General features: G+C 41.5%; 1 protein-coding gene across 1 annotated transcript; it reads right to left on the bottom strand.

The window, feature by feature from the left end:
- Positions 1-50,057: 50,057 nt before the first annotated feature.
- trabd2b (TraB domain containing 2B) lies at positions 50,058-143,256 on the bottom strand. The gene is made up of 7 exons (XM_088927909.1): positions 142,900-143,256; positions 136,755-137,315; positions 88,733-88,879; positions 80,005-80,179; positions 58,847-58,937; positions 51,268-51,513; positions 50,058-50,958 (listed from the first exon to the last, which is right to left on the bottom strand). Exons 1-7 carry the CDS (start codon positions 143,005-143,007, stop codon positions 50,757-50,759), a joined length of 1,530 nt encoding a protein of 509 aa, XP_088784035.1. The 5' UTR covers positions 143,008-143,256; the 3' UTR covers positions 50,058-50,756.
- Between the last annotated feature and the right edge of the window lie 923 nt (positions 143,257-144,179).

The raw sequence follows: 144,179 nt of genomic DNA, 5'->3' as shown, positions 1-144,179 counted from the left end.
GCCCCTTTTACAGCATTGAGCAGAAGCTGTTCGAGTGACATGACAGACTGGGTGGTTATCTCAAAACTCTGGAGAGCAACTTGGTGTCGGGCAACTGCCTGGCATATTGATAAAAAGGACCTGTCTGCTGTGGTCTGTGCACTTCTGAACTCGTACATGCGTCGTACAAACGGCTAATCTTATTCCGGCGCTTCGTTTTGGCCCTGGAGGAGCCCGCACACAGCGGTGTCTGTGCGTAGGAGTGAGTGCGTGGGAGTGTGTATATGACTTGTTTCCATTATCAATTAAAATGACTGCACACTCAACTTTGCAGACTTGCTATCAAGCTCTCTCATAGAACATTTTTAGTAATAGTAAAAACATTAGCATTAGCAAGCACTCTACCCCCCCACCCCCCCTCCCCACGCTGTCTCCCTACTGTATTTCTACAAAGCTTTAACATGAAATCACAGTAAAAACACCATTGTAGTGTAGAGATAATAATGAAATGCCTGGAAATAATGATTGATAGTGTTGGACCTGAAAGAGAGGCATAATGTAATTGTTAAAGCTCTTGTCTGTGTTGATATGGGCTCTTCAACTGTATGATTTAGCTAAAAGCCATCTTCAGGGCTCATAATTAGAGATGGCATGGATAACATTAGTTGGATCACTGCGACTCAGGCGTGGTGTTTTATTTTCTGTATTATCGAGGCCATTAGCTGGCAGGGTGAATGGTGCCTTGTCACTCGGCCAGTGTTGCTGCTGATGTCCAGCAGGACTATAATTAGAGCCAGGGCAATTAATTGAAATGAATGTACGTCCTAAAGAGTGTGTCAGGGAGAACTGATGCCTCAGATCCTCCATTCACATTTGTCAGGTCCCCTGGATGCCTGTGCTCAAATGCCAGTTTTTGGCTGAAGGCAGATCCTGGGGACTTGAGTTGTGTCTGAATTTCTTTTGCCTCATTGAGTGACCTCTTCTGAAGTGTCCCCAGTGGTAATGTGCTTTCCCCTATGTACCATATATTTACCGGTTACATGCAGCTGGTAAATATATGGTACAGCTGGTGTGGATTGTACGGTAGATTTGCAGGGATCAGTTTTTATGTCTGCAGTGCTGCCAGGCCAGCACAATTGCAGGTGACTTTAAACTAAAACAAACTGTTCATCTTGTGTGGCTGATGAAGTTACTGAAAACCAAATGGCTTGTTGGGTTGTTTCAAAGACGATATGACTGTGTGTTTTGGCTCACATGTTATGCTGATGATCAGATCCAGAGATCAAGTAAGAAGGAAGGAGTTTTTGAGCAGTGTGTTAGTTCAAATCAAATGGACATGCAATGACGTGAACTATAAAAATGTGTCATCTCTTCTTGTATCTGTTCAATACCCTTTGCATCAAAACATAGGACCAGGTACTCTTCCATTCCAATCTCCTGAAAATCTAGAGCTCATCCTAATAAATGAAATGATTTTCATCAGAAGGTCATAATAGGTCAGAAGAAACACTAAAAAAGAGATAAGATTATATGGCCCATAATGCACCTGATCCCAGTTTCCTCTTGTCCTTCTGGGCCCTTGTATCCTCACTGATCATAAAGATGTTCCCTGGATTATACTGATCAGTGTAGATTATGATTGGGAAACCTGAATCAAACACTTATTTAATGCCCTCTGATCCAGACTAAAACTATTCTGTGTCATTAAGACGACATTCTCTGCAATCAACAGTCAGCTGAGACTAGATCTGTCGCTTGATTGAAACGCTTTAATAATAATAATAATAATAATAATAATAATAATTGCTTACACTTATATAGTGCTTTTCTGGACACTCCACTCAAAGCGCTTTACAGGTAATGGGGACTCCCCTCCACTACCACCAATGTGCAGCATCCATCTGGATGATGTGACGGCAGCCATAGTGCGCCAGAACGCTCACCACACATCAACTATCAGTGGGGAGGAGAGCAGAGTAATGTAGCCAATTCATAGAGGGGGATTATTAGGAGGCCATGATTGGTAAAGGCCAATGGGAAATTTGGCCAGGACGCAGGGGTTACACCCCTACTCTTTTCGAGAAACGCCCTGGGATTTTTAATGACCACAGAGAGTCAGGACCTCAGTTTTACGTCTCATCCGAAGGACGGCGCCTGTTTTACAGTATAGTGTCCCCGTCACTATACTGGGGCATTAGGATCCACATGGACCGCAGGGTGAGCGCCCCCTGCTGGCCCCACTAACACCTCTTCCAGCAGCAACCTTAGTTTTTCCCTGGAGGTCTCCCATCCAGGTACTGACCAGGCTCACACCTTCTGAGCTTCAGTGGGTTGCCAGTTGTGAGGCTTTATCGACACAGACTGGGAGAGCACAGGTACCTTCCTCTGTTTTTAAGCAAATTTTAATTACATTTGTAATTAGAAAAACTGTTACCCAGGAGCGTGTGAAGAACGACCCCTCTCTATGGTGTGTGGAAGGGTGCTTGTCCTTACTGTGGCACTGACTGTGGTTTTGACTGCACTTGTGGTTTACACAGCCAATACTGCGAGGTGACCTTTCCCCTGGAAGCAGTTGCGTGCTCCAGTTCCCAGTGGGTCTCTGATGCTGTTTAAGAGGAGAAGTGAAGGTGGCGATGATGGGGATTGATCTGGGGGAAGAGGGAACAGGAAACAGACTCGTGGACGGAGATCTATAGGGGAAAGGGTGGAGCAGGACTTAGAGAGTGGGTGGTAGGAGAAAAGAGGAGTAAAGGAACACCTCCTGGGTATCAGGCAACATCTAGCATGACACAGTATATCGTGAATTCAGTTTAATACCGCAGGAGCAGAATAAGTAAAAGATAAAGCAGAAAGGCAAAATGGACATCTTACACCTGTCTGCACCAGTCACCTCACCGTTTCTTCATCTTCTTCTGAGCACAACAGGCAGCAGGAGAGTGTCAGGGAAGGAAGAAAGGCAACTCGTTTCAGTGTGAAGATGCGCTTGTGAAACGGCTGAAACACTATTGAGCTCGCCGCTGCCATTGTGCGAATAACGCACGAGAGACGGGCGACTGCCGCAGAAAGGCAAGAGTGCAGACGGGATGGGGTGGCACGCACGTGTGAAGGCACAAACGCCAAGGAAGCAGCGAGACAGGCGAGGGAGACGGGCAAGCGAGAGGAGAAGAAAATGAATAGCAGGAGAGAGGGGGAGGGAGGGACGTGTGTCTTCAATCAAGGCTGACAGTAAAATGGTGTGAGAGGACTGCTGGGTCTCCATCGCCCTCCTCTCTTTATGGGTTATCTGACTCCCTTACAGTTTGTTTTAAATTTGACCGTGCAGATGTTTCTCCGGGTGAGTGACTTTTATAGTTAAGAAAAGATTATATCAGTTTTCCGTTGTATTGTGTTACTGTATTTTTAAAAGGGGGGCGAGAGAAGGCGGGGGGGGGTTGTGCTGCTCTTTAAATCCTTGGGTTTCTGTGCAGCAGACAAAACTGGCTCTGAAGACAGCGTGGAGGAGGAGGGCGGGAGGGGCAGTGAGCCAGACTGGCTTACAGCATTAGACACAGATTCTTTTTAATTTCAAAGGAAAACAAGAGCACCAATCTGAGGATATTAGTTTTTGATAGGCAGCAGGGCAAACGATGGGGACATGCAGTTTCCATTACAGCGCAAGCTGTTTAACTTCCACGCAGGCCTGCCAAGGAATTACACAGATTCCCCGTCCTTTTTTCCCCCCCTCTTTTCCGACAAGGAATTTTTTTTTTTTGTTGTTGTTGAGTTAAGAGGGAGGGAGAGGGTGGTGTGTGTGTGTGTGGGGGGGGGGGGGTCAGCTGGTTTGAATGAAAAGTATCATTCTTGGATTTGCAAGATTTTATTAAAAAAGGGATTTAGCCACGAGTCATCTAAGCAGCTCAGTGCCGGGTTTTTCCAGCGATGTTGTCTCTGCTCTAATGTGCGGTGAAGCGTGGCAGGACTGGGAGAACTGAGCCACCCCTCTTCCTGTGGAGCTGTCTGGAGGAATGTTCTGCACAACTGAAATATCAGTTAAGGAGACTTCTCCAGCAGAGGTGCCATAATTAATCAATTAGGTAATTCGTTTGCGAAGCACTACTTACGTTTCAAAATCGAAAACATAAAAGTGTTGGAAGCCTGCCCTCCACATCTCAGAAGTCTGCTGAGGCAGCTCTGGAGTCCAGCTTCATTCTGAGGCCGTCTGCATGGAATAACATATACAAGCTTTTAAGGGGTTCCTTTCCGTTTTAAGCAGTGCTTTTCTGCCTAAAACGCATTAAAGGGGATTATTAGAAATACACAAACACTGGCCTACCCTTGAGATGTATGTGGAGGATGAAAACACCAGATGTTGGCAGCCGAGACTGTTCCGAACAGGAGTTTGCTCTGGTAGAAGTGTTTAAGTAAAAGTTTAATTCAAGAATAATTAAAGAACAGGCGGCATCGAATTCCCGAGTAAATGCTTTTGATTAAATGTGACATGACTGGCAGAGAAACCCAAAATGTAAATATAATTACTTTTGTATTTGTTTCCTTGTTTCTTGTTTCTTTAAGAACATGCCTTACTAATGATAGGCGTAATGCCTGCAATAGCTGTTTGTATCCTCAGAGGAGCTAAGGGATATGTAGCTAGAGAGCAGGAAGGCATTGTGGGGAAATGGGCATTTTTTAACGGGTCGGGTACTTTTTGTGAAAACCTCCCCTAAGCAGTTATGCAGAAGAAAGATGTCCAACAATTAGCACTTTCTTTGGTGAGAATGGGTTGGTGCCAGTCGTAGCGGGTTTGTTTTGCCAGACACAGAGTTACTTTCAGGTATCTGCTAAGTATGACAATAGACCACGCACTTCTACAGGTGCACATAGAGAAATGAGGAAAGTTCACTTTGAAAGCAATTAGTACTCCTATGTAAAATAACCTTAGCAAGGTCCAATCCATGGAGTCTGTGTCGCAGGGCTCGAACAGCCTTCGACGTTTCTCAAAACAAAAACCCCACAAAGCTAACTTTCCCTTCAGTGGCAAATCAGATTGAGCTGCCCCTGTTCTGTTTTGTGTTTGAAACTCTTCCTGGCATTGTTGCAATCCAACACTGCAAGTGACCTGCAGGTATGCTGCCTTGAAAGCAACGTGCGTCTTCAGTTTGCCATGTGCAAATATTTTAATAAGTAAATAGACCAGCCATGTATTTATTTTCCCACTGGCTTGAGATGTTTCACTTTGCTTTATTGGACAAGTAAGACCATCTGTGATTCCATGACATGCAGCGGTAGTCGTGGAAACATTGAAATTTCAACACACAACTCATTAATCCCTGCTTGGACTGAGCCGCACTTCAGCAGAAACTCATTCCAGACCCCCCTAACTCAATTTGAGGGGCTTTAAACCATTTAGCCACACTTTAGGATGTCTTGGTAAACATTATTCCAAGATATATTTCCTAAATTTCCATACAAATTGAGTTTGCAGTATCTCAGATTGAATTTGATATGCTAAATTAAATTACAGCCTGAGTTCATTTAAAGTAATTGGACAGTTTTTATCTTAAATTACGCCGTGCACAATCACGCTGCAGCTTTAGAAAAGGCTTTTAATGTACAGCGTCGGGCCTCCAAAACACTGTTGAATTTAGAAGAATCACAAACTACACTCACACTGTGTGCACTCACACTTCTCCGATAACAGCAAAGCAAAATAGGATTAGAATGTACATTGACTGCAGGCAAATTGAAACCACCTTATATTTCAGTGAGGATACACTCCACTGTACTGTTCACATACAGTACCCTTGCAACAGATAATCTGTTTTTGCCACAGATAAACACTTTTGCCTTTGGACTGACAAGAACGATATTTCCGAAAGTAAACGGAACAGCAGCATCATTTGCATGAAACACAAACTATTTCTCCACACACAAAACAGGGGACCGGTTGATTCCTGTTAATTTATATCTATTCATTTGTCCACTTCCAGTAACTGTTTATTCTCGGAGGGTTGAATGAGTCAGAGCCTAACCCAGCGTACACAGGGCACAAAGCAGGACTGCAGCTGGTACAGGATGCCAGTCCATCACCTGGCATACTGGTGGCAGTTTTGAGATGCCTGTTGCCTTGCCCACTTGGTCCAACAATGAAGCTGGGGCTCCTCTGTGGATAAAGTACTGTCTCTTTCCCACTCCTTCCGGACTCCACTGGGCTGGCAGAGTCCCAGAACGATGTGGGGAAATGTCTCTCGCCACTGCCAGCAACAACCAGTGCCCTCGGGGGTTTACCGTTCACAAACAAGGAAGCCAGAGAAAACCAACAGGACAGGGCAGAGCAAATACACATAATCTCTGAGTTAACACAGATGAAAGCCTTCAGGTGGTGTGAGGGCACAACTGGATCGAGTTTGGCATCACATCCTGGATTCTCTAACCGTTCACATTGGGCAAACCCTGAACGCACTCCACCCATGTGACTTGAACCCAAACGTGTTCCTCAGTACAAGTACAAGTGCATATAGTTTCCAGTAAGGACCGTAATGTACATCGACTGAAGCCTAGAACAAAACAAAAGTTTTTTTTGGCAACAAACACTAAACTTCATGGTATTACAACATACTCCTGAGAGGAATCTTGTGGCTTCTACATCCAGTCTACCAAACCAAATCACGCAGAGGTAAGATGGTGAGCATTCACGGCAAAACTGCTCTATGATTTACCAACACGGTCCGTCACTGGGTATATAGAAAAGTCTCATCATGTCAAGAGTTGCTGAAAGCATGGAGTTGTCCAGAGAACAGTGTTCACATATAAGGATCTGTCCAGAAAGATACTACCTGACAGACAAGAGACTCAGGGTCGGGGGCACATCGGATACCCAGCCAGCACTGCCAGTAAGAGAGCCTGGAAGAGATGAGAGGGCCACAATCACTGGAGCTTTAGAGAGGCGCATTACTGTGCTGAACAGCCGCAGGGCACTGTCACAAACACCTTCGTTTGTGTTGGCACTTGTACTGAGGACATTTCACTGCCTTTCATGTTAAGGCTGACATTCCTCTTTTAACATCATCATAATAACAAGTAATAATAGGTGAACAGTGGGACAAATTCTAGGCTCCTTCTCCCTCCCTGTAAGAACTTGTTGGGCAGTTTTATTCTTGTTTCCAATAATGCAGCCTTAATGCACTTGTTTTAAGTTAGATCAAAGACCACCTACTCCTTGATGTTTGGAGTACCTTCCATTTCCAATTATTTGCAAAGAATTTCTTGTCATTCCTACTTTCAAACGTCCAGTCAGCCAGCGTGTCAGTCAATTTCCGTGCTCCAAGAGGTGTGCTGGATCTCTCCCGGGAAACAATTCTTTTAATCAGGCCTCTCACTCTGTGTTCTCCTGTGCCAGAGTACTGGCTTCTGTTAATTTGGTGCCATTGTCTCCAATTGCCGGGTGATCTCGCTTTCAGATGTCAGCCCAGGGTGAAGCCGCATAAGAATTGTCTCTTTCCTGGAGCCGTCCAAACCCAATTCCATCTGTAGAGCTGCTTTTTCTCACAAGTGCGCTGCATCCCTGGTGGAGCAGTTCTCCAGCGTTTACTCTAATCATCGACCTGATCCTGTAGGTAATTCCAAAACAGACTTATTAGATTGATACGTGTTCACAGTCATCAAAGTTAAAAAGCTGATAACATTTTAAATATCCAGTCCTGGGGATTTGATTCAATAATTTTGAGAAGTTTGCCTGCCTGTGGTGGTCTATTTCCAGCACAGGAATGCGAATGCGAATCAGTTCTTGACTTTAACCTGAGAAATTAGGATGGCTGACAGAGTCCAGTTCTTTGAACACATAGTGTATCTATCTCCCAAGGTACTGAATGAGCTAAAACCAGATAATCCATCCACACACTTTCTAACTGCTTTATTCCAGTACAGGGTCATGGGGGAGCTGGAACGTATCCTAGTTAGTAAAAGGCACAAGGCAGGATACATCCTGGACAGTATACCAGTCTATTGCAGGGCAGACGGACACAGACACACACACATCAGAGCCAGTTGTTCCAGAAGTCAATTGACCAGTGTGTGGAAACCAGAGGACCTGGAGGAAACCCATGTGGGCATGGGGAGAACATACAAACTCCACCCAGACAGCACCCCGAGAAATGAGCCCAGGGTCCCAGCACTGTGGGGCAGCAACGCTCACCAGTGCGCCACAGTGCCGTCCTCTCAAACCAGATCATTCGCACATTTTCTTTGTTATAAGTGCCCCTTCGTTCCACAACAGATGTCTCTGCTTCCAAGAGTTAACAATGACGTTTCTATTTGCTTCCAGTCCTGTCCTTGGAAAGTAATATGGTTTTGGTTAAAGCACACTGTGCTTTCAGGATTTACGGAGACTATTATGATGATTAATTTAGCCAGAATTCCAAAGTCTGAGATGACTTAAAGTCAATGAGCGATAAAATATTAACAGTGCAAGACACGACGACTGCTGTGAACAAAAGAAATCAGTTAGAACAAGTGTCACATTATACAAGGACTGCACCAGAAAAGTGCAAAGTGTTATGCAAATGTTAGAATTTGTGTCTCTGAAAAGAGAGCTTCAGTAAGAAAAGGAAGAATATACAAAGGATAGAAATGGCGACAGTAATTTAAAAAGGTAGGGTATTTTTTTATGATGCCAGAAGATAGATTGTGTGGTAGCAGTTCTGGCTGTTTAAAAGAGTTTAGAAGACTGTTTTCGCCGCTGGGATGAGAGAGGAGGCGATGACCTGTTTATGTGGCAGCAGAGTGAAGAGAGTGAATATGTTACAGAGCAGCAGGAGGTGAGAGGGCGAATCAGAGAAGACCGATTGATGAAGGGAGTGCTCAGTGAGGGCCAGTGAAGAGATACTGTCTCTGTAGTCTTCAAGGCCTTTGTCCTTGCTCTGATCTGTTCTTTGTTCATTGACACAAGACTTGACAGGATGAGCTGCCGGGCCATCAGTCGATGCAGGACAAGTAAGATGTTCCATTCTAGGTGGAAGCCTGCTTCTACATCCGTGGGCACTGCAGGCCAGGAGCATGACTCTTCAGGGGTGACACTGAGGCACCCAATACAAGGTGTAGCACACTTTGAAAGTCCTTAAGCCTGTCTGGGCAAATGTCTTCAAAAGAAGGCAATGCGAAATATCAGGTGTGGGTACTGTCAATTGCACAGGATCCTATCACACATAAAGCCTGGGAAAGCTCAAACTAATTCAATGGGAACATTGTTACTAGCTCTTCTGTTATTGCTCTCATTGTTCTTCACTTGCAATAAACCAATTCCCCCTCCCGTTAATTAGAAATAGAAAACCAAGCAACCATCCCGCCTGTTTCACAACCAGTGATATTAACAGCTCAGCAGCCCCACCTCCCCCTGGAGTTCATTATGAGTCACTTGCCATGTGGAGAAAGGGCTTATCGCTTAACGTCTTTCATGACAAACCTTTGTTAGCAGAGCCTTGATGAATTCCACGAGCACCTTCCTGAGCAGTTATATTCTCCAGACAGTTCTTGGGCTCTTGTGCTGGGGACAGGTGGCTGTGATCCCGAGCTTTCTAGAAGTGCCTCAATTGTTGCCGCTCTGATAATTCATTCCCACTACACCTTTGGTGTGGACCTCTCCTCTTGGCCTGAATAATCTATGGAAATATATGGATCAAAATTGTAATTGTAAAGTGGGTTGACCATTAAAATATTTGGAGAGCTTGTTTTATCAGAGGCCAAAGACAGGATGTGAGTAATTACTATCACCACTGCTGATGGGAGGGAATTAATTTGCCAGGGAAAAACAAATTAAGGATGCTACTTAGGAAATGCTCCATTAGACAATGGCATACATAAATATTTAATCTTGGGTGATACAGGTTACCAAAGGTTTAGAATATCTCCATTTTCATGAGGGTTACCACTCCAAACTGTAGCCTTCAGGTCACTCTTAGCAACTCTCAACGGGCATTATGAGCATCTACAATCCTCTTGTGCCTGATATTTCAAAAACTAAAGACAAGAGTTATGCCTTAGCAATACGGTTTTCAGTCATCATTTAAAGATCTTAACCATGATCATGCGCAGAGATCTCCAAAAAAAGTTTGTTTTTTAAATGGTTGTCTTTATATTAACACTCCTGTAAGGTTTAAGACAACAAAATAAATTAATACCAACATTTTATTCAGATTTGATTACTTTGTAAGCATCATTCTTTTGTGTGCATACAATATAATATGCATATGCCATATGAAGATTCTTTTATTTAATAATAATTATATTAGAGTTGTATGGTTTTGTATACTGTACATCTGATCCCATTGGAGATTTTGTGACTTGGACCTTTACAGATTGTTTAGATATGGTACACTACTGTACGTCACTGTGGAAAAATGCATTTGACAAATCCAGTAAGAAATATTTATAGTCACCTTGATTATCATCATTTAAATTTGGCCACAGTGCAATTCAACTGTGAATAAGTCAGGACTATAAATATCTCTTCACCAGAGTTTTGACTTAATTCAGAACCTGGTGTTACAGTGCAGCATAATAGTGACAGAAAAACTTTGCCTTTAGTATTTTAACCTTCAGCGTTTTGTCATCTCTACCCGGTAGAACTGCACTACACAGACACTCCTGGTGCATGAACAATGCTTCTGAACACTCAGTGTGGTCTCCAGTGACTCACCCAACGTGAGCACACCTGTCTTACCTGCTCATGGGACAGCACAGTTCTCAACCCTAGGCTAAAAACACCCATCTTGGGGAACGATAAGATCACTTTATTGGCCATATATTTTAATGTTTATTGTTTATAACACAACGGCTTCTAGAAAGCAAATTGGAAGAGTCATAGCTTTTACTGAAGCACAATCCTCTTGTGATTTGTAGTGGATTAGTGAATACCTGTCCTCTGTCCACAGGGTAGCCTGAACTCAAAGGATTAACGGAAAATTCCTTCTTTTTAACAAAAAAAAAATCCACCCAGTTTTAAACGTTGCATTAATTTCCCCATCTGTTTCTATATGAGGCTCAATTGATTCCAAACTGTAATGATTAAAAAAAGACTTGAAAAAGTTCACAGCACATAAAAAAATCCTGAAGTCCAACATGCGAAAGCTCTCCTTTCAAGTCTCACAAGTACGTATGTGTTGGGGGGGGGTACAGATATTACTGCATGTGTGCGGCCATGTCCTGTACGTTTTAAATCTCTGTTTTAATGAAATGGCTGATTAGTTAATTGGTGTGTAATTGTTAAATGCTTCAGTATTACCCCTAATGGCTGTGGCGCAGGGGCTGTGCAGACCCTCGTGGGAACCAGCCCCCTCAGCTGGGCTCTAATGAGGCTCATGCTCTAATGAGAGGGCTTTAATGGGATTTACAGCGTTTTAGAGCCCGAGTCCTGCTGCCTCTTTTAAGAGCCGAAGCCTGCTAATTGGCGTGGAGTGTACCCACCACAGACACACCAGGGCCACGAGCTGCTCACCCGGGCCTGTAAGCCATCCTGATCTCTCGACATGCGTTTCCACTGGGCTCTGAAGGGAAGTAGAAACACCAGCTGCTTTCCTGTCGATCACCTTTATTACACTGAGGGGAAAAAAAAAGTTGCCAATGGCGTCAGAAATGACAAAAGGAGGAGGTTTCTTTAATGCCCGGGCATTAAACACAATAGAAATATTTTATTACACAGCATACCGGCGTTGTTTTCCGGATCAGCGGTGCCCGGTGAATAACCGTTTTGCCACCTCCGATTCTTTGAGCTTTCCTCGGCGAGCGGCCGCAGTGCCCACCAACCTGAGAGTCGAGAGCGCTCCAGGTCGCCCTCTACAGGCCAGTTCGCTTACTCCAGCTGCCTGCGCGGTGTGTCGCGTCTTGAAAAGCGCAGAGAGGGGTTGAGTAACAGATGTGCCATTATAATGTCCGCAAGTAAAGGCCGTTGCATTTTCAATGTAACCAAAATAATGGGTGAAGTTAAAAAGAAATGTAATTAATTTAAACGCGCGACAAGCCTAGCTGGATGAGTGGACTTCATTCTTTGTTATAATATTACTATCAAAATACTTGTCAAAGCGCTTATGATTTTTTTAATTCTATCGTTCCATAACACCAATTTCCTCGTATTCTGTCGCGCATATGAATCGTCTTATAGATATATCAATAGCGAACACAAACAAGATAGCAGCACATCGGTGCCCCATACATCAGTTCTGCACCGCAGCTTTATACAATACAATACAATCAATAAATAAAGTTAGTTAAATAATCACGCCGTATCGTGAGGCACATGGCGCGCCATCAGGGCTGGGGATCAATACTAATTTCGTGCTAATAAGTGGCATTGATCACCGCTCTCCCGGGTCTGAGGTCAATCGAGGAGCTGGCCTCGCCCGATCCAGCCGAGCCAGGTGTTAATCCGCGGAGCTCTGACCTCCTCCCCGCAACCGTGTGACCGAGAGCCGAGTCGCCGGCGCAGACACCCCGCAGACACAGCAACGCACACGCCGCTGTGATCTGCCAGCACCAGACCACCTTCTGAAACGATTCAGCACATCTTGCCTTTATCTCCAAATACAGTTTCATCAGTCAATTGAGGTGTAGTTTTTTTATATGCAGAAACAAAATAGCTATTTTTGACTTCCAAAAAGGACAGCGCCCAGTCTGAACAACCGCGGTCGTTTTAAAATAAAAGAACATCTTTAAGTTTAGTTTCTGCCTACCGAGCGCCTAGTATAATTCTGTTTGCCCTTTTAGGTATAAATTTGACGAAACAAGAAGAGGGGATTGATAAATGTTGGAGTGGTGTACTGAAAAGCAGGCTTTAGCAGTTCGAGTATTCTTGATACGAGAGATTTATTTCGGAGTTGTTGCTCTTCAAGCAAATTCTGTGTAAATATTGTATTTTTTTACGCGAGGCGCTCAGCAGACAGGTCCGTGACCTCCCCCAACCTGCTGTAAAGAGTTTGTTTTGGCTTCTTCCCGGCATTCACAAAATTCCAAGGGAATTGGAGGCTTGGAGGAGGATTGTGCTGCTTGTAAAAGTGAACGAGATGGGAGGGAATAAAACAAAAAGAGACCAATAATTCGTCAAAGCCGCCTTAATCTCCCTCTTGCGACTACAGACCCACGTTCCCCTCCCCCAGAGGTCTGTGGAGATTCGAGAAAGTGAGTTAGAATACAATAATTCACGTCGGTAGGGTCCCTGTCCGTTGCTATCGGCGCTCTTCATTCTCCGGGACACCCCGGAGGGCTCGCCGGTTCCCTTGTCACTCATTCTTCAAGGGGCACTTTTGGTCCTCTCAGCGGGTCTCCAAGGCGGGTAGCGGGCTCAGAAAGCAGGGCATCTGAAACCAATTAGATCTACACTATAGACACCCAGAGACTAGTGATGGATGGAGGTCTGTATTTATAGCAAAGCTAATTGGCAACATACACAAGACCGCTACAGTATAGCACTTAGCCATAGGCAGCGGCTTGGTGTGTTTTTTTAAAAACAAACACAATCGATTCCAAACTTATCCTGTGCTACATCGGAGGGACAGGGAAAGTTAGTACTTACTGTACTGAATTCAGAGAGCACGGACGGAAGCGGATTTTTTTTTTGTGTGAAAGCAACTTGGGTGTCAAGGGTTTTAGAGGTCTGACCTGTTCTTTAGTAGTTCTGTTGCTTACGCAGTGTAAATGTGTTCACTCTGTGTACTGAATTTCCGCTCCTGGGTTCTCCGAATTATTGCCGATGACACACTTTATTCAATTCAATTCAATTGCCAAATGAAATTGCAATGGCATAATGGCTGTGGCCTGTTGGTTGTGCATGAATTCTGTATTTCATATAGGCTACCATAAAAGTGAACATTTATTGTTAGTCGTGGAAAAAAAATCATTATCGGACTTTAACAATTCATTAATTGGAAATGAATGTATATATATATCGAATATGTTAGGAAAATAGAGCGCAGCAAAAGTGTCAAGACGCTGTTATCCGAAAGGTTTAATTCATCACTCAGTTTTCTAGTGTATTTCTTTAATTATTATAATATTGCTCACTGTAATGCAAGTATAATATATATTGTGAAAAAAATGACCAGATTATTAATCGTTTAGCAGGCATCTTTATCTAAGGGGGCGCAGTGTATTTTCAGACGATTGCAGTACCGCTGCCCACTAATAATACAGCCACCATTACACGAATATGGCTCAACTCTCCGGTTAGACGTGAAAAGCGAGGAGGAAGTGTTAGGAAAGGATTGTGAGAAATTGTTAGGCCGTTAATAAGTTGTTTTAGTGGGTGTTTAATGTCCAACATCCAGTGTTTACAGTAATATAGCCTCGGGTCTACAACTAACAGAAGGAATGCCAAGCAAATCAAATTTCCCTTTGAGCGGTTTTTTATATTATTCTCCTTCCTATAACGACAACTATACAAGGAGCCAAGGCGCTACGACATGTAAACAAGTATCGTGTCGTGTATACCAGGAGTTCCTCACCATACTGGTTCTGCAGAACTCTGTGACTTCAGTGGAAAAGATACTGTCTTAATGAGTTAAGATTAACAGGATGTTATCCACTCAGTGAATACACCTTAAGCACCAGGTGTTTCCCGACCCAGGGCTGGAAAATTCTGGTTTAACGGATCCCAGTGCGGTTTTATTACATTAAGAAAGAGGAAAGTCCCTCGAGGGCTGAGAAAAAGGCCCGTGTTTCTGAAAGAGTTCCAGACTTCTAACACGACTGTCCAATCCGCCGGGCATAAAAGGAATATTTTATATTCTTTATCTACATTTAAAATGTGCTGGAAGGCATCTGATGTACGAACATGGCCGTCGTCATTCTGTAATGAAATTACATCGCGTAGTTTCAACATCGCCCGGTTTATAAAACCAGGTTAGGTTTTATAGGAACTAAAGTCCCTGTTTATTCTAAGAAGTGTATCCGACCGCTTGGAAAATGCCAAAGTACGGGAGAAAACATTATTTAACGCTTTGTAGACAAACCCGCGTTTTACACAGGAATAATAGACGTGTTTTTGTGCGTTACAGAATTATATTTGTGTGTTGTATCATAGGTTATATGCAACGTGTATGTTTCTCTCGCTACATACCCAAAACATGTTACGAAAGCATCCACTACTGTTTGAACGGGGTCTGCTTCGTTTGTGTTAAAACGGTCGAAGGAATAGTATTCGTTTTTATGTGTTCAATAAGCTATCGATTGTAACAGACATTGTGTTGTCCCTATTTGCGCACGAAGGGTGTTGCTTTGAGTAACTAGGAGGCCCTCGAAGTCACAGGTTTGTGTTTTTTGTTTAATGAGAGTTAGTCTAAGCTGAAGGCAATAGCTCTGTCGGAAGTCGACGCTGCGCTATCACTGTACCTTTACATACCTTCGGCGTTTAAAGCTGAATGCGAAAGAGCGTACAGCTGCAAGCAAGCACATCTGACTGCCATTAGTTTTTTTTTAAATGACTGCCATATGTAGTGTTGATAAATAGAGCACTCCATTTATTAGAGCACAACAAATTGGCTATAAATACTTACATATATTGAAGAACTATAAATACTAATACGATGAAAGTTTTAATATATGGATATGAATTTTACAAGTCTGTTTTTCTGCAAGTTCTGGACCTTTTGGTTTTTGGACCTTAACAAAATAATACGGGAAGTCTAGCTCCCAAAGTACTAAATGCGTCAGACTTTAACCAAATACTGTGCATCAGTTTTGGAAGACACCACTGAATTCCTAAATATGTCATCAATGGACAATCCCGTGTAATTAGGCAATAAATGGCCATTTCTGAATTTATTCGAAAATGCACAATTTTCCTCACCTGGTGGTCCTTAAGTATCTCCATATGTGCGTGTGTTTCCCCTCTTTTCCTTTCGAGAAACATTAGATATAGCCAGATTATCAGATCAGCAGTCAGTGCAGTCTGTGACACGTCTCAATGGGTGAAAGGCCTAGTTGAACTCCAGGGTTTAAATCCGCAAACAAACACGAAGACGACTTCACGTGCAGAGCAGAGCCGGCGCTGGGAGGCCGTGTCGTGTGTGGGCCTTAAGAAAACCGATCTGTTTTAAAACACGTGCTAAATATTACCATATTTACATTTTCCTGTTTTAAAGATGAGGACTCCAGAGGTCCCGGGCTGGGTTAGGCGCTGTTTGAAACTCAACCGTTTCATGCTTATTTATTTTATGATTCTATAGGGCACGGTGTTTACACTCGACGTGCAACATCTGGATTAGATAATTTGTTGGGAATTAACTGGGTTTGATGGTTATCGACCTTTTCGTGATTCGATATATTTGAATTTACGATTCTGCTAGTGTTTCTCTCAATACTTCGTGAAAACGAAGGGTATTCGGGTATGATTTAAACTCTCGGGGTTATAGTTGATGGATTAAGTGTAATTAAAGTGCGTCGTTCTTGTATATTATACAAAAATAATATCGGACAGCGCGTTTGAAGAATCAGGAAATATACATCTCTAAGATTGGATGAATATTCATTAAAGTGCTGTTACACATGCTAAATCAATTAACTAATATCTTGGTACAAAATCTCTCTCCGATAGGTCACCGTTCTTTAATATTGATGAACACGACAATTGCGTTACTACTAAAGACAAAATACCCCCTAAACACTCGAAAAGCATTCTCTTTATTTTCGAGCTTCTAATACATAACTGACTTCGTTTTTTTTGCCTGACATGTGAAAAGTCAGCGACCCGTTGTGCTTCGAGGGACCTTACCGTGAAGTCTATGAAGTGTCTTGTGTCCTTTTTTTTTTTGCTCTCGACTCTGACATGATTTATAAAGACATTTGATTAGGCCAATACCTTGAAGATGTCCATTTATGGCTACTGCACTAAAGACAGGACTGAAATGAATATTAAGATTAATGTAAAAACACGTTTTAACAGCATGGAGGACATGTATCAAGCATCTATTCTTTTGTGAGGTATACTCTATATATATATAAGAAAAAAGCTTGAGTTAAACTACATCATTATGAAAGATACCAAAAGAGTTATCCTGGTTTCTCTTTATGGAGGAGAATCTGTTAACTCTCTTTATTCAAATATTAAATATTGCCTTGCTATTCCTTAGTGGAAAACAATCCTCAAATAGCCAAACAAATAACCAGCTCTCTATTCCTGCTGTTTTGGTGATGCTTATCCAGGGTTGAAATTCAATAATGACCATTGTTCTCAGCAGTGGTAGACAGATGTACTCCCCACTTGTTTTTTTATTGGTTTGTCCTGTCTGTTAATGCTGTTAGATGTCACTGGGATGAAAGACTGAAGAATTTTTTTTAAAAATGCTATTTTCTTTCACCCCTGAAGAACGGACAGGTGGGACACAAGTTCATATGCTGTGCTCTTAATACAAAACACCCATGACTCTTCTGGCAGTTCCTGTGTCAAGTAAATTCAGTTTTTCCAAGCTATGTGGCAGAATCCAGCACTTGGGTTTCATATAGAATCTGAAGTACGAAAAGCAAATAAAAGGGCATTACGAACAGGTTCTACATTTTTATAGTTTTAGTTACATTTTGCTGTTTTGAGTTAAAGCACAAAAACTGTAAAGCTAATAACAATTTGACATATGTTGTCTTCTGCAGTGCTGACAGTGTGCAGTTTTGTACCTTTATGACGGATATGATTTATTTAGCAATTGAAGGGCTCTGTAAATGTCCAGATACAGTACCTTGCAATCACTTACACTGCAGACTGTTCCTCTCTACCAGCCATCTATCTCTCTGCTTTCTGGCTTCCCGTACCCCTTTGCAGAGACTTGAATCGTGGGTTAAAGGGTAAATAAAAGGAGGAGCTGATCGGGTTTATTGATGACACGCGTGAGCCATGCTAGCTGATGAGGTGGATGAAATGTGCACTCTCATCTTTAACTTTCTTTGTCATTGGCCCATGGCCACAGTTCTCAGCAGCTACAAGTTGTTGAGTAAAATGGAAATAAATGATAACAGCAAGCAGCCATTCTGCCCATGGACTTGTGGAGCCAGCAGTGTCCAAAAAGCCAAATATAGCCCCCCTGCATTTACTCCATAGGATAAAATGATCACACCTCTATGGTAGTTTCTAGTCTCACTACTGGTTTGGAGGAAGTATGCTGTTTTGTCATCGATTTCGCCTGTTTGCTACCTAGTGAGCTCTGGTGAGTGGAATCGAATTTTTCCTACAGAGCTCTTGTGATTCCATAACTGTGATTTAAAGGTGGTACGATTTTGTAGATCCTCTCCATGTCAGAATGAACAAACTAACTTTCGTACATCCTGAGAGCCTTAGACATTTATCTTTGTGCCATGCCTTTGGACACATGGGGAAGCTGGGAGGAAATGCTGCTTTTCAAACACCTTGAAGTTGAACCTTGAAGCATTTATACAAAAGCTGCACATTTGAATATGGCAGGACTCTGCAAGATGCACCGGTAATAAGATTCCCATGGACAGTCTGGTTCCCAAGGACAGCCGCACAGAGAGACCCAACGCAAAGCATTTTGGGTAGATTCACACAGAATCAGAAGTTAGGATTCCAGTCCTTTGGCCTGATTTGCTAGTTAGTAGCTAATTAATTCAAGAATTTCTTCTTGAAAGAAGGCAAAGTATAAGTCTCAACAACATAACTGGGAACTGTGTACCATACCCCCACAACCCTTTGTGTAAAGTGGTACTTCCTGTTCTTCTTTTTAATGCACTTCCACATAGTTTCCAATCTATCAAGAATCATCAAGAATCCTAGAGAGTTACTTCAGAATGTAATAATACTAATTTCCATTATCTCAACTCCTTCTCCTCCTTAGGTGTGAAGAAGCTTTCTGACAGCTGCAGATGTACATGAAATATCCAAGATGGTGCTTTTTTGTACATCAGGATATTTTGAATAAACAAATAAGAGTTTGGTAGCAGACATCTGGAAAAAAAATAATATTTCAGTCATTCCATGTCCATGAAGTGTTAGAAAGTACAGTATATCTTGACTTTAACATGATTGTGTGCTGCTTCTCTGTGGCTCTCCAAGACTTTGAGTGAACCTGTTGAAAGGCGGATGGATTCTGTCCTGGATAAATAGCGTCCTGTGGATTCCAGTGACAGAGTATTTTTATAAACCCTGAAGACTGAAGTGGAAAAAAATAACTGCTGGCTTGCACAGTGGCTCTGAACCTTAATGAAAAATATCACAATATCTCAGTGCCTCACTTTTCAAGGCTTGGCTCTGAACCATAACCTTCAGTCTGGAAAAAATAATTAATGGGTTTTGTCTAATTTTACTAAATCAATGTAATTTCACCAAGTCAAACAGAGCAAGGATGGTTCACATTTCAAGTAGAAAGTGAACTTCAGCTGAGCTGAGGAAATATTTTGGTCCACAAAATACTGATTGAAGCAGAAAACCTAAAGTTAAACTTTTTTTTTTTCTGGATTTTTAAAAAAACTTCCTAGCTAACCCATTCTATGATGACATAATGGCATGTGAAGATAGGCTGGGACAGATTTGAAACGTAATGTGATGAAGTGCACTTCTGAAGACAGATACAAAATTGCATACCAAAATAAAAATAATAATAATATAAAACATGTATTATTTCTTGGATCACAACATTTGTTTCACAAATTGGAATGTCTGGACATACATCCAATATGTGCTTGATATATTTTGTACAGTGTTTTTTAAATACTATCACATAACAAGGGAAATATAATTGAAAACTTATGTACTGCATAGTGTTATTTATTATTACTTGTTATTCCTTTGTGTTCATGTTGCAAGTGGAAGAAGCTCCACAGACAGCAAGACCTGTCTGGAGAAGCAATGTTTAAATAGTGACCTCTCCTACGATTAGCTTCAGGATTAACTGTTGAACTGGATTGTGCTAGTTTATAACCTTCCACCCAATCTTCTCAACAAAGATGTAGTCCTTTAATGGCATGTGTAGTTACCATGTAATTATATCTGTAACCCATTGTAATTTAAGGAGTGCCATGCCTACCCTGGACCTGAACTGAACAGCTCCTGCTTTCTCGAGTGTGCCAGTAAAGATCAGAGAGCAGAACTGATACAGACATCAGCTTGGGCTGTGAAATCTGAATGGCACAGAACCATATAAAAGAGTAATTCTTTGCTCTGATGCAATACACATGGTGTTATATATGCCATATGAGCACAGCGTTCTAATCCATTTGACCTCTCCAGTGGAAATTGTTTTTACAGGGAACGTGTTTGGCTGTGATGTCAGGCGTGTTGAATGAGAATCCAAACTTACTTCACTTAAAATATGTAGTGATTTTTCAGTGGAAAATAAGTCATACTCTGCTCTCATGTTGGGAATCAGTGTGTCTATTCTATCTTTACTGTCATCTCTCATTGCACAGGACAAATGCTAAACTGAGCTTTACTGATACTGAGCCAAAGCTGAAATAAAGCACACAACGAGTGCTGCAGCTCATTCTGTAACACAGTGACTGTAGCGTTGTCTAACTACCCAGAAACAAGTGACATATAAATACATGTACTGCGTTCTGATGCTCACTGAAATAGTGACCTCTTCTCTGATTAGAAAAAAAGTCACGGTACACATATGGGTTTTCATTTTTAAATGAAGGTTCATAGGTATGAAAAAATGTGTATGTATGAATAATCTCGTCATACAGACACAAGAAAGGCTGGTACAGTGTTAATATGGGATAAAGTTATGAAGTATTTGTTTCAATGGTTAATTTTCCTTTTTACAAACTCTTCCCATCTCTGCATCCATTTAGAAGTTTTTCTTATTTTGATTATGCAGTCAGTTACATCCCCCACTGATATTTTTGTGTATTTAAAATTGTACTTTTTAGATTGCTTTCATTTACTGCTTTATAAATGGTGTGAATGCTTATCAGCTCTGTAGCTTGTAATAGGTCTGCAGCTGTGTGTAGCTGGGAGACTCTGTCAGCGAGTGTAGTGTGGAGTGGGTTGTGCAGTGCAGTGTGTGGGAGAGTGCCATGAACTGCGTGTATGGGGAGTATACAGTAAACAGGCAGGTGTGTAGTATCTTTATACAGATACTGCCACTGTGATGCCTTGTTGGATTTTATCCAGGTGTGCTATTCCTGAGGAGCACAGCTTATCTCAATACAGCTAAGCCAGTGCTATGTAAAGGGACAGTATGTAATATTGGTAGGCTCTTGTAGTGCTAAAACCAGTGTTTGAAGATCCAGGAGGGAGGATCACAGTTGGTTATGCAATTCACTGGTTATGAAACAGATATCCAAGTTTAGTCAGGCCAAAGGGACCAGACACATTCTTGGGATGAATAGAATGGGAAAGAACTGAGCTTTAGTTTTTCAGAATCAATAGTGAAACATTCACAGAAAGACTGAAGTGGAAACTATGGGGAAATGTATTTAAAACTACGTTCAGGAGGCACTTCTTTACTCCAAGGGTTGTAAGTGTATGTAACAAGCTGCGCAGCCATGTTGTTAAAGACATCCTGACTGCTTTCAAGAACCACAGCGAAATGGACTGATTGGCCTTCTGTCAATTGTGATTTTTATTATGTTTTTGTGTATAACTAGTAGCAGTGAGCTGGGTGAACCTCCTTTAGTTTGCAATCTGTCTTATGCTACCTGGTTTTCCTTAATCCACTGACAGAGTGCTGGGGTTTAGTAATGGAGGTGAAGTTAATTCAACACATTAGAAAACCTGGCTGAAGAACAACTGTTCTGGTGTCACAGGAAGGCAGTATGTCTTAATGCACAATGTAGTCTTCTTTTTCTATTTGTTTTTCCTTAAAAATCTCTTTAAAATAGGACTTGATGCATGGAACTCACATTTTTTACAAAGCATGTACTGTAGCTGTTTAAGTGCAAGAGTTCCGGTTAAACGAAAAATATATACTGCATGACATATTCATATCTCATTCTCTGCTAAATTAAATAAACGTCTGCTAGGAAAAAGCTAGGGGAAATTTGAGGCAGTCACATGGGTATTCTTGTCTTCATCCCGACAACGCGAGATGTGGGTTAAAAATCTTCTATATCCTACGGAGTAAAATAGTTTAAATGCATTAGGAAGACCCCATTTAAGGTAAGGCACAAATGTTGTCCCTACTCTTCAAAACAGCCTCTCTGGAAAGAGTAGAACAAAGAGCCACCGTAGCCGGTCCTGTCCTTAAAGGCATACAAACACAGATAAAGAGAATTTATTTTTTGTAGTCTTGAACGGAGTAAATTATAAGGGCATCGGATTCAATAATTCAAACCCCTGAAAGCTCGGTCAATTGGGCTAATTGAAAGTCGATGAAAAAGGGAGCTGAAAACACAATAGAAAATAATGAGCGGCTTTATCTAGGTTTCCAGATTGGACGCACGTCTTTAAGCGGAGCTGTAAGTGTCTTGAATGAACTGCCTGGTCGTTGTTGAAGTTTCATCGATGATAACTCTCAAGAAAAGGGCTGAATGATATTTTCAGATCAATAAACTACTAACAACCAATGTCACCCTGTCATTTTCACGAGTCTAATGAGACATGGGTGACACCACTTCCGCTTGTAACTCATTGAGTGTCAGTGAAGGCCACGCTCCTTCACCTCGCGTTTCTCTGACCGCGCGAATTGCATTCCAAATGACAAACTATCGACTACAGCTGGGATGGAGAGAGTAGAGATCACTTTGTATCGTCGATTCACTTGAAATGGATAGAAAAAAAAAAGCATTCCAATTATATCATTCCTGAGTTCGGTAACTGCAGCTAGTTAGTAATTCATTCGGGATACGTGCGAGATACTGAGTATTATGTTTTATTTGTGTGATTTTTCGTTACTGAATACAGTGTGGAGTGGGGTTACCATGCGATTTTAGTATAATATTTTGCTTGTAGTAATTACAGCAAAGCTGGCGATTTCCCGTCGATTAAGTTACACAAAATCTAAATTAAATGAGGAGTGCGGTGAGGCTTGTAATTATTAATGAAGCGATAACTGTTAGCGAGGAGGTTTTTTTTCCCCAAATTCATTGCTAAATGTCTGTCGATACTGTTTTTAGTCAGTGAACACACATTTTTCTTTATAACCAATTTATATTCTCACATGTTCGGAAAAGTACTGCTTTTATTTATATAAGTTACACGTCTTTTTGTTGCTCATCGTCGGTGTCATCACATCAGTTACTTCGCTTTGCTAATCAACTCTTAACATAAGATAAGACATTTCATCTTCTTCAAATTTCAGTAACATTTCAAGTTTTCATTTCTAATTTAACAGAAAGTGGACTCCGATTTATACCGTGTATATCGAGTTTTGTCTGATAGATTAAAGGTAGTTAGACAGCATGTTTTCATTCTCTAAGAAACAGCACATCGTTCAATAAAACAGATTGTTTAAGGTTTTCACGTTTTGTTCCATAGTTTAAGAGTTTTCAAGTATTGCAGGTCTTCATACCCAGTGGAGAAAGTGGAGTTTTTCAAGTGTTTGTTGAGTGTGTTCCCCACCTGTAAAAAACCTAGATTAAGGACACTCTTGCATAGCTCCAGCGCATTAATCAGAGGCAAGAAATAAATTATTCGCGGCTTCAACAGTAGTCCAGAGTTTCAGTTCGTGTATTTGTTATGGTAACTCATTTTTTTTTACCCGCGGCGCATGTGAATAAAGCCTTCAAGAAATGAAATAACAGCAGAATAAAAGCTAGTCTTGTGTCATCGTACTTTATGGCTGAGAAAGATCTTCTGCCTGGTTCCCGAAAAGAAAAGAAGAAACAAATCAGGGACCTGCGTTTGCCTTCACCGGCGATACCTTCATTGGCCTAAGAGCGAGAAAGAACAGCGAGAATCCAACATACCGCGATCGGTAGGGTGGCGTGACTAGGCTGATAACTCACGTTAACCATAGCTCTGTGGATCACATTGTGCTGTACAGCAGCCTCACAAGTAATAATAATGTGAGACATATTCGGGTTACCGTGTTCAGTGTTTTGTGTTTGGTGCGAGTGAAGTTTTATTTCATCTCTGACCCAGGGGAAAAGTGTGGTGTGTACGGTTGAGGACAGAATGCAGGCTCGCGATGCGTCCGTTATTATTTTCTTCTTCTTCTTCTTCTTCTTCTTCTTGTTTGGTCTGCTAGTTTTTATTATCAATCAAGTTTGATAATCGGCCAGTGAAAGCTCTGTTTTCCTTCACACGAATGCCTAAAACCCTGAACCGAACCCAGGATTGTACCTACAATAATAGCATTAATCTGTACGAGCCCTTTGTTTACTCGGTGTCAGAGAGTGACAGCGGGCCCTCCTCCAATCACAGCGCGGTATTAACCTTTGCCAGATGTGCCCGTCTCTCTCAGGCGCAAGAGCCACCTGCGTAAACCTCAAGGAAACCGAATTTCTTTCTTATTTGTTTGAACAACGCGCATATTTAATTTATTTGATTCTTCCCCCGACACTGCCGATGCAGATAAATGTCTTTAACCCCCTTCCAGTTCCGGTTTCAAAGAGGCGAGGCGTGGAAATAATCAAGTAATTATTAATTAAGGTCTTTTGAAACGGTTTCGCAGTTTGGGCCGTGAGGCAACGTTTTAAATTAGTTTATTCAACGTGGAAATTACGATAAAGATAAAATTGTAAGTGCTTGTAGCAAAAGCCTTCCCAGGAAATCTTGAAGATACATTCCCTTGACGGATAGAATAATAATAATAATAATAATAATAATAGAAAACGAACATTTAGATGCATAGTAATTTAGAACGCTAACCCGTGTTGTGACCCGTGATAATGTTTTTTTTATTTATAAAAAACAGTGCCACATCAAAACCTTTGTATCAACTTTGCTTAAATGAATTAAGCTGTCCTCGAACATATTAACAAATCTTTGTAATTTCGCCTTCTCAAATTCGTCCTTCCCTCCGCTCCAGACACAACAGCCCGTTCTGTGCTTGTGTGTGGTCTCGGGGCTACATCTTGCGCGGAGTGTTGTCAGGGGGAAGTTGATTTTTGGCTACCTTTGGTGATGCTGTAATTGTGGACCTGCTCAATTAGATGTTTGGACCCGGGACCCCACACGTCTTTATTCTCGAGCGGACTGAGAGCTCCTCGCCTCCCTGGAAACTTTAACACTGACAGCGTCGAGCCAGTGATAACCGAGACTCCAAATAGCGAGGAAACCAGGAAAAAACAGGGATGAAAACCAGTCCAGAAGAACGCATCCCTAAGCAGAACATATGTTTTGTGGTAAATGAGTAACATGCATTTAATTGATCATGTGGAAGCTATAGAAAGACATGTGGTTTAATTTTGGTTCCTACACAACGTACGTTTGCTTTGAGGGGATGAGAATCCGTTCCCGTTTTTAGCCCATGATGTCATGTAATGAAATCATTAGAAAGATGGCATTTCATTATGAGGACAGAAAGAAAGAGGGACTATTACATTCGGCGTTTCCCGCCCATTCGAGAAAGTCCGACATCTGATCATGTGAGCGTTTCGTTACCCAAATAATTAAGAGTTAATAAAAATAACAACTTGTGTCAACAGTACAGCCTTGGAGAGCTGTGTAAATGGATTACTTGGATTAAATTTTGGCAAGATGATCAAGGCTGCATGTAATCTAATATCCGCAATTAATTTCATAAAGAGCTCCGTTCATTGCAGCATGTTATAACAACCTCCAAAGGCGTTTTTTAGCCAAGTGCCCGCTAATTAGTTGTAGGCATTAAAAACGACCGCACTAATTACTTAATGTTCATTTTTACACAAGCTTATTCCGGGCGGCACTTTGTGCATACAAAAAAAAAAACGAAACACTTTTAATTCTTGCATTCCTATACAGGCATAGACCAGGAGGGACGTTTTAATGTTTTATTTATGAGTGGTGGGAAAGTCTGGGTTTTAATCTCTGCTTTCCACTTCCTCTCCATCTGAAAATCATTTTCCTTCCTTGTTAAACATTCTGTCCAAATGGTTTTCACTTCTCCATCTGCGGCTTGTTTGGACAAATGTTCTTGCGTCTTTAGAAATCGTCTTCAGAGGATCCGAGCCCATATTGTCTCCTCACGTTCGTTAAGATTCCTTTTGCCACTTGTGGCCCCGCACAGACCTTCTTGAAGGAGTCTTCCCCGCGGGCTGTGAAAGCGTGCGTGCGGGGGACGCCGGGGTGGCGTGCTGGGGGGAAGCGGGGGTCACTCCACCGGGGTAACCCCTTTCTCTCCTCCATTCAGGCCTCTACACGTTGGGCAAACTGAAAAGAAAAACAATAATTAGAGACAATTGCCTGTGTCCAAACACAGGCATCAAAGCCTTCGCGGGGCTTGATTGTGACGAGTGGCGATCTACGGTCGCTCGGGGGTAACCTCTTGTTTAAGCCTCGGAGAAGGGGCACACAAAAGCCGACAGATGTGGGGGGGGGACCTCTGCCCCCCATCTCTCCCTCACAGTCTGTATAAAAGAGATTTCAAAATAGGTTGTGTAGTTGCTCGGGGTGTCTCTCTATGGGTGAAACAACAAGCCCGCATAAGAATATATGGCGACTGTCACTGACGGAGTTCCTGCTTTAGGCCGAGGGCTGGAAAGCATCCGTTACTGCGCCCAGCTGACTGATGACGTTAATTAATGCGGCCAGTTGAATCGGGCAAGTGCAGGGCTCTAGCTCGGTGGTCGCGGGTGACAAATGACAACTAACCTGTGTTGTTTTTTTTCCCCATGATTGCCTTTAAAGCGGTCATAATTACGCGTCTTAGAAACTTTCCTTCCCGTCGCTTGTAAACAACAAACAGCAAACACTGTGGTTTCCTGGTGTAGAACCAGCCGATGTTTGTTTACAGCAAACAATAACACGAAAACAAGCGCATTTCAACAAAATGAGTAAACGAGTGAACGAATTCCCGAATGACATCGCCCTGCCCTACTAAGCAATTTGAAAGGTAAAATCTATATAATGTGAAACCTGCAGCTTATAATATATTACACCCTTTTGTAACTAAAAACGCTTCCATTCCTGGTTATGTCTCGCAACATTCTTCTCCTTCCCATCCTTGGTATTACTCCGTACATCATGCAGAGGCGGGAACCCGCTGGAGCTCTTTGTGGGCATGTGATGTAGTTTAGGAGTATGAAGACTACCTTGCTGCTTAGCTATTGCCTGAAGTTAATGAAAATAGTCACGCTCTGTAGAATTACACTAATGCCGCAGTGCAAATCAAAACAATTCATCTGCTTAATTAATTACGGGACCGGAGTTACAGATATTTGCAACCACACTGACTGTCCTGCTGCTTACTGTGTCCTCTGCTGTGGTAACGCTAGTGTGTTGTTCCCCAGGTCGCCGGTGATGTGGTGACTGGCGGTTTTGGGTGATTTTCTGCACCTGCCATTTGTGTGCGTGTGGTTCGCGATTACCAAGAACAGCGCTGCGGTGGGCTCTGGGATTTGGGGATCAGAACCAGCGAGTTCGCGGAAAACAGCACGGATACCTCTTCTCTAAGTCGTTCGAGCGACCTTATCAGAAATTAGGTGCATATTTATCATATGGAACTCGCCAAACCTTGACACGATTATTGCATGTTACTTTTCTCGAAGTAGTTCCAAGGTGGTTTGTTAATGATATCTTTCTTACTCAAAAGATTAAAACGGAAAAAACCCCCGAAGAATCCTTATTATTTTGAATTGCTCAATTTCAAATGCATAGCATTAAAATAGTTTGTGTATTTTTCGCATCCGGCTTTTATATTGAATTACCCCCCGCAGACGGGCGCTGAAACTGTTACACGAACTTTCGATGTACCAGGCTTTGAGTAGCAAGTTTTTCAGTTTTTAATCGCAACTCTTTTTCCACAATGTGTAAAAGCAGACACACTTCAAGCGATGCCAGCACACATTTCCCACACATATGACGCTTTGATCGAAGAAAAGGCTTTTCGTTTCCAAGAGACCCCGCGTGTTCTTTAGTCGGACTGATTGGAAGACGGAACCAGAAAGAATGAGGCAAATCGTTTTAATTTCGGTTCGTCCAAGACATAAAGCAAACAAAAACGGGGGTTAAAAAACTGCCCGTAGTCCCGTACGCTTTTGGTGGCTCGCAGTTAGCGGTGTAATTTTTCAGTACAGTTATGCATTTTTAGCCCCTTGCGTTAATAACTCTCTAACCCTCAGTCCCTTGGAAGAGACCTCTCCCTCACCTCTCGCCTGGGTTTTTTTTTTAACTCTTCAGCCTCGTCTTGCTTTAAAGCCATGTAATCTCTCGCCGTGTTTGCTTTTCATGTCTCTCCCCCCAGTGCTAACGCCTTGGTAGGTTTCATTGTGCGGCGCGGAACGCGTGAAAGGGGGAGAGGCGGAAAGCTGAAGACGCCGCCCGCCTTTTCCCCGCGCCGCTCCGGAGTGCGCACGCCCGGCGGACAGGGAACCCGCCGCGCTCGGACGATGGGAATGGACGCGGGACGGGCCGGACGTGCCACCCACCCTGCCACACACAGGGGATAGTTAGTTTGAAGAAGTGAATTAGCCATGAATAGACACGGTGGGGACAATGGCGAGGACACCGGGGTTTCTTGCTCACTATTTAGGAGGCAGTGGTTCGTGTGATAAGATGAAGCGGAGTTTTAAGGGGGACCTCGGTCTATTACACGGTAATGGCTTTGGAAAGACCTAAGCGATTTGTTGACTAGGACAATAAATCTGTTGTCTATTCTTGGCGTGATGGAGGAGGGATTACACGTTCTTTGCACAAAGGAATGTAAATTGCTAGCCAAACTAACAGAGGGGTTTTAGAAGAAGAGTTTTTCCCTGGTCATTCGGAGACCGTTTTTTTTTATTAGTCATAATAACCAAGAAAGGTCTGAAAGTAGCCACAGTATTCATCCCAGATCAATGGATTAGCTACACCCACCCCAGCGGAATGATTTACATGTGATTTAAAATCATGGCTAAAATGGTGACCTTCGGACTTGTTCAAGCGTAAACATCAAATTAAAATGGTCTTAAAACCGCTTTCAGGCCGTGGGCTTTAAATCAGAGACTCTAGTACGTCATAAAATCTGGGATAAAACAATAGAAAATATTCTACAATAGATTTGTGCAAATTAAACGTTCACCTCACGGCTATCACCAACGCCGACAATACTAAAAGTAAAATCTTATTTATTATTGTCGGCGATGATGATATACAGTAGTTAGTCACGACCTAAAACGCTAAGTCCCATGGACAGGCCCATAGTTTCTCTTCCTCGGATAGGATACAACTGCATTTAAGGGCTGTGGGCCATGAATGTTTGAGCAAAAAAAAACAGAAGCGGGTGGTTTAAATCGCCTTTTCTCAGCAGTCTTTGTAACTAACGTTAGTATTAAACAGCCTCAAATAAAAGCGTTCTGTTTGTAATGTTTCCAGTAATTATGGTAATAACGTTTTTATTTTTTGCATTTTTAAATTTACTTATATTTTTTTAAAACACTTAAACTTTACCTGTCTATAACGATACTTCCATATACTACAATCACGTTTTCATTAGTACTGTTTTGAAACCAGTCGTATACATGACTACTGATTTAGGTGTAGTCCAAAACGATGGGTGTTAATCCTGTTATCTACAGTAGCACTTTTGGGGCATGGAGCTGTGTTGAAGATAAGACAGGAGAACACCTGCTCGGTAGCTCAGTCCAGTCACGGGAGCTCTGCTTTGTCGTTAATGTCGGACAATGCAAGGAACACAACGACGCGTTTATTCTCTTCTCCACCTAAAATTAGATGTTTCAAAATAGCGAGGTCACAGCCACTTTTACATCGAGAGAAATAGTACGTAAAAAGATTGTATTTATTTTTAAATGTAGTAGATGCCTTCGTGAAATTATCAGTATTGAGCCGGTGATGTAGAAGTTTTAAAACGTGGCTTCTAACGTGTTAAAGGCCTTTGCAACATTAATCCAGTACATCGAGAAATCCGACAGAATGTGAACTAGCGTAACAGTACCCCCTAGCGATGAAATGGCACATTACAGGTGGTAGCAGAAATGACTAAAACACTAACCTACTATACTAAACCGAACACCACAAAAACAAAGTGCAACTTCATGTATTTTTACAAAATGTCATCCAAAGACTTATTAAAAAACGCGTTTTTGTGCTGGTTTTATCAGTGACTTGTGCTGCCCCCATTTAAAAATCGATTTGTGTTCTATTAGTTCTGAGTCGAGAGTTAAACTGGAGTTGTGATTCGTTATAAGACAAAATAAAAAATACCGACAAATACGTAGTCTACTCAACGGAACCTGACCTTTTACAGCTGTGTTGTGACTCATTAACAGCTTGCCTGTAATCCAGTGTTTAAAATCTTTATTTAAATGCTCTGCCAAGTTTATTTCAAGAATATAAATGCATGAAAATGTGCGAGGAAACCACACAGCACAGCACGCAGATCCATTACAATTTAACATAACATATTTTATGTGCATTCTCCAGCAGCATCTCTTTCCCATATATGGATTTAAACTAAAGTGTTAAGACAATGTCCATTGTGTATGCTTAAATATAATGACCTATCTTACACCGAAACACGAAACTTGCTATTCAGAGTATAACTAGAGTTGCATGTTCTGCGTTATTCTTTTAAGATTACAAAAGAGAATTCATCCGCAATTTAAAAAAAAAAACTTAGCTTAATATTGTGGCTACTTGGTAGCATTGATTTCCGAAAGTACGGATGAGCACGGCAATCGTGAAAACAAATACCCAACACATAAAACGACTAATTACTGTGTTCTTTTCACCTCGACTCGTAGCAATCAGAAAAGCAATTGCGTTTTGTAAAGCGGTGACCAGTCGAACAAATAAGCAAAACGGAATCTCGGATTCTTTCCGTAGCTCAGCAGAAATGAACAGGGAGCAAAAGAATATGTAAAAGAGTACAGAACAAGTTAAAAAAAAGAATAAACCGCTACAACGCCTACAAACTGGGCGTCAGAGACAACATCATTTGGACCTCAAACGAACAAATGATCTGTTTTCATTTACTCAAAGACGGGCTGAAATAACCCTTTACAGTAGTGCTAATTCAATTCGATTTCCAAAAGGGGCAAAATAAGATCTGGACCGTAAAATGATTTTTTCCCATCCTGATTTATGTAACCGATTGTGTTTAACGCACACGTAGCTCAATTAGCCCACAGTGACACGGCTTCTATAAATAACCTGGGAAAAAAGCCATTATTGACTCAAAACAGTTTCAGAGAAACGGCTTTGAAACCTCGCTCACAGTTATGCCTGTTTTGAAAACGGCGCTGTGTGTATTTCACGGGAAAACATTTATCTGTTTATTCCTTCCAAAGGACTGTAAAGCCTGTCAGTACAAGTAGGCGTATTTTATTTTTCATAACTGGAAACATTGTAATCTAAAACATGCGAGAGGTCATGTTTTAGAAGAATTTTAGTGTAGGATCCAGCGCTGTGGACTGGAATGATAAGGTCGGTTGGCTAGTTTGCTTCGCAAATCCTTTCACCATTCTTGAAATCTGCGAATTGGGGGGGGGGGGGGGGGTCAAAACTCCACCTATTAATACGAGTGCGTGTTTCACTTCGAGAAGAAGTGTTCGAGGTGGAAAACAACCTTTCCTCTTCATCTGTCGTCTATAATCCGGTCATTTAACGGGTGTGGGGTTACAGGGGTGTGTGTAAATCCTCTCATTTATCATTCCACGTCTCGGTGCACAGCAGTGCAAATCGGGCTGTTTAACCTTTCATACACCACGCACAAGCAACTTACTGGGAGCACAGGAAAGAAACACGTCTCTGTAATGTACATGATCACAATTAACCGGATAATATCACGACATCTGTCGTAACATCTGTGTTCGGAGTAGCAGCCAACAGAAAAAGGACATTTTGAGACGACGGACACACGAAAGACTGTGAATAGGAGCCGCTTTGTTTATCCAGTACAAGACCGGGTTTTCAAAAAGATGGATGCACAGTTATTGCGTTAAGCCAGACAGTATTCGATACAAATACCCTGGCCTCAACTGAAGAAACATCCCACATAGGCTGGGTGGAGAATTCACTACATATCCACTGCTTCTCTGGAGGCTGTAAATGTCATCTTAAGTCCTAAAATTAGCGAAGAAAGGCTTGCTCGTTTAAAGCACAAAAAATAACCACCGACTGGGTGAAATCGTCTGTACTTTATTACTGAATAAAGTTTCAGTGTAGAAACGAACTCATGTGAATACCCTTTGTTTATAATAACCACTTCCTCAACCCTTTCCATAAACCAATGACTTGACACCGCGTTGCTTTTCTGCATTTCTCGCGTCCCTCCCTCATTCTTATCGCTCAGTATTTTGCGGGGACGTTGGGGTTGAGGGTGTCTCACCAAGCGAGGCAGACCTGTCGCACTTGACCGGGGATAGCCGGCTGTTCGCCGTAGGATGGCCCTGCCTCCGCCGCAACGACTCACGCAGGTGAAGACCAGTCCCCCCGCCCTGCCTGTCTATAATAATCACGAATTATCTGACAGGTTTAATTAGAGAACAACAACATTATTTTAAAGACGGTTTACTCCCCGCTGTAAAAGGATACTTTGACACTCTTCAATAAACCTGACAACAAGGGGCGGGGTAGCCTATTACCTCCAATCCACGCAAGTCATTCCCTGGGCTGTCCCGGGTAATTTACTGGCTGGCTGTAAAAACCCGTCACATGAGGAATTACGATGTTGTTTTACAATACCCTACGCCGAAATGGGAGAGGTTATTGCGACGCAATAACTTTTAACAGGCTCGACTATCGCGCAACACGAAAACCATTATTTCTTTTCTCCCGTGCCTTAAATGGGTATTAAACTCTCTCGCTTCGTTTTATTAAAAAAGGCCCCCGTAAACTGGCACTTAAATACAAGGTCATGGTAACAGGGGGGAGAGATAGTACCGCTGATAACGTTCTGTGTCTTGTAAACATTTGGCAAGGGAAAAATCCAAGCAATAAATATGGGTGCACCGACTGCAAGAGAATGTATAGCACGTCTCCAGGTCTTCACAACGGCAACGTTAACAAAACATCCACTTATTAATGTGCTGTAGACTTCCAACATCCCAACGCTGTGAAACGCAAAGCGAGTATAGGCACTCTGCGCTCCCCCAGCCGGTCTCTCGGGGAAGCCTTGGTTCAAAGAGCCGCACAGCGCCACCTCAGACCGCGGTGGGTTCATTTAAACGGAGAGGCCCGGCCTCAGAACTGGGGAAGACTTCGGTGTCATTCAGTTTTCCTAAAGGATTAGTCACGTTGTAACAGGTTCAGCGAGCCCTCCTCTGGTCTTGACAGGGCAATCTCCATTCCAAAAGTCAGTGAAGCTGTTGGACTTTATTATTGTTGCTGTTCATAGCGATTGGATGATCTCCTGCGTGATTCCCCTGCCACAAAAGGGATGGAACTACTTTCGGTTTGCTAGCCCTGTTGCCTTAGAACTACCTCTGGGGCCCCGTGGTGGAGGTGCAGAGACAAAATTAGAGCTTAGGGTTCTAAAGACCAAACTAATTGAATTAGCTGTTGAGAATTCGAATGCTCTGCTTGGCCTTTTTCATTAGTTTTTTTCTCCTGCTCCCCCCTATCCTGTGGGTGAAGATTCAGAGAGAGGGGCTTTGGGAGTTGAAGCAGAGGTCATAGGAAATGACCGGCAACATAAGTTGGGTACAGATGCAATATGGGTAGGCGAGATACAGGGAAAGACTGGAATGTACCAAGAAGGGGTTTCTTTGCTTGGAGAGCCACAAGCCAGCCTTTATCCAAATACACAACAAGCTCAGCCTGCCTCCCTTTGGCTCACATTATGTAGAAAACACTGGGAAAGACGGAACTGTGAAATACAGTACTCATAAAGCTGTATTTGAATGTAGTAGTTCAGGTGGGTAGCTGCATCAGCATGCGTAGGCTTCAAAAGAACAAGTAATAGGTTTATTCCATGCTGAAAAAAAGAAGAAAGAAAACAACGTTTCGGCTGTGGAGCCTCACACCTGAAGAAGGCTCCACGGCCGAAACGTTGTGTTTTCTTTCTTCTTTTTTTCAGCATGGAATAAACCTATTACTTGTATTTGAATGTGACAAGTTGACAACGTCTTCTCAAGCTGAAAGACCCTAGTAAAAAAGGGGGAAGATGGACAAAATCTGTTTGATGAAGATCAAATTCATCAGTCATTTTTCAAGGGGATGTGTGCATGTGTTAAGGAACTCCAGGTCCTCTTTCCGTTTGGTGTGGAAGTTGTATTTAATAAAAAAAAGACAATAGTTAATACAATGCTTCCTCGGTAAATGTTTTATCATCTATTTAAGGGCAAAATAGGAGGGAGTAGATTTAGTCTCTCTTTATATATGTACTACATAATTTTCTCTTTATATATGCCCTAATCCTGTGATGATTACAGCAGGCTTATGTCACTGATTTTCAATAATGCAGAAAAAATGAAGAGTGAGGTGGGAGTTACAACAAGCACAAGCATTACCGAGATCTTGTATTTCTGATAAATTTGCATTTTTTTCCCCCACTGCAGGATCACGCACAGCCCTATTTGCAGTCGTGCTGGCAGAATGAAAAAGGTCAGTGTTATCAAAACAAGCCCATTTCGCTATTTGCTATAGGACCCTCAACTGGGAAGAAGCCAGCGACTAGAGCTGAAATCAGCCCATCACTTCAATCAAAACAGCGCTGGAGCTTGAAGCCTTCTTGTGAATATATAATGCAGGGCGAGAGAAAAAGAGAGATGGGGAAAGCGGGGTTGTTAGTGTCAGGGGCTGCCGCTCGTTTACAGATGGAAATTAACGAGCGATTGCTGAAGGCGATGGTCATGCAAAAGGAAATAAAGGGAAAAGCTCCAGGCAGACAAGGAGCCAACATACTCTGTGTGTGTTGACAGGGGAAACCTGGGGCTCGAACCCGGGTCTCCTGCGTAACGCAACAGGGAGCCAGCCGCATGAGCTAAAGGAGACCTCCCCCAGCCCAGGCGGCTGAGGTCCCTGCTACGCGCAGGGAGGGCGATGACGTCACTGTGCCCACACTAGCTCCGCTACAGCCACAGTCCCACCTTGATCACAGGATTCACACAGGGCCGTGGCCGAGGAGGAAAATGGGAATACTGGTTTAGGATGGGAGCCAGTTCTGTCTGTCTCCTTACTTTCGGGGCTGTGGCTCAGTTTCTGCAATTCTCTCTCCTGCCATTTAAAGCCAGTCACCAGGTTTAGGAACAGGGAAGGCCATGCCTTTGTTGATACAGGAAATGACTCAGTGAAGCAACCACATGGCAGATGCAAAACAGAAAGACTAGACTTCTTTGTCAAGATATAAATATAAAAATTGCCTGAGATGTTCCTTAATGTTGTCCGTTTAGTCACAAAGCTGGGATATTGTTTGTGTGTTGCCTGCTGAGACAGATTAAGAGATACACATAATGGGCTGTAAATGAGCCTATTTAAAAATACAGGAGAGGATCAATGAAGACCCTACTGCACTAACCTTCAGAATATTCTACCCATCTCTACACACTCCTTCATTGCTGTAATTTTTGGAGTACTGTTTTAGTGTTTTCTGTTTAGCACTATTCATGTTTCACAAATGGGTGTGACAACAGCATGTTTCTCTGTTAATATGAGAAATGCCATTATTCAATTGTATGTCCTAATTCAATTTGTGTGTCCTAATTCTGTGTATTACATTATTACATTTTTTTATGGTAGACACAAAAATGTTTTAAAATGCATTAAATTGATCTTTTTTTTGTGTGAAACTGTGATATTGCAAATGTTATTGCATAGGAATGTAGCTTCTACAGCTGTTGTAGTATGGCCAGATAATGACCTTGGGCCTACAGCTCAGAGACTTTCTGATATACAGCACTGGTCTGCAGATGTAAAAGTGGGACTTTAGGGATGTTTGGAATGATTCAGGTGGGAAGTTACTGAGAACTGTGAACTTCCAAAGCCACTTCCAGTCATAATGACAGTGGTAAATAATTAAAGGACCTTGGTGTTTCTGCCTGGTGTGTTTCCTTCATCATGAACTCAGTGGAGGCTACAGAGTGCAAACAGATTTTACGAGGCACAGACCTATAATTACCTTGACTGCAGCATTTTAACAGCCGATTGTCCTTGACGTTACCTGGATACACCTGAAGCTGATGATAAACTTGCAAGGTTTAATGGAGCTGCTGAGCTGATTATGTCTCATGAAATGGCTTATATGGTTCTCTTTCACTCAAAGGTGGCTTGGCTTTAAGCAGAAGATTTTAAAAGGAGATTTCAGGGACTGTTTCAATTGCCTTGATGTTACACCTTAGAGTGCAAGCTCATATAATCACTGACCCTTCTCGGCTTCCACATGTATTGACCACTCTTTTGTGCTATTACTCCTGCAACAAAACACAACAAAAAAAACCCCCAACAAATTAGCTCATAAGCCTACTTACAAGTTAATACCTTAACACCAAATAGTAACGTGAAAAACATTGGTTTACCTCGATTTTTTGGCTATATTCATTCACCGGTGGGTTTTTTTTTGCAAGCCTGTGTGCTGTAGATTGAAAAGTGATTTACAACGCTGACCTTAAATGTCCTTGTCTTTGGGCCAGAGGTAGGATTGCTGCTGCAATATTGCATCCAATATTGTTACTCATTCCGAAGTTTGTAAATAGATCCTTTGATGTGTGTTTTTCCAGAGTGTTTAGTGCTGATTGGCTTCCCAGATAGGCTCCCCGGCAGCCGAGTCCCATTAGCCGTGTTTGAGGAGGCAGATCTGTGGAGAGTTGACCTCCACCTTATCCCTGACCTCGGCCGCTCTCCCTCGGCCTGGCCAGCAGGCGGGGCCCTGTACTGGGGCGCGGCCCCTCAGAGTCCCTGGAGGAAACCTTGTCTCGCGTCTGGCGGTGTGTAAACACAGGGGTCAAACAGACAAGCTCAGCCTGTCCCTTTCTGAAAGCCCTCTCCTTTGATTCATCTCCGAATTAAATATTTTCCATGACTTAGTCAACAGACTCTGCTTTGTAATTTACACTGTGACACTAATTACAGCTGTTTGTGCTGGCAGTGGAGGAAGTCCCACAGACGCGAGCCCTGGGTTTCGAAGCCCAAAGCCCAGTTCTGTATATCTCTGTGTGAGAGAGAGGTGGGAGGGAGAGGGGATTTTGGCATCCTGTTTCTGATCTTCTTCCAGGAACGTTATCAATAACAGCCACAGCAAAAGAGCCATTCCATCATTAACACTCTGTTGCAGGACCTCCAACCTTTTCAAGTTCTGGAGAAATAAAAATAACTGGAAGTTATGCATTAAAGGCCAGGCATTGATTAACGTTTTATCCATTGTGCAAAAAAAGAGGTAGACTAAAAGAAAAATGTATATAGTATTCAGATATTGCTATGCCAGTGTCATTCATTTATTTTAAAATGCACATCATTGTGCGTGTGTATTATATAAAGCTCTGTGCTTATTTGAAAAAAGTATTTTTTGTAGTGAGCTTCTGTGGAGAGTTACCCACTTACATAGAAGGCATACAGATTGTGCAATTGCACACAATGAAGCATGTGAAAGACTTCCTTCTAATTCACAATGTCTGTGCATTCTGCCTTTTCTTAAACTTTTGAAATGATCTAACAGTCATTTCTCGCATGTGTCAGTTCCAGGTGTATTCATCTTTCCAGAGTGACTTGTGAATTGCTCTTCATACAGGTTTAATTCCTGATTTTGCACTACAAGGGTGCACATCTGTCATCATCAAGTTCTGCTTCCTGCATTCTCCTGCTCTCTTTTGCTTTTCTCCCTTTGTTCTATGTTCTGCGGCTGTTGTCTTGTTTTGAAATTCTGCAATAACTCTTTTGAACCCAAGTCAAAACCTGATCTGTCACAGTGACGTCAGGGGGGAAGGATAGATGTTGCAACCCGAAGCTGGGAAGTCAGATGGAGAACATGGCACTGGAAGAGAGAATCCAGGCCTGGTGATTGCATCGGGGCACAGAGAATGGAAACTTTTGCTGAGAGACCTGGAGCTTGTGAGCCTCCTGCTTCCAGGCACATCAGTGTGGAGACCCCTGGAGCTGTGGTGCTGCTAAAGCAGGGGCATCTGCCACCAGGTATGGGCAGTGGAGGAGCCAATGGAAAAGGAAAACCTGGAAAAGCTCAGAACCCCCCATCAATGGAAGAAGGACTGTGACCCATGTGTCACTGAGCCCTGCCCCTCAGGGTCCAAAAGGTGTAGCTGCTGCCTACATTAGTCTGGAGCCAGCTGATCATTCCTAGGGTGAGCGAGAGCTCTCATCAGCTGCCTCCAGGGCTACAACTACTGGGCTTTGATGGTAGTGCATTTTGGGAGCACCAGTTTGGACCAGTTTGAGATGGGTGGCTGAGAAATCTGGTGGGCTATACAGGAGAGAACAACACTGCTTTGGCGGCTTCTAGAGGAGCCTGCTGTTTGATGTGAAGCACAGTCTGCTCCCGTCTACACTACTGCACACCGGTCTAGCATGCTGAGAACGTGAGACTTAATATTAATTCTTATACTTATACTTACATAGTGCTTTTCTGGTCACTCCTTCAAAGTGCTTTACAGGTCATGGGGACTTCCCTCCATGTGTAACATCCACCTGGATGATGTGACAGCAGCCATGGTGCACCAGTATGCTCACCACACACCAGCTCTCAGTGTGGAGAAGAATAGAGTGATGCAGTCAATTCATAGATGGGGAATTATTAGGAGGCCATGATTGGTAAAGGCCGGGGGGGGGGGGATTTGGCCAGGACACCGGGGTAACACCCTTACACTTTTCAAGAAACAACCTGGGATTTTTAAGGACTACAGGGAGTCAGACCCTCTGTTTTGTTTCTCGTTTCAAGGACGGCACCTTTTTACAGTTTAGTGTCCCCATCACTATACTGTTGCATTGGGACCCACATAGACCGCAGGGTGAGCGCCCCCTGCTGGCCCCACTAACACCTCTTCCAGCAGCAACCTTAGTTTGTACAAGGAGGTCTCCCATCCAGGTACTGACAGGGCTCACACCCGCTGAGCTTCAGTGTATCAGGTGCTGTATACAGTGTATAAAGAGCTGCTGTATCAACCTGCTCAAGCGGGCCAAACTGCTCAAGATACAACAGTGCAGCCTTCAATGCTAGTGGGGAAGTCTTGAAGGGGGTGATCCCAATATTGTGAAGCCAGCCTTAGGACAGTAGTGGGCTGGACTGGTGGAGAGGTACATCAGGGACATCAGTGTCATCAGGCACAAGTGGATGGACTCCCTGGTCCACGCTGGGTCCACTATTTCCCTGGTGCAGCCAGAGAACCTGCCTCCTTGTTAGAAGAATGACACAACGATCTAGAAAAGAGGGGGTGAGCTGGGCCAGCCGTGGAGAAACACATACTAAGTGGGCACAAATAGAAACTGCATGAAAGTGCATTAAAACCAAGAACAGGGACTCTGCTTTACACAGAGGGCTGTGGGAGGGTGAAACATGTTTCTTGGCCATGGTGTTGAAGCTCATGCCCTGGCTTCATTCAGGAAACAACTGGATGAGATCCCTGCATCATGTAGCTACTCTCTAGCAAACGGACTAGATGGGCCTCCTCTCTCCTCTGCTCTCTAATTGTTTTTCTGTTATAAAGAAAGGAGGCCAGTGGATGACCTGGGTCAGGACTCTGACACCCCTAGATCATCTGGTCCACGCTCATCAAGAAGGCAGATGGCACATGTTGGCTGGATGTAGACTAGCTGGTCTGGAATGAGGTGACCCGAAAGGGCGCCTACCCACTCAGCAAATGCACAGGGTCACTTTTCCAGACGGATGCCTTTTGGGATGCTGCCGAGCATACAGGGGACTAACATCCCATTCCAACACCATAGGGGTTGATAGATAGGGGGAGGTTGTCCTGACAAGATGGTTCTGAGGGACCTTCACCAACCAAGATGCCCCCGTGTCTCTAGGGAAGCAGAATTTCTCACAATAAGAAGAGAGAGCATCTGAAATGAAATAGCACCCTTTATTGTGCACCTACATGAGAACAAAGGCTTAACCCTCTTCAACAAAAAAAGAAGACAATAAACAAAATGACACTTTCAGAAAAAAAGGAAGAAGGAAAAACTTGAGGGTTTTTTTTAAGTCTGAAAAGGCTCCTTAGCATATCCTTTAGCTCCTTCCTGACCAGGCAATTCCTGACACACTTTAAAAAACACCACGTCTTCGAAGAACCCAAGATAATGGTTTAAATCCCCAAACCCCCTGGGCGGGCGATACTAATGTAGCAGGGAAATGCAGCCACGGCATCGCAATTTTATTCTGATTGGATTCTCCAAAGCCAAAACAAAACTCTCCGGTTCCTTCACACTAAAACGTCTCTGAACAAAAACAGATATATATAAGAGCAAACGAATTAAAAGCTCGGACACTAGACATGAGTGCCCCGGTTCATGACTAACACCCCCTACTTCCAGCTGTGGTTCGGGCAGTAACCTTAGTAAAACCCACACCTAAGCGGACGCGCGAAATTCGAAAACACCAACAAAGATGGCGGCCACACAATGCCCACCCGACCACACAGCACGGTAATAAAAACGTTTGCAATAATTTTATAAATTCCCGAAACGGTAAGGTGGGGGTGACTTACATCAGGCATTTGCCGGTTTTAACATGAACGTTCTGTTGTTGTTTTTTTTGCCTGCCGTTTTGTGGTGCAGGATTGTTTTTACTGAGCTTGCTAAACATCTGTCCCCAGCACCAGAGACACGTGAATTAAATAGCAATTGTAATTTTTTTCATTCACAAACAGATTTATTTGGGCATTGTTCTTTAAAACAACAGCACCATTGGGGAAGAAGTGGACCGCATGAGCCTTTCTACACTGTTACAGCGTATCTATTGTGGTAACCCAGATTGATGGTCAATTTAATTATCGTTGCGAGTAATATAAAATGTTTATAAAAAGAAGAATTGACCCCCCCCCCCTTTTGTTCAGAATATCAGTTCATAAAGTCATATTTGCTTGCTTTTCTTTTTTCAAAAATCCTTTCATATACCTGTGATTACCATATTTCATTAGTGTATCAAGTGTTCGTCAGATAGGAACCGCACCATCATCAAAGCCCGCTGTCTTTTACATGCAGACCTGGGTAAATAAAATACAACTTTTAAGCATAAATTCACTCGGCCTGTTGAAGTGCGCTTTCACCTCAAGCTATAGCCGATATCAAAGAGACTTCATTCCCTTTCTGAAGAGCCCTTGTCCAGAATAATAACGCGCAGAGCCGTTAGAAACCCGTGAGGCTCTCTTCAACAGCGTACTTGCCAAGGTGGAAAAAAGAATCGTTTCACAGAAATAGGAACTTTACAATAGTCACGTCGAATATAACGTACAGCGCTGGCGGTTTGTATAGCATTAGTTAACAAACCTATTAAATATCGACTGCAAGATTTAGCCAGCCGGTCAATTTGTTCAACACCTGCTGCCCGGGTGAAGGAGTCTGGCGGCTCTTACTTTCCGTTTAATTTGTAGGCGCAGTTTGTTTTGTATGATACGACTGTATTTAATCTGGGTTCAATCGGTTCAAAATGTACGGCGTCTTTCCATAATGTAAAAAAACCCCGTGGATATTATGACGTCAGATAAAATCCTTTTTGGTATATTTTTGTATGATCTCTGCGTTATTACTATTGTCTGTACAAGTAATATGAGGTGCAGTAATTACCTCATATTACTAGAAAATAGCATTTGGAGTAAATCTTCCACTTCAATACGCAAGTTTATTTAAGACGTCATCGCCGCCTATGACGTCAGCGGCAGTTTGACTCTAGAGTGGCGCCCACGGTTGTGGAGACCCAGATGAACCAATGATGCTGTACTCCATCAGCAACTGTGACGGGTTCACTGGCTGCTGCAGCGTATCTTCCGAACTGTCTGAGGTCTAGGAGGAGGATTTTGGTCTCGGTGTCTGTCTACCATCCTCGCCAGCTTTCAAAAAGCGGGTGATTTAGGAAGTATTTTCTTTTCTGGAATGCGTAAACCCGTAGAGTTGCCCCTAAAATCACCAGTATCAACAGCGTTGATATCAGGAGAATGAAGACCGGGCGCGACAGTGTTAACATGGACAGCAGATATCAATGCGTGTTATCAGCAGTGCTGGTACCAGGAGAAGTACGGTGAACCATATAAATAAGCAACAATGTCAGCGATAGAAGTCCTCTGTCAGTGATGGTACCAGTAGCGATACCAGTGGAAAGGGGACCGGGTGTTTTAACAGGCTCTCTAAGGTTATTTTATCCTTCAACTTGCTCGGCTGGGGCGAGAGCTGCGGGATTATAAACTATAGGCCTACCCTGGACTCGCGAGCCGTAACCTTGGGGTCCCGGAGCGCCGCTCCGCTCCGCGCGGCCGGGCACGCGGGGGCTCGCGCATTATATGCCTTAACATGACTGGCAAATCCGGAGCGGTTAAGCAAACTCAACCTTCATTTATGAGACGTACAAACCAAAGGGCAAAAGCGACTCGTGCAAGTAATTACCGCAGGAGGCTGGAGAAAGGGAATCATTTAAGGGGATCAAGGATTCGTAATGAGTTTGCCAGAAATTGATTCTCGGACGTAATCTTTTATTTATATGCAACCCGCTCTCCCTCCAGATCGGCGCCGGGTCAGCTGACTGCGAGCGCTGGCAGGACACACACTTTGTCAAACAAGCCCCCCAAAAGCCCTGGCAAAATGGTGTTTTAGCTAAAGCAAACATTGTCCTGCGGTGGCTTAAGGGGCGAAATAGCTGTTTGTTTGAAACTTGCTCTTTTAACCACACAACTCATTCCGGTTCCTGCGACGCTAGGAAAAAAAACCCGGTAGAGAGCACTTGGTTTGCTGCGTGTGGTAAATGTTACTGTCGTTTTCATTATACATGTTACCGATTTAAAACGTATCACTTCAAATACCAAATACAGAAGGGAAAAGCGAACCAAACACTCAGTCTATCCCTTTTATATTGTTAGATAGTACCATGGAATTTGTCTGACGTTTATTTTCTGGGAAAATAACAGAATTCAAGTTTTTCGTGTAGTTTCCGCGCATAAATTACAAAGCAGTAACGGCTTATTTCCATTTACACTATAGCACAAACACAGCGGTGCTATTTCCAAGAGGTTAATAAAGGGAGATACTTCTGTGTAGGAGCCGCTCAAAGGAGATTAGTTCCGCTCTGAAAATTAAATAAGAAGGAAAACATAACGTCGAGTTTTCACAGGGTTATTTTGATATATATATATATTAATGCATTGTTAACATTTTCTTCTTGGGGTGAATATTGAAAGCAATTTACACAAATACTCGTCACCGTTTGAAGCTCCTACACAAAGCAAAACACTTGGTCAGAAATGATCCTGTGCATTTCATGCTGGATTGTTTGAAATCACGGGTGTTTTCAGTTTATTCCCTTTGACAGACGTACTAATATCCATTCTACCGCATTTCGAAGTATATAAAGGGGAAAAATAAACGGCGATCTATGAAGAATAAAAATCATTAAACGATATTTGTATTAATAAACATAATGTTATATCTTGTATTTTTACTGTAAAGTAAACGGAAAACAACAGTGCATTCTTCAACCTGCATTACAAAAATGCAAGTGTTTTTTATCTACAAAATGTGATGAGTCAAACATGACAGTGTTCCTTTAAGTTCCCGGTCCATTCACAGTAATTCTCCTGCGTAATTCGCACTGAACTCTGAAGATCTGTAATAAGGAAAAAACTGTCTGTCACACTTAACGAACGGTCCTGTTGAGGCATTAAAATCAGTCACTTTTAATTAATCTTTTTAGAGTTCTCTAACGTCATTGCGTAATTAATAATCACGCCTAACATTAAAATTAAAGATAATCCACGCAACATAGACATTCTGCCCTACTGCTAAATTGGTTTACGAAATCTGGATATAGTCTAGTAAAAAGTGTTTGTAGACGATCGTACTTCAGGTAATTGATTTTTTTGTTTTCGCATAATATTTTCATATCTGATACAATATTTATAAAAAAAACATTTATATCAGCTGTGGGGTGTTATTGACAGGTCGCGCACATTAACGAATAATTTAACGATGGTCTCCGATGCGATAGTTGTCTTCATCAGTGACAGACTTTCAACCCTATGTCTGCCGGATTTGACCTTGACCGCCGGTGTCTACCCGCCCAAAGACCAGAGCTTGAAAATATCAATGTGATTTTATTGCTTAAATCGATTAGTAATGCTACAGCTAAGCTACAGTAAAAGTATACATCTACACTTCATGAAGGTGGTCATTAACTATGATTCGATATGTGTGAAAAGCGTTTCTTTTTCTTCAATAGCGACCTTATTTTAAGAAAGAGACTTGAAGTGCTACAGATCAATAACCCGGCACCCTGTCGTCGCAGGCTGGGAATCATTCTGAACGGCACCATTTCTTTTCATGCAACTTTAATATTTAATATCATTCCCGTGGAAGGTGTTGATAAAACTAGTCACTTCGTGGCAGCAAGTATGTTTCTGTTTATCTGTTTATCATATCAAAACAAGATATGAGCTCAAATAGTGGAGAAAAGAAGGAACTGTAAACTACGTTTTTGGTTATTAAGAAAACAAAACAAACCAACAATTAGGGGCCACAATTACTACAGGAACAGCACGTTAAGATTCCCAACACCTTTATTAACGCTGGTCAAGAATGTGTGAAACGCTATCTCCCTCTAGTGGAATTAATTAGACTCGCAGTGTTTCACATCGCTGCTCAAACTACCACGTTTTTTTTTGTCTCAGAGAAAAATCCATTCTCGATTTTCTTAACAGTGACGGTTTATAACTGCTAATATCAAAAGACAAGTAAACTATGGAGGAAGACCTTGGTGTTTTGTACCTCTTTACTCACGCAAACACTTTTGCTGGGGTTTATATGGATGTCCCAGAAGGTTTAGCTCATTTTGCACTGCATAAAATATTGTGCCCAATTATCATTTGTAATGCCCAACGTGAAATATGCTGAATATGAGAAATAACTCTAACTGATCTCCCCCCACCTTTAACGTACGATGTAGTGCTTTTTAAAAAATCCAAAATAGATTACATGGTTATGCATAGCATCCTCTTTTGAGGGTGCTATGTCATCTCTGGGTCTAAAAAGACTTATTGCATGCATGAAAAGAACAGTAAAATGAAGTGTGATTTCATTTTCTCATTTAAATCTATGGCCTAGATTTGCTGCTTCTGGATTCCTGTACTCGGCATGAGCTACTTGTTGGGCACAACACAACTCTACATACAGGGCTGGCAGCTCCAGTCTTTGTGGGCCAGGTTCATAATACTTGCCTGTTAGCAATGGAGTCAAAAGATTTCTTATCCAAATACATAGTTAAAATATAAGCGATAAAGATGTGTGGAGAGAAAGTCAGTGGATTTGCAGATTCCAAATGATGATGGGTGATCGAGCTTTTCATGTTTAGTTACTAGTAGCTTAATCCTGTGAGCATTTTGGAAATCTACTTCAACACCTTTTGTATAAAGAAATACTGGTAATTATTTTATTTGAATGTTGCTGCATAACAGCTGCTGCTCAAGACGTGATTATCGCAAGCACAACACTTTACAGGGGCATGCACAAATGTCATCATGTGTGCCAAAGCGATCATGACATTTGTTTTAGCATCATTCACAGCACTCGGAACAATGCGATGCTAAAACAAATGTCATGAACTCTTTTGCACGCGTTGTCATTTGCACAAGTCCCCATAAAGTATTATGCATGTGACAATGACTTGTGTTGCAGCGATGAAGGGATTATGAAGGCATTATGCAGCAACATTCAAATTAAGTGTTACTGAAATAACTCTGACAGGTTCTTAATGCACATTCTCTGACTGTCTCCTGGTACTTTCTCTGTCTTTGTTAGCCAGTTAGCGGCATCTTGAGGGTACTGACTGTACCACAGCCACAGCTGGAGGAGTTGTGTTGACGGAGGGTGTTGCTGTTTCATCTTGTTCTCTTCTTCACAATCCCGTTGGTGGTTCTAATAGCAACAGGTGCCTTGAGTTCAGGTAGGTCTAGTGGTGGAATGTCACCTGCAGGTGATTCATAGTCTGGAAAAGTGGCAGAAGAATCGCTAGTTCCATAGCCACTTAAGAAAATGCAAAGGACACCCTGACCAAATTATATATGAACTTCTCTTTGTCTTGCTTTGTTCTTAGATTGTCATGCCTTTTCTCCAGGACACTCCTGTTTGATGACATGTACATGCAGGGTGCAGTATAACCTTCTGAGCAGCATTTGTATCACCACTCTGCACTATTTAATTTTTTCACTTTTTCTAAGCGCTACAGTAGTTGTGGTATTTTCTGGGTTTTTTTTCCAAACCTCCCCATTAACAGTTTGTGTGGGTGTGGTTGTGAGTGGAGAAAGTGTGTGCTGATGTTCAGTTCTAGATGAGTGAAGGCTTTAAATCTGTATCCTTAACATGTAATCACTAGAGAAGGACTCTTTTGGTTTGGTGTTCATGCTTGTGCACATAACAAAGCAAACTCCTAAAGTTTCACTTTAATCTGGTACTATTGCAGCAGGTAAATTGCTTTTCCCCTCTTATGCTGTTAGACTCACAACCTTTTGAATCAGTACTTCTTAAGAAGCTTGGCATGTGCTAAAGTTTTAGTGAAGAATGAATGAATACACACGAATAACAGTGCTTCCATTATTGGATTTAATGGGCATTTAATCTGTGTTTTACAACATGTACTGTGGATAATCTTTCTACATTCATCTGTTTCTATGATGTTGTAGACTCACTTCTTCTATTGGGCTTTGAAATCAAACCCTTTTTTCCAGCATCTCTTAGAAATATGTCAGTAAGTGGAAATGCATTTAAAACCGAAACCGGCTCAGCAGTGGCTGTCATCCTCTGATCTGCCCATACTTTCTCCCTGCTTGCCCTAAAATATTGAGTCTGCTGTGAATGGCAGCAATACCAAAGATGTAACTCCCCTCAATGTAATTTGCCATCAAGACTGTCTCAGTCCGTTTGTAGCTCAAATATTACCCTTGGGTCATGTCCCTGAACTATATTGCTCTTTCAGGTTGCTAACTTTAAAATATTGCATGAGGGCCAACTGATTAATGATTACTGACATTGATTTGCCTGCAATTTTTTAAGTGTTTCAGTATGGAGTAAAATTTTTTGGTGTCATTCCTTTTTTAGATGTGGTCTCCTGGAGGTCATGATGGCAGACTTTGGTACTAATGTCATATTCAGGTAATATTCAGGTTTTCTCACTCGAACACAGCCCTGGCTTTCCTCAAGGGGAAGTGCAATGGTTGTCTGCCTGGACTTCCCAGAAAGTAGACCTGCCAACTGGATTACCCACTGTTCCTTTTCAACATTGTTTTGACTTGTTCAAAAATAGACAAACAGGAGTCAATGCCATCATCGTCTCAGTTTATTAATCCCTTAAGGGATCCCATTTTCCCATTTATTAATCCCATTAAGGGAGCTCAGGGTTTGACAGATTGGCTCTGATCCTGCCTTGCTATAACCAACTCCTTCTTTCTTCTCTCATTCCATTCTCCTGATGCTGTCCTGGTTAAGTGCTTCAAAGCTGTTGTCCAGAACTCTCCACAACTGGTCCTATTACACCATGAGGAACTGTTTTGATCTTGTCCTCTGCACCTGGTTTTGTATCTATGACATCTGTTGCCTTACGATTGCCTCTGCTCATGCATTAGAGGAGAGAGTCTCCATCATTTCTGCTGGTTCCCTTGCAGCAGACTTCTGTAGGTGTTCTAGCATCTGTTGGCTGCTGCACTACAGACATACTGTAGCTGCATGCCAGATATTGCCATCTCCTGGCACCATGAGTGTAAAGATGACAAAAATCTTTCTGCCTGCAGGGGTAGGGGTAGGTCCGATGTAACGTTTTTTTCTCACTCAGTCCTTGTAGGTCTGTGGGTTTTTGGTTTTGCTTCTTGTTCATAGTGGAATCCTCTGTCTCTCTGTGGAGGTTTTCATCATGACTGTATGAATCCCACTACTGACACCACCTATCACATGTATTCTCTTCCTATTAGACTTCTTGGGTTCAGGTGCATAGATATTACCAAAGAACACAAGGTTTCCTGTGGTGGCGCAAAAATGCAAAAAAACCTTATCTGACTAAAGTAAAAGTCAGAGCAGTCGGAGTCGGAGCAGAAGAAGAGTCAGAGTTCCTCTTCGTATTGAAAGGAAGTGTAGAGCAGATAAAGCAACCAAGTCCAGTCTGTGGATTTTAGTAAGCCACGGAGCAGAGCAATGCATATCTCTTAAGATAAAGATACAGTATATGGAGAGAAAGCCAGTAGATTTGCCCTTTCCTTATTTTGAATAGCAGAGAGATTCCAAGTGACAAGAGGTGATCAGGTGTGTCCTGATTAATTTCTAGTAGCTTAATCCGGGGAGAATCCGGGAAATCTGCGTCAACAGTGTGAATGAAGAGCCTGTTGCACACAATGTGTGTGTGTGGAGGTGAACTCCCCAACATGCATAGGAGCCAGCTCACTTCATAGAACAAGCCTCTCCCTTGCTCCCTCGGATGGTAACAAGGGTCATAGGGTGGTTCATGTTATACTATCCATCCATTTTCAAACTGCTCCTTCCAACTCAGGGTCACGGGGCCAAAGCCAATGGCAGCAAGCAATGGGAATAGGCAGGCTATGCTCTGGATGGGACACATAGGATACAAGTGCATCTCTTTGTGTCTCACAAGGCAATCTTCCCAGAAGGCAATCAACCCAGTAATTCAGAGTACTCAGTATGTTTTTGGACTGTGGGAGGAAGTGCGAGAGCACACAACGAGAACATACAAACTCCAAGCAGATTGCACCCCAGGTCCAGAATCGAACCTGGGCCCCAGCACAGTGAGGTACCGATGCTTACCACTGTGCTCCTGCTCCACCCCATCTGTTATACCTTTCCTAAAAATAGCAACTGAGTGTGTAAATGAATGCATATGTGTATGCTGGTAAATATTTTGGATTTACGTGCAGATGGGTATGTACATAGAGTGTGTACATACAAAACATTTTCATTGTGTGAGTCTGTTTTGGTGGCTGCCTGTAAATTTCACTGTTGACATTTATAGTGAGATAGCACAGTGGCCGATGAGCAGGGAGCATTTCAGATATAAAGACAGTTTTTTTTGTGGTGGTAGCCCAATGTCTTTTCATCTGGTAAAAGGTTTATAGCGAGAAGTTAACCCCATGACAGGTGCTCTGCAATCCCTCATATAGACCTTTACCCTTTCAATTGTACTCGGCGGTATTTGGGCTGAGATGTAATTCTTCTTTTGCCATTAGGGGGCAGGGTGAGATCTCTTCTGAGAAACGGCTTCAGTAGATGAGCCTGGGTTTGCACTCCAGGATTGGATTCAATGTAATGTTGAATGTAAATTAATTTGTTGCAGACTCCTTGCTTTAAACATCTTTATATTTTTCTTGTAGTCGGAATGGAAGCCTGATGGCCAGCCAATATCTAGTCTCCCCATGTTTGCTTGTGCAGTGACTTGAGATGATATGCTTTTCTACATTGTCCAGATCTGGATTGAATTTCATCCTTTGCACAGACAGATTTTGTGCTGCATCCTCCAAGCGGCGACTAGGTTTGGTAAAGACTGATGAACCACAGTCTCATGGCCGTTCCAGTCTCTGGCTGGTCCATGCACCATTGTCGATGGAGCATAAGCCATCTGTTTTTGTTCCGTCTGTGCCAGACTTTAAGCATTTACTCCTCTTAAAGTTGAACAGAACACAATGCAAGCACTCAAGTATTTTGTAATACAGTTTCAGAAAAGAGCAGCCCTGAACTTAACTCCTTCACAATCACTACGCTTTCACTGAAAGAACCACACAGCCCATTTGTACGAGCAATTTTACACAAGCGAGCTTGCTCTTCTGAATCGTTTGGTTCATCTTCTCAAATTAATGGCTAAATGGAAATGCTGAAAGGCAAGTTTGATAGCTGACATGCCACCGATGGGCAGAAAATGCTGAAAGCGCACAGATAATCTGGCAAGAATTTTATTTTAAAAATACAAGTGTCTGACATTAAACTTTGTACACCTAACTGTGAACTGTGCTGTATTTTGGGACAGGAAAGAGAAAGTATAAAATTCTATGGCCCCTCTAATTAAAAAAACAACTTTGAATTATTAAAAAAAGGTAAAGTGGTCAGTGTAAACTTTACCTGTTTGCCTTTTCATAACACCGATAAAGTCATCAGCCCTGTGCCTCAGCTAACAGTCAAATCAAAGTCCTGCCTACTGTTGCCTCTTCTCCAGTGTGCAATTAAAAATCTCACAGTTGCAATTCTTTGGCTGGAGTGAATAGAGTGTATGTTGAGAAGTTACAATGGACTAAAGGGGACTTTGTAAGTGCTGACAACGCAGCTTAGAGCCACATGCATTACCTGTCCTGAACCTTTAAGCTGCAGAGGTTCACTCTAGAGATTCAATATAAATTACACCTCTTGTTTTGAATGTGGAGGAGTGCATGAAAATATACTCTAAGAATGAATAAATATACAATATTTCTTTATGAACAAATACATAATTTACAAATGCTCCACTGGATTATGGGAAATACAGGGTCCTCTTAGAAAAGGCGTCAGTTATTTGATTTGTGATAAGACGCTTCATAAATCTGAAAAACTCTATATATTATTTTCTTAAGATAGCAGGTCCACTCATGCCCTTGCTTTCAGTGCAGAAACTCCTCAGGGAGCATGGACAGCCCCAGCATGCTCTGTCTTTTCATATACACTCCTTTTAAGAGAGCGCACCTGGTGGTCAGGAGGTGCACAGCAGCTGAGTGAGGAGGGCAAAGAGGAGTAAGGCTACAGTAGAACCAGTGGGGGCTGCTGAAGACCGGGGTCCAGGCAGAGGCTGCTGGCTGTGGGCCTTTGCTCTCCTGTGCTGCTCCTCAGACGTCAGGGGTGGCTCCACAGTGATGTAGCCATTGGTGATTCGCACATTTGGCAGATGAGTTGTGCTGTAAAAAAAGTTCATAAAATGTAATTACTCAGAGCAGAGGAATTGTTCATTATTCCAGCAACAGCTGCCCCGGCAGTTGGTCAGCCTTTTGCATGGGTGTCCTCAGCAGGCCCTGTCACATTCACAACGCCTTAATCAAGGCTGCTCGCCTCTTTTCTGGCAGGGCTGTGCATTGTGTCTCTTGTCGGCTACATGGGCAAAACACACAAAGTATGAAATGCTCAAGCTGGCGTTGCGCAATGTTCCCCCAAGGCCGTGCTTTGTGAAATCTCCTCGCTTGCCTGCGGCGAAGTCTCGGCTCGCTCACCTGGCTCCCATGCGCACCCATAGGTCACTGAAGTGCCGCTGCCTGCTGTGGTGCCGGTGCGATTTTTTGGGGCGCTTCTTTTGGCGTCCAAACTCCTCCAGCTGGCTCAGGCTGTCGGGGAGCAGTAGGTGAGGGGTGAGGGGGTCATCCTCAGTGGCCCCCTGGTCCGAGGTGCCCGTGTCCCAGGTTGGGGTGACCTCGGTGATCTCCGTTCCCTCTGGTCCTACGTTAGGCTGTTCCGGCCTCCTGTATCGACAGACAGAGAAGCTCACGTGTTTCTAAAGAAAATCACAGTGTATCCAGTAATCTGAGAACTGTTTTTGGTACTGATCGTACCGAGTCAAAAGTGGCTGAAAACCAATAGTTTCTGATCACTTCAGCCACTCAGTCTGACAATCTTGAAATCTCTATCTGACATGTTGCTAACATGATAGATCACGTTTCAGAGAAGATTATAGTGTGTGTCTGAACTGGTAACTGTAGGCCACACTGTTAGAAAAGAGTGGGATATGAATAACTTGCTACATAACACACGGTCACTCCTTCCGTCGTTAGTTAACTGCTCATCATGCAAGTGTGCCTGCTAATGTACCCACACAGAACAGGATGGGTCTTCTTCTCGGGAACTCTCTTTCAGCTCCAAAAAAATGCCACGATTACAAGCGTTAACGTTGTAAAAAAAAATGCCCCACATGCCAGAAACAAGCCTTTTAATTAGAGTCCGTTTCCTGTGTACTGCTCAACCAGGTCATGGAGCAGAAGAGCGCTGGAAACATTTCCCCATACAGCGAGGGCAGATCTCCCATTTTCAAAGCGCAATGGGACGTATAAGAGTTGTAGATCATATAGGGGGCTGTCTCTCAAATGCTGTTGTACTTTCATACTGCACTCTGTAACCCTGCCTAAGTCAGCCTGAGAGAGTGAAGTGCTCTTAATGTCTCAATATTGAGGAACAATGTAAGCTGAATGGTGAATAGTGCTCTGCTCTGCCTCACAAACAGTAGAGACTTGCAAAGGGCTGCTAGTTCGTTTTCAGCCAGGCTGCGTGACTGTCTTTAATGTACTTGGGAGTGTTATAAACTTTTAGGGATCTATTTTTACGTCCCAAAATGTGAGGATAAAGCCTCTGGTTTGGGCCTGACTGCCAAACTCTTGCTCTGCGCTCTCCAGCTTAGCTCCCGCGCTCTCAGATAACACCACATTAGCTTGGCTGTTAAATTCTGGCGCTTTCTGCTCTTGCTGCTGGAAAGCTTCCTGGTCTCTTGGATTTATGGCTCTGCATATAAAAATAAATAATTCCACTTCTGCAAAAATGTTTCTGTATTCTTTTGCCTACAGAGGAGATAAAAAAAAGGCTGTTGTGATTATTTACACGTGCAATGGAATTTGGTACATAAGAACATAGGACAAATATTAAATGGCCCGTCTTGCTCATTTAATTGCTGGTAGCTAATTGATCCCAGAATCTCAGGCCGTTTCTTGTAGCATCCCTACAATTTTCAACAACATCACTGCTTCCACACATCCATGGTTTTATACACAAAGCAGTACCCTATTTTCAGCCCTTAATCTACCGTTTTCACTTGTGATGTGAGGCCCTCAATTTATTGTTGAACTTTTATGGTCTTTTTGATTGGCTTTAAAATGTGAATCTCGTATTAAAATTCACTTCTTTCAACCTGTGTGTGAAAGGTATTTCTCTGGCTGTCGGGGGAGGCAGTTGTGGAGTTTTAAACACTTTGTGATCACAAATCTAATACAAAATATAACATTTGTCTTATGTCGGCATGCAGTGTTATTTTGTGATATACAGTAACAGTTTGAAACTGAAAGAAAGCCATTCAAACTTACTTATGTTTTGGATTTTAGCAGCTAACTGGCTTCTTTGAGCAAACAATTGGATGCTCAGATCAAAGTTTCATCTTTGAAAACATGGCTGAGTAGTTGACTCCATACTCCCACAACCCTTTGTGTAAAGATGCACACTGTTCTTGGGCTTAAAACCAATTCCCTTATGTACTTGGGTTCAGATTTCACTGTTGATTTTGAAGAAATCCATAGAGCTAACTTTCAGTGCCTTTTATTCAATATGTTTTGGGATTGAATATGTGGATCAGGTCTCTTGGAGTCTTCTCAGGTTGAGGGTAAAAAGACTGCTGTTTTAGCCTGTCAGCGAGCCTGGGAATGTATGTGGATATTCATTCCAGAACATTTTCTTTTTTGTATTGAGCTGATCAGAATTGTTCATAATTCCCAAACAAATTCCCTCATTTGAACTGAGTGCATTCGAATCCAGACTTAGGCTTTTATGTAATTGGTGTCTGTCTGCTCCTTGTTTCTTTTGCTATATTTCCAATACCTTGTGTTCTTGTTTTCTTTTAATGTTTTTTTTCCTGTAAAGTGCTTTGAGAAGAAACTCTTAAAGGTGCTGTATAAAATACTTTATCATCTTAATGCACAACACAATTTTGACATGGCATCCCTTGGTCCCTTGAAATTGTTTCATTTTACCTAGTTATTTTTAAATTGTTTGCCATTTTTATTGCTTTCCCACTGTGTTTAGAAAGTGGAAATGGCACAGCAACACGCAGTAAACATCTTCTGTGGTCCCTTGAAGCTCAGAGTTTCCATTTCCAGGTATAGATTGTAGTTTTACTACCTGCATGTAAAACACTGACATGCTCTCAGACAACCTGTGGCAAGACATTGCATTTGTTATGGAATAGAATAATCCATCTGTGATGAGGCTCTCTCATGGGGCTTGCAAGATAAATTTAATGTACTCTCGCAACTGAATCGATGTTTCACAAAATGCACAGCATGGGTCTGGGAAAGGGAATTGACTTGGACTTTTAAACGGCCATAGATTAAATTTCTTGTTTGGGAGATAACACATGTGCTAGCATTTTGCACAAAAACTATATTCCAGGTTAAACCAGAGGTCATAAACTATAGAACAGAAACTGGGAGACCCCTAGTCTGCCTCCATAGCGCCCTCTTGTGGTTTGGAGGGTGGCCGGTGACCTCAATCATTGGGTGTGAAAAGAGCTTGCATTCTTCCAATACATTTCCCAAAATACTTCATTTAAAAAAAAATTATGAAAAGGGAGCCCACTTTTTTGAGCTAAGAGGTGGTGTTTGTGGTGTAGTTCTGTGTATTTCTATGCAGGTATGGTTGACCTTCAAGGAACAATACTTGTAGTACCAAGAGGCAAACCATCAGGCATAAAAGACTGCAAACCCTGTTTATTCAGTTTGTTAATGGAGCTGAAGAGCTGTCTCTGCCTTGGCAAAGCCTTCAGAGTGTCTAAGACATTAAGGATAGTTTCCTCACTTCAATTTTTGCTGTTCTTTATATTTGTTGTGGATACTTTGCAACGTATTTGTGAATATACCAGCAGCTCAACTGAGTGTTGTTCTCGTGGATCTAGTGTTACCTCACACTGGGCTCAAGACAGAGCCCCGTTCCACCACCTTCACCTTTCAAGCCTCAACCGTGCGGTCGATCAAAATTTCCTTTCAAAGCCGCAGAACCTGGTGTGCCTCAAAATGAATCCAGAAGTGTTTTTTTTTTAAAAAAAAAAAAGAACAAGGAGATGTATTTTTTCTTGTTTATTTTTTTCCTTCCTCTTTTGGGAAAATGACAAATCCTTTTTCGGCAACTGTTAGCATTAAGGGTTCGGGTTCAGCCTACATGTTCCTCCTTTCCCCCTGCACATTAAACACAGTCCCTCCTAATCACTCCGTGTATATTTGGAGAAAAAGCACAGGGCCCTGCTCTCAGCATTATCCTAGAAGAAATGGTTTGGAAAGAAGGGAACATTTGCCTCCTAAATTGCCTCCTGTAGTCTCCTTTGCTCTGTCATGTCGGCTTCACTTAGGCTGCACTTCTTCACAGCTGACACCTAATACACACATATAAATCATTCACTGGGGGGCTGGGCTTCCCTCGTTTCACTTTCCCCAACGGTGCAGCAGGCCTTTTTCGATCTTTTTCTTTCTTCGTGCTCATTTGCTTTCATGTGTTTCGCTCGAGTATTTCACGCAGCGGGATACTTAAATAATAAACCTCCAATTTTGTTTTTAAAAGGTGTTTGTCGGATGCAGCAGGATTCCTGCAGAAAGGCCCCTGTGTCGCAAGACCGGGTAGGAGCCCATTGTGTTCGGATATACTGTACAGCTTTCACTTCCTCACAACTGTGGGAAAGTGAAACTGAGAACAGGAATATCAAATGGTTTATTCAGTAAGGGTTTGAGGAAATCCCCAAATATAGAAAGCTTGGACTGAAACATCATAAAACACTAACACCCTGCAGGAAATAAAAAAAGAAGAAGAGACCTAGAAACAATCCCTACAAGCAGTGTGTGTCTGGGGCACAGCAGACAGCACTAAGCTCATGCCTAGAACAGCAGGTCCTGTCATTGGAGGCATTCCGACTCAAATGACTTGCAATCTCAAGCTTCCCGCCAACAACAGTAAAATTAAATGAACAAATTTCAATGTGTTGTTTCTCTTATGTTTCCTAGATTTATAAACATAAGGGATGTTTCCTCTGCTCCATGCTTTGCTTTTCTGCATTTCCAACACCCGGGCTGTGGATGCCCCAGCTCCGAGTTTGACTGTGCCAGGCAGCTCGGGGTTGCGTGAGCTGAGAGAGGCACACAAAGCTATCAAACGGCCCTGCCAGGACTTGCTTCCAAAATGCCCTTTATGATGCCAACAGCCTATTTCAGAGGGTAGGCTCTTCTGCAGAAGGCTCCATTGTAGAGATCTATCAGATCCTCCCAGTATCTCAGATGGCAGATCTGGATCGGAGTCCGAGTGAGATCTTGGGCAGCAGATCAGTGGGACCCCATTACTCTCCGTTGTACTGATGGTCAAGACCTTTCTTTGATTCCTACTAGTTTCAAGCCTGCTCTCCTCGCTACCAGAAATCTGACATGTGCTTTATATGTCATACCCCAGCAGGTTGTCTTTGTAATCTGTCACAGACAAAGATGTAGGACTTATATCTAAAGTCTAAGTCTTATTTATGTTTGAACTTGCTTACTCTATACTCGGCTTTAAACCAGTCATAGAACACTTGTGACAAAAAGAACACCAAGTGAAGTTTCTCACCAAGTTTTGTGGCTACCTTTAGGTAAACGGGATAACACATTTCAGACAACCCTCTTGCCCTGAGCTACCATTGAACCAGAGTCCAGTAACTACTCTTTCCCTCATGGCGGAGTCACAGTCAGGCCTGTTTTCCTGGTTTTATTCCCCAGTATTAAAGAAGGGCTCTACAGGGATCTACAGCCTCCTCTTCCATGCTGTGATTCAGCTGCTTTGCGTTATGCAGGCCTGTGAATCGGTTCCTCCTGCTCGGTTAAACCTTGGACTTTGGGTTGCAAATAGCTGCCTGAGAGTACTGTAACTCTTAAAGCAGAAGAAATTACGCTTTACTAAACGTGTTAAATCAGGTACATCTGCCGTTATTAACATTTGCCTAATTGTGATCCAATTTTACTTCTTTTTCTGTCACTTTTGAAAAATGACTTCTATTTCACGCTCATGGCTGGCTCTCACACATGAATCAGAATTATCTCATACATAGAAAATAATTGACAGACCTTTTTTTTCAAGCGTATTTACAGCAGGTTAAGCAACGTGCCATATTCAGTGTGCCTGATCCGTTCCTCTAACGTCTAATTCTATACACAAATCCACAGTGGGACCATGGACCATTAAACTAATGGCACACTTTTCACACAGTCTTTGAAGAACTGTATATAAAACTTAGCCTGTTCCTACTATTTGCTATTTAAGATTTATGCGTCATTTAAACTTTGAAGTGCATGTTTAAGATCCCACCGACAGAAGTAGCTGTGCAGGCAGTGACCTTTGTGGGCAAAGGAAACGGAGCAGTCTTTATCGAAACAAGAACAGGAAATGTTACACACAGGTCGGGGGGAGGGTGTAGAGCACTTGATCGTGACTCTATAAAGTACTCTGAGGGCAGGGCAGCTAAATGTACATGTATGTGATTCAGTGAAAATTATGATTGTAATTTGTAATTATATAATTTCTTTAACTTTCCCATTCCTAAGGTTGACCAGACTTGTATTTATAAACAAGCCAGTTTGTTTAACTCTTAGGGTTTGAGTTAGAATGATCTGTTTAAATCTGCCATTTTGTATCTGTGATGTATCCACTAAAAATAAGCACTGACATACTGTAAATTCATATACTAATGCCACAAAAGTATGTTAATAAAGTTACTCAAAAGCTTCTGTAGTGTTATCTACTATTCCAATTATAGTAGGCAATGAACACACTTGCGTGTGAAGAAACCAGACATGTCAATTCTGAACAAATTTACACTGATCAGAAATTTCAAATACTTGATCACAGCAACTCATGGTCAACAATAAGTCCAGGCAAAAGAAGAAATGTTATAGTAGTGTAATAGTTCTGCAGGAGTCGGAGGAGGTCTTGCATAGTTGGGGTGTCTAATTACTTTATTTACTATAGAGTAAAGGGTTAATTGATTAATAAGGGTTATTAGAAAGGTTGGGACAAATATGTGCGTGTGGGTTAACCAGTTAGGTTTACAATGGTCTCTCAGTTGTTAGGCAACACCTGGAAAGCAGTCTCAAAGGAGCCCGGTCAGCTCACACTAAAGAGCAAAGTAGTAGGGGAGAAGCAAAGGTGAGCTCTTCCCATGGGCTAGCCCTGAAGGTAAAGAGCATGGACATGCCATTGTAAGGTGAGGTGGAAAGCTTCCTGTGAGCAACTGAGAGCAACAAAGGTTAAAGTAGTTGGCAGACTTGGCTGTTGCTGTGTGGGGCCAGGGACACTTGTGAGGTAATGGTTTTGTGTCCATGGCCAAACAGGATTAGCTGAGAAGAGGTTGCACAGCTTTACTGAATGTTATCACAATAAGACTACCGTGCTGGTTATGGCTCACAGCGGTAGGAATGGTCATGGGTTTAGGGTTGTATGTGATCTAGTAATGGTTGAGATCACGTGACCATGTAAAAAGTTAGGGCTATGGGGTTAATGGTGTAAGTTACAGTACTCTGGTCTCTGGGTTATGGCTTCATGTTCCTGAAAGGTGAGCACTACTCCCCATAGAACACTGAGATGCTCACTGAAGGCATGGTGTCTGGTCCTGTAGTGGTTGCGATCTGGGAGTTGGTTGGAGTCTTCAGGTCACAGTCTCCCAAGAGCAATGGGACAATTAATAGAACCCCAGCCACAGATCAGCTAGAACACCAAAAATTGAGCTAACTGCGAAACCATGAGTCCCTGGCGAGGCGTGGACAAAAATAGTGTCATGCTGCTCATGCTGGTGATGAGTACCATCACAGCTACAAGCAGACGACATTGACTCATCAAATCTAATGGACTCATTGTCAGGTCTTCATCATCATTGAATGTTTTTGTTCTTCTCTACACATCCTTAAAGCTAAAAGGCTACTTTATGCATTACAGATCTATATAATGTAATAATTAACAGGCAGCTTTAAATAAAAGTAAATATTGCAGAAGATTAAAAATTAAGAACCGTGTTCATCAAGAATGGCTCAGACTCACTCTGTGATTGACTGTCCTGGGGAGACGTGCTCCACTTCATAGCCCTCCTGCCGCAGGATGTCCAGGACGCTATTATTCCCCAGGAAGTGGCCTGAGGTGAGAGAGAGAGTGTAGCTGTTTAGAGAGACCACAGTCCTGTGGTGGAGCAAAATAATCCATAGATGAGGAGCCACCAGGATGCCAGACTCTGCTTTAAATCCTTCCCTGAAAATTCAGTTAAAGTTAAATGGGTGAGAGGAAAATATGACTTCTTTAGCAGGATTAAACATTATGAGCAGTGGCCTTTTAATACTAATTTAGATGTTTAATCTACAGTGTCATGTATATGAAAGACATCCCATATGCCTGCTGGCTGAAACGAGGGGGAAAAATCGAGAGAGTGGAGGAGAGTTTTAAAAACAAGGAGGTGAACTTGTGATGCTTCGGTCTCCTTAGTAAGTCTGTTCTTCATGTTAAGTCTACAGACTTCCTCTTTTTTTCTTTTTACTTCACTGTCCATTTTTTAACCACGTGCTTTCCCTTCTCATGTACTGTATATAAAAAAACATATTTGTCAGCCGTATACCATCTATTTTGCTGAATTCATGATCAAATAAACAAGTAACAAATAACCCCTGACTGCTATGAAATGGATTAGAAGTTGTAGTTTCGGATTATTGTAGATGTGTGCGATGACGGCAATATACGATACTGTATAGTATATATAACTATGCTGAAAGGCATTAAAAACGCAACAAGTTAGTTTTGGAACCAGTAGTGTTGCATTTATAATGCCTCTCAGTACAGTTTTTCTTTTACATTTAATCTGTGTAGTGAGACGGCTTCTGTCTTGACAGTTATATTAAATATTTTTTCAAAAACTTGTTTTTTCTTAGCCCTCTACAGACGTAATAAAAGGAGCATGTTAACTTAAAGAAGAAAGGCTGAAAGATTAATTTTTCATACTGGCAAGAGCGAATAATGGCAGACATTCATGCCCCAGCCCCTCAGCTGCATGTAAGGCTCTTGCTCGCATTGAAGTTCAGTCATGTAATTGAACTTTAAGTTCATGATAACTTACTAAACGCCGTCATGAAAGCAGAAATCTGTCTTTGCGCTGTTGTGTTCATTCTAAACATTTCAGCAATGCTGCAAAGACATGAAAGGATTGGAGAAGGCAGGAATCTGGCACTGCGAGTCAGATTCTCAACAACCTCATTAAACATGCTGAAAATTCCAGTTAAAAAAATTGTCGTGCTGTATGCTTCTTGGCTGGTGTATCAAAGGCTGTTATGGGCCTGGCAGTTGCATACCTCAGTAAAGTGGCAGCTAGATCAGACCTAATGATTGTGCTGGTCTGTCAGTCACCTAGTTAAGATACAGGGGAACAAACGTCCTTTTGACATCTGTTCCCTCACTCTTGTCAATGTCAAATGAGATCAGAGCCAGCGCAGATCTCACCTCCTGCAGCCCCTGACATCTTGTGTTTGAGTAGATTGGTTGGATCCTAACGATAGGGAGTTGAAATACTGTATGTAAGCAGTATTTGGAGTGATTCGCCTACGGTGTACGAAAAGGTTTGTGAATTATCTAGATTTCTGCACGAATGGCTCCTAAAATGTGATCTGATCTTCATCTAAGTCATAATAATAAATAGTCTGATTTAACAAACAACACACATTTTGCAACGTCATATCTTTATTGAAGAAATGGTTTAAACAATCAAGGTCATTGATGGAAAAAGTATGTGAACCTCTAGAGTCATGTCATCTTGAAAAGAGGGTAATTGGCGTCAGGTATTCCAATCAATGAGTCATGTGTTCCAATCAATTCAGGTGTGGGTTTGACCCAGCCTGCCGTATAAAAAAAAATCACACAGTTATGGTTACCTGCTCTTCACAACAGAAGTCTGTTGAAGTGCAATATTGCCTGATCAAAAGAAATTTCAGAGGACCTCGGAAGAAGAGTTGTTGAAGCTCATAAGACTGGAAAGGGTTACAAAAGGATTTCTAAAGACTTGGGCCTCCATGACAATGATCCAAAACACAGGCGTAAATCAACAACAGAGTGCCTCAAACAGAAGAAATTCCATATTTTAGAATGGCCAAGTCAGAGTCCTGACCTCAATCCCATTGAAATGCTTTGACGTGATCTGAAGCAGGCCGTTCAAACAAGACATCCCAAAGATATATATGAACTGAAACAGTTTTGTATAGAGGAATGGGAAAAAATAACTCCAAACTGCTACGCAGGTCTGATCAACAGCTACAGAAAGCGTTTGGTTGAGGTTATTGCCAATAAAAGGTTCCACTAGTTACTAAATATAAGGGTTCACCTACATTTCCATCAATGACCTTGATTGTTTAAACCATTTGTTCAATTAAGATATGACAGTGTAAAATGCTGTGTGTGTTGTCTGTTAAATAAGATTGTCTTTATTATGACTTAGATGAAGATCAGATCACATTTTAGGAACTATTCATGCAGAAATCCATATAATTCCTAAGGGTTCACAAGCTTTTTCTCACAACTGTAGCCTAGGGAACAGCAACCTAGCTGAGAAAATAGGCTGTCCAAACACCACTCACTATTGTGAGGAATGAGCTAGGGAGCTGCTGCAAGGGTGTAAATAAAGTGGCAGAAGGGATGCAATAGAGGTGGGTGAGACCTGTATAAACAAGAGAGCGGAAGTGTGCAAAATCAGGATCTACAGTAACCTTCCTCATAAACTTGTTATAAACTCCATTTATTGCATCTGTGTGTGTCTGTTCTGCTTTTTGTTTGTGGGATGCCAAGATCGTAAATGTCTGAGACCAGCTTTAAGAGCCTCTCACATTCTGATTAATAAGCTACGACACAGAATACATGACAGAAAATGGACTATGGAAAATGAGTAAGCAACTGTTAAAACCATCCTATACTATCCCAGCTCAATAAATAGTTTCCAAAGAGCTACTGCTGGGGAAACTGATACCAAATATTTAACCAAGAGCACTGTTACACATTCCACTGCAGCTAAGCAGAAGCATGGAAGACAGCTGTACACAATTTTGTTTTTGTTTACTGTAGCTGTTTGAAGGGAGGCTTTCTGTGGATTTAGAACTGCAAATTCTCCTGTTCTCAGGACAGTTGTGTGTCAGCTTTCCTGTGCCAGTCAGTACCACCACCTGGGCTCTGATTCAGCACACCCTGGCAGCACGGGCCCTGGCACTGGGCTCCCCAGCCCAGTTCTCCTCTGCCGAGGCCAGGGATAGAGACCGCCATCAGGGCCTGTTAATCCTCAGTGGTAAATGCACATAATGCGCTCCATATGTTCCGCTTCCTAGCTGCTCTTAAGTGACAAATCTGCCCAATTAAAAACACATAAGACATCTTATTTTGCTGGCTGTCCTGGAATTGAGTTGTGTGTGTGTAAGAATATATTATTTATAATAAACATACACATGTGTTTATATAACCAAAATGTGGACACCATGGCAAATTGTAAAAAAGTGCCTGGGTTTGATATAGTTCTGCTCTACTTCTTAATTGATTGATGCTGCCCTGGAATGGTCTTAAAATAGGTGCCACTGTAAACACCAATATCCTGTATTTGCAGTCAGCTCAGAGGAGAGCTGAACTCTACTGCCCTTCTAGTGAAGTACTGTAATCTCAGGGGCGATGCATTCACTAATCCAAGTGATATACACACTGGACAGCCTACTGATGAAGGAAACAAGATTTCTCCAAATAATTCAAATAAAAAATTGGATATGCAGTAGTAGGAAAAGACTTGTTTTTAGGTATTCAGTTGGACATTATTAATCCACAGAGAGATGGGTTTTCTTTGCAGTTTCCATGGGGAGGGAACAAGAGCACACTGGCAATGAATGGACTGCAACTCCAGCGATGGAATCACAGGTGACCTGTCGTTCATGAGTCACACGATGCAGGGGCAGTGATGTAGGACATCCTAGTTTCTAAATGAGCAACATTCCAATAAAAAGAATCATCAGAAGGTTTTCACAACAGCCCTGACCTTTTTTTTTGTGAGCCTTATAGCTGTTGAGTATTTTAATATCTGTAACACGTCAAAATGCAATATCCAGATAACAGAACTTCAGGAAGGCTGGGACCAGCTCCTGAACACTCTGTTCGCTCCAGTGAAAACTTGTAGACTGGGGGGTGGGGCTCTCCTTTGAAAAATCACAGCTATGTAATGAAATAATTCACTGATAGATGCTATAATATATGCAATGCGCTAGAAATCCTATAATTATCATTATAAATCCTATAATCCCAGTCCAGTTGAATAATCTCACTTTCTTTGCAAACTTTTGTCATACAGAGATGCAGATTTTCAGATGGCTCAAGGCCATATCGTATAATAATTTGTTGATGATTATTCGGACCGGGGGTGTCACCAACAGAATATTTTGGGAGTGGTGGTGGTGGTGGTGGGTGATTTCTGGGAGATTATGGATCACTTGCGGGAGACGCTGATTTCTGGAAAACTCCCAGGACCACCGGGAGACTTGGGCTACATGAAATGTGCTAATGTAAGAACAAATATTCCAGCTACAGCAATCAGTAATAAACAGTGTCAGCATCTTGTCCCCCACAGTCTGTGGTGAAGCTGAAGTAAAAGTGGTTGTGAGGATTCAAATGCCCTCCTGCCCAGAACCAGCCTGACTGAACAGGGGCTGCAGGGATGTGCCCCCCCCCCCCCCCCCCCCGCCTGTCAGAGCCACCCCGGGCCGGCCGCAGCCCAGAGACAGCCGGCGCTGTGCGGCCGCACGCTGTTGCTACGCTGCAAACAAACAGCAGCTCCGCGGCTGTAAAATAACACACCAGCATGGCAGAGAACACCCAGGCCACCCAGCCGAACATGCATTCCTTCCCATAATTACAGCTCCCTTTTCTACTTACTTTCAGTGTTAAGAGGGTGATAAAGCCCTTAAACACACACAAGAAAGCTAGATGGTAGGCTGAAGCCAGGCAGAACAGAGTGCTGGCACAGGAAATTCCTCGTCTTTTCAACACTCGTGCTCATATTGATAACACATTTTTTACTTTTCCAACTTTATTTTAGACCTTTTTCATATTTGAGAAACAAAAAACAACAGGTCCGTATTTAGTGTTGGTGTCAGGATCTGCATGAAGATCCACCCTCTATAATTCCTGCAATCACTCTGGAATCTGTAAGGCCACTATCTGGATGTCTAGCACTTCAAAATTAAAGAGTCTGGTTGCTCACACAGCGAGTGCTGTAAAATCTAAAATAATCACATTTTCCCTCCTGATTTACTAACCAAAAGCGCTTTAGTCTGTAATGGTTGTTTAAAATCATAAGTAGACATTTATGTTCTGGCACTTCACGTTCCTTAAACTTGTTTGTAGGGCTGCGATGTCTGATGATGAAATACACGAGGTCTCTTTATAATTGCGGTGGCTTATCGCAGTAGCTATAAGCTATGAAATCGAAAGGAAAGGAAGATAAAGGTATGAAATCGAAGACTAAATATAAACTATATTAGTCTCCTTGACTTGGTGTAAAAAGGCTGCTTTATAGCGAATGATGGCTGAGTTAGCTGTGGGGGTCAATGGCTGTCTGTAAGAACACAAACTGTTTCCCCTCTACTCTAAATATTTAGATTTTCTTTCGCTGGTGGAACGTTGACGAGCCGGCGTTCGGCTGCTGGAAGCAGACCCAGCTGGGAGGTAGGGGGGAGCAGGAAGTCGGGGTGCTCTTCGGGAAGCAGGTCAGCACTCTGACACGATAAGCGGTCAGTGGAATTGCCCCAGCATTTGTTTTTGTTCCTGACAGCAGAGGGCTAAATCCCTCCTGCGCTCAGCCAAAACATCCTTCAGGAGACGTTAACTGGGTTGCTGGCTGTAGGAGTTGTACCTTTAAAAACACAGAAGTCAATAAATAAAAATAACACTTAAAATGATTGGTTTTTCAATGAGTGACTTCTCACAGCCCATAAACAGCTATACACGTTTCGGGATATTGTCTGTGTGAGTCCTGCTGGAGGTCTTTAGTTTTAATGGACCAGACTGTAAGTGTGCAAGTGCTTTCAATGTTAAACTTTTTTGTGTGGTTTTGTAGAAGAAGGTATTTTTACGTTTTCCCTGCAGCTCAAATAATCCCCATGAGGTGGACGTTGCTCCACACAACGGTACAGTAGCAGTCAAAATACCAAACAAACAATAACCCCCCCCCCCCCCCTCCTGGCGAGGCCTGAAACTGCAGGTGATTACAGCGAAGTGCTCCATGCCCAGCAGCCTGGAATCACTGAACATTCACAAAGCCGGCAGGACGCAGGGACACTCCCAAAGCCACATGCCCTCCCACAGTTCCCTGCCACCATACAACGAGTTGCAGAAGGCAAAGAGAAAAATCTGCAGGAAAACTAAGCATAAAATGGAGCTGACTCCAACACAGTAGCACTTGGTGTAGCTTTGGCGCGTGCTGCATGCAGGTTCTGTCCTAGATACAGGCAGAAGACTGACAACACTTTAACAAGACAGTGCTTTGTGCTATAACACTGCAGCTACTGGTTTTCACTACGTCCTCAGTACTAAAACATTTATTGCTCAAAAGATGTGGCAGAAAAAAATATCTGTACATAAACTAAAACCCCTCAAACTAATTAGCTGGAAACAAGCTACTGATATCTTTATTCATCTCCTTTGACTTACAACACTTTCTTTTTCATTCTTATTTGTCAAAGCCCTGGCAGACATGTTTATTAGTGAAAATCTCAGCCATGCTAGTGCCCCGTGGATCAAAGCTTTCTAGTTCTGGAACCTTGGTAGAATTTATAAATAAAAATGAAATAAAAAGGATATGATGTGTATCACGGTCAATGGTTCGTAAATAAATCCTGTGTGCTTTCAGATCACTGTCAAACCACATTAACCAGGCACTGTGAGGGCAGCCAAGCTTTAAGGAAGCTGCTGCTGTTAAATATAAAAATAGCAGGGCCTACTAGCTTGATTTAAGCTATGGCAAGATACTGTACAGAGCAAATCCCACTTGTTTTTAATTAATAGTGAAGCTTTTAATTTCTGCAACTTATGATGCATGGGAGTCTTTAAAAGGGGTTTTAAAAGATGTGGTCCTGTCTGAACTCTGTTAATGATGTCTGCAATTCTTTGTGCTACTATTTATATGGACAAGAGCTGGTGTCGGTGAAGAATCCATCAAGATCTGCACCATGGGTTTGTGATCAAAAGCAATTATGGCCGAGAATCATTCATACCGCCAAGTAAGTTGTTTAGATCCCATTTATAAACCTTTCTGGAAAGAGTCTGTGAACTGAATTCAGGCTGGCAGTTTGCAAATATGGTTAAGCTAAATTTTGCGTTGGCTGTTGGGCCATTTGATGTAGAACAGCAAATGTGGTAGGCTCTGTAGATGGCAGAAGGAAAAGGGAAAGAGCTGTCTTGTCTTGGAGGCTGTCAGTTTCCCTCATTGCTACTGCAGACATTCTGCAACACAGCTACTGTTGACCTCTGGGGTTAAATAGCTCTGCCTGTTGAAGGTGATGGATGGACCCTATCTGAGTGGTTGTGGGGCCTCACTCCTTGCAGAGTGCCTCGTTGGCTCCAGTTGTCTTGCAGTGCTGAACTCCGGCAACCCACCACGTAGATAAGTGTCACAAAGCTTAAAAAACAGCTCAAAAGGTGCATGCAATACCCATGTGCCGTATCTAGAGCCTTGCTGTGAGGAGTACATACAGTGCATGTCTTCTCTGTACAGAGCAAGTGCACAGCCATTTTCACATAGAGAGGAAAAGGAGAAGGAGTGGGAACTGGGGGCAGGGTTCAAGTCTGAGATGCGGGGGGCAGGGTTGTGGGCACATAGCCAGTTTCTCTTGGAAAGTCTGGTATTAAGTATCTAATGCTTGTCTAAAGCTTACTGGGTGCACACCGCACAGTACAGCTTGCTGTGTGTGACCGCTACACTAGGCACCAGTAGGAAAATACAATAACTATAGTGGGCAGCTCAGCTTTTTGACCTTTTCCAGCCTCTGCTCTGCTAAATGGAGTGCGTGCTTGAGGGACAGTACAAGAATGTGCTTAGTGCGGCTGCCAGAGTGCAAAACAGACTTGAACTGTCAAAGCCCTTGGAGACAATGAACAGACCAAGATGGGGTTTCTATCACAGCAGTATTTCGGCACCTGGTCCCTGGCTCCTGACTCACATAGTAATCTACTGTACCTCTCATCACGCCACCACCTAGGTTAGGCGTCTTATCTTGAAGCTGCTGTGAATAAATAAAACCAGTGAACTGCAGCACTGCTGAGCTATGGTTTTTCCTGTGTAACTGCACGCAAAAGTCCACCTTTCCTGTGTTTTTTTTAGTGAGCCTTTCTTTTTTCAACATTTCAATGTCATAAAGAAATATAATGATGTACAAACCTCATGCTCCTCTGACAGGTTGTTTTTACAGTGCTATTTGTTGTACTATTTGTTGATTTTGCTTTCTCGATATATATTTTTGCTTTTTATATGATTTAATTCACCATAAAGTTTCCAGACGAATTTCCCCTTCTGCAAGAAACAGGAGGTACATCATCTTTAAGGCAAACTCAAAACTGATCGTGCCTACGTAGTAAACTATCAAAAAGTCAAAAACTATCAAAAAGTTTAAACATCAAAATGTAATTCAAACTGAAAACATATGGGATGCTTTAGTTATTTTTTATTTCAATCCTTTTTAGTCCACAAATGGAATAAAATGCTTTTTTAGTTAACATAATCTGAGTTTCTGAAGCTTGTTGTACTTTGTGAAGCAGTTGCCTGAGTGTATATTTGGGTGCTTTGAAAAGGTTTCACAGTGTGTCAGCCCTCTCCCTTGGTCTTCAGGTCTTTACAACCTGTACAGCCCTATATGTCCTTAAGAGTTCTCGGTTGATGGACAACGAGGCTTCAGTGTGGTGCTCATCTCCCATCAATTGTGATATTAAGGATTTTCTGAATAGTTTGTTCTGACCCAGGACAAGCTTGATTCATTTCACAGAATTGCAATGCTTGTTTCTGCACCTTCCAATAGCCATAAAACAAACAAGAAACCATTTTTCAAGAGGACTTCATGTCTGGCAGCGGTCCACCAAATCAATCAAGTTCTGTCCCACACTTCAACTACACCTCTTGTAACTGAGAACTGTATCTTTTCAGTGATGTTGCCACAGTAGTATAACAGTAACACAGCTTTAAAAGCACGTGAACATTAGTGCCACCCCCTTTTTCATCTTTCCTGATTTTTTTCAGTTTGATTTCATTGGTCTGTGCAGTTCTAGTTATGTGGGTCTTTTTGATCTTGCTGTTGAGCTCTAGATAATACCTGATGTCACACCTGTCAGTGAGCACTTGGTAGCGCTGTCCACCTATTGTGTGAATTGGCTGTAGTTAAGTAGAGAACTGAAGAGACAGGCAAATCAGTTCTCGGAGTTATAAGAGCCCCTAGGTAAAAGTGTTTCACTATCCGCCAGTTCACAAATGTCACGTATATAGACTTGAACACAAACTGTCCTTTCGAGCCAGTGCTTCATTGATGTGAATATCCATTCCCAAATTCAAATGGGGACATAGTTGTAGCCTCCATTAAATTTGAGTACATATTTGAAAGTGGCCTGTTGATAAGTTATATTCTTCCATTCAGCAGCACATCTAGAAGTGTCTCCATCTCTTTCAGCAGAATGTGGTGCCAAGTTTTCCAAATCGATGTTTGCAATGGTGATTTCGGTTTCTCCTTCATGTCAGTTTTGTTTTCTGTCCATGATCTCTCTGCACAAATGAAATGAAATCCAGCTGATTCACTGAACTTGCATGGCCTTGAAATTCTCTTTTCTATAATGGTCTGTCACTCAGAGACCACCGTGACCAGTCTCCACTGGTTAACTTCAGGGTGGTAAACGTCTACCTCACGGTCATGAAGTTGACTTAAGTTGCAGTTCACTTCATAAAGTGATAAATCGCATTCTTCATATCTCTGTTTGCACTTGTGCTGTGTATTAGTGGTATCTGCTGCTGCTGTCTTGTTCCGCAAGCTGTCCTCACCTTGCCTTGTGTGATCTGGGGGCGGACATTTGTTCTTATTTATTTTGGCTGTTCTCACCTGTTTTCATAATATGAATCACACAGGATCAGCTTGTCTCAACTTTTGTTATGTGAGAGGCAGCTCAGAACCTGCTAAAAAGGCTGCTTGGCACATTTCTGATGGTATCCAACACTGGACTGCATTAGTGTAATGTTAGACCTGGTTTGCACAGGGCCTCAATGTTATTAATCCCCCAAAAACAACTGGAATATCTTGAACCACCACAACTCTAAGTGCAGATGGATCCAACATGTATGAAAAGGAAGAACATTAATAGCAGAAAAATGTTTACAGCAATATCTTGCATTTTAACAGGGCCAAACAGATCACTCACACTCAGCTTTGCAACCTATGTTCTTCTCCACGAGGAGGAAACTGAGACTAAAACAGAAGGCCTGGTATTTATCAGGAAATGAAAGATGACAAGATTAAGTTTTAGTATTGCAGCACTTATTTTAATGTAAAAATTGCTTGTTACTAATATCAAACAGCATGTATGCCATCTTGCAGCCAAAAACTAAAATACCCTCTTCTCTGTTCAGACCACAGACTGCCCTTGAGATATAATATAAACTGTGTGACATCATCTGCTCTCTGCATGACAGTGGAAATGAGTGTATCCATACAGCATTCTGTGGTGCCTCAATAGGAATGTGGTGAAAGGAGAGGCGGAGCGCACAGACCCAGCACTGCTTTCCTTAGGCTGGATGTGCACTACGTCCATGAAAAAAATGGCACATCAAGCCCACTGTCAACTCCACTTCGGGCTACAGATCCTCGGGAAGGAGAGAGGGAGTGAGGCAAGCAGGCTGGAACTCTGTGCCAGCAGCTCTTGGATTCTCTTGGAACGATCGCACATTGCATCAGCCAGTTTACCCACAATCCAAGCAAATGTGCACCACATGTGCTCCCCCACATTTAAACACTCAGACACACACATTGGCTCTCGGGCACAGTCAGACACAGATCCAGGTATGCCATTGAGGGCAATGCAAAAACACTAGTTTCCCACTAATGCCTGACTGTGAATAAACTGACAATTATGCAACAGAAACAACGCTCATTACAAACTGATCTAAATCTCAGCAGCTCAGTTGTATTTTGAGAGCTCCATCATGTGAGCATATAAAGTGATGCATCAGAAAAGCAGCACTGGCCTGTCTTTTTTTCCTTCATCTTGACAAGTCATAATTTTTGATTGTATATTACTGTAGGTGCAATAATACATCTACAGGAAGCAATTGGACCAAAGAAATATACTTTTAAATGTGATTACCACAATAATTCCTTATGAAAACAGGAAAAAACATGTGACTAGTCAGGACTACTTCTCTTGTAAATGCAACTGTAGTTTTCCATCTCTCCATCCATTTTCTAACTGCTTCATCCAATTCGGGGGCGCAGGATTGAGAACCACTGGTTTTACAGCACTTCCATGAGAAAGGAGGGAGACCTGCTGCCTTAGGGAAGTACAGAATATACAGCTGCAGTTCCAGGACAGTGAGTTAAATAAATCAAGTAAAACCTTTAATGGAGAGGGATTGCCTACAGTATGTAATCCAGGTGGCTGTTTAAATCCCGCAGAGAGGGTGCTGTTCAGTTCTCTGGCTGTTGAAATTCAAAGAGAGGTGTGTGGGTCTTGAATGGCTTTCCAGTATCAGATCTCAGGGAGGCAGCAGCTCACAGCTCAGAACTAATCTCTCCCGAGCTCAAGTCGCATGTTTATCTACAGACCTGGAGAATTAGGAAGAAAAGTACACTGAACAAATTCCATCCAGGATAAATAATTAGCTGATAGGGTAATAAAACAGGGTTTCAGATCTTCAAGCAAATGCTACAGAGGTCCAGTTTAGCAACATTCTCTTCCCTATGAATCCAGCGTGCAATCTATAAATCACAAGTTTCAGGGCACTTGCACCTATTGACAGTGTTCTGTTGACATTAGGTGCTAGAAACATTTTACAGGACTTGAATTATGGAAGACTTGAAATGTTCTCAATGCAACACTGCACTGTTTTCTACTACAGACAGTGTGTAGTGCAGGTAGATGGTAGATGGAATACATGCCTAAATGGGCTTACACTACATTCTACAAATGCAGTGAGAAATGGATTCCTGCCTGACTCCTGAAACAGGGTTCTGGAATGATGCAGTGTTTACCTTCTAGCCATCTGTGTGTGTGCCTGAGCAACCTCCTATCCCCATTACAGTGGCTGTGCTTTCAGAGTTTCCTGCTCATAGCAACAGTGTGCAATCTGAAAATTCAACAAAGAATCAGTACATTGACTGTCTGACTGGTCACAGCATCATGTTCATGCTCATTGGAGGCTTACTCCAAAATTATTACTCTTTTTTAACTCCTGGGATTGAACCAGACGGTGCCATTTTAAAAATGGTTTATTTTACCCTCAAAACATCTCTTTATTGTCACTTTGCAATGCCAATATAAAAACCTTCTCATATGAAAAGGTTACTCCATCACCCCTCTCAACAGAAACCACTACGTACACAGATATCTCAAGGGCATCATCTTCACAATGAAAGTGAACTAAAACAATGGAAAATATTATATGTGTTCCTCATACCTTCTATATAATAGTTTGTGCACTGTGTCAATTTTAGTGGTTGGTATATCTCGGCTTACTAAGCTGTGTATTATGCTGATGAGACTGTACATAGTTGATGGAGGATATTGCTGAACTGAGGCACGTTGAATAGAAATTGACAAGTTGAAGCTGGACGGACAAGAAATCGGAATAACAGATAATCCTAATTTTAGAAGTCATTAAAAGCAGAGACCCTCAGGGATCAATGGATGGAGAAAAACAAGAAATGAGCCATTTGTGGTTCACCAAAGACATTGGGGAAAATGTGGACGAGACAGAGGCACTTTCCAAATATCCCTGCTTGGGTGACAGAGGCACATCCCTAGCGGACACACTCAGCTCTTGCTGGTCGCCCACGCGTTCCGACTGCGCCAGCCAACCGCTGGATATTTTCATGCCTTTCGAAACTGAACTGCTCGCCACCAGCGGTCCGTGGTGTGTCTGAATTGAAATGAGTTGCACATGGGTGACGGGGGAGTGGTTGCAACTCGAGACCAGAGGACTGTGTGCAGCTGGTGTCAGCTGCATTTAATTCAGCTCACTCACAATGCCATACTCATTAAATACCAAGCTTCCCTCCAGAATAATGTGCATCAACACACTCTGCTTAAACCCACATTTTACACAGCACATATTTTTGGTATATTATTGAAGGGAAATGGAATTTGAATTCCCTATAATTACATTGTCACTTGGGATAAAGATGGCTGGAGAAAGGCATGTGCTTGCTGTTATCCCACCAGCAAGGATGCATCAAGGCAATCAAACTTAATTGCATCTCTCGTACTGTTGCTGGCTGCAATAAAGCCCCTTTTTTCATTGGGGAAGGCCTTGAAAATTAGGTGCCAGGTCTTCTGATGTAGTAGACTTCAGCGGCATCATTCCTGTTCCTTTAAAGAGCGAACGGAAAATTCGCTAAGTTTTATTGGCTGTCTCTGCCCTGAATGCACAAAAGCAAACTCCCAGAGACGCCACTGATGGTAAGGTGAAGGTGATGTGAGTATGTATGAAAAAGAAATCCTGCCTTTCTTTATGCCATCACTGGATTTATTTTCCTTCAAACGGTAATTGTGCATTTCTTAAATGATATGCGCATAAAGAGTGATTTCTAACTAGCTGTGTTATGGCTAGAGCTGGTGCCTAGAGGAACACACAGGGCTCCATTTGAGATTCATGAGGGGGGCAGCTCAATGTCCTGAAGCAAACATTTACAAACACATCACAAGCTCTAACTACAGCAAGTACTGGAACCTCTCTGCTAGAGACAGGAACCTCTAGTAGAAACTCTAAAGGGCAATCAAACGTTAATTTTCCTTGACCACCGAAACCAGAAATATCAATATTTTCAATGAGTCAGGGACATACATGTTATATAGTTATGTATAACGACATACACCTCTTTAAGTGACAGCAGCTATATCACCCTGCAACTCACAGCTGGCAGCCCACTGAAGCTCAGCAGTGTGAGCCTGGTCAGTACCTGGATGGGAGACCTCCTGGGACAAACTAAGGTTGCTGCTGGAAGAGGTGTTAGAGGGGCCAGCAGGGGGCGCTCACCCTGCAATCTATGTGGGTCCTTATGCCCCAGTATAGTGACAGGGACACTATACCGTAAAACTGTGCCATTCTTCGGATGAGATGTAAAACCGAGGAACTGACTCTCCGTGGTCATTGAAACTCCCAGGGCATCCCTCGAAAAGAGTAGGGGTGTAACCCCAGCGTCCGGGCCAAATTAAACCCCAGCCTTTACCAACCATGGCCTCCTAATAATCCCTGGCTATAAAGTGGCTTCATCACTTTGCTGTCCTCCCCACTGATAGCTGATGTGTGGTGAGCGTTCTGGCGCACTATGGCTACGGAGTGTCCAGAAAAGTGCTATAGAAGTGTAAGCAATTATTATTATTATTATTTATTATTATTATTCATTATTATTATTATTTAAGCAAACACGTTTCCATTTTTATACAAGAATGTTTTGTATCAAGAGAAGCAGCAGTGAAAAAATGGTCTGGGCACATACTGCCCAAGAGAAGCTGAGGGAACGTGATTCTGAGTCACCCCAATGAATTTCTTCACAATCAACAGATGGAAAATAAAACTTCCAGTTAAGAGGAAGCACTTTGAGAACTGGGGATATTATTTTCTGAAAAAATGTTGGGAGTCTGGAGCTTGTTCCTTTGACATGCTTTTGAAGGTGGTCCTTCAAGAAACAGCTGAAGTCCTCAGTTCAGTTACTGTAGCTACTAGCAACCAAGCAAGTTACAAGTGCAAAAAAAAGTCCCCTCATTTATGTTCCAAGAGTTTACAGTTCTAAAGTACAAGATCCCAATCTCTAAATTGGAGATCTGTTGAATCGGCAGAAAATGATTCACGTTTTTTGCTTGACTGTTATTTATTCTTCATGAGATTACAGTTCGTTTTTTCGCCTGTGCTAATGAAATTATCTCCCCTGGTGGCACCTAATGATGGCGCGCAATGTCACTAGATAAAGACCCCAGTGTCTTGTCCTGTGTGATCACATGTGTCAAGACATATGGGCAGGTGCAGTATTTGGCTACCCTTAACAGTCCCTACCGGTTAAGCTTTGGCAATAAACAAACCCTGCCACTTTAAATTGAGCAGCCTGACACAAGAATAATACAATTAATCTAAAAATGCTGAGCACTTTCAGCAACCTACAATCGAAAGCTTGGCCATGTGCATTCTACAGGACTTGACGCAGATCAAACAGTGATATTACTGGTAGATAAGTACTGTAAGGCAAGTGGATTATATTCCATTATATTCCATATTATATTCTATTCCATTATATTCGGGTGGTATTTTGATTGTGCCAGGGCTCTGTTGGCTAGACACCTGGGGATTTGCACATAGACTTCATCATTGAGAGGAATGAAGCGTGATAATCTGTACAAGTTATGGTCCACATCCCACAGGTCTCATGTGTTATCTGCCATTGTGTTGCACCAAATAGACTCGTTCTCTCTGCCGTGACCTGTGGTTTCTAAGGTTATAAATCCTTGGCTTCAGAGCATACTTAAGTCAAAGAAAACGGCACAGCATTCTATCATAAGAAATTCGTCTCAGCTGTGGTTTTGTAAATTAGACATGTAGATAAACGGACAGACAGAAATATAGATGGATAGGTAGATGCACAGAACTATTTTAAATATGTATCTATGGAAAAAGCTTCTCATGGCACCAATAAAATGCACGTCTGCACAGCATCCGCACTTGACTTGCTCATTTGGAAAGAATTATTTTCAATCAGCCTTCACTCTGCGATAAACCCGTTCAGATGTTCCTTCTCAATGACTAGCAGAGCCAGATCTGAGACTTAAACCAGTGAGCCGGGGATGAAGAGAGTGAATGGTGTTGTATTCTCCAGCACACGGGAACAGGAGAGGCGGCTGTCTAGGTCATTTAGCTCACCTGAATTCCGAGTGGTTCCCTGAAATAATGAAATAATAATGTTGTTGTTGTTATTATTAATTGCTTATGCTTCGGGACACTCCACCACAGCCGTCACTAAGGGGGGCATTAGGGGGCAGTGCCCCCCCCCCAAAAAAAACTTTTTTTTTTCTAATAAAGTGGAAAAAATGTGTTTTTTTTTAGAAATATTGAAAAAACTTTCTGTAACTAATATAATAGTCCATCAAATTTTCCTTTTTCTGTCATGACAATTGAAAAAACGTAGCTAGGCCCCATGTCACCTCTGAGGTTTCAGTACGGGATTTGTAATGCAACACAGAATGCGGTTTTGTAGCCAGAAATTGTTTAATCTCATTACGTTAATCGGAAAGCTAAATATAAGAAAATGGTTCAAGGGGTGGCTAGTAGTGGGGAAAGCAGACAGGGTGCTCAACATCGACAACGGCAGAAGTGCACATGCTAATTCCAGCTATGCTAATTTTGCTGTTAAAGACGGTGCCGTCTTAACCAATAAAGACTCCTGTCTGGTCATTTGTGGAGCACAGCCTCAGCCCCCTGATGACCTAGGGATTGAAAAACCTAACCAGGTCGCTCTACATCGATACCCTGTCCGTCTGTTTCAGGGTAAGAATTGCTCTTTTGTACCTTCACGCCGGTGCCATAGTCGAGAATGGCTGGAGAATAGCGTCAAAGCTGATGCAGGGTTTTGCTATCCCTGTAGGAAGTTCAACAGTGCCCCTGCAACTGACTCAACTTTTACAGTTACATGACTGGATACATGTCGCAGAGTGAGGCAAAGGGTTTCACAACCACTCCACTTCAAAGGATCATTTAACCCGCATGGCCGTATGGAAGGAGAATGAAATGCGCATGAAAAATGACAAGGAAATTTCCACTCTCCTTAACGCAGACCAGCTCAGAAAAAATCGTTACTATGTGTCCGCTGAGTCACGTGTCTCAAACTGGCGCTCAACCCCGCCCCCCCCAGTTAAAATGCCCACCCTTTCGAATTGTTCTGGCGACGGCCCTGCCCTCCACTCAAGGTGTTTTAGAGGTAATGGGGACCCCAACACACCACTAATGTGTAGCCCCACCTGGAGGATGCGACGGCAGCCATAGTGCGCCAGAACACTCACCGCACATCAGCTATCAGTGGGGAGGAGAACAGAGTAATGAAGCCAGTTCACAGATGGGGATTATTCGGAGGCCATGATCAGTAAAGGCCAGTGGGAAATTTGGCCAGGACACAAGCGTAAAATTCCTATTCTTTTCGAGAAAAAAATATTTTTAATGGCCACAGTGAGTCAGGACCTCAGTTTTACATCTTCTTCGAAGGATGGAGCCCTTTTCGGTTAATACCAGCTAGAGATATCAATGTTATGACAAGGCACACACCCTAAACCCATTTCGTAAAGAAGGATAACTTCTCAGTCCTGAATTTCATTTGGGTTATAATCTCTGTTTTTAAAGTTCTACTGGAATATACTTGTTTCTGTGTCGTCACATGAGACCTGGAATAATATTATTTTATAGTGAAGCAACACAGATTGGAAACATTACACACATTCAATTAATTCAATTAGTTCAATTAATGTTTGTATTATCCATTAATCCAGTTTTCGTGCCATGACATTAACAAGAATAACTACAAGTTTCAGACGCATTTGCTAAAACCATCGATACATTAAAATTTAAAGATGGCAATAAAAGATTAATAAAACTTTCGGCCTTGGAATGTTCCGCAATATGATCAGCTAACGCCCTGCTGGAAAAATGAGAATATTATAAAAAGACCAAGTACAAGAAACAGGGTACAGCGAGGAATGGGTGGTCTGTTATAGGCTCAATGGCAAACTTCATGCAAAAACCAAGTCCAAATCTGTAGTCAGGTTACACAAAAAACCCAAAAGGATAGTTCCAACATGTGCTCTGAAGGTCTGAAACTTTAGAATACAGCACTCAGTCCACTTGTGAAAACAAACTTACAAAATTACCTCCGGTCACAGCCGAATCTGCAGAGATCGCGAACATACACAATGCGCAGCTGGATGGAGTTCAAGAAGCCTTGTACAAATAATGTTGAGCGGCTGTAGCAGTGAAAAATGTACACGGGAAGGAATACTGCGATCACCATTAATCAAATGTCACTGTGCACACCCAGCCGAGATTTCCCTGCAGTGGCGTAATGGAGTTATCAAAACAGAGAGAGCAGATAGCACAGAGAGGAGCAGAGTCAATGCTACAGGCAACACCACCCCCCCAGTATGTCAACAGGCTAGGGACAATCATGGACTCTTCATATTGTACTTCAAAACAACTGATGTGTAGGAAGAACACAGCTTTACATCAGCAGAAAGCAATACTGTAAAACATCTTCCATCTCACGAATATTGCCAGACTACGTCCTGCGTTGGCTGTGACTGTAGCTGTAAAGCATTTGTCCTTTCCAGAATTGATTTCTGCAAAGCCCTATGTGCTGGGGTATCTAATTTCACACTGGACAAACTTCAGTATGTCCAAAATTCGGAAGCCGGAATCCTACCTAGATCACATGAGAGTGATCTCATTACTCCTGTCCTGGTGTCCTCGCACTGTCTTTTCTATCAAGTTTCATGTCGCTTTAAAATCCTAATGCTCACCTATAAGGCTCTGCGTTGCTTGGCACCTCAGTACCTGTCTTCCTATCCCTAACTTGAAGCCCTCATTTATCTGATTCTGGGCTGCTGTTCACCCCCCAGGCTAGTTTACACTCTGGGGGTGACAGGGCCTTCTCCTGTTATGCCCAAAAGGTCCGGAATTCTATCCCCAAGGATATCTGAGAGTCACCTTCCCTGAGCACTTTCAAATCCAGACTCAAAACCTTCTTCAGAAGGGCTTTTACTTAATTGGTTCTGTGTCTGCCCCTTGCATATTCTTTTGCATTCTAAACCCTTGATTTCAATTGGGCTAATTTTGTAACCGCCTTGTTAACTTTTTTCTGATTGTAAAGTCCTTTGAGAAGGTATTTCTAAAGGCACTATATATGTAACAATAAGAAAAGCAACTCTGGGGCTTAGGAGCATATAAAGGCATTTGCAAAGGCAAATATCTGAAGGTTTTTGAGTGCTGGAATTTCAGGGATTCTGTTACTGTATTGAAGATGGGGATTTCTGTTTTACAGCCTGTATAAGTGTGGCCATTTCCTTCCCTTCAGATGTTTATAAAAATGTAAGCATTTTGCCATCTGTTTCCACTCAAGGACTGTAGAATCTCTGTTGGGTTGTAGCTTTTTACGACAAATGACATCGATATTGATTTTTTTTCATTAATTTGGCATTGCAGCCATTTTATTCTTGCGGTTAGCTTTTATAATTCCGATCTGTTTCCGTGTACGTGGTGAAGTTTAGATGTTGGTAGATGCGTGTGTTATTTGTTGTGTTTTGAATGCACATTACAGAATACCTCCTGGTTGCTCCAATGTGCTTCCTTGCCATGGGCACAGACTCATTCAGTATCACTCATTCTGCGCCAGCTCAAACAAACAGTCAGGGATGTAGAGAGCACTAAGGCTCAACAGCTGCAGCACTACCTGTTGCCCTGCTGAGCCAGAGTGCTTATAGGTCACCGGTTTTACCACTCCTGCCTCAGTTATGCTCAGTGGAATACTGAATAGTCAATCAGCTCCATTACAGTTTCCCAGTGCCTCAGGAGCCACTGTCTGAGTCTCAGGACCTCCGCTGGGGCTGCTTCCACAGCCTCCACCATGCCTGTAGCCTCTGCCTCAGCATCATCAGCCGCTCTGCACTGACATTACACCACAAATAACAAACTACTCCACCTCTACCACCCCCATTGTCAAACTACTCCACCTGTACTATACCCACTGTCAAACTACTCAACCTCTACTACCCCCATTGCCATTACTACTCCACCTGTACTATACCCACTGTCAATGTACTTCACCTCTACTACCCCCATTGTCAAACTACTCCACCTCTACTACTGCCATTGTCAAACTACTCCACCTCTACTACCCCATTGTCAAACTACTCCACCTCTACTATACCCACTGTCAAACTACTCCACCTCTATTACCCCCATTGTCAAACTACTCCACCTCTACTATACCCACTGTCAAATCACTCCACCTCTACTACCCCCATTGTCAAACTACTCCACCTGTACTATACCCACTGTCAAATCACTCCACCTCTACTACCCCCATTGTCAAACTACTCCACCTCTACTATACCCACTGTCAAATCACTCCACCTCTACTACCCCCATTGTCAAACTACTCCACCTGTACTATACCCACTGTCAAACTACTCCACCTCTACTACCTCCATTGTCAAATTACTCCACCTCTACTACCCCTACTGTCAAACTACTCCACCTCTGCTACACTGACTGGCAAACTACTCCATCACTACAACATGCACTTATCAACGTACTCTACCTCTGTTATATCCACTGCACTTTTGCATGGTATGGGAGGGCATTTCATTGATAGATGGACAACAGAACCTTATGCAGCCATGCAATTCTGGAACGCATTGTCATTGCTCTCTTCTAACAGAAATTCTTAAAATGTGGATAGTTTTAGAACTTATTTAAAGATCAGTCTTCTTATGATGACTCTAAATATATAACTTTTGCCTGGTCATTTTTCCATGTTTTTTTAATGGGTATTTTCTGTATTGTGAGTACTACTAATCCCTTTCAGTAAGGCAACCAGCCTGGCTATGAACGTGATAAAAGTCTTCCTTAATTTTGATTTTCTAGGTCTTGTTCACTCATCAAGTAAAATACAATATATATAGCAAATGTATTATATATTAAACTATTATAAATGTAATTTTTTTATTAAAAGGTACCATGGTAAAAATGTATTGAGACAAACATAAAATATTGTAACAAAAGATCCTGTTAGTAATATCTGTGCAGTACATTGAAACATAGCAATAATCCAGCAGTACACCTGATTGTTACCTGCTTGTAGCGGTATATAACACTGCCAACCTGAGTGGCTAAGTTGGTAGGTGTGCACCCTCTGCTGTACTGCACCCACCTGCTCCAAAGGCAAAGAAGAAGGTCTGTCCCGGGCTGCTCTCCATCAGCTCGGTGACCCTCCGGCCCATGCGCTCGTTGCGCTTGTAGATCAGCTCCTGGCGGAAGTAGCTGTCGATCTGCTGGGCAGTGATCCGCTCGTGATCCGGCAGGGTGCTGTTGACGAAGTGAGGCAACTGGGGAGGCAAAGCAGCTGCTATTACCGACAGCGGGGACCTGGCGAGTTCACGCACCGATTTTAACCAGGTCTTGGGAAGATTTAAAGATACGGATCTCCATTGTTGTTAATGCGAGATTTAAGAAACGAAGTGTTTTGAATGTAGGGTCCAAAGTCAATAGGAAAGTTATAGATATTTCTGTCTGAAGGAACATTTTGGAAACTTAGATGCAGTTTATTTGGAATTCAAAAGTGAAGCAAATATGACACTGGAACAAAGAGCTCTGCAAGTTCTGTAAACATGGATTATATCTGTTGCATTGGAGGCAGAAAGTTTAAGCAAAGTGTAGAGCCTCTTAAAAGTGTAAAGTTCAGACTAGAGCCACTCTGTCTAGACAAGAGTCTCTGTAGTGTTTGATGCAGACTAGAGAGCATGTGAATCCCTTCCCAGATGGGACACGGGCCCATCACCCCTCTAGAACACGCTCAGGGTCTCCACTTGTACAGCTGGGTGGACTGGAGCACCTCTTACTCAAGGTACAACAGCAGTGTCTGCTGTAGAGGTTCGAACCTCCAACTTGTTAGTCATGAGTCCAGTGGTTGCCCACAATGGCAACTTACATTTACAATTAAACTTACAATTAAACTCTTCATGCAGAATTTTTCAGCATTCTACCAAATTGAAATACACAAATTGTTTTTTTCCTTGAGTTGTACTGTATATGTAAATATCAGGATGGTTTTAACACCAAAGACGAAATTACAGTTTATACATTCCCTAGCAAAAAGGCAGCTTTATATTTTCCAAACAGCACAATCCCACACAAGGCTTCCAGAGAGCATGACAGCAAAGTTTGTATATCATATGATATAAAAAAGAGAAGTCATTAAAAAAATAAAATAGATTGCAAAAAGCCTTTCCAATACCGCACTTCCACAAACTGCTATTTACACACGGAGGAGCTGCTGAGATGTGTGATGAAGTCCACATTCTGTCGAAAAGGACAGCTCGCTGGGTGATGCATGGGGTGATTGCAGGGGCACACAGTCCTATTGAGGGAGGGTGGGATGTGAATTTGGGGTGCAGGGCTGCGGTGTTAAACAGTTCGCTCCTGTCAGTCGAATCTTCCCAGGAGGAAGAACCACTGAAAATCTTCATAGATCAGAGCCTGACCTCCACATTGCTGCCCACATGGCTTTGATTCGCCAGCCCTTTCAGCAGTAATCTCGCACGGTGATTAATTGAGTGCTCCTGATAGGAGCGGTTTTAACGCGATCACCTGGGAGCCATGTGCTTGCTGTCTGTAAGCAACAGAAGGGACTGCTTGGGAGAGTGTGGAGCTGTGCAACTTAGCCGTGCTCTGGTGAGGCTGGAACGCAGGAAACACGCCAATGATCTTAATCAAATACAGTAGAACACAATGTAACCTCACTATTAGGGACAGACTCCTGTGCAGTTATGGAAACCTGGTTGAACTGAGACCCCATGCTGGATTACACTGCAGAAGCATAATATTTGCTTTTGAGCACAGCAGCAGTACGTTGTATGGAATCAATTTTTAAAATGTAATCATAATTAAGTGAAACCCAATGAAAACAAACAAGAAAAGGCAATACAATATTCCCTTTTTTAGTAGAAGGGTAAAAAATGCTGAGCAAACACTGTTTCGAGTGCAAAAGGTCAATTGCCACAACACTGAACAGTATCATCCAGAGAGCACAACTCTAATTTTCTTAACAATCCTGACAGCAAGCATTGTCTCTGAAGAACAAACGCTTTTGCTTTTCTTTTATGGACGACACCAGAAATCAGCTGACTTTGTATTTCTGTGCAAGGTTCTTACTGTTTTTGTATTTTAGACATCAGAAAATAAGAAAAGTCAGAAATGAGAGGAGGCCATTCCACATTTCTAGTCTGGAAGCTGATAGTTAATTGTCCCAAGCATCGATGTCCTTCTCCTTAGCCGCACCTCTTGTTCCACACTCCCACAGCACTTTGTGTAAAGAAGCGCCTCCTGTTCTCCATTCTAAAAGTTTCCACTTGTGTCCCCTGATCTGCGTTTCAGTGTTCACTCTGAAAAAGTCCACTGGGCTGACATTGTCAATATCTTTGGGGGTTTGTAATATTATAACCTCAAAAAGCATCTGGTGCCAATTTCTGGACAGCTATCTCTTCAAGAAGTTGGTGACAAAGGTTGTATTCTAAATAAGACTTTACCAATACATTATACAATTTTAACATGCCCTGAGGCAACTTCCACTTTTTAAATTACATATCCTAACATTTTGTTTACCTTTTTAATTTTCCACACATTGTCGGGAAGATGTTAATGATGTATCACCTCAGTTTCCTATTTTGTATTTATAGTTTATGTTTCTAGTGCTTGCATGCAAAACCCTGCTCTAGTCTACTTTCAACATCATTTGCCAGGTGTTTGGCCTGTCATTAATTCTCTCGAAAGCTGTTTTATTTTTGTCTCCAGCTTCTATGACTTTGCATTATACTGTACCAAAAGCACAATTTGTTCCTTTTACCTTTTCCACGCTCCACAGTGTACTCTCTTCTTTTTGTACTTACTGGGAAACTTAATACTTGCTTTTACCATTTGGTGTTAAAGGTAAAAAAGAGTCGCTTTGTTAAGTAAAATAACCCCCCTTGAAAAAGTGCTGCTGTTTGGACATGTTGCTGTCCGGTGTGGTTGTGCTGCGCTGTACAGTTCTCTTTTACAGTTTAATCTTTTACATTTCTGAGTCTTGGACAAAGGAAAGCACCATCTTTTTATATGAAGCTGGTACTTAAACTGGCTTGAATTGCTGACTTGTCTTTTAAGGGAAGATGAGAAGTTAAAGACCTGAAAGCAGATCCAAAGGTGTTTTGACACGAATATACAGATGGCAAACCAGGTCGTGACATGAGCCTGATGTACAGGAAACCTCAGGAATGCCATAAAAGTCATAGAGTGCTTCTCTAACTGAATAGAAAGAAAGGGTTCATGTGCAATTATCACGCTAACAAATTGCTTATAACCCGTAATTTTCAGCTTCTCGTTTTTTTTCCCCTTAATAGCAAACCACAGTACGTCTGTATCCTATAAAAAAGCTGAGATTGACTTAATTATGCTTTGTAAAACACAGTAATCCTTGTTAATTAATGGAAAGTGCATTTGGAATTCTGTAGATGTTCCTTTGAGATGTAAGAGAAGAGTGCCTGTAATTACCAGATCAAATAAGGGCTCAACTGACACGCTCAGTTTAGCAAACCTGCAATTCCACAACAAAAGAAACACCTTGAAAAGAATTGCGTGTCTGCCATGAAAACACTCTGGCTTCCCAGAGCACAAACGTATCTATATACAGTACTGTATATCACACCTGTTGAACAAAGTACAGTAGAAATAAGCATTTCATAGGTCATTTTTATACTCAGCAGTTAAAGCTTGCAATAGTTTGCCAAACTGTATTATTGCATCTAGAACAGTGAGATTCTTCTCAAAACTAAAATTTTTATTATTTGCTAAAAATGAGCTATAGTGCATTGAAAATCTTCTTCTTGTACAGAGTTGTCCTTGGTTGCAAATCACAGGTACTGCTTCCGTATAGAGTAGGTGGTATGCAGGAGTGGCAGGGCTGTCTTGCACATATCAAGTCGGACTCCTTGAATCAAACATTTCTCACATTCTCACAGATAGCTCAATCTGGGAAGAAAGCCTAGTCTTTTTCTATAACAAATAATAAACAATTGAACAAAAGCCAACCCTGAGCAAGACTAAGGCCATGGCCTTTGGGCCCACAGACATGCTCTGTGCTGCATTGATTCTGGTGAACAACAACAGGTCTATAGTACATTACACCAGCATTGCAGTGAAACTTGTGTTCTTACTGGGTGCTGGCCCTGAATGAGCAGAATATGGGGTGGGCACATTTTATTCCCCTTTTAGAAACAGAGGTCTGTGATGAGCATTTTTAAGAGCAATGCATATTATAAGCAATGCATATTCTGCTGTCCCAATTTTTAATTATTTATCTTTTTACCGCATCATGTGCAACGTGTTCCAGAAGTATGTGAATACCAAAGGGAATTAGAGGTTTGAACTGACCAAAGACTGCATATGCCTTCTAAGTGTTTCAGACCCTGTGAGCCTTGTACCTGTCAGGAGATACCAGTGTCTCACTCTCACCTTCACCAGCCTCCTTTTTTCCTCTAATTTTCCTTTTCAGCGTGTCGGAATACCTATCTCCATCAGCCCTGGCCACCAGCCAAAAAACTAGATTTGTTTCTGTTGTTCAAATCTTCTGTCTGTAATGCTGGGGATGAATCAGGAGTCAATCTGTTTGGCATCATTCTTCTAATGGCACTGTGTCTACTGAGTCTGCTTGGTGAAACTGCTCCCTCCTATCCTGTCTGTTACCTCAAGGGTATGTGTTCCAATGTACTTGTACATATGGCAATAAACTACTCTACTACTAAAAATTGGTCTAGTTGAAATAAACCGTGAGGAGGCAGTTAATTGCTCTAAATTTTGTTTGTATAAAGATTTCCTTTGCTATTTTATTTGACGCGCTTATTAAGACTCTAGCTTTGTAAAGAAATTCTGTTTCTTTACAAAGTGTAGTGTCAGGAAGGCAGATCGCTCATTTTGCAGGATCCTGTTGAATGAGTCACAGCAGCTCTTAATGACTAATTATAACTCAGTGGGAGTGAATTTCCACATGAGGGAAAGGAGCTGGTATGATAGACTCTGTGTGTGATTAGTCACACCTCTGTGATCAAGGCTAATTATGAGGCTTGTGAGGGCAGCCAGGAGAAGAAGGCAGCAGTCTGTGTCATGACTCCAGTGTAGTAGCATGCTTGTGCTGTATTAGATTGTAATTAGTGGGAGAACACCATACTATTTGGAGCTGTGTCTGGGGTGCAAGTTCTGATTAAAAAGTGGTGTTTCTGGGCAACCAGGATCAGCTGGTGGTGATAGTTATGGGGGAAATTAGTGGTTATTAATCAAAATCTGTCACTTGCTGAAGAGAAAGATAGCAGAGTGGTAGTGCTTGTAAAACTGTTGAACTGGTGTTAAGAATTAAGTTGAGTTTAGCACACCGGTGACTCTGACTAGAAGAGACAACTTATCAAATATTGTAAATGGGTTACCTGGAGTTATTGAGTGGGATACTCCAGGGCTTGTTGACCTAAGTGATTATTGAAGGGCAGATTCTCTTTAATTTAACATAACTCGAATCAATAGAACCAAGTGAATATCTATTGTAAGGAAGAGGGGCATGCAGTCTTCCCCAAGAGGGGACCAACATTAGATCCAGGATCCCAGAGGGGTCTGAAAGACAAGGACAGACCAAGCAAACACAGTGTTGGTGTTGTTGCATTAAGGGATTCATTCCTGAGGGGTGATATTGTTGTAAAGCATATCTCGGTAATCCTCCTGTCAGGATAAGGCTTAAAGGATAGGAGACTTTTATGGCAGCTTTTGTTCATTTTATCTTTGTTGAGCCTTTGTTTTTGTGTTTGTCTAGGTTGAGCCTAGTGTTTTTTCTAAAATATCTTCTCTAACACAAAAGGTTAAGCCTTGTTTTTCTCATTGGTGCTCAATAAAGGGGGAATTTCAGATCCCTGTGTGGTTTTTGTAGTGGAAAAATCCACCTCCCTAGGCCTAGGCACACCAGGGGCATCTCGACACTAACACATCGGGACAACTTCATCACAAGCAGGCAAAGTCGGGCCTGGATTTGTTACGATGTCCGTGAACCTGTGAACAGTTATATCACTTCCATTAAAGTGACTTCACAAGTAAAAAAAAACCTTGAAAATGTTGCATCTCGTATACCGATATCAAGGAATCTCAGGAACTTTTGAACTTTTTTTTGTGATAAAACAAAATGCAACTAATGGACATTTTTGTTCCTTGCATCTGCATCTAATGGCTGTGTTTTATCAGGAGGGTAGTCTGCTCTTTTGGCTGCAGATGAATGATGATAAATGATCTGTCAAAGAGGAGGGTGCCATTAAGTTTCCCAGTTAAGGGATTTCTGTCTCCCATGTTTCAGGTTTCTAAAGCCCTCAAGCCCCCTCTCCCTTTGTTCTGTTGTACCCCTGGACAGCAGCGACTCTACTGCTCCAATTAGCACTATCAGGTCCAGTCAGTCTTCGCTGGGCCTCGCAGTGATAAGAGGCAGGAGAACACAGGTCCCTTAAATCAGGGATATGATTTATGGGGTATGTTAAAAAAAAAGAAACCCCCAAGATACCTTATCACACAGAACCTATTAGCTAAACTAAATCAAGCTTTTCTGGAAAGGTTAGTGGGGTTGTGGAATTGACATGCAATGTTTTTGTGTTTCCTAACCCCCTTCCACTGTTTAATTTCTCCCTGTATTTGCCAGTTATTAGTAATTGATACAGTAAGTTGCAATTAATTTTCAGTATCAATTAACACGATCAATAAATACATTTTTATATAAGCTATAGGCTTGACACACCTACTTCTTAAGATATTAAGATTGTTGCATGGTCAGATTTTCTTTCTGCATCTACTACACTAGTATATCCAGATCTTTCATGTAGGTTTTCATCAAACTAGAATGTCCTGCTATCCAATTCTGTTTGCAAAATTTGTAGATAATAACAGCATGCATACAGAATACTGATGTATGTAATATTTCTAGACATATAGTTAAGTTGTTGCACTAAGCATCTTGTAATGCATGCTAAACATTAAACTGGAATTATCCTTAAATCCATGTTTTACTGTAAGCAACATTTAGACAATCACTGGCCTGGTTTATCTTCCACATTGCTTCCGCTTAGAGCTGAAATTACAAAACAATTTCCTTTGCCACAACATTCTTCCTTCTTGTTCTGTAACACAGTTTACAGTTATTCTAGGTGTTTTTGCTTCTACAAAGTTTTACGAACTGCACTGCTTCCCATCAGACAAACTGTCCCGACAGTTCTCTTTGATATAGACCAAGTTGTTTTTGGAAAAGAAACTAGGAACAAGCTAAGTGCTGATTAGGAAATAATTACTCCTGGTCTTGTTTTTCACCTGGATGTTGCCTAGGCTAACATATGGTTGCTTCTGCCTCTGTAGGTATTCATTCTTGTGTATATCTGGGTAGCTTCAGTAACAACAAAACAAATCTGATGTACAGTACACCAGCAAAGCACAAATATAAAGAAATAAGTTATATTTCACTCTTTATTGCTACAAACCCAGGCCGTCTGTTAGTTTATTTATTGCTTCCCCACACCTACATAAACACCCTCAGAAAACCTACATAAAGAGCAGAAAAACAGTAAATTGCCCAGTAAAACCAAGAGTGAAACTAAAATATACATTACGTTACTGAGAAATGAAAGGATAAGAGAGGTGTAAAAATGTCAAACGTTTTATAGTTTCTAATGGATTTGGGTAAAAGGTTTGACAAACCCTGTCTCCTGCTGCGCTGCGTGGAGGATTGTATCTGCTAGAGAAAGGAGCTCAGAATCATCACATGTCAGATGCAGTACTGAACTGTTCGCATGTAATAAGCAGTTAAACAGAACCTAAACCATTCAGTGCCCTATACTGTATGTGGACAGGAGAAAATTCAAACCTACTTTAAATTTCAGAGGAAATAGATATGATTTACACTGGATGGGTTAGATGCGAAGGTACAGTAGTTTTGAGCTGCAGAATTCTGGACTGATACTGATACTGAAGCTCAGTAAATAAAGTAAGGCATTACAATAGTCAGATCTGAATGAAATCAAGGCCAGGATTTCAGCATCTGAACAGAGCAACGTCATACAGATGGTGAAAAGGATAGCCTTGTGACCTTTGAACCTAGCTTCCAACGACAGCCCAGGGTCAAAAGTAACTGTAAAAGTCTATTTTTTTAACTTCCAACGAGGATTTAATTTCAGTACTGTCGGTGCTAACACAGAAGTCATCAATTTAGCAAAGCTCGTGTTTGGATAGCAACCTCGGTCATGTCAGTTTAGCTTGACATTACTATCAGATGGGCTCTTGTATAGTGCACAGTCTACACCAGTAGTATCTGGCCTTCAGGTGTATCTGAGTATCAGCATAGCAGTGAAACCCAAGTCAGCGACCACAAATAATCTGGGCAAGAGGCAACATGTAAACAGAAGAGGCTCCAACACAGCCCTGAGTATATGCCTGAAGCACATCAGACTATAAACTGCATGTATTGAATTATTCACCGATGTTCAGTAACATAACAATACAGTAGACCTGGCTATCCCTTTCTATGTGGAACTTTATTTAATAATTTAGAAATATGTATGTGTTACAGGCCATCACCACTGTTAATAAGGCTCTGAAACCGGTTATCTTCACGTTAACAGAAGACGCCGAGTCTCCGCATATGAAACCCTTTTCACGACTTCAATTTTACATAAAAAGTTGAGAGTAATCACGCATGCCAGGCAGAGCCTCCACAACCTCCTTTGAGAGGTGGTTCTCTTGCTCCATTCGGTTTTTTGCTTTTCAGATTTCATTTGGTCAAAAATCCTTGTGTGCCTGACACAAACAGGACACCGGGCCGCACGGGCCTGCAGCCTGACCTGTGAGGTGTCGTGGTTGAAGATGACGGTGCCGAGGTCCCCGCAGTTGTAGTGCTTGATGAGGTCCTCCGTGGTGTAGGAGCCCTGCAGGCTGCCTGCGCGGACACTCTCGTGCTGCAGGAGGGTCTGGTTCAGGGCAAACAGCACCTGCAACACAGCGCACACAGAACACGACTAGTTCACAGGGCAGCGACACCACTGACCAGCTCATACATTGTTTATGGAAACACAGATCTCAGAAACACAGATTCCACACAGAACAAGAAAAAGAAAAAATAATGCCAAATGCCTGCTGTAAAACCTGCACTATTCTTTTCCCGTTTTTCATTTGTTCTGAATATAATAAAATCACACAGTTCACGGAGGAGCAAAATCTTATATGGCGCATTAGAAAAAAAATTAGAAGAAGCAAGTCCACACTGTGTACATTTTTAATTTCATTTAAATTTCATATGTACAGTACAATCAAAATAGGCAGCACAGTGCCACAGTCGTTGGCATTGATGCCTCGCAGCACTGGGGCCCTGGGTTCAATTCCGGACCCGGGCTGCCATCCATGTGGAGTTTGTATGTTCTCCTCATGTTTGTGTGGGAGTCCTCCAGGTGCTCCGGTTTCTTCTCACAGTCCAAAGACATATCGGTAGGTTAACTGGCATCTGGGAAAATTAGCTCTGGTGTGAATGTGCGTCTGTGTCTGTGCCTGCCCTGTGATGGACTGGTGTCCCGTCCAGGGTGTACCCTGCCTTGTGTCCGTTGCTTGCTGGGATAGGCTGTGGCTGCCCTACAACCCTGATTCGGATAAAAAGGTTAGAAAATGGATCGATGTATATTCAAAACAAATGATTCAATTGAAAAGGACTATCATCGGGATGCTCGTAGCATTACACAAGAGGTAGACATCTTAAAAAATGTTGATTTCATAAATTCCTCATTCACAGTGACTTGACTTACATTATGACAAAACCCTTTTTGACATATACTGTACACGTTGAGTCGCCATTTTCTTATGTTGGCATTTTCTAAAATATACTACCTTGAAAAATGGATTGCTTTAGTCCTAATTTATAAAGTCTAAAATGTTTCTCATTTTACATTTATTTATACATGTCTCCACCTCCCCACCCCTATGGGTCAGCAACACTATCTGTGCTGTCTTGCTTCATGAAGCAGACTTGAAATAGGATATCTAAGAAATCAGAAATTGGAAATTGAGGCTGTGGGAGTCTGAAAAAAGTTAGCCAGCCAGCCATGTGGTTAAAACCAATACCTTGGCTTCTTTCAGGAACAACTGGTAGAGATCCTACTATAGCAGACAGCACACTTTTCTCTGTTGCGCCACAGTTCATATTGCTTGATCATCTGATTTAAAGGAAATGAGAGGTGGAGATTATTTGTGTATCAAAGGAATGCATGGTGACAGGTTGTCCCATTGCAGGATTGTCATTTCCAAGGTCCTGCCACTAGAGGTCGCCTGATAGGGCCTCAAAGACTTGTAATTCTGTACTGTATAGCTTACTAATTGTGTAATTGACTAATTATAATGCATGTTCCTAGATGGCTTTAATTGGTGGTCTTTGTGTTGATAAGGATGTGAAGGTGCACGAGTAGGCTTGGGTTGAAAATGTCTGGTGAAACAGTTCTTTTTTGAAGAATAATTCTTTTGTAGGAAAAGTGTGAAAGTTTGGACCTTTGGGAAGCTTCTGTGCGAAAGTACAGTTTTTCCTGCACAAACATCCTAGAGGCATGTTGTCTAAGATGTGGAGTTTTCATTATGGGAAATAGATGACTTGGGTTTTATTTGTGTTTTTATTTAATAAGACCAAAAATAGCTCAGTGAAATGTGCAGTTTCTTATTGATTAATTTAAAGATTTTTATTTGACAGACACTGACACGCATGTCCACTACAAAGGTTATAGTGTAGTCATGAAGGAATTGTCATGTTGCCATGAAACACAAACCAGCAGATACCATCGTCTTAAATCAGCTGCTGGCGTTGCTAAAATTGAGCTAAAGTAAACACTCCGAATCAAATATATAAAGAATCTTAAGGATGTATTTCTCTGGTTTTTCTCAAAATTAATCTGTTGGTTAGCACAATAAAAATGCTTTCAGTTTATCTTTTTGAACACCACTCAAATAAAAGGGTGTAATTCTACTAAAGTTGGGATTATTTTTTTATTTAATGAGTCTTGGCAAAGTCCCAGTATCAAGGAAAGGAAAAAAAAAGCAATTTTAAAAATAGACACTGCTGCCTTTCAGGGCTCAAGTACAGCAGATTTACAGCAGCAATAAAAATAAGAGTAAACCCACTTTAGAGAGGATTTATAGTCTCCAGGCAGCAGCAGTCCAAGTGACAGAGCACCTGACACCATGACAGGGATAACCAGCGTGCTGCCCGCCCCTTCCACCTGCTCTCATAGGCCAGGAAGACAAGATGCAGCTGTCAATCATAATTAGGTTTTCAGACAGACCATATGTCATGGCCCTTCTTAGAGTTCTGAAGAGGTTAAATTTCACCAAGTGGCACATAGTTTCCCTGAGTTCCTTGACCTCGGGGAAACTCAAAGTTCCTCTCTACTTGTTACCAAGCTCCATTGCGTGGAAGCCTGTGAAGATCGCAAGGACTTCTGGTCTTTCCAAGTAGTGGAAGCCAAGAGAGATTTTAAGGTTTTTCATTTGTATTTTCTTCCCTCCTAGATTTTAAACTGGCTGTTGTCAAAGATAGACTCACGGGTTTGCACGTGCCAGGTATGCTAGGACAGGACTGAAAAGGGATTTAATTTGTGCGATGAAATGGGTTCCTACATCAGCCAAGATGGCTGCTTGACTTCCATGTTGTTCTCAAAATTCAAAATTCCTCTGTCTTAAACAGGGTCTAAGTCTGGGCCATCACTAAACCAGGTTTCTGATGTGTCAGAAGATGAATGACCTGCAGACCGGAGGAGTCTGCCTACACTTGCTCAGTTTCCTGTGTGTGACTGCAAAAAAAATCACCAAACTGGGTGAATTTATATACTGTAAAAACAAACTGGTATTTCTGCTTCACCATTGATAAGTTATTAATCAGGGTAATATCCATGTTGTTAAGGTAGTACAATTACAGCTTTACACCAGCACAATTTGGTGACCTCAGCAAATAAAAATGGAAAACATTGCTTTGAAGTAAAAAAAGCTTGTAGTTCTAGGGTATGTTATTTCACCATAATAATGTGAATTCCTTCCCTGGAATTATTTTTATTATTATTATTTTTGGTCCAGCTTTTAGAGTATAAACATTTCATTTTTTAAAATAAAGTAACATTGTCACACTGTTTTCTTAGGCAATGTAATTGTAATTCATGTAATCAATGTAATTGACTCATTCCTAGTTTATGACCTTGTAAATTATTTAATTGCTCCTGAGGGTTTCCTGTGTGTGTGCTGACAAGTGGGCAGGCTCCCGTGATTTTACAAATCCCCTTTAGAGATGTACTGTTTTCCGTCACAAACATCGACGCTTGTGCTCATTATGTAGCCCATACTTGATTAAGAAAGCATGTGACAATACGGTACTATTTCTTGGCTTGTGTGGTGCAGACATCAGTAGAGAAGGGCTGAATTCATATAAATGGCATTACAGGTAAGGGCTTGCAGTCAGCCATATCCCATGGATTTGAAGATACTGATAGTTCCTGTAGTTCAAAAATATGGACCTACTTGGAAGATAAGTTGCTCATGGATATTGGAGGACCAGATGGCTGCCTGGGCACCACATTGCACACTTCACCTAGGAAAAGCAGGCAGAGGTAGCAGAGGACTGAATTATCAGATAAGCGCAAGACGTGGAGATTCCTGCGTGGGATATTGGCTGCCTGGTACCCAGGTGGTGAATCTCTTGAGATGAGCAAATGGGCTCCAAGACAGAGCTCGGGGCCTCCAATTATCATGGTCCACATTGGAAATCAGGTGTCTACCTAACAAGTCACACGTACTTTCTGATACCGGGACACATTACCAACATATTCAAAAAAAACAGATATGCTTGAAAGTACATATAAAATAACTCATGATATGCTTGAATTTCAGTGTCGATTTCCCTTACGTTTTCTCATTTGGTGTTATTTTCATCAGTCATTTCATCCCATTTGAAAAGGTGTTTAAACTCCAAACCACCTTAGCTCAATATTTTTTTGCCATCCACGGTGTGAAATTGGGATTTCGTACCATGAAACATCATAATTTTTTCGAATGAGTTTGGTTTAGGCTGTTATGGTGGTGTGTTGGTTAGCTCTTTGGTCCTCGGTTTGATTTGGGGGATCTTTTGTGTGGAGTCTGTGTGTTCTTGTGATTGTGTGCTCCAGTTTCCTCCCATAGTCCAATGACATGCTATCTTAGTTAACCGACACCTGTAAAGGGCGTATCCAGCTTGTGCCCGCTGTCTGTTGGGATAGCCTCAGGGTCTCCATGACACTGTACTGTGATGCAATGATTATAGAAAAAAGAACAGATTCTATGCAATCCACTTCTAATTGTCTGTCATATTTTATTTCATACTCATTCACTATAATGATATCATTCTCTTTGGAATTTCATCTGTGTTGGAAAAAAAGCCATTTTTACCAACATTAAGCCTCAAATGAAGTAGCGGGAAAGTCCGATTTTTCTACTATTAATGTCCAACAAGAACGTTAACCTTTAATGCAAATATGGCACTGAAATGTTCCTTTGGGTTCCCTTTCAACATAACTTTAGTGACGTTCTGGAAATCTAAAATGATGATCAGATTTTCAGGAATCCTTAGAATAACAGCGAAACGTCACATCAGGGGCAACTCGGCTTTCAGTTAGCACCTAACTTGCAAAAACTGTCTGGTGTTTCTCTACTTCAGGTTGAAAAAGGGAGCTGTTCCTTGCAGTACTTTGAATTGGGAAAAGAGGTAATTTAAAAGGATCCCCTTAGAGAGAAGTAAGCCGGGGTGAATGGTAAACCGTGCCTGACAGAGGAAGAGTCTGTGCCCCAAGTGAGCAGATCATCCATCAGCACGGAGAAAACACAGGTTTCTCTGGAAGTCCTCACTGAAAGGTGATGCGTTCTGCTTGAACAAGAAATGGTTAATTCCCAGTCCGGGCATTGGTCAGCCAGCAGATGATATGAAAACATTTTCTGTTCAATATCCCTTTTAAAGCTGAACTTGTGAACCTGGGAGGCTCATTATTGCCTCCGGTACCTGACCTCATCTGTCTGCAGCTCTTTTCCTGAGCCAGGGGGTTGTCAAGTCACACAGCGTTACAGACCCAGAGAGTTAATGCTTCTGTGAATTGGGGAGGGATGCAACACTACTCCATACTTCACTACTTTTATTTTGGAGGTTAACTGGCCTGCTGCTTGTTCAGATAGACCAGCTATGTGACAAGCGACTACACAGTGATTGTTTTCTCTCACTGTAAATAGCCACTGTGGCTTTTCAAGTACCTTAATAAAATCTCTGCAATCTCCCTTTCAAGTCAAGGATCAAATCCAATAAGACTGCAAATTCTGGTTTGTTGTTTCAGTTGTTGAGACGGCTCTGTGGAGACGAATCTTACAGTCCAGAATATTCTAACACTTTTCTCCTCTCGTTTCTTTTGCATCCTTCCCTCTTTTCTTTCCCCTAAAAGAGCAATCATTTTTCAGACATGTTGCACAAAATCTCTTTTCAATTACAGACCTCAGCAGGAATTTGTTTGCCAAACCGGTAATCCGTAAATGGTTTAATCCCTAATTCTGTATTTTTGCATTGCATATTTTGCTGAATAATTGCAGCCTCCTGCTGATTTTATAATAACAAGCCATTACATCGCATTTGCCTTTTGTTGTTTTTTTTCTTGCAATCTCAGGTCAGTAACGGCTCCTGTAGTGTTGTGTTTTTATCCCCCGCTTGCCTTAGTGTTTGTAAGATGGCCCACGAGCCAGGCGGCATCCTGGCTGTGTCTTTCTAGTGGTGCCAGATACAATAAGGGCTGTGGGCTGCCCAGCTGGCAGAGGTGGACCTGCCCTTTGTAGTGGTGCCAGGAACAGGGAGTTTCCCTGAGAACACTTAACTGCATGGGGGAAGGGGGGTGACCTTCACAGCTGGGTGGGTACAAGGCTTTTTCTAGTGATACACAGTTCTGCACAGCCCCTGGCCTAAGCCTTATTGAACTTCATTGTAAAGATACCAGTGTACAAGTGTAGCAAATCATACAGAGATTTGCGGTGAACTGTGGAGTGAATTAGCCCTAGAAAAACAAAGGAAATGTGTACTATAAGCAATGTGACAAAATCACTTTGGAAACTATCAAATTATCCCAAAAAGCTGCCATTGCAAACCTGCCAGTATTCCTACCTGTGCGTTTTGGAGGGCTGACGCAGTTATGAAATATGTTCTCCACTCTTTTTCAAGCTCTCAGAGCACATTCCTGTCTTAGTAACAGGAAAATCAGAGATACCAATAATAACTTCTTTCACATGGCTCAGTTGAACAGAATTACAAATGTAAGGAATTATTTGTCAATGCTTTCTTACCTAGTTTATCAGGGTGGTGCCCATACTGATGTGATTTCTTTGTGAAGGTTTTCACAGAACCAGACTTTGGGGAATTTCCGATCATACCATCTTTCATTTCTTTTGAGGTACTATTCTTTGACAATGTACAAAAAGCGGTCATTTCAAGTTTAAAAAAACAATTAAAAGATGTAGGAAGATGTACAGTCTAAAACTATAGCTAATGCTGTGGTGTTTAACCACCCCTGTAAGTATCAGGTGTTCATTAACAAACTTTGGGACTCCCGCCTGGAGCACAACTGTACTAAGACATTAAAATTTATGAGAAAAATTGAAAACAATTCATCTGTCTAGCAGGGCCTTGGCAATTTGAAAAAAAGAGAAAACCCTCATCCGATAGAAAATGAGTTTCATTAAGAGAGAGAACAAATCCAGATGGAATATATTTAGAATTCTGAACTGTTTTAGAAATGACAGCATTTGTCCTTTCTCTGGGTAATTTATGGGCACAGCTTTATCAGCATGTCACAGAGAAGGCAACATTGTTCTTTGGCAACATTGCAACAAATGGCCTATTACAATACAGCTTACCAGAACTGGCTAACCCTCAGTTAATGAACTAATGGGTTTAAGAGGTAATAACAGTATGTACAAAAAAACCACAGGAGCTCCAGGATGCTCTTATTCAAGAATTAAACTTGCTCCCATAACTCTGCACACTCTACAGTATGTGATTGGTTGGGCATACAGGAATGCATGAAGTGACACTATGAATTGAGAGAGACATATGGGGTACTATTATTTTACAAACAGGCTTTTAAAAAATGTATAAAATTCCCCTAATGTTTGGTGAAGGTGTCAGATTCTGTTGGTTCACCCACCTATCCCATCATCCATCACAAGAAAAGCTGGTAATTCCTGGTTCCATGGCAACCCAGAATCTGTCTGAGGAAGCCAGAGGTACCAGGAGACACATCGCACATTTCAATGATCCAAACAAGGCATGCAGCAAGTCCCTTGGCGATGAGGGGATCACCTGAAATTTGTTTTGTTTTGTTTCTTACTAATTTTCAGAATGAAGCTAAACCAAATTGCAAAACACCATTAAGAACAAAGAGGTAGAAAAGTGGAGGCTCACAGTAAATTGAAAGGTTTTCAAGATGAGAGAAAGCATTGTCACAGTTTTGTCATCTACTGTAGTACTTTCCTTTACAAATACTTTTTCAACCATGTCTTCCTTTTCTTTCACGTAACCTCAGACTCGTCTGGGCCTGTGCTTCACTGCCATCTCGGCACTTTGGAGTGTTGCTTGTCCAATGCCACTGGCCCAGCGTGTTGTGTTATGCAGTTGCACAAAAAATGGGGATTGGTCAATCGTCTTTTTACAATGCCCACATTTTGTCAGATTGTTTAAGTAATTGTGAGAGCTTGATGGTAAGTCAATAATAATCGCCAACCATAAAAACAAATTTTCCCAATGGTCTGGTAGTTCAGGCCTTAGATACGACCAAGAGTAGGAACAATCCTTGTAGAGCAGGCTGGATAAGTGAAGGGGCTGGGGACCTGATAGTACCTTTACAATGATAACTATGTACAATACTACTAGAAGAATGCTATTAATGACTTATAGGCTTCTATAGAGAATTGGGATAATTTTATATAAACCTGTAAGGTTATTGTTCGAAGGGTAAGAGGACGTTGTACAGTAGATATGAAGAAACTGACTGACCTCTCTCTAAATGTTGTGTGAGACTGCAATCACTGGTCCCATTGGAAGGCAGATAAAATGGAAGTTGGAATGGGAGCCCTTGAACTTTCTGAAAAGTTCCTCAGTTGAGCGCTGTGAGGCTAATACTCGCCTATCCAACCATGTCTTAAACACCTTCTTCTGAAAAGCCCAAAACATTATAATACTTTTTAAAATGGGGCTCAGCCAGACCACCTGAATCTGTGGAGTGCTGTAAGGTTGTCAGCCAGAAACCTTGGCTGCTGTTCCCTCCAGATGAAACTAGTTATAAAAGAATTAACTTGATCTAGGTATTTTGGTGGGAATAAAATGGAAATCATGGAAAAAATAAATTTGCCTTCGGTATGCATTTTTGTTGCCTTGAGCTCACCGCAGTAAAAGTGTAATGAAAAAATGATTTTCCATGCAGAATTGAAAGCAAAGTATTTCTGACTCTCCTGGAAAGCCAGTGTTCAGAAACCAGGAATTTACTGATTTTTGTATAAAACAAGGCAATTGACTTTGAATCAAATTTGGTTTCACAGTTGATTATTACAATTTTCGACTGTGCTTTTATTAGTTTAGCATTATTTTATTAGCAGTGAACAGGTGCTAATAATGGCTTGGAAGGACTGCATTTCTCCCAGTGAGTTTAAAACTCTTTACAGTCTCCAGTATTGTCTGATGCATATCTAGGGGGTGAAAGGCAGAGGGCGCTCCTGTCAGAAGTCCCCATACTGCCATGCAGAGTGCCAAAAGAATGATAAACTCTGCAGCATGTGGGCCACAGATGAATGATGTCTCCCACATGTGTAGATTACAGGCAATGCTGGGATAATCAGCTTTTTCTTGTCTTTCATGTTCAGTCTTCACACACAAGCATTCCCAATGAAATGTTTCAGAGTATGACTGCGATGCAAACCTGTAATAAAAAGATACTGTATTGAGCACATACAGTACTGTATCTCCTTAGAGAAGGAATTCTGTCTTCATTCAGAGGCACAGTATACTGTAACTCCATTGCAAATGGGTTCATTCTATTTGAACTGTAAGTGTGAGTGCACTCGTCCTGTAAGAGGACAGGCGCCATGTCAATACTGATGCCTTCTAAAAATTAATTTAAAGAAATCATTAACTGACTTAAGTCTGGAGAAGTTCACTGTGTTTATTCTTGGCTTTGGTCAATGACTATTTCTTATCTAGTTCCTAAATGTAAGATGGGACAGGGGAACCACATCGGGAGTACATGTACTTGTCTCATGGCAATGAGAAGAGAGTGAGCTCATCACGATCTCAGACTCCAGCTCAATGCCCCGTTGTCTGATCTCCCCGGGCCTGAGCAGTAAAAGACTGATTTATCTGCAGTGCCTGTGAAGGTCATGGAGGATCACAGACGAACAATGACCTATAGAGCAACAGGGGGTAAAGAATGCACAGTAAACCCCAGCGGTTTTTCTGCTCCTGCCCACACACCTGCTACTGCCCTCCTCTGCACACACCTTTCCTTTCTGGGCCGTCAGAGCCACACTGGCCACCACCCACCATGAGTGACTATGACCCCAGCCTGCCCTCACAGCTGAAATTGCCCACTTCAAAATGCCGAGATCACTGCCTATCATTTCAAACGGCCACTTTCTCTACCTACTGTACTGTGTGTATCCTCAGTTTCCAATAACCGGTGGAACCCTACATGTAGACTCACAGAGAGATGTTTCCTTTCCCATTGATTTATCTGCTCAGACTCGGAGGGATTAGTTCTACGAATGGTGTTGATATACTGTAAAATGTAATGTTCACAAAAAAAAAAAGGTGTTGATATGAAAAGAGCCTGAAATTGAATTTCCACGTTCAAGAACTGCTGACAACACTTACAGCACTTTGGCACTTTTCTGTGTGATAGCTTTAATTTGTTTGAAGGTAAGCAACCCTTTTAAGTAATAAAACCTGGCAGTGGTAGAAAGTACACCAGTAGATCTTGGCTGCGTTGGGTTCCCAATCTCAACTTGGAATTACACAGTGACCTTGGCAATCTCTTACAGAGTGGTCGAAAAATCAGCAGCTCTATACAAAACAGCACGGTACACTCAGACAGACTGGGAGGCCAGGCAGACATCACCCGAGCTGAGACATGACATAGGAATTTTGATATGTTGTTCTCCAATTTTTTCTTTTAAAATCTCATTGTTATATTTGGAGAAGGAAAGATGTAAAACACGAATGCTGAAATTGCTCAAGGTTGCACTCGTGGAGTATTTTTTTGCCACTTTTGAGAATGCCGGACAGTGGCTACACTCAAGCAGTGGAAGTGCTCACATGCAGTACATTAAATATGGTTACATGGCTTTATCACTGCAGTTTGGCTATGCTGTCTGATAGGGAAATCTTTCTTCACACGCATGTATGAGATTTCCCAGAAATGAAAAAAAGTGTTCTTTATGTGCGGAGCAGACACCCTTATTCAAGGAGACTCGTATCTGTAGAAGAAACACAATCTGGATAAGCTCACTTAACAATGCCCTAGAAGATGAAATATACAAGACGGGGGATATGATTTAAAGAGAAGCTTGGAATGGACCCCAAGATATTGTTCCAAAGAATATTGAGTTCTTCAAAGTGTTTGATAAGTATTCTCTTTTCTCCTCCGAACTGTTCCACAAGCTTTGGAAACCTATAGCCTTTTTGAAAAGCTTTCCTGAGCTCCACAGAGCACAGGAAATCTGGGGATTACTACAGAAACAGAGAGCAGCTGAATCTTCAATGAGCAGGAGGTAGAGAGGTGGGCTTCTGCTCGGGCTTTTTCAATCTTGGCCCCAGTAAGGGGGCGCTGCAGACACTGTAGGTCTCTCTCTTTCCCAGCATGGGACAAATCCTTTCTCTCATCCCCAGCCCTGAACAACCCACTGCTGCAACAACCCTCTCAACCGCTCACGCTCCCCATGAGAAAAATGCTCAAATCCCCTTGAGCCCTCTGACCCCATCAGCAAAGTTAATAACGCGCAGTGAGCGCTTACACTTGTCTGCAAACAACAGGCTGCTGGGATACGCTTCACTCTCTACCCCCAGAACTGCTCTTCACAATCCACCCTGCCAGCCAGCCAGCCTGGGACAGTGTGTCAATATTTACTAGGTCTCGGAGACTCAAAGAGAGAGAAAGGGCTACTTGACCAGGGCGGCATCTGTGATTGAGACTCAGCTGGGACATGACGAACGAGCTCTCTGCTTAGAGCAGTTATTAAAGGTCTACGGCAGCCGTTAATAGCGATAGCAAGGCGCTGCGTGTGGGTTTCCAAAGCTTGCCATTGGAACAGGCCCAAACTCAAATGGTTTTCGATTGCCCTGCAATCACGAGAAGGCACTTTTTGAGGTGTTACACACAACCTCAAATGCGTTCACGTTTTGGAATGTTCATTACAGTATAAAATGAGGACGTCTATCCTACATGTTCCAAAATGTTTATTACCTTTGCCAGTGTGGGACTGGCTGTGTCAGGGAAGGGAGACAGACCTGGTAAAAATCTTTCTCCGACGCCCCCAGCTCCCCTGCTGATCAATTCAAAAACAGGTGGTGAATGGGGCTCAGAGCTACAGGCTGAACCACATTTCCTGACCAGCACTGTGCAAAAATGTTTATGATTTTAAAAATCTAGCACAGTCGTGCTTTAAAACTGGATTCTTTCTTGCGTGAAGCATGGAATTAATGTAGTCAAAACAGAGGAAGTAACCACAGTTTGTTCTGGAGAAATGTGTATTAGTAATTTTAGCATGGTGCATCTACGGCAGTATTTATAACATGGCGTGCACTTTAATATATACTATGGTAATACAGTAGTAATATGTTTAATGTGGTTATATTATGGCAAACATTATGATTATAATCTTGATGTGTACCATAGTTAATCCATTCTATGGCCTGTGATAATATTCATAACGAGAACTTCAGTTAAATCATGGTGTGTACTGTAGTTATATTATGATGTGTTCTATGGTTATGTGTACTATAGTATGTACTGTGTCTCCAAGACGGTATGAGCAGTGTGTCACAGCTTTTACTGCTAACCAGTGACCATCATTTAATATCACTGAGTACATGCTGCTGTTCTTTTGGGTGTGTCAGTACGTCGGGTCTGTGATTAGATTCACGATTTAATTCATTTCGTGTCAACACTCACCTGCTTGTATTTAAACCCCCTAAAGGAACTGACTGGAGAAGTGCTCATTGTGGTAAACCTCAGAATGAAACCATTGGCTACTACGCTATTTTTATTTGCCCTAAACTATCTTACCATCAGCATGACTTAATTTTCAGATTCTCGGTGTATGTGCAACGTGCTCTCTGCTCAAGACTGACACTCCTCATGCTAGCGTTGCAAACTACACAAGTCTGTTCTACTGGTAGTATAAATAGTCACCTGGGGAATGGGGGGAATGAAACTATGCCAGTGCCTTAGCTCTTACTTAAATAAAAGGGTTTATCAATAAATTGAAAGCTCAAAGTGCCGTGTTCAGAAGAACATACAGTACCCTACACCAAAGAGTGAAGGCAGCTCACTGGTCTGGCATTGAAGGTCTGCAGAATCCATCCAGTGTTTGGCAGCTTGTCTTCTCTGTCTAGTATGTGATGGTTTTTTTCCTTCCTTTTTTTCTGTACTGCAGCTATATGGTCTGTATTGTCAACTGCAGTAAATAAATGGAATATCTGAGATGTACAAAGTAATTTCTTGCTGAAATTATGATTTCATGATCATCATTAATTAAAATTCACTGGTCTTCATTTATCTAAAATACACAAATGAGTTTAAATTCTATTTAACAGTGTTATTTTTTGTTTAACATGATAAGTAATTCCAGCTTTCCTTTTTAACCATTTTTCTACCACAGTCTACTCTTCCATATGGTTGATAAATTAAAATATGAATTTACTTATCTGTGGAATTCATTTAGCTGACATATCTTCCAGCTACAAAGGTGTAAACTTTCTGAACAACTTAGTTATTAATATAGTATTGTAATTATTTTTTCTTACCACAAGAAGTACTCTGCTCCAAATAATAAATTTTAAGTCCTTTCAGGAAAATAAATATCAGTGATCACTCTAGCAGGTTGATAGAGCAAGATTGATCAAGCTCTTCCTTGTTCTCTTCTTCATTACACTAAGGTATCCAGAAAACAGCAAGAACTAGACAGGTACAGTAGGTGTTGTGTCAATATGCCAAGAGAAAACTGGAGCTGTATTCACGTCTGTCAGTGAAGTGAATGGCAGAAATCATAACCATTATAATTTTTTTAACAACACAGTAAATATGGATAATTCTTCAATCTGAGTACTGTAGGTAAACTGTTTTGGTGACCATTATTTTTCTTAGCTGACTGCAGTTTTCCCTAATAAACATTGAATCTCTTTTACCACGGATTGTGGTTACATACTCTGCTGACTCTGCTCCAGATAAGTCCTTTAATTTTTCACATTATTACCATTTTATGTTATACTGTAGCTGTTTTTACACATGAAACCATCAGCTGTGACCTGTCCAGCGCAGAACTATTCCAGATTTTGTACCTTATCTTCAGCAAAACCACGACATTTCAATTTGCTGTGGCTTTGTCTGGTGCAATCTAAGTGTTTCACACAGTGCGAGAAAATTACCACAGTTGTCAGACACTGCTGTAAGCTTCATCCCGAGTCAGTCAATCCACCTTGTCATACCCAACAATTAAATGTCTTGTCTTCGCTTTTTTCATTCACTTTCAGTGACTTCCTGCGTAGAATGTACACTGTTTTCATGTACATTCTAGCATAGAAAGGCAAGTTCTCACACAAGTCACTTAACAGTATTAATCCTCCACTCTGCATTGAAAATTGACCAAACAACAGCCAACACCTGATAAAACAAATGCCATTATAAATGCCAGTATTGGAATTTTTCATTTTCCTAATATTGTGAAGCACATTTGGGTCTGAAATGATCAATGATTGTGACTGGAGAATGGGTGGGAGAGGGTGGGCAGGTTTCACCAATGAACTCCATCCAAGATCAGCCTGTGCTATAAAGAGAAATAATCCAGACACTGGACACATTGCTTTGGTCTAGACTGGTGTCTTACAATGTAACGTAACCCCTGCTGCAGCACTCGCAATGCTATTACGTACTGGGATAGAGCACACCACTTGGAAAGGCTGTTTGTTGATGTGATTTGTTTTATCCATTCTCATTCGATTAGTGAGAAAGTCAAAATGTGCCGGGTTCGTGGCAATGTAAGTCTCTCCATACTTCCTTTATATCAAGGCAAATTACACAAGAACGAAAAAAAGCAGATTCATTGATACCAGGGGATGATTAATCAGCACATAGTTTCTGAAAACCGCACTCCTGACGGCCAGCCTGCTGGGATGGCTGCCGGGTGGAGATGGAGATTCTCCGGGCCTGAAGAACAGGATCGGTGAGGATCCCGACGTGTGCGAGGGCACCGTCTCGGGAGCCGGCTTCCGCCCTCCCTGGCACGGAGCAGCGCACGCGGAGACAGACAGCGGGAGAGTGGGGCGAGGTGCAGCTCCATCGCGACGCCCATGTGTTTCAAGTTAGCAAACGACGCTGAAGCGCAGGCAGGGGAACTGCTCCATTCCAGCTCATTACTTCCCCAGCGGTGGCGTGCAGCCAGGGGACCTGGAACAAAGCGAGGCCAGCGGCCTCCTGTAATGATCTGTTTATTAGAGTCAATCTCTGCGGAGCGGAGGAGCGCTAGTGGGAGCCTTTCCCTCAAATCAAAGCGAGCCAGAAGCCTTCATGGGATCCCCCCCCCCCCTTCCTCGGCCTGCCCCGTCACTCTCGATTTCCTGACCGCTACCTGGATGGCAAGACAGACAGCGACGGGAGACTGATCGCGGTGCCGTCTCTGCTCGGGCTTTGAACCGAGGCGCGCGCGCGCGTGCGCGTGGCGGGAGGGGTGTATTTCGTGATTGGGGATGGCGTCTTCTCCGGGCAGCTGCTCTGAATAATTTCCTTGGCGAGTTTCTGTGATGAGGCTTTAAATTTCCGGATTTGGCCAATAACCGAAAGCGTCTGTTACTTCTATTATTATTTTTTATTACAGTCCCATGCAATATTAGAATAACCCACCTAAAATGTTACTCAGTTGTCCTGGTTTTCTACAACACTTACGCACCTGTGGTAAAAATATCATCCTTCTACATTGTTTCTGAGCCAAGCCTGCATGATGCCCAAATCTGCTACAATATACTTGAGACTACACTGCTACCAGATACACTGCCTTCACTGTTATGGTGCTGAGCAGCGTGCTGGGTGTTAAGTTGCAAAAAGGCAGCAATCTGTGTTGTTGATATTATTTTAAAGCACTCAGTCACCATGTTGAAGAAAGCTAGGCTAATAAACATAAGAAGCCGACATGTTTATGCTGGTTTGCTTCAAATTCACTGATGTACCACTGGCTGCCTTAGGGGATTGTGTTGATCCAGGATTGGAATACAAATGCAAACCATAAAAATCTGGTCATGCTCTTTATATCCTTTGGCAATCTATTCTCATAATGAAAAACCTAATTCTGGTAATCGTACACAACCAGCTGATTTCATGGCACATAAATATTCCATTTCACGGAGAACAGGAATCTAGAGACGGCAATGCATGTGTGTTTGTGTAATATCTGTGCACAACAGTAAGACCCCATGACGCTCCGCGTTTTTTTCGGAAACTCTTCTGCAATATCACTATTAATCTCACTGAAATATCGCCACCATCCAGGGCATCAGGAGTTACAGAGCATCCAGGCTGGTGCTCTCTTGGAGAAGGTCACATGGCAATATCCAGAATTGCTCCTTCTGTAGAAAATATTTGTGGCCTCCTCTGTGTTCTTGTTCTAGACATACAAGTGTGCCCATCCTTCCCTGTGCTGCATCCCCAGCTCTCTTCTGATAAAGATATAGCATTTCCAAATATTCCAAGTAAGAAAATGTGGAAAGCTTCTTTTGAAGCCCCTGTCACAAGTAAGCTTGCCTAAAAAACGACTCTGGAAGCTTAAGATGTTGATTTTCTCATCAGCACGATGAGATGAGTAGATCGTACTTTTTTCACAGCAGAGTCGAGGTCCAAGTAGCCTAGAAGAAAGGCAATTGAAAACAGATGAAGGAGTGCGAAGTATGTTCTTGAGAGCAGCAGGAGTGCACTATATCATTTCTGCTCCACTTCCTGTCACATGACCCTTCTGCCCCATGCAAAGGTGCCAGATAGAACTCAGACAAAACCTTGATAATCACATCGGCAACCACAGACAGACAGGCCAAGTCTGGCAAGCACATAAACAGGCCGAGACAGATGGAATGGTTGAAGATGTGTGCTCTGGGCTGAGAGCTGTCTCAGAATAACATCTACTTTAAGACCGTTTAACTGGAAAGCAAGCAGAAAAACTATTTCTCCCTCATGTTAATTTTAATACATCTTAAATGTGTTTTCAGTTGTATCTTCATATCAGCGTTAACCAAATACACTTTAAACAGAAACAGCTTATTTGCAGGGATATAAAAATAATTGCCATTGTCAGATTGATAATGCAGAGGTTTCTCAAGTCTCAGGACATATTTTTTGCCAGCAGGCCGATACTGATATCAAGATAGGACAGAGGTAGACAATGCTCAAGCCCAAATGCCCTGAGTTCCTCCTGCAGTGCATTCCCAGAGTATGCAATACTCTTTCCTATATATAATACTCTTATACTCTTTCAAATATAATTGACCTTCTAGGTGGAATTTATCTGACGGTAGCAAATGTGCACTGGAAGAGAAAGGTTAAAAAAATTCCCCAGTAAATCGTGAGACAAAACTTTTGCTGCTTATAAGGCCACAGCCATCTCTCTTAAACAGACTTGTGCTTGAACATTTTGTGGTGAGGGAAGCATTTTTCCATGATTGATTTTGTGGTGGATAAAATAACAGCAAAGACCACAATGCGGCTAAGCCTCTTCTGTCTATTAAAGCTCTGAGGTTTTTTGATTATACACTAGATTGTTTGTATGTATTTAGTACTCTGTGGGCGATTTCAGCCATAGAGGTGGATATGCCTATTGATCAGCTTTTCTGTGTAGTTCTGCAAGTTCACAATATATTTTTTATTCTTTTACGACAGATTTTCACAGTTTTTTGTATAACACAGGAAATTATGATTTCATATTAAAAACTATGAGGTTGCCCAAATGTAATTGTATAAGATGCAAGTAATAGGTTTATTCCATGCTGAAAAGAGAAGAAAGGAAACACAGTGTTTTTGCCTGTGGAGCCTTCACATCCAAATAATGTTGTTTCCTTTCTTCTCTTTTCAGCCTGGAATAAACCTTTACTTGTTCCTTTGCAGCCTACGCATGCTGACGCAGCTACCCACCTGAACTATTGCATAAGACATTTGTGAACACACCAACAAGTTGTATTACAGGTCATTAAAGATGAGGCTTTTTGTTTTGCTTATTGTGTCTATTCATTTTCCACACTGGGTGCTTCCTTCTTGCCGGCTACCAAGAATATCCACAAGGGTTGTGGACAACGTGAAACAAGAGACGACATCCTAAACAACAACAACAAAGAGGTCTCATGCCACAGTCGTGTTGAACCTACACAAAACTCGTTTTCAAATCGCAGAACTGCTACCAACACAAATAAATAAGGATTGTATTTAAGAGAAAGAGCTTCTTTTAAAATATTTTTTAATAATTGCCCAGAATCCCCACAAAAAAACCTCTCCTCCATGTTTTTACCTATATTAAGTGTCCTCGAAGAATGGTCAAACAACCATTCAACCTCCATTTTCTAACCACTATATCCAATACAGAGTCGCTGGTGAGCTGGAGCCTGTCCCAGCAAGCAATGGGCGCAAGGCAGGATGGGACCTGAATGGTAACGACCCTGAATGGAACGACAGTCCATTGCTGGGCAAACACAGACACGCACACATTCACCTCAGGGCCAGTTTTCCCAGAAGTGAGTTAACCTACCAGTACTTGGACTGTGGGAGGAAACCAACACAAACACAGGGAGAACATACAAAACTCCATACAGACAGCACCCTGGGTCAGAAATTGAACCCCGAGCTGCAGACAGTAATGCTAACCACTGTACCCCAGTGCCAAATGGTCAAACAGCTACAATAGAACTTGCTTTAACTGAGTCCCAATCAGTGGAAATCCAGCAGGTGAAAGTTCATTATAAATACAGTAATATTAAGATATGCCAAGATCCAGGTGTGCCAGTTGAGGAAATGTGGAGGCTCCACATGCAGTGCCAGCAGTGCTTTAACTTGCAGCATTTCTACTGCTGCAAGAATGAGACATTCAGCATGTTACAGAAAAAAGTACTGTATATACTGTAAATGAAAACTATTTGGAGAGTAGAAATGTTGCAATTTCAAGAGTCGTTTCAGACTCTAAGAAGTCTAAAGAACTCAGGTTTAGTAAATATTTGTCTTTATTTTGAAAAACATAGGCTTTTAGTAAATAAACCTGGATTCTCATTATCACTAATAATAGTAGAAAATGGGAAAATTACATTGGAAAATTTCACAAAGTTTTTGATGGAAATCATGCAACATTAGGAGACAAATATCAGACCAATAAAACTACCTGCCTGTCATAAAAGGACAGAGCTTGGGTAGAGAAGTGAACTCTAACCAAAACCCCAACCAATCTTAAGTTATAAAATATCGCTTGTACCTTTCTAGTTGTCCCCGAAAAAGAAAAAAAAATCTGACTGTCCTATCTCCAGCTTCCTGAACAAAGTTTAAAAGTCTAAAAATGTGTGTGAAAAACTTTGCTCTCAGATTTCATCGAGATGGTTTGGGGCTACTGAGACATTCAACCACAGACTGATTTCAGTAGTCTTCTGAGATCTATTGGGGACCTTCAAAGGCATTCTCAGTGCAGTAGAGTGGAGTATGGTGAAAGGAAACTTTGAGGTACTGTAGGTTACGTGTTCACCATAGGCAGCTGTCAGCTATAAATTACAACGTGCATCAGAGAAACTGGTTAATAATTTAAATCAATGGCTCGTCCCTTCCTGCTCAAGGGAACTCGGTCGTAAAGCCAAACCGAGACTTACTCTCATTCACCCATCACATCACAGTATGGACTTATTTTCACAGTAATAAAATCTCCCTGGCAGACGCACTTTATTTTCATCTATTTGATCTTCCAATATGTCGAACTTAAAAGGGACCAAACAAAATGGTACCGTTTTTAAAAAACTGGCACTCTTGTTTCTTTTGCATTTTTCCAACGCTACATTTTGAAAGGTATCTGAACCTTTGAAAATGAGTGCATGTCCACGTTTACTGTATGTACAGTTGGCTAACTCATCCTTTTTTAAACAAAAGGTTGCATTTTCTTTGGTGAAAATAGAAGAGAAATAGAAGACAGTATTCTTGTGGTAAGACACTGTGTACAGTAAGCGACAGAGAATAGCACAATGTGAAAGTGAGGCTTGTCGAGGAATGATCAGTTTTCTTTTGCTAATAATGTCTTGGTTCAGCATCTACTGCGGTCTGGACTGCTTGCGCAGATGTGTGTGTGGGTGTAGCTGCAGGAGAAGTGTGATGTTTATGTATTTGTGGGTGTGTGCAAAGCATCATTTTTGTTCCTGCATGTTGTTGGCACCACAGCCCCTCCTCCCAGCATAAAGTAGAAAATACCTCTGTGTACACAGAAGCTGGCAAGTTAACCGCAGCTATTAATGTGATGTTTATTTGTGTGCACAGGGGCAAGGACTGCAAGGCTTTAAACATGTGGTTGCAAACTGCACATTAGAGCATTCTCCGAGGCCACAATATCTGTCCTCACACCACAAGTACATAACGTGGTGGCAAATCTCAGAGCTCAGGATGTAGGAATGCACACAGAAGAGTGACCAGGAAAGCCGCCTCATTTGGATCTATGTTCCAGGTATACGCAGAATGAAAAACTCTGCCCTCTCCCTTAAAAAAAAAAAATTCTCTCAGTTGTCTTCAAACGGCGCCGACACTGGAATTAATTCCAGAAATGTGTGGCTCTCGAGAGTTTAAGCTAAGTACACTGTTTAAGTTTCAGGTTCCATGAAGACCTATTGTTTTCCTCGCTCTGAAAAAGAACAAATAGGTGCCCATTTGCCCTCAGCATTTCAACATTCATTATGCGACTCAGCAGGCACAAATGTAGCTCTTCCTCATCTTTGAGTCCTGAAGGGAAATGAAACTTGTCTACATGTGTTTAGGCAGGTAAGGGTCCACCCGAAAGAACAATACAAAGGCCAGCAGCTGCCTGTCTGCTGTGCTAGGCCTGTGCGTGGGGAGAGCGGAGGGCGTGTATGGTGTCAGAATGTGTGAGCATTGTGACAAGCAACAGGAGGCTGTTGATTCAAGACCCAGGCAATTTACTTCAGAGCACTTCATCGCACTGCATTTCAATCGCTCTCCGAGAACTGACCTGGTTAAAGATGACACAATGTACATCTGCTGCCGCTGTAATGGCTTTGCCTCTGGAATCCTGCTTGTTCTAAACCTCATCGCCGAAGTATCTTAATAAAAGCCAGCGTCCCACCTGCGAGAGGCAGCCGCCCCTGTAAGTCCCCCTGCCCCAGGCCCTGAAGCATGTGGCCGGGGGGGGCTGCGGGGGGGAGCTCCTTGCCTCTCTCCGCAGCTGGACGCACCGCGTTAGCGCACAGGCGTCAAAACAGAGCGCTCCAGTAATGACAGAAAATTGCCCTCCGTTATTAGGCCATAATTAGAGTATCATCAGTAAAGGCGACTTCTTGGAAAGTGAACCTCGCTCTGAGAAAGAGCTCAGAAGTGATAGCCAACACAAGCACTAGCCAGCGCTGCAGCATCTCTGCCATGAGAAGGCCGTACGTCCCCTGCACTGATAACGCATCAAGGGAACAGCACCCGCAGGACCACAATCGATTTAACTGTCCTGCTCTGTGTTAACCACAAAATATAGCCGTAACTCTAGTACTATTCTGCTATTTAGTAATACTCAGGTTACTTACTTGCTGATTTAGTCAAGAAAGGCTTGCTTCCTGTCATTCTTTACATTATACGCTGTGCCTTAAAAAAGACCCCAGGAAGATGCAGTGAAACCAGGACACATTGGTCAATGTAAACAATCAGACAGACTTGCAAGAACCAGGATCTGTCAATCTGTAGTCTTTATGGTGATGCTGAACGACATTGTCTCGGCGGTGCCCTTCCAAAACCTTTCAAAACTCCTGAAAGTCAACCGTGTTATGAAAGGACAGCACGTTTCCTGATTCTTCCTCACCTAATCTGCAGCATTCCCACCAGGAGAGAGTGAAGTCAGGCCTGTGACGGGTACATGTGTTTATTATTGAGAGCACTCTTTCATGTGTGACTGATAGGTTTAATTCTCCCGCATGGACAAGCTCCCAGAGTGACCTATCTTGCTGTGAATGTCTGTCAGCAGCATCTGCTTCTCATCTCCTGTGTGTTTGTGGGGGTGCTGCTTCTGCTTCTATTTGAAATCCCTGGTATGATACCCCCCAGTCCTGACCCGACCTGACAATTTACAGACAGCACCAAGAAGGGAGTCCCTGGCTTAGTCACAATGTGACCAGCGGTTCTTCAAAAATAGAACTAACGGGACCTGCCGTCACTTAACCCAATACCACATACTGCAGCATGACTTACATGGCAGTTTTCACATTTAGTTTCATTTCCTGTGGTGTTGTCAGTGTCACAGGTTGCTTAGTGGACATGATGAGCAAAATGAAAATCTGATAAAATCATCTCAGCATGCTTAAAAAGTTTGGAAATTTACAAAGTATGTCAAAGAATAATATTGGTCATTGTTCTTAGCTGCAGTCTGTATTTTAATTCACTTAAACCTGCATTCCTGAGCAGAATAACTGCAGCCCTTTCATTTATTTTTTAGAGTTGAAGGTTACAAACTGAAAGCATAAGGTTTTTTATTCTTAAGGTATACTGCGTATTTAGATGGTTGTATAAGATATAAGATTCTTAGTCTTACTTAATCCAATTCAGGGCTGGGGGAGTCAGACCCCATCCCAGAAAGCAACAAACAGGATTGATGGGATATTATTGTTGTTGTTGTTGTATCATCATCCTGGTAAAGTGAAGGTAATGGTGGCCTGGCTGGCTGTCACTAATTTGAAATTAAATCAAACTCTCGGAGTGGACAGAAGCTTGTGAATGTGTGTCTGAAGGGTTGCCCAGCCCTGACGTTATCACTAATACTGGACAGTGGTGTGGGGCTGGAGTACAATTTAGAGATTATTATCATCAAGGGGTCAGTGAGCCTGAGAGCTGTTGGCATGCTGTTTGGGCACTGACCTGTAGCGAGGGCCAGTGTTATGCTGGTTGGAAGGCAGGTGGCAGGAGCTGGGCACCCACTCCAGGGCCAGCACTGACTGCGCACTGAAACGAGTCGTGTGTCACTGCTGGAAGGCACCGGAGACTTGGGAGGGCCACTGGCAGCCGGTGTACCTGGAGGCAGAGGGATGTGGGCCATGCGTGTGATGCAGGGAGCTATTTCAAGGCAGCCGAGTCATTGGGTTTTTCTCTGAAAAGTGGAAAACTTTGACCAATGTAAACATTTTAAAGTACAATCTTTCCTAAACCAGTGGTTCTCTGTGATTTATCAGGAAACACGCAGCCCCTACCTCACCTCACCCACCCATTTCCCTAGTATAAGGAGGTGTGCTGGTGTCTATGTTCATCCCTTCTTCAGTATCAGTTCAAAATCAACAAAAACAAAATAATGACAATCAGACTAATCCAGTTTTGAGGCTAACATGAAGCTCACACAAAACCAGGTTAAGAGCAAAAGCAGTGTTCTAAAGACAATTAACCTGAGCGTTTTACTGAGATCATAACATCAAAATGTGCTGTCCATACATGTTGGGCAAATCTGTGCATTTTCACAGTGAAAACCAATATTGCCAACTAGGCTGTAAAGTGCCATGGTCTTTTAAATGCTTGTCAGTCCCAGTTAGACTTGTATGTCTAGTTAGTGTATCACGTGGATCTGCTTTCAGGTTCTCTGAACTGAAGACCCCTCTATTCCGAACCAAAGTGAAAGCAGGCTTGCTCAATGAAAAAGACACCCTGTTTAAACAGCCGTTTGCACTCATCATGCTCTTTAAAGTTTGATTGAGTAATTGCAGATGTTTCCAGGATAGTGGATTTTAGGAGGATTAAACTGACCTGCAGGAGGAGGGCATCCTGAATTGCTCCTTGCAATGTGCCCAGTGCTAGGTGTGAATTTTATGGAGGAAAAGGAAAACATTTTGTGTTTCCTTTAAAAAATGCCAACAAAACAAAAAGTACTTAATAGTTTTTTCAGAAGCCTGTGTTTCCTCTCATACAGCCCACAATATTTTTCACAATAGACTGCTTTTAAGTGCTAAAATTCAGTTACTCCATTAAAAGATCAAGCTTAATAAGTCAAGGTTTAATGGGGCCATGCTATACAGTATGTTTCCATGTTTAGGTGAGTGAAATCTCCCTATTGTGTTCTCACTTTCAGCTCTGAGAATACATTCAAGAAAACATTCCGACAGGAACAGTTAGTTAACATGTCAAATTGATCTCTCAAGAAGCAACATCACACAACTTTGCAGAAACAATATAACGAAGCATGAATCCGGTAAATGAACATGTGGATGACCTTTACGGATTTCTAATCCCTCTGCAACCTGCCTAGCCAGATGTGCAATTGACAGCTGCCTAATTTGAATCCTTCAATATCTCTACAAGATCCAACATTCCTGGCTCATTCTTCATATATATTAAACACTCAAAACAAAGAAAATCCAAAATTTCCAAATCGAGAACAGACCCTGCAGCAGAGCTCCCACTTCCCTAAACGTTTAATGAACATCTTTCATACAGTTGTAAAACGTTAACGTTACGTCCTCACAGCTAACTAAACTGTGGGGAAAACAGCAGGAAGGCTGTTGTTAAGCCCAAAAAGATGTGTTTATTAAATAAAAGCAACTAAATATGTCAGAAGAAGAAATGGTTATCTTGAGCTCATCAACTCTAAGACTGAAATGGCAGTCATGGATTTAAAACCACAGGGTCTGCAGAATGTATTATCCAATATTTATGCACTAGAAGGAGTAACAGAAAATATTAGTTTAGAGACTGTCCGAACTTTCAGTCCAGTGGGACTACTTTCACAGTCATCCAGTCCAAGCTAGAAAGTCTTTGTCTGCAAGCAGCTGTCAGGAAGGCTGGAGTCAGCTTCAGTGTTGATCCAACTGGCCCACGAAAAGCTGTGAAGTGTCCAAGACCCAGCATAGTCACCACAACTGCTTTGACCACAAAACATTACAAATTCTCTGTGATACCCCATTTGTTAACACAGAATCAAAATGGATCCAAAACAGATCAAGTTTAATGCAATTGCAAAACATATTAATTAAAGGTGCTCGTCATTATTAGGCATTCTGTAGGCATTTTGACAGTTACTCCTAAACAGCATTGCCTTTTCCATTTCTTGTCACGTCCACATCCAGGGACACACTGCTAACCACAGTGAGAGTCAGAACTCTATCTTTAATTACTTTAGGTATTGAGAGGCACCGCGCCACTGTTATGACAACGAAACCAAAAGGAAAAAAAAATGAAGAAGCTTTAGCTGTACTCTCCAGAATGACTTTGTATATTTCAGTGACAGAATGTATCAATATAACAGCTCTGCCAAGAGTTAGAGAGTAGTGGTGTGCCAGGAAAGGGTTGCTTAAAAATTCCAGAATAGTGAATTTCAAAGCACAAAAATAAAGGGTCAGCAATGTACCAGTTCACTGTTGTTAGCATTCTTTTATTTTCCCATGGACAAGCTTGTACACCTCTTAGCAGTCCGGGTAGAGTACTGTATGTTGAAAGTTTTTTTTTATTATTTTAGCAAGTGTGTAATGGGGAAAAGCTTCGCTGGGAAATCCCATCGACTTCCAAAAAGACGCAAGAACTGAGTACAAACAAAGCCCTTCACAGGTCTTCACTAAAATGTATCACAATAATTGGAGAAATTGCTCTAAAAAACTCAAAAGAAAATTGCCCTCACACAGCTAGCTGACTGTTGAAATTCTTGGAGTATGACACAGACTTAACCAAAATTGACTAGCTTTTTTTTTTTAACTGAGGTTACAACATATAATCAATGGTTTCTTGTTGAACACAGAGAGCAAGGCAGTTCTTAATGGTACATTAAAATAAACATTTTGTGTAACATTTATAGACCAGCACAAGCCAACATGTTAAACCAGGAGAGTGTTAAAAGCATTAAAAATCATTTTCTCTCACTTTATGTCCATAAAATAAAAAAAAGACTCTCAAGTCTCTTAAACAGCTTGTTAGAGACAGTTTATTTTCCAGATTTTATTGGAATGTTTTCAGATAGCGTTTGTCTGTGTTTTGGAGAAGTTATCAGTGTTTGGGCATTGTGCGGTACTCTCAGTGTGAATGTCCCAATTAACCCTGCCCCAGAGGTCAGGTCGCAGAAGCACATGTGGGCGTCATGTTGGCAGAGGGCTGAGGTTGTGTTGCAGTTGTTAAGATGTGATTATTAAGATATCCTTCAGATGAACGACTTCTCAGCACTACTCCTGGCTCGGTTCTATTATTGTCTTCAGTTTTTTCTTTGAGTTCCACAGCTGTTTGAAACTCACACCCTCGATATATCTCGCAACAGATGGTGCTCCTGTTTGAAGCTTTTAGATGCACTACAAGATGCTTTGCTTATCACACTTAGAAGTGCCTTTTCTACCTTCACCCTGAGTGTAGAATGGAATTCACAATTGAGAAATTTTACATCAAATATATAGATGTATTAAACACCAAGGTTAAGAGCCATAACATAAGCTTGGATCCAACCAACAACTGTTTGGATTATCTCATCTATAATCCCAACAGTCTGAGAACACTGTGACCCCAGTAATAACAATCTCCGACTTGCTGGAAAACAGCTTGGAACTGAAGTCTCACAGAGAGAAAACTGTGTCACCCCTGCCCTGGAATTCAAAAGAACCTTCAGGGTTTGTAGTCAGTCTGCCCTGTGAATAGTCTTATGGACTGAGTTGTCTCCAGCAAGCTCAGTGAGGCCCTGCAGTCTCCACTAGGTCCTCATAAAGTGCACTTTCACGTGTCGAGGGGAGGTTGAAAACAGTGCAGCTCGTACTCACCTCGGTTTCTGGGGAAATTCTTTACTTCATTATTTTGGCTTTGTATGTGTAAGACAAGTACATTAAAAACGTGTATGTGGCTTTGCGATTTCAGTAGGTCATGTGGAGAGAAGCCCAGACATTTGTTTTTCCTAAAGCTTGCACTTTTCTTGCTCTAGAGATTAAATTCACAAGAAAGTCTATATTCCCTCGTATTACCATCTCCTTCTGCTATAAAGCAGGGCCCTTCCCCCAACCTTTATGGGCTGAAGTCAAGCAGGATCTGTACAGTGGCATACAAAACTACTGGAATCCATGATCTGACACAGTGTTATTCGTTTGATCACTTAATTTATTAGACTGTGCTCATAATTGCCGTCTTTTAAAAATTTAAAGCCATTACCACATTTATACCTCCTTTTCCAGCTAATAATTCTTTCAATTATGTAAATTCGTAGACGAGTGAAACAAAAGAGCAAGGATCTTGTGGCTCAAGAAGACCAGCACTTAGGGCCCTCGGTTAAAAACATGCATGTGTTTGCGTACAGTAGATTACAGAAGAAAACCTTTTTCTGGGTCAAAGTGAAGCTGGGTTGTGGGGGAAGCCGGAGCCTCTCATGCCGCATGACGGGCACACGCCCCCAAATTTCTCAGGAGTCAATGAAACTATCAGTACTGGATGTCTTTGGATTGTGGGAGGAAACTGGAACACCCAGACGAAACCCATGCAAACACTGGGAGAACTTACAAACTCCACACAGATAGCACCTCAGGTCTGAAATTCAGCCCAGGGCCCCAGCACAATGCTAACCGTGCCATCCAAGAATATTGATACTCTTTAAATACTATAAAGAATACAGCAAACAAAAGCTGCATGCAGCAGACATTAAGGCTTCTGTATCCCTAACTGGAAGCCTGTGGGTTTGAGTCCCTGCTGCTGACACTGCAGCCAAATGTATGGTGTTGTCATCCTCACACCTATATCCCATACAGTCTATACACACCAAGAGTCATATTCAGTGTTCATGTACAGTACAAAGCATTGTAAAAAGACTTGAAATACTTCATTTTCATTGTGAAGGCAATACTTATTTTCATTGTAACAAACACCAAACTTCAAAAGTGCAGTTCATTAAATAACCCTAATATTCCCCCTCTTATCACACACAATAGGGAAAATAAACTACAGCTAAATTTCTTAGGGTTTTTGTAGCCTAGTCTTGGTTTTCTTAGATTTTGTATAAACGGTTTTCTTTTGGTTTATCAAAAATTATACCTGCCTGTCTCACTAAGCTTAAAGGAAATAGGGAGGTTTTTGCTATACAGAGGTGTTCAGATCTTGTGAATCATGAGGAATATCAGACTAGAAAGTTACATTAAACACCAGTGATGGTTTCAGAACACATACCTTAGAATTCACTTCAGCACAAGCAACAGGATTACAGTATGTGCCTGGGGTGTGTTTTACACTATGTGTATTAGTATTAGTACACTGTCATTTTCCATAAAAATAAGCAAAGAAAACAAACATTATAAATATAATATGTCAAACACTTTAAAAAAAAGCTGCTTATGATGAGGATTTAGGGGTTTATGATGACATCATACCCAACACACTGTGAGGAAGCCATATACAAGGCAAGTAGAATGTGCAAATTTACAGTAATAGCCAAAAACATGGAGCTAAATTGTACAATGGATTTGTCTGATGCGTTGACCTCATTTAGAATGCTGTGTGAAGTTTTGGTTACCAAATTGCAAAAAAAAAAAAGATATTGTTGCTCTGGAATCAGGCCAGACAAGATCCATTCCCAGGCTCAGAGGAATGTCACACTCTGCACACTCTGACAGTCTAGAAGACTCTTGTGTTGTCAAGCTGATATCCTGGGTCCTTTCAAGAAACAGCAGGATGAGATCCTTAAATCAATTAGCTTGTAGAAGCCAAACAAACCAGTCAAATATCTTGTCCTTGTTTGTATCCTTTCATATGTTCTAGATGGATACATACTGTATATACTGTACATGTAGAGGCACAGGCAGTGGGAGGGCAGTACCGAACAAAATGGAGAAGCTAGAAATAAATTAAAAGTAGCATGATGAGGAGCTGTAGTCTTTATTATATTACCATAATTCAGGAAACAAATGACCAATGTAGTAATCATTTAACCATGATTTTTAAAGATTTTTTGAGTTGTTAAAATATATAACTGCTTTATTAATGTAGTAATTTGGTGAAAATGTAGCTTCAGAGACAAGATTTTGCTGATTTTGGTTCTTGATATCTTAATGAGGTTCTTAAAGCTTGCTGTAAAAGTCCTGACAATCCCAGGATTTGCTAGAGAGTCATATGTTTTAGTGATGTAGTAAGGGTTTTGTTTTGTGCTATGTAGTTTGAAACAGCTTTAACAATGCAGAAACGTGCCCTGTGATCTCATTATCACTCATTGTCCTCCTTGTCCTCAACATTGTCCTTCACAGTCAATAGGAAAGCTGGCACAATCACTGCTGTACTTGCACATTTAAGTTACCAAACATTCTGCATCTTCCAGTAGCTTGTTCAATTCTACATTTTTCATTTCTACAAAACGAAATATTGCTAAAAGACATGTTAAACTGCACATCATTGCAATCGGTACTTTAAATCCCTGGTTGTATCCTTCAGCACAATACCTTATCCCAACTGCTGTAGCCCACTTAACTGCACAATGGCTACCCACTCAGCAAAGGAGGTCACTCTAAGAAGGACTGGCACTGCATTCATGGTGTGGCAAGTGCTCTCAATCTGCTTATTGCTACAGACACCAGGAGAGGATCTGTCCTGAAGAGCCTCCAGGCTTGAGCACGGACTTATCTTGTAACAGGAGAGGTACAGAGTTTAAAGAACACAGTTAACCAAAAGGTTGAGATACTGGCAGGTGCTAGCTGTGGCTGTGGCTCACTCTGGAAGGTGTGCAGACCAGCCTAAAAAAAGCTGTTCATATTTCTCTTCTTACCAGATTCATAAGTTAAATCTACAGATGTAGCTTTACTGGTGAAAGTGTGGAGCATTGTAGGACATATAAGCATGTTGACTGGGTTCAAACCTCATCCACTAGTTTATCTCCTTAACCATCTTTGACAGACCATCTCTACAATACTTTACGCAATTGTGGTCTTATCAATGCAAACATGGTACACATGTGGAGGTTCCATCAAATGATGCTTTTGTTAATGTAACAACACATTCTAGTTAGTGCAAAATAAGTAGGGACAAAGCTCATAAATGGACCAAATAAACTCAAAAACCTGAACCTCAAAAGTAAAACTTCTACTAGGTTCTCTGAAAAGCTTCTTTTATGAGCTGGAGGCAGCTGCCAGAGCAGCTAATTGACTGATTTGCAGCACAGTCAATCAGCTAATTAAACAGATTAAGAGAAAGAGTACCCCATTCACATTAATTAATTAGGTGTCGCAGCCCCAGTCTGCCGCAACATTCTTTAAAATGTATATAGCACAGCATTAAGCTCTAAATTTGGTTTCAAAGCCATGAGTTATGATTTTTGGAAGAACTAAATATTATGCTCTTGTGTCTGTCTATGAGTGATGAAGCCCTGAGCTCCTTCCATTCCTGGTACACCAATACAACTCAACCCTCAACAATGAGCAAGCTCTTTTATGTTATGAACAAGGTCTACAGTGTAACCTTTTGTATAAATTTGGTATTGCGTACATGTCCAGGTTGCTGTTAACTTGATTTACACTGCCACTAAAAAGTTTGTGTCCCCTCCTGCGTTGGTCTGTATTCTGTACATTTTACAACTAAACGTCTTAATAAAGGACAGATATAATTTAATTAAATGTATAAAACAAAGAAATTAGATACATTTGGAGAATTTAATTAACAATCATCCAACAGTAAGTATCCTTGTGTGAGTATGTGAACTGCTAGATTCAGTAGATGGTGGCACCTCCTTGAATAATGTGAGTTCAACGAGATAATTTCTGTAGCTGTGTATCTCTCACATTAACTTTAATTTTGTCCAATCATTCCTTACAGAACAGTCATTTGCCATTTGTGGGTCTTCCCCACAAATGGTGTTTACGTTTAGGTGTGTACCTTGACTTGGTCAATCCAAAAGGCAAAATTTCTTGGTCTTCAGCCATTTTGAAAAGGATGGCAAGAATCATTGTTTTACTGCATGACTTAGGGCTCACTTAGGGCTCGGTTTCAACCAATGAAGGGATGACTGGACATTCTTCTCCAGATTTTGATATAACACCAAGTTTATGGTTCTGTGATAGTAATCCATCTGGGTTTGAGGCAGCAAAGCAACCCCAATCCACGATACTCCCACCCACTATGCCTGACACAACATTCTTCCAGTAGTCTTGTGGATTGCTCTTGGGGAGATCTTGACAGGATGACCAGTCGTGGGTCAAGTCACCATGGACTTGAATATTTTACATTTGAAGAATATTACCCATGTGTCTGAGAATGGATTGATGGAGCCCCAGATGTTTAGAAATGTCTTTTATATCACTGTGGAGAGGGTTGAGCATCAACTACTCTTTTTCTGGGGTCCTCTGAAATGTCTTTTGATTGTTACATGGTTTGAGTCCACTAACCTATGTGATGAAGACCAAACGCAGGAAATTACAGACAGGGTGGCTTTCTTGTTTACATGTTACCCAATAATTTAACCTCCCGATTAAATTACCCCCTTAACTGTACAAAGTAACCTAGGGATTTAGTTGTTATTTCACATACCCCATTTCTTATGATAATTGTTTTTCCTATTTCATACACCAGTGTGTTAAAAAAAAAAATTGAATTGATAAATTAAAAACACTTTTGGTGATATAAAAAAAGGATGTGTTAAACTGGCAGGGGTCACACACGTTTTTTTCCACCCAGTATAAAACATAAAAAATATATACAGTAGATATTCTATGTTCTATAGTATCATTCACTGATAAATACAGACGGAGAATGTTCCTAACACGGATGACATGTCTCTTTTGCTGTGCAATACAGCTAATTTGAAAAGCTCAGCAACAAGGAAAATAACATGCTTTAAGGTGGCCATCAGGGTCACTCCAGTGAGGGCTTTCTCCAGAGGACCTGGGAGTCCAGAGTTGTGAATGCCCAGGTTAGCAGGCTGGCAGAATCACTCTACCCTGGGCAGCAGGAACCAATTACACTGTTTACACACAGGCTTTCAGAGCCAAGCTAAATTTTCATATCCGAGTGGGTTCTGTGTTCAAAAGAGCTCGAGTCGTTCTCTCTTATTCAAAAGCTGACGTTGATGTGCATGTGGTGAGGAGGTCCTGCTGGAGCAGGAATCTTGGAACAGCATCCTGTTTCTCTAATGGCAAACAGTTGGGGCTTCACCTTGCACAGCTCACTGGTGTCAGTACCTCAGATCAGAGGCCTAACCCACGCCTCGCTTTGAGAAAAGCTCAAGCGTTGCGAATATTTGAGATATGTGAGATTGAAATAACAATGATTTCTATCTTTTTGCTGCTAAGGGTGCAGCTGACTACAGTGGAAACTCAAGAGTGATTTTGCTCCACAGCAAAATTTCCCCTCAGTTTTCTTAAAGCAATGAAAGAGTTGTACAGTGTAAATCTACCAAGAGATGAAATAGATATTGAAGACAAGAGGACCCTGGGAGGCTCAGCTGTTGAAGGCCCTAGTTCTGAGGAATAGCCAGCAGCCATATCACCCTGCAACTCACAACTGTCAGCCCACTGAACCTAAGTACAGTAGGTGTAAGCCTGGTCAGTACTTGGATAGGAGACCTCCTGGGAAAAACTAAGGTTGCTGCTAGAAGAGGTGTTAGTGGGGCCAACAGGGGGCGCTCACCCTGTGGTCTATGTTGGTCCTAATGCCCCAGTTAAGTGACGGGGACACTATACTGTAAAAATATACACCATCCTTCGCATGAGACATAAAACTGACTTCCTGACTCTCTGTGGTCATTAAAAATCTCAGGGCGTTTCTCCAAAAGAGTAGGGGTGTTACCCCGGCATCCTGGCCAATATTTCCCATTGGCCTTTACCAACCATAGTCTCCTAATAATCCCCCTCTATAAATTGGCTTCATTACTCTGCTCTCCTCCTGATGTGTGGTGAGCATTCTGGGGCACTATGGCTGCTGTCGCATCATCCAGGTGGGACTGCACATTGGTGGTGGTGGAGGGGAGTCCCCATTACGCTTTGAGTGGACTGTCCAGGAAAGTGCTATATAAGTGTAAGCAATTATTATTAATGATAAATTCTATGGATTCAGCCCAGTAATGGATGTAGGTCTGGGCTATTCTATTACAGTCAACAGGATCTCCTAAGCATTTGCACAGAATTGGTTGAGGTTATGCATGTTTGAGTCTGACAGACTCACCTGCCTGCTGCTAACTTATGGTTCTGTCCCAGAGCTCAGCATGAATCCTCCACTTCATGCTCAATGTCCTGTAGGCACTAAGGGACTCACAATGGAACAAGTGGCAGATGGCTGTTAAAACTAAGCACACATACGGTATTTATATTGGAGACCTACAGTAGGTTAAGAAGAAAAATAATTTGATTGGGAACATAAAAAGGAAAGAGTTGGCAATATTCACTTGCAAATAAAGGATTGGATAATTTGTAGTTTATTTGGAGTTAGTGTTAGTGAACCAGATATTTCTCAGAAACAAGCTTTTCTGGTGGTGTATTAATAGGTTACAGATCTTACTGTTCCTGCAATTCTGGATATCCTTGAAATCACAACACAGGTTCCACGAAGTCTATGAAGGCACTGTTTACACACAGCAATCATATCAAACAGCATTTCATGGAATGCCCTTTTGTGGAAAGACCAACTGTAGAATTCCAACAGAAGTTTTAAAATAATAAAACTATAGAGTATTAGTTTAGTTTTGTAGATGACTGACAAGGCAGGAGAAGTTGCCACTTTCCCCAGTTCCATTTTAGGGAGTTTGTAAGTGTTCATTGTACGGTTACATAGGGAAGAAAATCAGATTTGAGCCTCTCGATGCCTCAAGAAACACCCACTGTCCCTGAACACCTCAGAATTCTGAACCTAAAAGCACCTCAGCAACAGCAACACCACAAGCCCACAGGGTGGAATGTTAATTTTTTCCACAAACATTTTTTTTTTAGAAGTGCTGATTTGTAAAGGGTTTTCTAAAGACCACGGCTGACGTGCAAAATCTGCTGGTCAGTGTGAGGGTAGCTTTTGACAGTCGAATGTGAGCTAGAGATAATATAGGTGTGGAAAGGCACTGTGAAATTTCTATATTTTCATTAAAACACCATTTGGTAAAGACACAGGGGTGAATTTCAAATGAGAAAAAGCCAAGTAATTTTAGAAGGAGCAGCTCATCGTCTTTCTAAGGCATTTTCACCTGCTGTACACCTCCAGCACTAAGTCAGTGACTACGCTCCTATTACCGATTCCATTTAGTCAGCTTATTTCAGTGCTTATTTCCTTCAGTCTGTCTCAGCCTGAGGTATAATTAAATCAGGCCATCAGTCTCTGGCAGACGAATGTGACCCTTTGGGGATCAAACTTTAAAGTAATCTTTAAGTAAATTTGATTTTTCAACTCATTTGCCTCTTAAATGCTCACATGTGTTTGATATTAGATTTAAACTGTTCCAGGGACCAAACGAAGAAGAAAAAACAGTGAATGACAGGTGAAATTGACCGATTTGCCTTTCAAATCTGATGCAAAGAAAACTATGAAACTGCATCTCCTGGCAGGAGTGAAAATAGAGAAACTGAAAGGTTTCCTGTTTTCCTGTGAGAATGTTTCCCAGTCTGAGCCTCTCTTCCCCCCACAGTGGCTCTAGCCCCTCTCCCTCGCTGTGCTCTTTGAGTTGTCAGTCTGTTCATTTTCCTTGGCCTGTCCTTCTCTGTTTGGACAGAAAACATTTTGAATACGAAGGGTTGAAGGTTAGGGAAAAAAAGAGAGCCAATTCCAAATTAAATTTCCCAATTCCTCCACCAAACTTACTGTAAGCAGACTGACTTTGCAGAGAGAATTAAATAAGGGCTAAATCAGTAAATGGGCAGCAAGGCACTAAAAAGTGCAAGGAAACTTTGGAGGACGAGGACGCACACCCAGCTGCAACTGGAAACCATAAGTAGAGTTGGAGTACTTGATACTTCTTATCTGGGAAATAAAACGTTCATATTCTCAGCGAGATTTATTTCGGTGACACCATATGCAGCCAGAACAATGCTAACAATCATCCAACAATACATTATTTCACCCTGATTGCATAGTACTTTCTTTTTGTTTCTACAAATGTGCCTCCATCCTTCACTTTTGTAAAGGTCCCCCAAAGGGATCTGCTGTACTTTCAAATAACCATTGACTCCACGTCCTAGACGCATGTAGGAGCCACACTAAGCTTCCAACTCCAGTCTCTTTCCAGGAAGGGAGTAATGATGAATTTTAATTCTCCTGTGACTTGAGATGAGTTTAGACTCAGAGCTGCAGAGGTGCTGAGCCAGGTTATTCGTCTCCCAGGATACTGACATCCTGGCAAAGGGCTGAGATGTTTTATGACCATATCCAAACCCACACATTTCTTTAAAATGCATCATCACCTTTTCCTACTTTCTTCATTTTGTTTCACCACGTTTCCATGGTGATGATTCACAAAGATTGAATCTCCTTCCTCACATCCTTTGTATCATGTCTCTCAAAGCAGAGAAAGAGTTTAGGTCCTTTTTGCCCTCTCAGTACATATAGTACCTGTTCATGAGTTTTTTTTAAATTAAAATGTAGCCCGCTTCAAATCCATTGTATTAAATAGACTGTAGAGGTTGTCAATGATCACAAGTATTTGGGACTGTTAATTAAAAATAATAATATGGGGCAAATGTTGTGAGGCCACACTGAATAGAGTAGGCTTGTGCTTGTTTTGTAGCTACAAGCACCTTAACCACATCACAGTTAAAAAGGTTGAAATAGCTGCTCACAAAGACTACAAATGCCAGTAATATATATTTTTATGCACTCCACATTTAGAGTTGCAAATTGTTATTCGTCTCTGCTCACTGCTGCAACACTTGTACAGCCCAGGGAAAATGAAGACTGTGAGCACTGCTCTTCCAGAAATGTGCTTGTTACACGTCTGTGCTGCCGTATGCACTGCCAGCCCCAGAGAGCCAACTCTGCTGAATTATGTGATGGTGTTTGAGGAGCTGTGCTCATAGTCAGCTAATAATAAATTTAGGACTCAAATGAGCAAGTGCACTACAGAGCTTAATTAAAACTCCAAACCAAGCCACTGTCCTCAACTAACATGTACTGTACATAAAGGTCTTTAACATAACAATAATAGGTGTATATGAATAATTTAAATCCAGTTTCATATTAGAAAATACAAACTTTTCATTCACATTTAAACTTCATTATGGCCAACAGTGCAAGAAAACTGAAAGGTTTTCAAACTGACTACAGTACATACAGTATAGTAGTTTAACGGAAGAGAAAATGGGAGAAAGGACTTTTAAAAAGGTTTACTTCATTCCACATCACAGTCCTTTGTTTCCATTCCAAACAGTTACATTGTTTCAAAAATGTGGATTTTATCTTTAAGGTCTCATCTTTCAAGCTGGTGTTTTCCTTTTTCTGGACCTTTTTCTACGAAGTTCTTGGTCTCAGCTGCCATGTACTGTAAATGTGTGAATTTCCGTCATTTGTCCTCCTTTTGAAAAAGAGTCAGATGCAGTATAACTTGGGCATTATGACACCTAAAGCAAAAACTGTCTGCCTTAAATATGCAGGGTAGTAAGCCAGTTGAAGACAGTAGCAAAAAATGTAAAACTTACAGTCATTTCAAACTGTAGTTGATTCACTAATGTCATTTAATTTGTAGAAGTATCAAAGTGCCTTAGTAAAATTTGATAGCACTACTGTTATCAGTAAGGGTCCTTCCTGATATTACAATACCTAATATGGTGTTAGTGTGTTTTGTAAATGTCTGTGAGTCTGACTAGAGCAACTGTACCATTTTGTATTCCTCCTACTTTAAGAAGGACTATGTTTATATACTGTAACACAAACCTTGACTTTTCCAATATAGTCAGCATTTCTGTGTAATATTGTAACATTGTGCAGTTCAGGTTTTCTCTTTGTTTTGTGGTTCCAAGCCAGCCCTGGGTTAGGAGGGATGTGGGTGCAGACTTCACATCTGGTTTTGTCCTTCTTTAAAACAACAGGTCAGTCTCTGAGTGAGGAGATTAGAGTGGAAAAGACCCGGCAAATCAGTCAGGTCCAATGGCAGCGATTGTTGCACTTTATTCAAGCCTTTGATAATCTCTCAGGGATAAACAGATTTCCCTGTTGTGTATGCAATCCCATGTTCCATGGTTGTGAGACTTGCTTGCCCCTTTCTGCTCCTGCCTGCTGCTTCACACAGCTCTGTTCCCGCATTGCTACAGCAGGACAACATGTGTTGTGAAGTGCAATTCTGCATGATTTACAGACATGCAAATACAGTGCCTTCCATACAGTACGTATTGGGACAATGAAGTCAGCATTGCTATTTTTTCCTGCATACTCATGTAATTCAGATTTGAGATTAACAAATTAATATGAGGGAAACACACAATGGCTCCTTTTATTTCTGGGTATTTCTGTTCTTATACAGTATTTGGAATAATAGCACTTTTGTGTTCAATCCCCCCCCCACATCAGGTGAGTATAAGTATTGGGACAGTTAGCTGTCAGGTGTTTCTTTTTGGTCAGTTGTTTCCTTGTCCATATTGTGCTCACCTAAAATGGGAAGGGATGGAACACAAAAAGTGGTATTATTCTAAAATGTTAACGCATATGTGCACAGAAAAACTCAGAAATTAGAGGTGACATTCTGTGCTGTTGCTTCATATTCATCGTTTCATCTTAAATCCAAAATATTGAGCATACCGCAGAAGTACAGTAGCAGTTTTCAATTCACTGTCCTTTTACTTATGGAGGGATAAATATAGCTTGACATATTGCTAGTGCTTCATCCTCCAAAGCAGAACCTATTCTTTTTTATCTTTTTAAAAACTTTTATGGACTTGGAAGTGTTTTATTATTAAGATTTTTTTTTGCCTTGACTGTTTGCCTTGACTGTTTTTTTGATAAGACTGTTTTATCATTATAGTGATGGTCACTGGGTTTTATGGCTTTAGTCAGTGTTGTCTGATGTGAATGGGGTCACATTATTGTACACCTAATCCATGATTCCTGATTCTGAATACATTTCTTTGGGTACAGTTCCAAGAATGCAGTGGTCATGACCTTAAAAGCTTCCCAATGGATGCAATGAGAACCAGAGGCTCTTTGGGACCAGAACTAAGTAAAAACTGGTTTAAATTGCATAACGGGCAGAAATGAGTTCCAATCCACATTCAACCATGTAACATTACACAAATTCCCTATAAATGCGTGTTTATTTTAGTCTGTCTTTTTTTTTCTTAAAATGGGCACAAAGTGTTCCTGAAGGAAATAAAAAATTAGGATTTATATGCACATTACTAAAACTTTATGACTGCAACTGGTGGTTTTTGCGTCAGTGGGAAACTTAAGTCATGAAACATTTGTCAGCAACAGTTAAAGGACTTACATAATACAAAAGACCTAACTCACTCCATGAACAATAGCACAGGCATGATTAAAATACGGTGTCAACTAGCCCGATGAAAAATGCAACTCTTTAGAGTAATGGAAAGACACAACAGGTGCACAACACCTGTGTGACTAAACCCAAGGCATCATAGCCCTCAGAGAAATATTTTAATATACATCTTCAGGCCTACACCATCTGTAAAGACAATTTCAAAACAGATTGGCAACAACAACAAAAGTTCAGAAAAATGTAACAAGAAAACAATGTAAAGTCCAATGAGGACAGCAATTTAGCAGTCAAAGGAAGTTTTATCTACGGTATGTGGAGGAGGTGATGAGCTGTAACCGCTGCAGTAAGATTTCACACTGGAAAGTGCATGCACAGATATTTAGATATCTGGGCACATTTTCTCTAACGCAATCAGAGATGACTTCATGAAGAAAGACGGCCTCAAGGGCACAGAGCGAGATGATTCCAGATGGAAACAATTCTGGCGCTGTAAAACAACCTGTAAGCTTCTGTACATCTAGCCCGTAAAAAGAAAATGGGAAAATGGGATTTTCACATAAACAAAACAAGCCAGGGATGTTACGAACGACTGACTGCTTAGAGCTAATTATTCCAGAAACTATGTTTACATATTGGGCCATTTCTCACATTGATCTCCCAAAACATGTTGGCAGGACACAGAAGATTCTTTTTACCGCTTGCAACCAGACAGGTCAATTAAGAACAAATTGGTTCTCTTAATAAAATACAGTCTTTGTTCTGACACAGAGTTCACACTGTGAACATAAGAAGAGGGATATTAAGCCTGCTCTCTGTGAGGTGGCCCACATTCTTCACAAGCCACCCAGCAACCTATCTTGGGAGGGCTGTACTGTATAAGTACATGTTTTCATGCCGTTTAGTTTTTATCAGTTCAAGTAGGGAGCTGCATCAGCATGCGTAGGCTGGAAAGGAACAGGTAAAGGTTTATTCCATGCTGAAAGAAAAGGAAAGAGAGCACCTCAAAAAGGCTCCACAGCCAAAACATTAAGTCTCATTTCTTTTCTTTTCAGCATGGAATAAGCCTTTACCTATTTTTTATTCTGAAAGGTAGATCTTCCTAAAACTGTGCTGCTATTCGACACGTCTTTTTCACCTCGCAGTTTATGGGTGCATAGGTGCTACTTCATTGTGAATGACTAAAGGGGCACATCCTTATTGCAATTAATGCCCTTGGCATAAACTACTTAATTAACGCATACACGAAGACTAAGTCTTTCTCACATTGAACAGAGATTATAATCAAATTAAAAAGATTATTTGGTTTTTGATATAATTCATAATCAGACATAATTCAAATGCTCCATACTTCCAAAGGTACAAAACCATTGTTCATTCAAAATGTCCATAACATACTGAGAGGAAAGGTTTGGAAAATAATTTAGAATCCATTTTTAATTCAAAAGTCAATGAATTACATTACCAAAAATCTGTGTCAAATTAAAAAAACAATCTTTCCTCTTTCCTGTAATGCCTTACTGCTAAATAAGGAAGAAACTAGTGATCCATTTGTGTGGGACTTTGAATCAGGGATTATACTGGCATTAAAAACATAACCAAAAGGCTGTTCAGTACCAGTCCTTTATTTCTTTCAGAAAACACTGTGCTGGGATCAGCAGTTTCAATGTGGAGAATTCGTTCTCACAGCTAGGACATTCAATACGGAGAGAAACATACTCAGGGTACGGAGGACAGACGTTCAATAAATAAAATCCCCAAAGCCAGGTCCCTAATCCAGCAGGTCTAATGTGGAAAAAGAGTTAGTGAGGTGCAAATGGCAGCGAATATAAAAGAAAACACATTCAGACAGCTAAGACTTTTCAGCTGGTAAACTCACTATGAAAAGCACCTGAATAGTCAAATTAATTAAATTCGAAATACCGAGGTATTATAATAATGCAACAGAAACATTTGGGACTCTTCACTGTCATACACCACTCTTAAAGTATTTAATTACTGAACTGAAGTTGATCAGTTTCAGTTACATTTCTGACATGAAAAAATGTGTATGATGGACTAAAAGAAATACAGTTTCCCAGAGCTGCATTTTATTATTGTGAAGATTAAGCGGTTTGTCAGTCTTTAGCCAGAGAATGTACTAGCAATATTGAGAACAGGAAATTCCAGGCGGTTTTTTTATCCTGTCTGATAGTAAACAAGGTTTAAAACAAATGGGACAGAAGATGGAGGCCTGAAATAGGCCAGTACGCACTGCTAACCAACATACATAAAAGAGCAATAAAATATTGACTACACTTAAAATGTAGTGACCAGAATTCCTACCACCATGAGGCCTTACTGATCCAAGTGCCGAGCTGATCCCTCAGCCAACTGGTCCTGCAGCTCACTGACATCAACCAGCTTCAGGACGGCACAACTAAAACTGCACAAATCAAAGTCAACCAATCACAGCACAAGCCAGACAACACTGCCTCACACACTGGGATGCACACACACAAACACAAATTAGAAAGCTACGATGCCCTAAAAAGACAACAGACTAAAAAGACACACTAGCTGAGTATCTAAGCAGGCTAGGGAATTGCAAGGAGAAACGGTTTCTGATGAAGTATGAGCTCAGTGACCACAGCCTGGCCGTAGAAACTGGGCAACACAGGCAGACCTGGCTGCCTAGGAATGGCAGGCAGTGCACCCACTGCCAGGAAGTGGAAACAGAGACAGAGATGCACTTTCTGCTGCAGTGCAAGAATGCAAGAACTAAATTAGGATCAAACATTCTTCACTAAAATAACCAATCTAATGCTAGAATTCCACCTCCTACCAGAATCAGAACAGCTTTTCTAATTCTACTGGGCAGGGGGGAAATTCAGTAGAGCTGCAGCCCAGGATGTGTCCCAAATTCAGAGGGACAGACAATGAGCTTCTGAAATATTTTTTTTGTAAATACCAAAAAACAATCTGTATTTATTATAAATATCTTTACTAATTTTTTACTAATTGCTATTGCTTTGGCCAAAAGTGTTTTTGGAATTTGAGTGCACTATGGGATATATTTTAATATTCAGAAGTCAGTATGCTAAATAGCTATCAAACTATCTGTCTGGAAGGCTGACTGCTCATTGAAAGAACCATTTGAAAGAGACACAGATGTTCTGAATAAGTAATTAGCAATCACAGGGAGTGCAACTCCACATAAGGGAGAGGAACTGGTGTGATTGGGTCATCTCTGGGCTAATTGTGAAGCCTATAAGAGAAGTCAGGAAGAAAAGGAAGACAGTTTATATCTGAACTTGGATAGCAGAGGGTGAATATCTGTTTTACTGCTGACAAACCTGTTGCTGCAGCTGTGTTCGGGGTGCAAGTTTCGATTAAAGAGCGGTGTCTCTGGCCAAACAGGATCAGCTGGTGGAGATAGTTATAGAGGAAATTAGTGGTTATTAATCAAGATCTGGTGCTTGGTGACATATGAGATAATTGTGTAGTGCATAGTGTGAAGATGAACATTGGAGCATTAAATTAATCGAGTTTCCCATTGTAAAGGGGGAATAGTGAGTAATAAAATGAAAACTTTTTTAAATGTTAAGACAGATTCAATGCACCAGTGTCTCTGAGTAAAAGTGACAATGTAGTGAATATTGCAAATGGGTGACATGTAGTAATTGAGCAGAACTCTCCTGCGCCTGTCGATTTAGGAATGACTATTGTAGAGTCAAGCTGAAGAGAAATTGTAGTGAATAGAAACAAGTGAAGATAAACTGAAAGATAACTGGCCAGTCTTTCCCAAAAGGGGAAAGGGGACCACTGTCAGAACTAGAATCCTGTAGGGGATTCTAAGACAAAGACAGACCGCTCAAACACGGAAATTAATAGTGACACGCTGACAGTATTTTTAATTTGATTCCTAGTGTGCTGGTGTTGCCATTATCACAGTTTTAGAATTTGGTTAGCCATAATGAGTGATAAGATCATAAAGCATACCATTCATGATGGCTTTATCAGTTCCACTATGACTATATTATAATTGTTTTACCACATGTTTTGTATTTCTAATGCAAGTAATTAATCATTCAGGCTAGTTTAGGGCTCTTGGTTTATGCTCAGGTACAGTATGAGGATTGCAAGTAAGAATCGGGACAGTACTGTCAGCTGCTTCTTTCGAGAGATTTGTTTGTGTGAAATCTTTTGTGCACACTCCATAGTGGTTCAAACACTCAAAACTCGGCATCCAACTTGTTCTGAGATTTTATTATAAGGACCCAAGCAGGTCATGTAGAGGTCATGAAATGACTATTAAATCACATGTGTTGCTTAGGGGTTTCATTAAGTCAATTTTAAATTACATTCATCTGGAGATGTGCCACAATATTTGGATGTCCCTTAGCTTAGAATAACCTTGTGCAAAATGTCTGCCTGTCTCTTCACAACAGACAGTTGTGTTTCCTATGATTCCCACAGAAATCTCCAATGTCCCTTGGGTCTCTACTGCACGTCTCCTCATGTCAACTAGAATGCAGAGAATGATTGCAGCTCCTGCTCTCTCCTAAACCTCAGCTTTAAATCAACATCTGTGTTGATCTCTTTGTCCAGTTTTCAAGGAAATATCTATTTCTGCACATTTAAAGTACTTGGGGGGGGGTCACACATTAAGTGTAGAATATAAATATAATTTAGGTTAAGAAATTTAAGTATTTTCCATTTAAAACAATATATCATGTTCACTTAAAGTGACTCATTTTCAGTATATTGTGTAAGTTGGTACCACAGTGCTTAACATGGAGAAGATGTGCCTAGAAAAATCTGCATGGATGAAATGATGGACCTTATAGTGGGGTGGGGTCAGGTCTGGCAAATAATTTCTCTAAAAATAGAAATTGTGGCCCCATGAAAGCCAGTCTGTGTACTAATCTGCACAGACTAGTGTCTCCTGACACCAACCAGCACTGTCAGCAAGGCTTTGACCTCTGACCCTTGTGCAAGAGCGGGGCGCCAGCTCGTGTGACCTCAGCCCACGGACACCGGGGTGGGCTCTGACCAGAATACAATCAAAAACAAATATCAGGGAAAGTTGCACACCCAAAATTTGTTTACCTACTTTGCTGCTTGACTTATCAAAATAAGCCCTGAGCTCTCACAAACAAAAGATGATTCCCCTCCATCTTTCTGTAATGTCAGAGACACTTCACAGTAAACAAGCCCACCAGCTGTCAGGACAGATTGTTCTCCAGCAGCCCTAGATTAAACATCCACACTCTTGTTTGAAAAAAACACCTTTTAATTTAATTTGGTTTCAGCAACGAGTGGCGCACTGAACAAGAGCTTGAATGTGAATGACATACACCAGTGAAGGCTTTTTTGTACAGCATTTTTGTTTACCAGGACTTCCATTCTGTATGAAGCATTCACAAACTAACACATACCTTAGAAATAAGAACAAAACTACAGAAAAATATTGGAGTGTGAGACGGGGGGAAAATATTGAAGTTTGTGCTGTTCTTTGACAGGAATATACAGTGTTGGTGTGTCTTAGAAAGGATCCTACTTCAAAGCATTAAGGCATTTTTCACAGTTCAGGAGTAAAAGATGAATCACAAACATTTAAAGTTACTCTAGCTAGGCTAATTACAGGATAGTGTAAGCTGCTGTTTTTTATTGTGAACAAGTAATATGTGGGCTGATCATAACAGAACCACAATAACTGAATAAGTGAAATAATTTGTCTGAGATTAGTAGGCAGTACACCTGCACTTACCTTTCTCCATGCCCGTCAGTGCTGATGGGAGTCCTTACATGTCTTTTGAGTAAAACACCAATAAAAGTACCAATATTGTACAATTGCCTCAGTCAGAGGAGATAAAAATAACTCAAATTACAAGACTTAAGAGCTACTAAATAAAATTCAAGATGTGATCCTCAGTAAAGATTCATTAGTTCCAACTTTATTTATGCCATGGCTACGACCCTTTGTACAGCATCTTTACCAAAAGCAACATCTCAAGGTAAGTTTTGGTAGAGGGATGGCCTGACTCACTAGTTTAAATATGGTATACAGTAATATCAATGCATTGGTCTGTAGGTTCCCAGCCCATGCTCCTGGCCAGTCCGGACAAAGTGCATTAGTTGACATCATAAAAACGTTAGCCATACTTAACGAGTTTCAATTGCTGATAGTTAAGATTGATGACATCAAACGACAACACGTTTCAACAAACCACCAGTCTTTTCCAGAACTGGCAGTCTCGCATTTATGCAGCGTTTGTCTTCTCTTTAGAAAACATATGAGCTTGCATACTGGCCCTTACTCTAGTTAAGGCCTTTCAGTATCTCCTCTATCTGCAAACACCCTTCCTTCTAACATTCTCAGATACACAAGCCACTGTAACCGATTCAAGCTGAAACAACACAGATACCAAAAAATGACAAGGCAAAGAGCTTCAAGCTGATTTCAGGCGACTGGAACTTTTAACTTTAATATATTTAACAAACTTAAAACCTCCTACAGTATGTCACAAGTTGTGTCTTTTGGCACAGTGGGTTTGGCAGTTATTATTTATTTAGGTACTATATGTTGGATACGGGGAAGAGTATAAATCAGTTCTCAGAGTAAACAGAGATACAGATTTGGCATAAACCTGCTTGCGTGAGGCAACAACTGCCTGGCCACATGGATAAGGCTATCACTACTCACTACCAAAGAGCCAAAGAGCTGCTACAGAGGCTGGCAGGGAGGGATGCTAACCAACAAACATTCGGAAACGAGCATCTGTTACCCCTATTTATACTTCATTTAGTGTGGCCTCTGAAATTCAGGTCGAACCTCCAATAATTAAACATTGGCACCAACTCTAGCCTTCCTAAAGTTATTCGACAGTTAACAGAAAGTCTTTGGACGAATGTACTTTAAGAATGCAGGGCACCAGAATGCACCACTGGGATGTGTGTTAAAGATGGCAGCTTAAATAAATATGATTTGTTTATCATTTTCAGCATAATTCTCACACAGGCAACGGCAGATGAACTTGTAAGTTACAGTAGCATCAGAACCTGCTGGAGAATATTCCTAGCCTCAGAAGGGATTCCTCATACATGGGAAGACTGAACATCCACATTTTGTTATACGAGACCATGCAGTTGAGCTCAGATGATTCTGTTTAACTCATGTCATGGTGTAGGTGATTTAAAAGGAAAATATCTAAAACTGTTCTGCTGACATTTCAGAATGCCACGATCAGTTTGACAAGACATAGGGAAAAGCAGCTAAGACATAGTGGCTCAATGTGCCAGCTTGTGTTTATATAAAAAGAGGATTCATAAAGCTGTAACTGACTCAGTCTGGTGGTTTGAGCAAACAGACCGCATTTAAAAACCCTTGCTATCTCCATATAGAATTTTACTTCAGCATACAATACACGCACTCAGCTAAAGATCCTTACAATGCGGTGTACATTACTGAAACACTGGGGATAAAAGGAGAGAAAACCAGTCAAACGTTTCTATATGGAGAATGCCCTTTGCGTATAGAATTGCACTCTACTGGCTGAGATGCCTACTGGTCTGAAAGTGAATTTTAAGTGGCTCACTACGTGTGTGACAAGCCTGTCTTGACAGTGTAGTTAAGAGGTGCTGATGAAAGAGAAAGGTTGCCAAGGGAAATCTCTCAAATTAGCACAACTTTATTGCGGGCAGCAGGATATCCAGATTTTGTTACCGCACAGCAGCTCCAGGCAGCCCTGAAACAACATGCCAGGATGTGTGACTGGAGGGGCAGAGCACGCTCTTGAGAGTAGCTGGAGCTGCATGCTTACGAACTGCAATGGATTACTGTCATTACTGGGGTCTCTCCTTCCCCTTTCACTGTAAATCCTTACTCCAACACTTCAGCAATTAATTAAGTAATCTTTGACTGCAATTAAGCCATTAGCAGTGTGATTCTCAAGACTTTTTGCTCCTGCCCCTTTTTAAGCAGCTGAAAAATAATTATTCCAGTATTGGGCAACTGAGGCATGAAAGCGTAGTGGAATTTTTAACTGCAGGTACAGTACATGAAGAAACAATTCCACTGGGGAAAAGACACTTGTCCTGTTAGAATTACTAAGTAACTAATGTACAGGAGATGAGGTCTGTTAGGGTCCTTTGTGGTCACCAGTGTGAAAAAAACAGTCTTTAGAAGAGAAAAAGACTCATGAAGAGACCGGCATCATGGTTTGTCACACACTGTGACAGCCAGGCAAGACAAGGAGCTGAGTGGGACTGAGGCTGCTGTTGGTTCTATGCACAGCTTGAGCTTAAATGTGATGTGTTCATTTGCACAATGGGTCTAATTAGGATGTATTAATCTAAATTTAATTTAACATATCTAAAAACCTAATTTGCAAAATAACAATATAGTTAAAGAGCATAATGTCTTTAAACATGAAAAATTCATTAGCTTGTTCTCTACTGCAGGCCCCTCTTCAGTGCTTTGGGCTTATGTGGGAGGGACTGCTTAGACAGGCTCTTATGATACTGACAGCTCAGTGTGAAGTTGATGTTTAAACAATAGTGCCTCATAGATGTGTGAATTTAGTGACCCTGTCACAATGCTCTCCTGAAATCATGAATAGCCTGGACGTCATGTTAACACTCTCTCCAACAGAACTGCAGTCAAGCTCTGATCAGCGGGAGTCTACTCCCACTGAGGAATTTCTCATGAGGACAGAAGATTATACAACGCTGTATTACAAATTCATTAGATCAGGGATTCCATTCCATTTCAGGACTTCAATCAAGCAAGTATTTTATTTACTTAATGTACTATGACTGTGCTGTTGAAGATCGCCTATAAATAAGGAGCCTGACTTGCAAAGGAATGTAATGAAAGTGCCAAGGTTGCCAACTCCTACATTACACCACTGGCTTTAAATTGAGCCGTTTTCCTGTAGTTGACATCACTTAAACAACTTCTAAAGACCTCTTGTTTCAAACTCTATATCACCCTACAACCCCAGAAAATGAAATGTCTTGATGTTATGTCATCGGTAAGCAAACTATTTTGGCTGTGACAGAATCTCGGGTTACTGACTGAGTAGGAACCGTATTGTATACCAAGTATGAGATAATGTCATGTAGCCAATCAGCTTGCTGACAGATGTGTGATGGATTCCTTCACACAGACCGCCCTGACAGCACTGCTGTGCCTCAAAACAAAACCTCCATGTACCCAAAGGCTGATTTCTGATCCTGAAAGCTATACTTTGTCACGCAAAAGTCAGGCATTTTGCTTTGTTTTACACTTTTCACTTAATGGCTTTCCTTCTTTATGCAATATCACAATTCAGTGGTACATTTTAGACATTTTGTTTTAAGTTGCTGGCTACTCATACATGATTTTCCCTGAGCTGTTGTGATCAAGAAGTTGAAGGTCAATATGAGGTAAAGATTGCTAGTTGAAAACCTAACTACGTTTTCTCACCTAACTAAGCTGTATTCATAACAAAAGTTGTTATACATGCAGAAAACAACAGAGGGAGCTTTTGTATATACAGTATTTCTATATTAAATGTTACAATTATGTAGCTCTTTCTTTGATATTGTATTACTTTGGGCTGTAAGATCTTTGTTCTTTTAATTCTGATCACGGTCAATACCAATGCAAAGCACTGCCTAACTATTATGCCCACAGAGTTTCCTCTTCTTCACTTTCCCCTGCTGCAGGACTCTCCTCACTAGGGCACCCGCAATGTCTTTATTAGCGTTTTTCTACTCCTTAACAGTCCCTGTCAGTGCCTCCACTTCCGGACCAAGTCTTTAATTTCACCTGTCTTTTCCCCCCGCTGGTTTCTTTTTCCGAAAGGAAGGAAACCCACCAACATAAACACGAAACGCCGTTATAAACCACCCGAAGTGCTCGAACGCATCTGTGTCCCCTGAACTTGAGATTTATATCTAGGGGAAACTAGTATAGTCCACTGAGGCTCATTCACGGGCTGAAGGGAGATCGGCCCATTTCCCTTCACGGCGCTCCGGCCGTCCTACCTGGGAGAAATTGAGGCCGTTGAGAGGGTGGCACTGCTCCTCTACTTTCTCCACGGCGCCCGTCCTCTTGCGCAGCCGCTCCGCCTCCTGGGCCAGGTAGAGATCCAGCACGGGCACCCCGCGGGAGCGCACGTCCGACTCGGTCAGCGAGTTCACCATCAGCATCACCCACACCGGCCGCTTGCGCTCCCAGTTCCCGGCGATGGCGTTGAAGAGGTAGTCGGCGTAGAGCCCCTTCCCGCGCTGGTCGGGGGTCACCCAGTGGGCCATCATGTGCTTGACGTAGTCCAGGTGCCGCTTGAGCCGGCGGTAGAGGTCGCGGGGCAGCAGCGTCTGGAGGTTCTCGCCCTGGGGCAGCAGCTGGCAGCTGGTGAGGGCGGAGATGGTGTAGGGGTCGGTGAGGTCGAGCTCGAAGAACACGTTGCTGCTCTGCTGGAAAGCCGCCTTGGAGTTCTCCGGGATGAAGTCCCAGACGCGGGTGTAAGGCACGTGGATCGTCCCGAAAAGGAAGGAAGGGGGATCTCTCTTGATTTTCCAGAGGAACGAGTTCATGTCGCCTTCCTGAAAGGAAAAAAGACCGGAATTTGGAGGGCAGCTAAATCACAAGAACATACAGCAACTGCAGACAACAGAGCATTTGGCTGTCCTCTAACCTGCGTGGTTTGAAGGGTGACCACCTGGAAATATGAAGATGGAAGTCTGGACTCTCTGTGACAACCTTAAGAACTGTGGAGGGGTATTAGCACAATGAACTCTGGGCAACAATTATTTAATTACCCTTATTTATACAACTGAGAGCAGACAGTTACTAGTATTTCCAAACTCCAAGAAGATACAGACTATTCCTGCCTTTTCAATAGTTTGGTCAAATTCTAATTGCTGTATTTGCTGCACTAATAGGGGGGAAAGAGTGTCCAGTGCAATATTACAATTTGGTCCCCCTTACAGACTTCTGTTTATCATCACCATTAAGTGAAAGTAACAGAAGAATGTATTTTTCTTTGGGGTGAATAATAACGGAAAAACAAATAACATTTGCTTTGAAAAAATTCCTTACTATATTCAATCCATGGCTTATTTGATTCCTTATACTCCATGTTTTGTCAAGTACGTTTTCTGTGCTTAGATTTCTTCTTCACCTTTACAGCTTTTCAAACAAAAATGCCCACTAAGAAACCTTTCCAAAAGGGACCAGAAAACAAGGCCTGCCAGAAAATAGAAATCTTTTGCCATAATGGTTTATCACTCGAACTAATGCAATTTGTTTCACATGTACCCATCCTGGAAGAGAATCGCCATTCTGGGTGTCTGTCTTGAACATTGAATTATTCCAATAAAGTATTATGAAATATGAGAGAAGCATTAACGAAACCAAGCAGAACATACACAGTAAGCAATACAAAACAGATGAAAACATAGAAAGGATACAAAAATAGAAAGGGCAGCAAAATCTGTAGAAGCAGCAAAGTAAATTCAATAAATGACATATTTTAGATACAGTAAGTGCAGACAGAAAAAATGCAAATTATAGGAAACACAAAAGAGATTAATAGGTACTCATTTTGACATAATTTTTCTTCCAGACAACATTACAAAGACAAATGAACAAAATGTAAGGATATGTATTTGAAAGCAGTAAATTTCAGTCATATATAATTCAATTAAAATTTTACACTGCATTATAAATACCTCATTAATATTGAGGTATTCAGTTTTAGTTACAATTCCACAAAAATGATATTACACCCTTAAAAAGAGTATAAGGGTATAAGTATAAGATGCAAGTGTGAAATCCTTAGGGAAAAGAAAGTTAATTCATTCTTTTACACTCAGTTTGCAAAAAAAAAGAACACAGGATCACAATTGGAAACTAAAATGGAATTTCTTTAGAACAGATACAAGGAAATATCCCTTACACAAAGTTAACTTGAACTAGATTTCCAGCCAGGAGTTTCAGGCACAAAAACTGGGTGTCTTCAATAAGTAGCTAGATAAAATTTTTGATTCACTTACTGTAGCTACAGTATAGAGCTAATAGGGCTGAATTTTCTAGTTTTCTTACATAGAATATGGTCACCACATGACAAATAAGATACTCAGGAGTACATACTGTAGAATAGCGGCTATGCACACTGTATATTCACAGGCTTAAAGTACAGTCTTACACCCATTGATGGATTTTGTCTTGGAAAAGCAAAGGTTACAAAGGACATGATTCTAACATTTTAAATTTTCAAAAGCAGGGACAAAGTCAATCCTTCATGGACTTAAAGATTAGCGTGAAAAATAAATCATTGAACATAAATAGAAACTAACGAAAAGTATTTTTAATACTGAGAAGGAACTTAGATGATGGGTTGTGAGAATATGGAACAAGTTACTGAAGTGAGACAAGAGATGCTGAAGTGAGACAGCTGGCTGAGATCCTCAGATCAATACTGTAGCTGCTAGCTTTGGCTCTAAACTTGTAAGATGGACAGAATGTTTTTTCCTTTTTACAGTTCTTCCATGTTTGTTTAAAATAAAAAGGCCTATTTCAAAAGAAGACATTTCATTGTTATAACCTGCCGAAATTGTTACCTTGATAAAGGTAAACAAAGTACGCATCACATAGTCACCTGCACATCCAAGCATAGTATTACGTTTGCTTTTGAAATTGGTATACAGTAGCTGCTTGGATCGCATGCAGTAGTGCCATAAATTGTTGAAACTGCCTTACAATGAAAGGAATATTTCCATATCAACAAAACATTACGAAAAAATGATATACAGTGTAAAAGGAATAGTCATGAAATATGACGTACACTCCTACGTAATACTACAGTATGTGTTCTGAGTGACTTCATATGGTTTCTGACTCGATTGCAATTTGGTAACTGACACCCTCAGAAAAAGTCTACAGTATGTCATTTATTTTTTCAGTAATTGTAATAGCATTACGTTTCCAAGCTAATATCACAAACCTAAAAGCTGATAACACACGAACTTTTTTTTGCGTATGAAGTCGCGATATCTACTACTGCTTTGCAATTGAGTCGGTCATCTGGGTTGTGACACAAACGGGACACTGACGGAGCTGTCCGTTTTGGCAGGGAAAGACTAACGGTACCACGTCAGTGAAAACAGTTATACAATACGTATAACTACGTATACCAACGTCCTGTCCCTGAAATATATCCTCGAAAAAATAACGTTCCGTGTTATACTTTTGTATAACAAAATACATCGATAATGTACCTATAGGAAACTAATTTTTCTTCCTTTATAATTTAAGTGTAAGTTTAGTCAATCAGTTTAAGGATATTTAAAATTAGAATAGATTAGAGAGAGAGTATAGAACATTCTTATAGAATCTGCTGTAGAATACAATGTTAAGATATACTCTGGTTGTACAAAGGGCAACATACTGTACTGCATTCTGTAGCATTGAGCAGGACAGCCTCATTGTTATTGGCTTTATATTCACTGAAGAGTGGACTGACCTACTCGGTATGAGTAAACACGATATTTAATCATTTAATCAAGAAAAAGGTCCCAACTTTCAAGGGTAAAAGTGTTTATTTTTTAATAAAACGGTTGGTAAACGATGCTGGCAAAAAAAAACCCGAGTAGATGGGTTTTTCAAAACTTGGACATAGTACAAAGTCTATAAAGAGCACTTTAATCGTAAAAGCTGATTTCAAATGGTCCTGTTTTAAATAGTTTATATCCAATTCAGAGACCGATCCAACAGATGATCAACAATACTCGGCATAATACTCCAAAGAACAATGAGAACTGATATTTCCACATGTGCAAAACAGAACATGAAGCATTTCGCTTTCGTACTGTACTTCTGTTAGCTGGGGATTGTGACAATTCAACAATTTGAATTGTACTGAACTGTACTGTAGCTACAGTTCAGAAGAGAAGCAAGTGGATAAGGACATTAAGACATTTTTACAATAAGCACCGAATGTAAAGAAAAAAGTCCATTCTAAGATTTTAGGGCTGATATGCAGTTATGTCACTAAAACACCTGATATGTTTATATTCCGTGGGTTAAATCAGTTTCTAGGTCGCTAAATAAAAATTGAAAAATGGAATTTAAAGATGGAAGTATTAATTGTTAAGAGGTGCAGCATCGTGTCGTCTACAAAGAAACTGGTACAGTTACAATACGGATCATTTCGGTTGTGTGGCCTTAATCAGGTCTGAGACACCTGAAAAGGATGTCTGTTCTACGCTTTGTGTGGAATTAACCTGCACTTTTTTCACTGGATGTTCTGGGTGTGATTTAAACTGCTGAAATTAACTGACGTGAGGCAATAAACCCAGAAATAGCCCGCACCATAGTCATGCTGTAGGCCTGACGTGCAGAAGAGAATTTCTTGTAGGACGATCGACGCAGAGAGCATCGTTCAAGTTTCGGCACTCACTCCCACCTTTGTTTTGCATTTCTTCTCGAAATTAGTTTTGCAGTTTTGCCCTAAATTAAATTTTGCTATCTAATTCGTCTGCAAATCTGAACAAGTTGTGTTCTGTTTGTACGTCTTCATGAATAAGCATTTAAAGTGGATATGACAGAATCCCGTTTTCTTATGCTAAACTAAAAATACTGAAGACATACAGTATATGAACAGCCCCTGTGTAGGTTATTACAACATTACTACAACTATAGTTCAGTCGTAGATGGAGTTAACTTTAGCAGCTTATGTTGTACTTTTCTGTTTCCGAAATTGATACACCCTTAATACAAAACAAGGTAACAAAAATCGATAAACAAACACGCTATGAGTCTAATGTACTGTATAATAAATGCACTTAAAGTACTTTTGTTTTCGTTTTAACAAAAGTGTTGTAATCAGTGTTTAAACAAATGCTTCTTTCAATACATTTGCTCGTGGTTTTGAGTTTGTAAATTTCTGACACTCTATTAAAAAGACTGATCTGAAGTTCATTTAGTATCTGCCTATAGGGTAAAATACTGCAAGCCTGGCAGTGTAGCTGTAATTGGTCGTGCACTTCTAGTTTAAATTTTCGACGTTTCGTAAATGTTGTCATAAGAAAAGTTCAAGTGTGCGTCAAAATCGGGCAAAACAATCTCTTCCTCTGGGGTCGAAATTACGGTTTGTCACTATTAAAGAAGGAATTCTAACTGGAGCCGCAAGCAAGCATGGATGTAAGCACGGTAAAATAAAATGTGCGTAAATAAAGCATATCTGTGTTAAACAAATTAATACAAAAAACAAAATAAACAATAAACAAAAAAAAATGTAATTCCCGATTTAATTTCGTAATTTCCCTTGTACTGTGACCGCAGTGGACATTAGCAGCTTCTACAATTATTGGTGATCAATCGAAAGTTAGTAAGAAGCACTTGTGTAATGAAGAACTCAGCATTTAATTTCTTATTATCAGCAATGCAGTTTTTGAGGAGGTTATTATAAGTATTAATTACTCAATTAATCAGCCACCAACGCTCAGTCTCAGATCTTCAAAACGTTCTTATAAAACTTTGACAGATAACGGCCCGTATTTTACTGTAACAGTTATTGATACTCTTAGATCATCTAATAACTAAGAAAATAGTCAAAATAATGTTTTTTTTCACGTTGTAGGTTTGTTAAACTCTTGCTATAGTGAAATTGTGCTTACGTCTTGAAAACGGCGGTGAAAACTAGACAATTTTAACTTAAACTCATGACACAGCGATATTTCCTGACTGAATAATGTATCTAGTTAACAAAAATACATAATTCTGTTCTTGACAGTTATTTTCAATTTAAATTATTGTTGTTCCTGTCTGTGCCCCCAGATTTTTCCAACACATTGTCAGTTTAAGGCAATTCCAATTCAGAATGCCAAAGGTTTCCTTTCATAATAATTTTAACAGGTCAGTAAAAAATGTAAAGTGGTCGGCGACCACTGCTGTGGGATTTGCCCAATTTGTCTTTTTTTTCCCCAAATCAAAAACGATTTGTTTTAGAAAGACGTGCTTCTATGAAAACTTTGTTGAGAGGCGCACAACGTGTATTTTTTTTTTAAATACGTTCTCCCCCGTGAGATGGGAATACAGCGCAAGGCAGGCTGTCTCGTCAGAAATCAAGTGTGGCTGCCTCAGCACTGGTCCGGCAGTGAGCATCAGGTCCGACAGGTAACTTACCGACTTGGGCGCCTGGCAATGCCCTGTCCCACTCTGGGCTGCTCTGGAGGAGACACACCGCAGGAGCGCATTCACGAGAACCCAGCACAATCCAGGGTGAAAACGCATCTTTACTTCTGAAAGTGCGAAAGGTATCGGCCGCCTCAGAGTGTGCGCTGCCTTTTCTTGTCTTTTTATTAATAGTTGAACCCTTATATAAGGTTATATAATAAACAACTAAAATACGGTCCACACTGCACCTCGCCTTACGTTGCCTGGACAGAAGCGAACAAGTCTGCCCGAATTTCCGCCATGCTCCCGTTTGCTTCGGTTCCCCCTAACCCTGCCGAGTGAAGCTGAATGAAGTTGTGCTTTACTGTTTACCGGAGGAGGAGGTAGGAAGGTTTTTTTTTTCTTTTTAAAGATACAAGGAAAGAAGGCGAAATAATTCCTTTCAGGAACTCGTGGGTTAAGGATTGGGTTCTGTTGATTTCACGTTTGATTTTGGGCAACACGGGAGGCGGGGATGAACCCAGTTTGTCAATTTGTCTGAATGCAAAACTTTAGAAAATCCATTAAAACTTAAAAAATGTAAACACATAACACACCGGCCACTAGAGGGCGCGGTGACTCACAATGTAGGCTTTGATGGTCCTTTTTAACGATTTAATCTGTCGACTCGAACAATTCAATAGATACGTTATTAATTTACTTTTGATTAAAGAGGTCTCATTTTCAAATCCTTAGAAACAATCATTTCAGTATGTAACTTAAGTATGAGATAACAGGTTTTATTGAAAACATCGGTTGATTTTAGTAATTACCAATTGATTCATGAGCCATGATTTCTATTTCAAACTCTTGAATGTCATTTTTTCTTGTTAAGTTTTTGTCATCATAATGAAAAGTTATATTTTGCTAGGATTTTAAATCTTTCAGCGTGATACGTTTATTCTCTTATAATACTCATCATTACAATCATGTGGCATTGCTTTAACAGCCAGTCCAGGCTTAGTCAAGAATTCTCTGCTCTTTACAGTATTTCAAGAGAATGCAAAACATTGAGTTATTTAATCCTGGACTGCCAGGAATTTTTCTACTATACCCAGTAGAGAAACAACCCTGTTTACCTCTGTATATTTATACCTACAAAAATATTGTTTAAAGACACTGATAATTCAGCATGCTGCAGGGCCATGTGTTTTTCTGACAAAAAGAGAAAACATAGGTTCAAGTAAGTGTGGAACTCAGTATCCTTTGTCATGAATGTGAACACTAGACAGCATAACCACAGCAGAACA

This window comes from Atractosteus spatula, chromosome 11 (assembly GCF_055471065.1).
Source record: "Atractosteus spatula isolate fAtrSpa1 chromosome 11, fAtrSpa1.hap1, whole genome shotgun sequence".
Classification (NCBI taxonomy): Eukaryota; Metazoa; Chordata; class Actinopteri; order Semionotiformes; family Lepisosteidae; genus Atractosteus; species Atractosteus spatula.
Note: the sequence above shows the minus strand (reverse complement) of the source record. Positions and strands in the feature narration are given on the sequence as shown.

What these genes read in the sequence shown, in the direction of transcription:
- trabd2b (XM_088927909.1), bottom strand. Translation starts at nt 143,007, where the DNA reads ATGCGTTTTCACCCTGGATTGTGCTGGGTTCTCGTGAATGCGCTCCTG. An exon ending in CCAGGACAGTCAATCACAGA is followed by an intron (nt 51,514 to 58,846) that starts GTGAGTCTGAGC and finishes CTGTCGATACAG; the next exon opens with GAGGCCGGAACAGCCTAACG. An exon ending in TGGGTGCGCATGGGAGCCAG is followed by an intron (nt 50,959 to 51,267) that starts GTGAGCGAGCCG and finishes CTTTTTTTACAG; the next exon opens with CACAACTCATCTGCCAAATG.